The sequence below is a fragment of the Schistocerca americana genome, chromosome 6 (assembly GCF_021461395.2).
Source record: "Schistocerca americana isolate TAMUIC-IGC-003095 chromosome 6, iqSchAmer2.1, whole genome shotgun sequence".
Lineage (NCBI taxonomy): Eukaryota > Metazoa > Arthropoda > Insecta > Orthoptera > Acrididae > Schistocerca > Schistocerca americana.
In genome coordinates this window covers 7905584-8049762 of record NC_060124.1, presented here as the reverse complement: position 1 = coordinate 8049762, position 144179 = coordinate 7905584, and the positions used below count along the sequence as shown (strand labels likewise).

The 144179-nt window shown below is 43.1% G+C and overlaps 1 protein-coding gene and 2 non-coding genes across 3 annotated transcripts; 2 read left to right on the top strand and 1 right to left on the bottom strand.

Moving 5' to 3' along the window:
- Nucleotides 1–33445: 33445 nt before the first annotated feature.
- Nucleotides 33446–142317, top strand: LOC124619657 (phospholipase A1-like). The gene is made up of 6 exons (XM_047146189.1): nt 33446–33503; nt 66070–66339; nt 89342–89587; nt 104224–104415; nt 118527–118695; nt 141684–142317. Exons 1-6 carry the CDS (start codon nt 33446–33448, stop codon nt 141739–141741), a joined length of 993 nt encoding a protein of 330 aa, XP_047002145.1. The 3' UTR covers nt 141742–142317.
- Nucleotides 52582–52653, top strand: Trnaa-ugc. The gene has a single exon. It is a non-coding gene; the product is annotated as a tRNA-Ala (tRNA).
- Trnas-cga lies at nt 101202–101275 on the bottom strand. Its single transcript has one exon. It is a non-coding gene; the product is annotated as a tRNA-Ser (tRNA).
- Nucleotides 142318–144179: the final 1862 nt, after the last annotated feature.

The following is a 144179-nucleotide window of genomic DNA, read 5'->3' as shown; positions in this document are numbered from 1 at the left end:
TTTGTAAGCTACTTCTTTCGTCGATGAGTCACATTTTCTTAGAATTCTTCCTATGAATCTCAACCTGGCGCCTGCTTTTCCCACTATTTGTTTTATGTGATCATTCCACTTCAGATCGCTCCGGATAGTAACTCCTAAGTATTTTACGGTCGTTACCGCTTCCAATGATTTACCACCTATGGCATAATCGTACTGGAATGGATTTCTGCCCCTATGTATGCGCATTATATTACATTTATCTACGTTTAGGGAAAGCAGCCAGCTGTCGCACCATGCATTAATCCTCTGCAGGTCCTCCTGGAGTACGTACGAGTCTTCTGATGTTGCTACTTTCTTGTAGACAACCGTGTCATCTGCAAATAGCCTCACGGAGCTACCGATGTTGTCAACTAAGTCATTTATGTATATTGTAAACAATAAAGGTCCTATCACGCTTCCCTGCGGTACTCCCGAAATTACCTCTACATCTGCAGATTTTGAACCGTTAAGAATGACATGTTGTGTTCTTTCTTCTAGGAAATCCTGAATCCAATCACAAACCTGGTCCGATGTTCCGTAAGCTCGTATTTTTTTCACTAAACGTAAGTGCGGAACCGTATCAAATGCCTTCCTGAAGTCCAGGAATACGGCATCAATCTCCTCGCCAGTGTCTACGGCACTGTGAATTTCTTGGGCAAATAGGGCGAGCTGAGTTTCACATGATCTCTGTTTGCGGAATCCATGTTGGTTATGATGAAGGAGATTTGTATTATCTAAGAACGTCATAATACGAGAACACAAAACATGTTCCATTATTCTACAACAGATTGACGTAAGCGAAATAGGCCTATAATTATTCGCATCTGATTTATGACCCTTCTTGAAAATGGGAACGACCTGCGCTTTCTTCCAGTCGCTAGGTACTTTACGTTCTTCCAGCGATCTACGATAAATTGCTGATAGAAAGGGGGCAAGTTCTTTAGCATAATCACTGTAGAATCTTAAGGGTATCTCGTCTGGTCCGGATGCTTTTCCGCTACTAAGTGATAGCAGTTGTTTTTCAATTCCGATATCGTTTATTTCAATATTTTCCATTTTGGCGTCCGTGCGACGGCTGAAGTCGGGGACCGTGTTACGATTTTCCGCAGTGAAACAGTTTCGGAACACTGAATTCAGTATTTGTGCCTTTCTTCGGTCGTCCTCTGTTTCGGTTCCATCGTGGTCAACGAGTGACTGAATAGGGGATTTAGATCCGCTTACCGATTTTACATATGACCAAAACTTTTTAGGGTTCTTGTTTAGATTGTTTGCCAATGTTTTATGTTCGAATTCGTTGAATGCTTCTCTCATTGCTCTCTTTACGCTCTTTTTCGCTTCGTTCAGCTTTTCCTTATCAGCTATGATTCGACTACTCTTAAACCTATGATGAAGCTTTCTTTGTTTCCGTAGTACCTTTCGTACATGATTGTTATACCACGGTGGATCTTTCCCCTCGCTTTGGACCTTAGTCGGTACGAACTTATCTAAGGCGTACTGGACGATGTTTCTGAATTTTTTCCATTTTTGTTCCACATCCTCTTCCTCAGAAATGAATGTTTGATGGTGGTCACTCATTGATAAGAAATGAAATACTTCAGCTGATCGATGAAAGAAGGAAGTACAAAAATGTTCAGGGGAATTCAGGAATACACAAATACATGTCAATAAGGAACGAAATAAATATTAAGTGCAGAGAAGCTAAGACAAAATGACCGAATGAAAAATGCGACGAAATCGGAAAAGAAACGATAATCGGCAGGACATATTCAGCATGTAGAGAAGTCAAAACAACCTTCGGTGAAATTAAAAGCAAGGGCGGTAACATTCAGAGTTCAATGGGAATTTCACTGTCTGATGTAGGAGAGAGAACGGATAGTTGGAAAGAGCGCACCGAAGACCTCTACGAGGGGAAAGACTTGTTTGACGACGTGACGGAAGAAGAAACGTCGACAGCGAAGACAGAGGGGATCCAGTATTGGAATCAGAATTTAAAAGAGCTTTGGAGGACTTGAGATCAAATAAGGAGAAGAGATAGATAACGTTCCATCGGAATTTCTAAAATCATTCGGGAAGTGGCAACAAAGCAACTATTCACGTTGGTTTGTAGAGTGTTTCAGTCTGGCAATATACCGTCTGACTTTCGGAAAAATATCATCCAAACAATTCCGAAGACTGCAAGAGCTGACAAGTGTGAGAATTATCGCACAATCAGCTTAACAGCTCATATATCCAAGTTGCTGACAAGAATAATATACAGAAAAATGGAAAAGAAATTTAATGATCTGTTTGATGGCGATCAGTTTCGCTTTAGGAAAGGTAAAGACACCAGAAAGGCTGTTCTGACGTTTCAATTGATAATGGAAGTAAGACTGAAGAGAAATCTATATAGGTTCGTAGGATTTGTCGGCCTTGAGGAAGCAAGATGTTTGAAATTCTGAGAATAATAGGGCCAAGGTGTAGGCAAAGCTGGATAATATACAATATGTTCAAGAAACAAGAGGAAGACATAGAGTGAAGTGCTGGGATTAAAATAGGTGTAAGACAGGATTGTAGTCTTTCATTCATACTGTTCAATCTGTATATCGAAGAAACAGTGAGGGATATGAAAGAAATCTGAGGGTTGTAAGTACAACTAAATAGTTAGGGATTACGTTTACAAATAACCTAAATTGGAATGATCACATAGATAATATTGTGGGTAGAGCAAACCAAAGACTGCGATTTATTGGCAGAACACTTAGAAGGTGCAACAGGTCTACCAAAGAGACAGCTTACACTGCGCCTGTCCGCCCTATTCTGGAGTATTGCTGTGCGGTGTGGGATCCGCATCAGGTGGGACTGACGGATGACATCGAAAAAGTACAAAGGAGGGCAGCTCGTTTTGTATTATTGCGAAATAGGGGAGATAGTGTCACAGACATGATAACGTGGAGTGCCAATCATTAAAACAAAGGCGTTTTTCGTTGCGACGGGATGTTCTCATGAAATTTCAATCACAAGTTTTCTCCTCCGATTCCGAAAACATACCGTTGGCACCCACCTGCATAGGAAGAAATGATCATCACGATAAAAAAAGAGAAATCAGTGCTCGCACAGAAAAATTTAAGTGCTCGTTTTTCCCGCCCGCCGTTCGAGAGTGGAACGGTACAGAGATCGTTTGAAGGTGGTTCATTGAACCCTCTGCCAGGCACTGTATTGTGAATAGCAGAGTAATCACGTAGATGTATATGTAGAAACGGTCGAAAGACCAGATACACGTCGTCCACTGAGATGACCGGCCGAACGACCAACCATCGGTCGTTGCCAATCTAGTCGGGCAAGGGAAACGTCGGAGTATAAAACCGCCAACTGACAGCTAGATGGCATGAGGCCGGACACACACACACAAGGAAAAGTTGCAGTACTCGAATATAACGATCTAGTCAAATTAAACCCGTGCACTCTCGCGACCACATCCTTCCATCGGGCAGTGCATATATCGCCGGCTCCCTCGGCGACTACTGGTGCTGCCGAACCTCAGTGGTGCTCCGTGCCCCCTGAACCTGGACACACGACGACCCGTGAATACTAGAGGGCGCTCCAGAGATAGTACACAGTACTCGCTATCGATAAACCTCACTGCTGCCACTCACGGACAGACAAAGCGAGCAACGTATTGGCGCCAGTGAAGGGACTAAAAAGCGAAAGGTCACAATCCTAAAACACGACGCCAACCTGTCAATGGCACAAACACGAGCCGGTACTGTTACAAGGTGGCATCCACCATATACCATACGGGAGCTTGCGATGTGTGCAGATGTGGAAAGACTCTCTCTCTCTCTCTCTCTCTCTCTCTCTCTCTCTCACTCACACACACACACACACACACACACGACTGTACTATTCTTCTCTTCAGGCACACTGTCATTGTTCAAATAGCTGTCCTATTTAACATTAAATGTGTGATTAGATGGCAACTGCAGTTATTATTCTCCTCTGAAATATTAATATTTTTTCAGAAAAGTTGTAACGAGTTTCGAGATTCTGATACTGTTGCTTACTTCAATTCAATTACTGTGTCATTTAACTTTTACCTTCCCTACACTTTTAGTAGACTACGTCCACGAGAGCAGGAAAAAAATCGTAGGGGGAATATGCAGCCTGCTAAGCTTTATACGCTTTATACGCTCTAAGAATATGTCTATGACACACTGATTCTTATTAAGAACATCAAGCAGCAATTTCCTAAATTCTGCGATTGGTTTTGCACATTTACCATTCTGGATGCCAGGAGGCAAATTATGGCGAGAAGCTGAGATGTTTTAGGAAAACCGCAAAAAACTTGTGTCAGTACGGCCGAATAGAGGTTGGAATCCCGTTTCTGCATGGTACGATCCCAGTTTGTTTACCTCTGTGCCACTCGCTGGATAGCAATACGAGTGTAGTGGCGCTAGTAAACCACCAACGTGTAAAGAAATGAAAATTACATTGGGCAGAAACAAATCTTAATTCTCTTTACTCTTTCCTTTCACGTCAAATAATATTTCTGCTGGCGACGGGTTGAGGTTGAGGTCACACACCCCGCTGCTCGTGAACACTGCTCGGCGCAGGAAACTGGGCGGCTGGTACCACCGAAAAGGCTGCATCGCCCTTGACCTTCCCGCGGCCCGCGGGGCTGCGCTACCAGCAGGGCAGGTTCCGGGCTTGCACCGGGTCAGCCTACCAGTACCAAGGCCACAGCAGCCTGCCTAAAAGGGGGACTTACCGCACCTACCTCGGCTTTCACGAATTCCTCTCACACTGAGTAGCAAGACAAACATCTGGCCTCGCCTTAGGACTCACTCCGACGAGGAGGATCTATTTGCTGAGGAAGGAACGCTACTGCGATCGCCGAAGACACTCCTGTTAGCGGCTGGCGCTAGAACATTTCTCTCAACGCACAAGGAGACAACAACTGCAGTGGCTCATAAGTATATGTCGAAACACGATTGTAAATACAGAATGAACTTCTGCTGTTCGTGTTATACGAGGACAGCGTCAGATGTTATCCGCATGGCAGTAGCAACACACAAATGTTTTTAAATGGAGTCCCTTCCCGAAATATATTCCCGAAAGCCTGCAAAATATCTATCTACAACGCCCACGATATCTTTGCTTGACTCAAAACGTTCTCCAACCACAAAATTTCTGTAAATGTGACATTAGATGGAAGTAAGATCGTTCCGCATCTGGCGAACAAGGAGGATGTTTCAACAACTCGTATTTCAGACGCTGTATTTTTTTCTATTTCCAGTGAACCTGTTTGGTCAGCAGCACCATAGACTAGATAAAACAGACATTTCTCTTTTCCTGTCCTGGCCCATTGGTCTAGAATAAACTCAGCCGAACAGGCCTCGGCATGGCCAACGGACCGACCGGCCGCCGTGTCATCCTCACCCGAAAGGCGTCAATGGGTGCGGATTTGGAGGGGCATGTGGTCAGCACACCGCTGTCCCTGCCGTATGTCAGTTAACGAGACCGGAGCCGCTACTTCTCAATCAAGTAGCTCCTCAGTTTGCCTCGCAAGGGCTGAGTGCATCCCGCTTGCCAACAACGCTCGGTAGACCGGATGGTCACCCATCCAAGTGCTAGCCCAGCCCGACAGCACTTCGGTGATCTGACGGGAACCGGTGCTACCACTGTGGCAAGGCCGTTGGAATTGGTTTAGAGTGCTAAAGTAATATGAATAAGAAAAACCATTTTTACGCCGGCCGGGGTGGCCGAGCGGTTCTAGGCGCTTCAGCCTGGTTGAGTGTGATGTCCTTAGGTTAGTTAGGTTCAAGTAGTTCTACGTTCTAGGGGACTGATGACCTCAGAAATTAAGTCCCATAGTGCTCAGAGCCGTTTGAACCATTTTTGGAACCATTTTTACGCCAATAATAAATGGCATAACCTACCGGCAAATTTGCTCGTGTCCGTGTTGAAAACCATTCAAAAGCCAAAATCGCGTAAGTTTTTTATTTAAAACGACCGGTTTAAATAGTCATTGCCGCCAGCTTCAGATCTTTAATACCTTTTTCTTGTAAAACGTCTTCATTTCACGCTGAGTCTGAACATGTTTTACATCAAAAAGATAATAAAGACCTGAAAATGACAGCAGTGACTGTTCAAACAGGTCTTCTTAAAGTAAAAAAATATGCGATCTTGGCTTTTGAATGGTTTTTAACGGTTAAAACACATCGCCCTGAAAATCAGAAAATTCAATTGTGTTTGTGTCTGTGATTTGGGGGGCGGGGACGCACAAAATCAGTTGGATTCTCTTTAAGACGGCAGAAATAATACTCACAAAATCGTTTTTGGCATTTGCTTTTGTTGATCATCCCAAAAATGGGGCACCCAAAAAGTATCGCCCGGTTTCTTCTGATTCGTCTATGGCGGCAGGTATTACATAAAAATTTGATCGTCGAATACTGTATTGAGTACTTTGACTATGTTTTCGTCTGTTGTAGCACTTCTGCTCATTCTTCACGAGGATAACTGAATGTAGGTCTACATTCAGCAGCCAAATTTTTAACTGTAGTAAATGATGTCGTACACTCATAAAGATGAACCACCTTCGGACGGCACTAGAATATTTCAGTTTAACCACTCTTTTGGCATACACAACATGATCACTTTAATATGGTGAACAAACATGACGTAAAGTTTAGTCAAGTTATTGTGTTGCATGTAGCACCACGAGAAAAAGAAAAAGTCGTTGATATCAACGCCTTTGTGTGTCATGCCAAGAATTTTTCACTTCGTTTTCATAAATTTTGTAAGTAAAGCTACTTTGTATGGTTCTGTGCGCGTTAGCGGGAATCGTTGTACTAGAGACCTCATGGCGCTGAATTACACAGATTACAGAAGCAAACCGACAACCAACTGTTTGGGGGCCTATAGTTTACAGTGAAATCCTATCTACGGTGCTAAATGCCATTATACTTATATAGGCAGTATTATCAAAGACGAATGCCGCATTAAATGCAATAAAATAACCTGAGCTTAATCTGAGGAACGAATTTAAAAGTTAGTATCATTAACTTAATGCTTGAAACTGATCAAACGAAACACTCCTCCATTAGCCATGTGTTGGGTATTAATTTCCAAAATTCTGCACAATAAATTTAGGATGAATGAATGACAATTATACTGTTGATCTATGTTAAAAATATCTGGCTTAGCACTAAGTGAAATGTAAATAACGTTCTTGTGCACGCTGCTTAACACAGAGGCAAACCTGATTGAAGTCTACAGTGTATGCCAGCTGGTACCTAAACTGTACTTTTTGTAATGTGGACTTGCTCTAGAACTTACCTCAGTAATTATCGAACTGTAGGAAATCACATAGTAAATGATAGCACAAGTAATTATTATTGCCAGAGTTAATCCGTTTGTAACTGTAATCTGTTTTCGTCTCTTCACAAATTAATTATTATTTGGCACATTTTCTATAGATGGGCTACATTAGAAACTGTAATTACTAGAGGAAATTCTGCCAAGCTTCTTATGCACGACTCTAGTTCTGAGATGTGAATTTGCCGCTGCACTTCGTGTATGATTTATTGCATCACTTGTGAATGCCTGTTCTGAAGTTTTTTTTTTCCCATCAGTCTACTGACTGGTTTGATGCGGCCCGCCACAAATTCCTTTCCTGTGCTAACCTCTTCATCTCAGAGTAGCACTTGCAACCTACGTCCTCAATTATTTGCTTGACGTATTCCAATCTCTGTCTTCCTCTACAGTTTTTGCCCTCTACAGCTCCCTCTAGTACCATGCAAGTCATTCCCTCATGTCTTAGCAGATATCCTATCATCCTGTCCCTTCTCCTTATCAGTGTTTTCCACATAGTCCTTTCCTCTCTGATTCTTCGTAGAACCTCCTCATTCCTTACCTTACCAGTCCACCTAATTTTCAACATTCGTCTATAGCACCACATCTCAAATGCTTCGATTCTCTTCTGTTCCGGTTTTCCCACAGTCCATGTTTCACTACCATACAATGCTGTACTCCAGTCGTACATCCTCAGAAATTTCTTCCTCAAATTAAGGCCGGTATTTGATATTAGTAGACTTCTCTTGGCCAGAAATGCCTTTTTTGCCATAGCGAGTCTGCTTTTGATGTCCTCCTTGCTCCGTCCGTCATTGGTTATTTTACTGCCTAGGTAGCAGAATTCCTTAACTTCATTGACTTCGTGACCATCAATCCTGATGCTAAGTTTCTCGCTGTTCTCATTTCTACTACTTCTCATTACCTTCGTCTTTCTCCGATTTACTCTCAAACCATACTGTGTACTCATTAGACTGTTCATTCCGTTCAGCAGATCATTTAATTCTTCTTCACTTTCACTCAGGATAGCAATGTCATCAGCGAATCGTATCATTGATATCCTTTCACCTTGTATTTTAATTCCACTCCTGAGCCTTTCTTATATTTCCATCATTGCTTCCTCGATGTACAGATTGAAGAGTAGGGGCGAAAGGCTACAGCCTTGTCTTACACCCTTCGTTCCTGATCGTCCACTCTTATTATTCCCTCTTGGTTGTTGTACATATTGTGTATGACCCGTCTCTCCCTATAGCTTACCCCTACTTTTTTCAGAATCTCGAACAGCTTGCACCATTTTATATTGTCGAACGCTTTTTCCAGGTCGACAAATCCTATGAAAGTGTCTTGATTTTTCTTTAGCCTTGCTTCCATTATTAGCCGTAACGTCAGAATTGACTCTCTCGTCCCTTTACTTTTCCTAGAGCCAAACTGATCGTCACCTAGCGCATTCTCAATTTTCTTTTCCCTTCTTCTGTATATTATTCTTGTAAGCAGCTTCGATGCATGAGCTGTTAAGTTGATTGTGCAATAATTCTCGCACTTGTCAGCTCTTGCCGTCTTCGGAATTGTGTGGATGATGCTTTTCCGAAAGTCAGATGGTATGTCGCCAGACTCATATATTCTACACACCAACGTGAATAGTCGTTTCGTTGCCACTTCCCCCAATGATTTTAGAAATTCTGATGGAATGTTATCTATCCCTTCTGCCTTATTTGACCGTAAATCCTCCAAAGCACTTTTAAATTCCGATTCTAATACTGGATCCCCTATCTCTTCTAAATCGATTCCTGTTTCTTCTTCTATCACATCAGACAAATCTTCACCCTCATAGAGGCTTTCAATGTATTCTTTCCACCTATCTGCTCTCTCCTCTGCATTCAACAGTGGAATTCCCGTTGCACTCTTAATGTTACCACCGTTGCTTTTAATGTCACCAAAGGTTGTTTTGACTTTCCTGTATGCTGAGTCTGTCCTTCCGACAATCATATCTTTTTCGATGTCTTCACATTTTTCCTGCAGCCATTTCGTCTTAGCTTCCCTGCACTTCCTATTTATTTCATTCCTCAGCGACTTGTATTTCTGTATTCCTGATTTTCCCAGAACATGTTTGTACTTCCTCCTTTCATCAATCAACTGAAGTATTTCTTCTGTTACCCATGGTTTCTTCGCAGCTACCTTCTTTGTACCTATGTTTTCCTTCCCAACTTCTGTGATGGCCCTTTTTAGAGATGCCCATTCCTCTTCAACTGTACTGCCTACTGCGCTATTCCTTATTGCTGTATCTATAGCGTTAGAGAACTTCAAACGTATCTCGTCATTCCTTAGTACTTCTGTATCCCACTTCTTTGCGTATTGATTCTTCCTCACTAATGTCTTGAACTTCAGCCTACTCTTCATCACTACTATATTGTGATCTGAGTCTATATCTGCTCCTGGGTACGCCTTACAATCCAGTATCTGATTTCGGAATCTCTGTCTGACCATGATGTAATCTAATTGAAATCTTCCCGTATCTCCCGGCCTTTTCCAAGTATACCTCCTCCTCTTGTGATTCTTGAGCAGGGTATTCGCTATTACTAGCTGAAACTTGTTACAGAACTCAATTAGTCTTTCTCCTCTTTCATTCCTCGTCCCAAGCCCATATTCTCCCGTAACCTTTTCTTCTACTCCTTCGCCTACAACTGCATTGCAGTCGCCCATGACTATTAGATTTTCGTCCCCCTTTACATACTGCATTACCCTTTCAATATCCTCATACACTTTCTCTATCTGTTCATCTTCAGCTTGCGACGTCGGCATGTATACCTGAACTATCGTTGTCGGTGTTGGTCTGCTGTCGATTCTGATTAGAACAACCCGGTCACTGAACTGTTCACAGTAACACACCCTCTGCCCTACCTTCCTATTCATAACGAATCCTACACCTGTTATACCATTTTCTGCTGCTGTTGATATTACCCGATACTCATCTGACCAGAAATCCTTGTCTTCCTTCCACTTCACTTCACTGACCCTTACTATATCTAGATTGAGCCTTTGCATTTCCCTTTTCAGATTTTCTAGTTTCCCTACCACGTTCAAGCTTCTGACATTCCACGCCCCGACTCGTATAACGATATCCTTTCGTATATTATTCAATCTTTTTCTCATGGTAACCTCCCCCTTGGCAGTCCCCTCCCCGAGATCCGAATAGGGGACTATTCCGGAATCTTTTGCCAATGGAGAGAACATCTGAAGTATAAGAACTGTCTATTGATGTTCATGACCCTGCAGCTGTCAATAGTGAGTAAGGGATTGAGGAGAATGAAGGAGATCGAAGTGGTTTCCTGATGGCAGTTTGATTTTTATTGGGCAGAATTGTCAAGTCACGAGGAGAAGACGGCAAGTACGATAAACTGATTTTCCAAGAACTTCTCTCAGTGGAATAGGAGTCATAATAATTAAACACGTGTCTCGGCTTATCCATAGATATTCGAGCATTTCTGAGAATACGACGGTCAAAGTTTTCGACGTAATTTAGATGGCTTTTAGCGGGCGCTCGGCTTAGTGGAACTGGTGGCACAGTGGCTAGCGTCGCAGTCTGTCATTTTGGCACTCCTTGTTCGAAACCCGATTATCGTATTTATTTATTATATTTTATTTTAAATTTAGCTACCCATGTCAATATAGAAGGTCACTGCACGAATGTCTGTTATCAAGTTAGAGGATGCAAGAGCATTATATTATGTGCAAAATTATAACCGGATTTTGCAGCGAGTGTCATACATTTATTACAAGAATAGAGGGCGGATCGCGTAAAACTTGCACCGCAAATACTGCGGCAATGGAAACCGCTGTTGATGTATGAGCAGGCAGGGGTTCATATTGTTAATAAAAACATAATAATAAAATGAATTTTTTGTGCAATCATACACGTTTTTAAATGGAAGAGTGCCCATTGATGTTAACAAAAGTAGGGTGTAATAGAATGTCAGTTGTGTATTCTAGTGCGAGTCGTTTACGAGTTATCGTATTTTGAACGGTTTCCACAGCGACACTTGTTTGTGCCGTTCTACCTACATAGTTGCTAGGTTTGATGTTGTTATGTTTGCTTACAGCGTGCCTGTGTGTTACTTGAGTGCGCTGCGATTTACTAGTCGCTTAGTGTGTGACAGTTCAAGCAGTAGGTCGCGAGTGGACGATGGCGTTTATCTATGCAGAAAAAGCCTAAATGCTAATATTGTGTTGAGAGTGTAGGAAGAACGGAGTTCTTATTGTAAGGTGTACTCGGCAAGATTCGCAATAGGTATCAATCACCGCGGCAATTACTTATCAACCTTTTCAACCAATTACGGGAAAGTGGTAGTATAACACCAAGACAACGTAACAGAAGGAAACAAGTGACGGCGGAACTGCTGTTGCAGTTGATCCGCACTTTAGCCCCAGCGGAACCGCACGAGGAAGTGGCATAATTGAGGCAAGTGTCCTACGCATTCTCCAACGATATAGACTCCATCCCCATCACATCTCTCTCAGTCAAGAGGTGCATGAAAACGATTATGAGCATCGTGCTGTCTTCTGTACATGGGGATGAAGGCAGGATACTCCAGATTGACCATTATCTTGTTTAGTGATGAAGGCACCGCCGAAACATGCACTGTTTGTCTGTTGACAATGCCCGCTGGCTTCGTCACGTGGAACGACAGCGTCCATGAAGTGTAAGCGCGTGGTGTGAGATAGTGAACCATCAACTCATAGGCCTGTTTTTCGTAGACGGAGCACTGACCATCTACCGCAGATGCTGGAAGACATTTCTCTGAAGACTAGGAGGAACCTGTGGTACCAACATGATGGCTGTCCAGGCCATAGTGCACGGAGTGCTACAACATAGCTTCACGAATTGTCTCCACTTGAAACAGACGAACGTTGCGCATGAAGGATCTGATTCCAAAATAAACAACAAAATTTAACTGCAAGTGTGGCCAAAGCTAAAGAGCTCGAACACCGCTAATTTAGTCACAAACGTTCGCAGAAACGTAACTTGAGTGAGATCATTTAAAGTATTTGTGAATGAAGGTGTTCACATGTCACATTGATAACCAAGTTGGGGAGTTAGAGTAGCCACCGCGGGACAAAACGTTATCACGTACCCGGTAATCGCACACTCGCCATAACGACGAGTTTGCTAAGAATCAGGAAGCAACGGATGCTCTGCACCAGATGCCCCTGCACCCGGTTTTTGAAACTGACAGGCAGGAGCACAGCCCGTCGCCGCAGTGAACACAGGTTCCTTGCAAATTCAGATGCCGAGAAGAAGATTTTTCAACGAGCAATCTTCACGACCCCCAGCCGACACTCAGCTCCGTCGAAGCGGCAGTGAGCAAAATCGCAGCTTTTAGCAGCGGGTCAAGGCCACTGCCGGTCACTACGTCACGGCGCTGCCAAACACTCCGCTCTCACTTCGAGGGCGCCTCCTTTGCCGCGACAGCGGCTTAAATCTGGCCCACAGACCTGCCCACTGCGGGCGACAAACTGCCCACAGGGCACATTTAACTTGGAACTGAAGTAATAGTTTTACATGGCGGCTAAAACTGTAACCATACCGTATATCATCGGTAGCAGCGAATTTTCGTTTGCATCACGTCTACAGCCATAATTCTTTACGGAGGGGAATGTGTCCTTTACACATCTTACTAAATTAACTTCCCCGCCGCGTTTGTCTGCGTGTGGACGTTGATCTCAGGAACTACTGTAGGGATTTTAAAACGACTTTCACGAACAGACAGACTGATTCACAAGGAAAGTTTGTGTATATAATCTATTACCGATACGCAAGACAAGTCGTCTGGTAGTAGAAGCAGCGGCGGACTGCTAGTTCTAACATTACATCCGAACCTCAGCCTTGAGAAAAAAAATTTCAACGTTTTACAACTATCAGTTACGAATTTTAGTAAATAGCTGCCCCCAGATTTACAACACGATATTCCAGTATCGCTACATTTTGTAAAAATAATGTTAACCAACATAGTTGGAGTGTCAACGATCTTACTTGTGATGATTACTTATCGTGACTGTTTCGTCAGAAGAAAATATTTTGTAAAAAGTCACCGACTTCGGGTAATACCGCTAAAAACCGCAGATTTAGCGCTGTTTTTCGCGTTATCGTTTACGTGAAATTTTCCTGACCGTAATTATATGACATTCGACACACACACACACACACACACACACACACACGCACACACACACGCGCGCGCGCGCGCGCATTTCGTATATGACGTGGTTGGTTGCCTGGTTGATTTGGGGGAGAGGATCAAGCAGCGAGGTCATTGGTCTCATCGGTTTACGGAAGGATGGGATGGAAGTCGGCCGTGCCCTTTCAAAGGAAGTACCACGACATTTGCCTGAGCCGATTTACGAAAATCACAGAAATCCTACATCACGGTGGGCCGACGTGGGATTGAACCGTCGTCCTCCCGAACGCAAGTCCAGTGTGCTAGCCACTGCGCCGCCTCGCTCCTACGTACGAAGTGGCTTGACTACCGATAGCAGCGGCACCGCAGAGATGACCGACGCAACTTCCCGTCATCCGTGCGCTGCAGCGTTTTCTGGCTGCTGGGCTAACGGTCCACTGGCGCGTGCGGCGGTCGAAATTGGAGCAAGTGTAGCGGGCCACATATGGTGGCTGGTCCGGCAGCTACTGGGCGCCCACTAGTCCCCTGCAGTCTCTCTTTCGCTGCTGCGCGCGGCGCGGTGATCCCGTTGTCTGCCGTGCGGAAAACGGCCGCTGGAGCGAAGCGGCGACGCGGTACTCTGTTTTCTCCGGGCGATTCTGCGGAACCTCTCACTTCATCTGGCCAACATGTCAGGACCCGATAGATGAACACTGCAGCCAGTTGAACCTTTACGTCAGCAGCTCCCAAACTACCTGACACTAACCCTGAGTACAATCAGATATTAGCCAGTAACCCGCCTCCTGCCACCATTAACATTAGTGCCTAATTAAACTGTAGACTGAAAATGAATTTTCTTTGTACACTTTTGTTTTTAAAATCATGAAAGATAAACGATATTTGCTTTTTGTAGGTGTTTTATTAAACCACAAACTAATGACTCGATGAGACAATTGGTATTGTTTGTTTCCAACTAAGTTTTTTTTATAGAATTATGATGTAATTGTCAGTGCTTCGCGAGTACTACCTGCAGCCCTTTCTCAGAGAAGAAAGCTACCTGTCCAGATTCAATGCAATACTTCTTCCCCCCCCCCCCCCCCCCGCCCCCCCAAAAAAACGCTTACACCACTCCACTCATTACTTTACAAACATTCTGTGTCCCCATTTAAAACCAACCACGTTAAAATGTGTGCACTACAATTACTGTTTATAAATCACTTGGGCCGCCCGGGTGGCCGAGCGGTTCTAGGCGCTACAGCCTGGAACCCCGCGACCACTACGGTCGCAGGTTCGAATCCTGACTCGGGCATTGATGTGTGTGATGTCCTTAGCTTAGTTAGGTTTAAGTAGTTCTAAGTTCTAGGGGACTGATGACCTCAAGTTAAGTCCCATAGTGGTCAGAACCATTTGAACCATTTTTTATAAATCACCTGATTGCTGGATTCCTTACTTCTGAAGTGGCAGGAATTGGAAAACTAGAAGCTGCCATTGCTTTGTATCTGACAACAGCCACTAACAATAATAATAATAATAATAATAATAATACTGTGTAGGCCCTACAGCAGTGCAGTAGCTATTACATAGTTACTGTTGTTAGTGCTATCAGTTTGTCTATTTACTGTTGCGAAGTGCATAATAAAACAATATTTGGTCTATTGGGGGAACTACCAACATCTCCGGGAAGCTATTCTCATGAAGTACCCATGCATATGTAATATACATGATCTCTGCTAAGAGACGTCAGCTGCATTTTCTCTGGTGTTTCAGTGTATATTTGCAATGCGGTTTTGCATTGGGTAGCTTGAATCCTCCCAAACATTTCCTGCACATCGCCTCTTTCATGTAACGCGCACTGTGAACAAAAAGTGTTGGCTTTTTTCCCATTACAAACAAAATAATTTTTAAATCTGAATTTTACGAGTCTATTCGATGGAGTTAGTCAATTCCAGTGTTAGTTTTATCGATATGTGTTAACAGCGACAGTAAAACAAAGAATAACAGCAGTCCAGCGCCGGCCGGGGTGGGCGAGCGGTTGTAGGCGCTTCAGTCCGAAACTGCGCGACTGCTACGGTCGCAGGTTCGAATCCTGCCTCGGGCGTGGATGTGTGTGATGTCCTTAGGTTAGTTAGGTTTAAGTAGTTCTAAGTTCTAGGGGACTGATCACCTCAGATGTTAGGTCCCATAGTGCTCAGAGCCGTTTGAATCATTTTAGTAGTCCAGCAGCGACTCAGAAACGCTGCATGCTTGGCGGTAGCAAGGGCAGTGGTGCCGCTGCTGCGAGTGGTGGTTATTCTCCATCTTTCACTGTCCCCGCTTGTACATATCGATTAAACACGCATCGCACTTGAGAAATCTATCTAATGGCCACGTACAATTCCTCTTCAAAAATAACTTTGTTTGTAAAGGTAAATAAACTGACGGTTTCCGTCGACGGGACGCTGTATTTTATTTGGGCTGACTCCAGGTATACAATGCAAAAATTGCAGATATCTGCTAAAACGCCAGAGAAAATGCTGCCGAAGACTCTGTGAAGAAGTTGCTTATATATTCGTCTTCATAACTTGTAATCCCCACCACATTGTTTCACGTGTTAATGTTACACCTTCAAAAATAAATAAATAAATATTGATAACTCATGTAATCCTGTTGCAGTCTCACAAAATAGTGATAATAGTAAGAACCGTTTAAAAATAATTTCATTTTGCGATTGAAACTCTATTGTATCCTTTTATGTTTACCTCCTTCTTCTTCTTTTGCTAGTGCCTTTGCCCCGCATTATGCACAGGGTCGGCATGGTTAAGGTCGGATGTGGCATGGTTAATTGTAAGGGGTGGCCGGATGCCCTTCCGACTAGCGGAGCCGCGCGAACCGTGACAAGGCGCCGAGACCGCGCGGCTCCACCAGCCAGCACTAAGGGTTTCAAAGCGTCATTCAACCGCTGAGAAACGTTGATAAATATTTTGTTTAATCAATTAACTTTGAAGAGTCGTGAAGGAATGAATATACGTATAGTATGCGCTCACGTAAGAGCATGCCTTGAGTACCGTTTATAAATATACCCTTCCTGTTGCGTCCGGATGCTCATTAGTGGACACTAATGTGGGGTGTGTCCAGCCTTCTCCTTTTGACGGCTTGATCGCTGCTATGAACACTTTCAATACAGTATCTGATTGCCTGTCGAGATATGGCAAACCTTTCTTCCTCGAGAGCCAAAGCCAAAAGGTAGAATGCTGGACGCCAAGATCTGGAGCAAAGTCGAGGTTCTAACTCATCCCAAAGGTGTTTCATGGCTTTCAGGTTGGGCCTCTGGGCAGGCCAGTCAATTTCAAGAATGCAAATATCCTCACAGATGCTTCTTTATGACAGGATGCAAGGTAAGGTTGATACAGTCGATCGACTCCGAACTGTTTATCTACTGTACGCAGTACACAATACCGTAAAATGCGTCCTATCCTTCCGCTTTTAGTGTTTTCCTCAGAGCTATAATGGAAGCCTATCATAAACACTATAAAACACCCTCCTATCGTAACACCATCTCCTCTCTACTCCACATGATGGCAAGTAACGATCGCCAGGCAGTTATCATACCCAAAATCTTCAGTTGGATTACCAAAGGGTATAGCATGATCCATCGCTCCAAATCACTAGTTTTCACTCATCTGTGGTCCAGTGACGTCGGCCTTTACACCATCTCAAGTTGCGTAAAACTGAAATGAGAACAGTCTTGATCGTGTACTAGAAAATGGCAGCAAGTTTCGGTCAAATAGCGACCATCTTCATACCGTATGCACCAGGATGGCAGGTGGCAGCGGTGAACGGCGCAGACATCCTGCCTGCACGAACGTCAACTCCATCCATGATACCTGCTCCGTTCACCAATGAGAGAATTTCACTTTCAGAGTGTTGGAGCATAGCTATCAGTCGTCTTTTCCTTTCAGGCTTTATTGGAGCAAATCTAGATTTCGGCTAGTGCCTAGTCATTGTCAATGGACTATTTCATGGTTTCAGTACATATCCTAGTACTTTAGTCCCCTGTTGTTAGGGCTTCTGTCACAATTACTTCTCAGGGCGCAATTACCCCAGGCTGGCAGCCACTGCTTTGCGCAGTCATGAGTCATGACTAAAGTGGCCTCACATCCCGCTTTGGGCGGGACAGTCCCGCTTTCAGGCTGTCTGTCCCGTTGTCCCCAGCCAGAGCAAGAAGTTCCGCTTTCGCAAACAGACCAAATAATTGATTAGACGTATCCCCCACCTGCCTATACTCATTACATTCGAAACGAGTGGGTGACTGCGGCAGCGTGGATGGCGTGGAGAAGAGAGAGCGAGTAACATACGACAGCGAGACGCACGCTGACTCTTAACTCAGCCAACAATCACATCGGGCGGGCGGCATTGTTTAGTTTTAGTTTGCGTTGAAATGTTCAGTTGCACGTGCAAAATTGAACGACTCATTCAACATTTTCGTGTTTGTGTGTTTGTAACATTAGAAAAAAAGACTAATCGCTAGTGTACCTTTAATATTACTTTGCAAAATAAGTAGCCATTTATTTAACGAGTCCTGGTGCTTATGGTCTGAAACGTGTTCCTGTTTTTTCATAAATATTCTGTTGCGATCAAGACTGTTCTAATATCAGTTTAAAACTTTTCCATTAAGATCGCTGTTTTATTCTCCATAAAATGCTTTCAAAAAGTACTACGTCAAGCGTCGCTTAGCTCTGACTATAGAACTTTGTATAATTAGCTATAAATAAAACAATAGCTGTATTTTAATCTCTGATTTGTTCCAGAGGGCCGGCCGAAGTGGCCGTGCGGTTAAAGGCGCTGCAGTCTGGAACCGCAAGACCGCTACGGTCGCAGGTTCGAATCCTGCCTCGGGCATGGATGTTTGTGATGTCCTTAGGTTAGTTAGGTTTAACTAGTTCTAAGTTCTAGGGGACTAATGACCTCAGCAGTTGAGTCCCATAGTGCTCAGAGCCATTTTGTTCCAGAGGCAACTGGTTTCGATATTCTGTTACGCCATCATCAGCCCCTCTATAGTAACATAGTGGCTGAGCTTGTGTTACCAGACAAGTATCATGCAAAAGCGAACCAGTATTCGCACCTGGCCGCGCAAAGCCACTTCGAATGTAAACAGTGTATCCGATGGCGAAAGCCCTACTACTTTAATAGTAAACGAAAGCTGCTACTTGGTGGTAGTAGTGGTATAGGATATTCATACTTGTTTACATAAGAATGACAATACGAGTGGAGATTTCTAATAGAAAGTATTGAAGAATTCGTCGTAAGTGTGGGTGGCCGCACAGGTGTGAACTACATTATTTCAAAAATGGTTTTGTCGTATTTAAATTTCCAAGCGACTCCGAACGGAGAAAAAGATGGGATAAATGGTTCAAATGGCTCTGAGCAATATGGGACTTTACATCTCAGGTCATCAGTCCCCGAGAACTTAGAACTACTTAAACCTAACTAACCTAAGAACATCACACACATCCATGCCCGAGGCAGGATTCGAACCTGCGACCGTAGCGGTAGCGCGGTTCCAGACTGAAGCGCCTAGAACCGCTCGGCCACCAGCGGCCGCAAAAGATGGGATATAAGTTGGGTGGAGAGAGGATCTGGCGCTCAGTTGTTTATTGTAAATATACTTTAATAAAAGTAGTTGTAAACATGAAACCAATTGTGTACATTTGCGTTTCTTCCCGCAGTCGAAGAATATGTATACTGAAGCAGTTCGTCACAGAATGTTTCGATTCCTGTGATATTTTCACAGTTGGTAAAGTGCAGAGGAATATGATGTATTTGTACCTCTTTATCGTAAACATATATGCACAAACTGAATAATACTTTTCCCCATTTGTTATGAACGTACGGTAGAACGAATCGTCGTCGTGAGGGAACCTGCACAAGCACATAACCTTCAAAAAATAAAACACATAACCTTCAAAAAATAAAATTTTATATCTCAATTTATGAAGTATATGAAATGAACACTGGTTAAATTATAGATGAAACTAATAATAAAAATTCTTTTCACTGCAATATGAAACTAAACTTTTCCCTCTCTATACAATAAAAATTCCCCATTTTTTAAAGTGCGTACCTGTATTTGAAAAATAGACATCACTTTTACAGGTGTCTATATACAGACAAAAACTGATAAATAGGTACATGTTGGTACTGCATACGCCCACATTTGAAGACATTGGTATCGAATTCTTTATTCATTACATTTAATATTTGCGAACTACGACGCAAGTTCGAGCTTACATTTCAACAGCTGTGTAACGTTACATTTAAATTTTTCAGTTATGTGAAAAGAGGATACTAAATATCTGTATACACAATAATTACTGTTCAGTACGCTTCATACATGCAATGTCAAATATTTTATAAACGATGTTGTAAAAAGTTGCGTGAGTAGATTAATAACCCTCAAGGTAAACATTGCTGAATCGTCAGAGTTGGGGAAAACGTGGCGGAAGTTTCAGCCTGTTACATACGAGTTCTAGTGGCGGGGGTGACGTCAGGTGTTGGGCAGGCAGCAGGTGCGTGTGTGATAGACACCTGCCTGCCCCGTCAATAGGTTAGGTGCGTGGGGGGTTGGCATTAGGGTTTTCACACCCAATACCCAGTGAAGAGGCCCAGATATAGGTCAAAGTCACCTGGGAGATGTCTTCCTCTTGGTAGATTGGTGTTAATGTCTAAATACGGTACGGAAAATGCAACTGTCAATTAATAGAAGAAAATGTATACAAGTAGCTTCCGTCGATATTCAAGAGTGAAAAATGACTTCATGACATAGGGCCTACGTCAAAACTGGAAAGCACCCGAGGTAGCAAATATGTTATACATGTCAGAGATATGCTTGCTTACATACTCCAAAGATATTTATCAACAGGGAAAGACAAAGCATAATCTATTTTGTACTTGGTCTGCTGTTCTGAAAAAGTGTCTGAGCTCTACACTAACACCGCGACTCATATTTGTTGTTATATCATCGCCTTCTGCTTGTCGAATGGAACTGTGGCGAAACAAGGCAAATGTAAGTAATAGCAGAAATCTAAAGGGAGTGCCCGCTGCTGATTTCCAACTACCCTACGAGACGTGGAAGACTGTAAACAGACTGGAGTGTCGCGGTGCAAACAAAACTTGAAGCGGTCGGGGTACATTACTAGAGACACAACCGGCGAATTCGGAGAACATGAAGGTTCTGAACACCTCTTGGTGTGCCCGAAGCTACCCGAAGCCTGCTCTTTGGATCACCTGGATTCAGCAATAGTTCCAGCTATCAGGACCGCCGAATTCTGGGCCTCAAAAGCGATTTGAGACGTGCAAATTCTGTGTATTTATTGTGGATATGTTTTGAATTTGTAAATAACTGAACTGTACTGTCTTGGGTACGTAAATAATAATAATGTTAATACTAACATCACAAATGTGACAACACAGTTCTGCACCTGAAGATGATGGTGTGAACCACCGAAACGCGTAGTGGAAAAATAAACAAGTGACAGACGGAGTAAACTGTTTTTATTTATGGGGACATGAGACTTTTTTTTTTTGCTGGTAACGCAGTGGAATATTCCGTGTTACAAGCTCTACTTTTTCCGACTCTATAGTACTTCGTTCTTTGCACAATTTTTATTGAAAATACGTGGTAAGCTTGAGTGTAGCGGACAAACTTCACCCGCTAAAAGAATTTGACCGCCATTGCCCACAAACCATAAGCAACCACCCAAATTCTCAGCGCGTGCGAAGCATAGTAACCACTATATACGTGCCTAATTTACAGCACTATTGAAGCAGAATTTACGCAAGGGGAACATCGGACGGTGGGAACAATTGACGCAGAATGTACATTACAATGGCGAAACTACCTTTCCTCATAGGAGCGTGTGAATGGCGACGCCACTTTACCTCGGCGTAATAGTTCCCAAGCTCGTCAACACTTCCACCGGTAGCGTCGCGTAAGAGCAATAATGACCACTGCTGTTACGCCACATCGTATAATGCAGCAAGAGACAACCTCAAAACAATCCACTAAGGCTAATGTGTCAAGACTGGAAAGGTAAAAGTACTTAGAATAACAGCGTAAGAGAACCAGTCAGGAGTTGGATGAGTCGAAAGTTAAAATATCCGCAGGTCGGGTTTAAATTAACAATTTCTTAGGTCTGAAATTGTCAGAACTGCACGGTGTAGGACGCTCCCCAATTCTTATGTGTGAGTTCATGAACGGGCGGATCAGTTCCTCTCTGAGCCGTCGATTCTGTTGTTACTCCTTCTCTACTGACAGCGCAACACTCCTCGCCTCCTTTTATGTTGATGGATCCGCTTGTCTTGAACTCTAGTGGCCAATTCCGTATTACATAGGGCTTCCGGATACTTTTGATGTACAATGTACACTTTCGTGCCACAGCTTCCATTACATGCCGTTAGGATTGTGGAAAATCCATGAATTAAGGGGAATTAGACAATGAGATTCTCTATCAACTAAACTATTTTTAGTAGTCATATAGAACTTTTCAGATATTTAATACTGGGGCACTGAAGAAGTCGTAAATGGAAAACAGCACAACTGTGTGCGTGTTACTGATAATATGGTGTTGTTAGCTTTTGTGTGGTGTCACCGCCAGACACCACACTTGCTAGGTGGTAGCCTTTAAATCGGCCGCGGTCCGTTAGTATACGTCGGACCCGCGTGTCGCCACTATCAGTGATTGCAGACCGAGCGCCGCCACACGGCAGATCTAGTCTAGAGAGACTCCCTAGCACTCGCTCCCAGTTGTACAGCCGACTTTGCTAGCGATGGTTCACTGTCTACATACACGGTCATTTGCAGAGACGACAGTTTAGCATAGCCTTCAGCTACGTCATCTGCTACGACCTAGCAAGGCGCCATATTCAGTTACTATAATTAGTATCTTCAAGAATGTATTCTGAACAGATAATATTGTGAATCATGTACCGTCAAGAGCGACGTTCATCATTAATGGATTAAAGTTAACTATCAAACTAATTACGTCCGCTTTCTGTATTCTCATTCCTTGTCATGTTCCAGACCTCACGTCAGTATAGTTCTTCCCTCCTCACGCCAGCCTGCGTGAGCTAAAACTCGTGCATTTCGGCCTCCACTCGTAACACGGTGTTGGCTCTTCTGCTAACAAAATTTTGTACATGCAGTGCGTCCCAGGAGGAATGATCAGTGTTCAGGAATACGACAGGAACGATCATTCGAATGAAAACAATCAAGTAAACATAGGCTCTGAAATCTTAAGAGCTATGAGCACTTCTTAATCTTCATCACTGTGAAACTGATATCTTCTACTGTAACGTCTTTGATTTCTTTTTTTTTTTTTTTTTTTTGGATAAGTAGTATGGACAAGAACAAACTGTCTAGTAAACATGGGTCCTAAAATGTTTACCTTAAGAGCTATGAGCTCTTGTTTAGTAGAAGAGATGTGTTTGACAGTAGCGAAGAGAAACAAGTGCTCACAGCCCTTAAAGTGTGCCCTTCCAAGCCCATGTTTATCTGACATTTTTTCTTTGTTTTTGTCCATACTGCCATCTCTCAAAGTACAGAAAGCAAAGAGCTTGCAGTAGAAAAGATTTGTTTCGCAGTATCGAGGATGAATAAATGCTCTTAAGGTATGCACATTAGAGTTTATTCACTATTTTTATTTCGAATGATCTTCCTGTCGTATCCTTGAATATTGACCATTTCTCCTGGGACATTCTGTATAGTGCAGAGAAACGATAACAAATCGAAGAAGAGTTGAAAAGTATCGCTAAAAATGAATAACACTGATGCTAACGTAATGCTTAATTAACATATCAAAAATAGTACAAATTAATTGTTAATTCACAGGTTCACCTATTGGACTGTTGTATGTAGGACACTTGAAGACAACGACCGGAGGGGACAGGATAAGAAATGAGGAGATGAATAAAAGTGTCATGAAGCGATTTTGGTAAGCTACTTAGAGTTTCCGAAACTAAACTCTCAATCAGTGTTCGTCACCAGTTTTCACTTATGACGGAAAAACCTGAGTTCTAAATCGAAAAACATTCAGAAACTGACGTTTTTTCAGCGAGCAATGGAGAGGACTTGTTGGGTTTTGCTAAGAGAAATGAAAACAAACGTACTGGATTACGTAATTATGACAGGAATGAAGATTAAATGGAGGTGGGCGAGTAGATAGCAATGGTCTAGATCACACGCCGGCAAACAGCGTCCCACAGGCCGCATAGAGTCCAAATTGGGTATTCGTGCGCCCTGCGGTTCTCAGCCGTATTTTATAATAATATGCAATAAGCAATTGTCAGTCGAATACAAAACGTCGGCTAACATTAAGAGCTTCTTAAGAGTGTAGTTCCCTTCTCAGTAACACACAAAAAATGCAGAGAGAATAATACACATGTTCTTGGATGGGGTCCGCCTTTAGCAAAACACAGTTTTGTTTTTTATCCCAAACATGTTCCACTGCAGTTGCAGCATCATCGGTGGGCTTTTATTTTTTGGCTTTTTACCGCATGGTGTGGTTTTTCTGATGTATTACGTTTTTACAGTGATTATTTTCTTTCACAATTTGTCATCTGCAACCATATACACCTTAATGTAGACAAATTATTTAATTTGAAAACTGCTATATCTAAAATTAATTAATTCTGTGTGCAAGAATATGTGTGTGTGTGTGTGTGTGTGTGTGTGTGTGTGTGTGTGCGTATGTGAGTGAGTTGAGTGAAAAGGGAGAGAGAGAGAGAGAGAGAGAGAGAGAGTAGGTTTGACAATTTTTCATTATTATTATTATTATTATTTTGTATGTTGTGTGCTTGTCTGTGACAAGAGAGAGAGAGAGAGAGAGAGAGAGAGAGAGAGAGTAAGTTTGAGGATTTTTCCTTTTTTTTTTCTTTTGTGTGTGTGTGTGGGGGGGGGGGGGGGCTCTATAGGTTGGTGTTATGTAAATAATTCTTTGAGGGCAGAGAACAGAGTTCCATTGCAGAGAGCTGTGTATTCACTTATTACTTGTTTTCCTTCAACTATGGGTTTTTGTATTTTATAGTTTTCTTCAATTATTAGTTTTTGTGGGGAACTGTTGCTGCATTTGAGAATTTTGAAGTCAGTATTGATGTCTGTTGGGTTATGTTTCTTGTCCATAAGATGTTCAGCAAATATGGAATGACGACTGTTACTTTTTAATGCTGTTCTGTGTTCAGTGTATCTGGTATTAAAGTTTCTGCTTGTATTTCCTATATAAACTGATTTGCAGTCCTTACATATTAGTTAGTAAATACCAAATGTATTGTGTTTGTCTGTGTTGGTTGTCCTTAGTTTTCTCTGTGTTGAGTTGTCTGTCCTGTAGGCTACTTTTAGCCCTCTCGAACAGCGTGCGGAATAAAAGAACACTTAAATCTTTCCGTGCGAGCATTGATTTCCTTTATTTTCTTGCAATGATAATTTCTCCTTGTGTAGGTGAGTGCCAAGAAGATATTTTCGCAAGCAGAGGAGAAAGTTTGTGATTAAAATTTGGTGAAAAAATCTCACACAACGAAAAACGCCTTTGTTTTAAATGATTGCCAGCACAATTCGCTTATCATATACGTAGCACTCTCTTTCCTAGTTCGCGATAATACAAAATTAGCTGGCCTTCTTTGAACTTTAACGGTGTCCTCCGTCAATCCTGTCTGATGCTGATCCCATGCAATGCAGCAATACTCCGGAAGAGGACAAGCGTAGTGTAGGCAATCTCTTTAGCAGACCTGTTGCATTTTCTAGGTATTCCGCCAATAAATCGCAGTCTTTGGTTCGCTTTCCTAAGAACACCATCTATGTGATCGTTCCAATTTGAGAAATTAGTAATTGTAATGCGCAAGTATTTAGTTAAATTGATACACTTTTGGATTTGTGTGTATTGTTGCGTAGTCGAAATTCAGCGGATTCGATTTAGTTCTCATGTGGATGACTTCACACATGTGAAATTTAAATTTTTTTCCGGAGAATTAAATATTCGAACAGCTTTCGGGATTGCAGCTGGTCGACGGCGACTCACCTAAAGATGACTGGCAGGAGTCCGATTGAAATATCGTAGAGTGAAGTTTACGACGACCGGCTGCGATTCCGAAATGCCTTGGAACAAGACTACACACACTTCATTATTTACAAGGGAACCTCGCCGTCGCACAACCGCGTATATTACTACTGAAAGGCAAGACTCTGCAGGCAGTAGGTCTGGGGCTTCGTGGCACAGCCATTGCTGTGTAGGTAACAGCAGAATTTTAGTGGCCCCAACAAGTTTTCTTACAGGTTAAATAAATCATTCTTGCTATCGCCACTAGAGTCCACTGTGACCAGCTCCTCGGCTCACTCGCAGGCAAGCACAGGGCGTCCCCGTGCGAATGCGGCTCGCCGATTCCGCGACGCTCGCGGAACGCCCGGCGGTTGTGTCACTCCTGGCGCTGCGACAAGAAACAGCGCGCAGCGCCCACCTTGTTGGCCGGTTTTCTTGTGACCGAGTGAAACGCAGACCGTGTAATTGGCGAAGGCCGGCGGTTGGACAAACAGTGGCTGCGCCAGTTTCTCCTGCCGACCGGATGCGAGACCAAGTGCATCACGAAAAGCGGTAGTTTATTTTTGTAAGCGTATGACTTTTTGAAAAACAAAGTAAGCACCAGATCATTGACAATACAAGTGAAATACACTACGAGGAATATTTTGTCTGAGATCTATTGGACCAATCGTTTAACATTATCAAGGCTGTTTTCAACGAACGCTGTGAAACAAAAATAACGCATCTGTTTTTTCGGCATGCAAGTTTTGCACCCTGGTTGTTTCTTGCCGATTCGAAATGTCCTTGATTCAACATGCCGTGACCGAGAGAGATTGTGTGAACATCAAGGCACCAACTCGTTTCCGAGATAAGTACAATTCATACCTGTATACATGTCTAACCATCCTCATTTAAATTTTCGTGGTTTCTTCAGCGCGATTACAGCGAATGCTGGGATGGTTTCTTTAAAATTGTATACCAGATTACCATCCTCATTCTTGTGCACTGTTCCTAATGATTCTTACCTTCCTTTCTTTAGAATAAAGGCCCGTCATCTGTTCTTTCTCGGGCCTGTTAACATTAATGAGTGAGTCATGGGCAGAGTTGACTCATTAATTTCACGCCCGTTGACTACATGGTGCCGTGCGTCGGCTTTCGCAGGTGGCTTGTGCATTTCCTACCACTGTGCACGAGGCGGCTGTCACGTCGCAAACCTCTTCCGTCTCCCTCGTGCCAGCCAGTCGCACACAGCCGTCGTCACACCTGCACTTTTGGAACGTGCAGACATTCTCATTCGAGGTGACCGAAGGACCACAATGAAACACTTCGCTACTCAACTGGTCATCTCTGTCGGTGGCGCTGACACATTCGCCCACCAGTGGGGGTTCTCAAAGGTGTGTGCCGGCTGGTTCCTCGTCACCTAACAGAAGACCATAAAGTGCAACGAAGGTCCACCTGAGTGGAATTGCTTGCGCGTTACGAGGCTGGTCGAGACAATGTTTTGTTGAATATCGTCGCAGGCGATGAAACATAAGTTCATCACTTGGAACTGGAGACAAGAAAAAGTTCAAAGCCGCACTCTCACAGAAAACTGAAAAAAAAAATGACTTCAGTGTGTTCGTTGCCACAAAAAATACAAACGAACTTGTCTTTCTCGATGACGTCACACAAGTCTGTTTGGAGAGGAGCTCCAAAATTCATTGGCCTGTTTTTCTTCATCCACCCTACAGCCCAGATGTCTTACTTTCCGACTTGGATGTGTTTGGGCCAATGAAGGAGACACTCCGCAAGAACCAGTACGTGGAGGATGGGGACGTTATTGATGCAGTACGCCGTTGGCATACATGCCCTCCCAGTAACGTGACGTCGTATTCAACGGAGATTGTTTTGAAAAACCGTGTTTTGTAGCCGAAACTGTGGGGAAAATATGTTGCACTGGAATCCTGAATAAAACCAATCCAATTTCAGAAAAAAATGTATTCCATTACTTCTTGGACGCCCCTAATACATCTACACTCCGCAGGACGCCTTATGGTGTGCGGCGGAGGGTACTCTGTATACCACTGTCGCTTCTCCCTTTACCTGTTTCAGTCTAGAATGCAGCTCTCTAATTTTTCCTTCGGCGTGTTTTCCCGACATATACGGAGGAGGAAGCAATATATTGGTTGACTCTTCCACGTAAGTAAAGACCTGGAATTTAACAGTAAACCGCACTGTGATGCACGATGCCTCTCTTGTAGTGTCTGCCTTCGGACATGTCCGAAAGAACAGACCCCATATCCATATAAGTATATAGTTCTGGCAATACCGGCCATGACCTACTTCTTCTGTGCCCATGCACACATATCCCCCGAACTCTTATGGGACTTGGTAAGAATGTCTTCCACGAGTAACGAGTGTGTTGGGGTGCGACACTACGAATGTAGTGTGTGGACATACGAGGTGAGAACGTGGGTCTCGCGGGAGGCGTGCGCGAGATAGTCCCAGCAGTCGCACTATCGTCAGTGCCGTTGGTGGCTCAGATGGATAGAGCGTCTGCCATGTAAGGAGGAGATCCCGGGTTCGAGTCCTGGTCGGAGCACTCATTGTCACCTGTCCCCGTTGATATATATCAACGCTCGTCAGCAGTTGAAGGTATTTATTAAAATTAATTCTAATATACGTAACGCCTTCGCGCATACTAAATGAGCTTGTAACGAAGCGCACCGCTGTTTTTTGGTACTTTATTTATCAGTTCTGTCTGGTTCTGTCTGGTACGGGTCCCACTGTATTGATCAATATTTAAGTATTGCTCAAACAAGGGTTTTGTAGGCCATCTTGTTTGAGGGTGTAGTACACTTCTGAGGATACTTCCTGTTAACCTGAATCTGGCACCTGCCTTTCTTACGATTAGTGTTACCAGTATGTGGTCATTTCACTTATAAATCGCTCTGTACCCATATTCCGAGGTATTTGATGGATGTGACTGCTTCAGTTCATTGTCCTACAATCGTTTAGGTGCACCGTAAAGAATCCTTTAGCCTATTTATGTGAATTACGTTACAATTGTTTATGTTGAAGTGCCACTGCATATCCAAGCACCAAGCATCAACAATCTCCGGGTCTTCCTGCATTTCGCTACAATTTTGCTAGCGTTGCTACCTCTCTGTAACAAGAGCTTTATCTGCGAAAAGCATCGTAGATTTTTCAGTCGCAGTCCAAAAGGTCATTTATATATACTGTGAAAAGTAATGGTACTACATCGTCTCTTTAGGATACGCCCCAAATTACGTCTGAAGGTGTTTCTCTGTTTAGAATGACGCGCTCTGCCACGTTTTGTAGGCACTCTTCTGTCCCTCTACAAAGGCTACTCAGTTGTTCCCTACGCTCATATTTTGTTCATTGCGCGTCAGTGGGGAACTATATCGAATGCCTTCTGGAAGTCAAGGAACTGTATATCGATCAGTATACAAGGACCAATTGTTTTCTGGGTTTCGTGAACGAAGAGAGCAATTGAAAGGGCGTTCTTCGCGAAATCCGTTTTGATTCCTCCATAGGAGATCATCCGCCTGCGAAAATGTAATAAGCGAATGTAAACGTATTCCACAATTATATGACATATTGCCGTCATCGGTATAGGACTATAGCTGGAAGGGGTCGTAGGACAGGATGTACATAGAGGCCAATATCGTTGACATCAGTCTGTTGTAGAATTACGGAAAATGTTTCATGCTCATGTATTATGACGTTATGGATAACGAAAGTCAACAGAGATCTTGCGATACTCAGCTCGCTTTGTTCCTACAAGCGATCCATAGCGCTATTGACTACGGCGATCAGGTTGATGCTGAGTTCTTTGACTTCAGGAAGCCGTTTGACATTGTCCCGCACTGCCGTTTAGTGAAAAAACTACGAGCTTACCGAGTATTTGACTAGATTTACGATTGGATTTAAGACTTCCTTGCAAACAGACTGAGCACATGGATGCAACGACAATTTCGGGGATACCGCAAAGAAGTGTAACAGTACCGTTACTGTTTACAGTGTACTCGCATGCAAATGGTCTACTAGAATGCGTCAGAAACTCTTTAAGGCTGTTCGCAGATGACGTGGTTATTCGTAAGAAGGTAGCAACGCAAAAAGACAGTAATGATTTACAGAATACCCTACAGAGGTTCGATGAATGGTGCAGGGACTAGAAGCTCACCCCGAACCTAAATAAATATAACATACTTGGCATGCATAGGAAAAGATATCCACTACTGTAGAACTACAATATTGATTCATATTGCTGGAAACAGTAACCATCGTAAAATATCTATGAGTATCTGTCTGAGCGGCGCTAAGTAAGTAATAGTAAGAAAATTCCATGCCAGACTAAGAATCTTAAGACATTGTAATTCACCCTTTAAAGATATGTCTAACAAGGCGCAAGGCGCTTGCACGATCGATTCTTGAGTGTTGTGTATCAGTCTGGAACCCTTACCAGTTAGGGCTGATAGAAGAGAGAGAGAGAGAGAGAGAGAGAGAGAGAGAGAGAGAGAGAGAGAGAGAGGAGAGAGAGATCCAACGAAGAGCGGCGCATTTCGTCACGGGACCGTTAATAATAATAAAATAATAATAATAATAATACATGTTCAATTACCCGAAAGTTCCTAAATGCAATATAACATATACCGTACAGTTAAAAGGAAGTCACGCTTAATCAAGGTCCGCGTCACTTTCCATTTTTAACCAGACTATCGTCTGAGACAGGAAAAAGATAATAATAATGACGTGTGACGAGGGCCACCCGTCGGGTAGACCGCTCGCCTGGTGCAAGTCTTTCGATTTGGCGCCACCTAGCCGACACAAGAGCTTTACAGAGAAGGTCAACAAATTCCATTGACAGCCGTTGCAAGAGAGGCGCTGTGCATGACGAAGAGGTTTACTACTGAAATTTCGAGAGAGTACTTTTCAGGAAGAGTCGGACAACATATTCCTTCCTTCCACATAGGCCGTGCGGTTCTAGGCGCTACAGTCTGGAGCCGAGCGACCGCTACGGTCGCAGGTTCGAATCCTGCCTCGGGCATGGATGTGTGTGATGTCCTTAGGTTAGTTAGGTTTAATTAGTTCTAAGTTCTAGGCGACTGATGACCTCAGAAGTTAAGTCACATAGTGCTCAGAGCCATTTTGAGGCTTCCACATACGTCTCGCGAAATGACATCAACGTGACAAATCGAGAAATTAGGACTGATACAGAAGCTTACCAACAGTCATTCTTCCAACGCGCTATTCGCGAATGTAACAGGGAACGGGGGATCAGTCAGCGGTACCTAACGTACTCTCCGCCACACACCGTCCGTTGGCTTTCGAGTACTGATTTAGATGTAGTACGCACTGGCAAACCACCTCCAATACGTCTGTGCCTAGTACAGCACTGTTGTTTTCAACCAAGCTTTGGGCTTATCGCAGCCTTTGGGTTTATGACAGCTTTAACTAATCTACCCATCTTGTTACGGCTTAATGCTGTTACATCGAATCTGGAATCTTTCATCTACATTGAAACCTGCGGGCAATGGTTCACCTCTCAATTTTAAAGACTTGTTACTGCAATATCTTCAACATTTTGCGGCCCTGTCAGCAACTGTATGAATATTAATTTTAATTTCAATAATCAACAGCCTCAGTTCCATCGTTTACCTAGAATTTACCTAGGTTTCACTCGGGATAACCCAACCTTATTCAGAGTAACAGTGGCTACCGTTTGTCCACTATCGACAACTGAGGCTGTTGATTATTAAAATTAAAATTAATACTTGTTACTGCCATGCATACGTTAAAGCAAATGAAAAAGAGACGAGCAGAAAAAAACTGGCCATGTGCGAGTAGGAATCCCGCACTGAAGTACAAACTTAATTATATAGCCTAATAAACAATTCATCCATTCCAGATTCGAGGATCTCGACGATTTTTGCCTGTTATCAAAATTGATACAGGCAAGAAATCGGTTCCGGGGATTCCTAGACATTTCAAGTTTGAAGTCGAATAACAAAAGACAAAAGAAATATCTTTTCGTGTGGTATAATTGTAAGTTAACAATTTTCAGATTTTTTCCTTTATTTGTGCAGTGAATCTTTTGTTCTTGACAAATTTCATGATTCTACGTCTACGGGAAGTAGCCTATAGAGTTTAACGAATGTCAAAATTTACGACATAAATGGCCGTTGTCTTTTGATTGCATTGGCTTAGAAGCTAACTTTTATTATGTCGCCAAGGGATCAAAGACGTTAGTATGTGACGTAAATTTCAACTTGATACGCGTACCCGCACCCGTCCCTGAGAAAAAAGGCCCTTATACAGACGGACAGACGGTAGGCATTCAATCAGGTAACAAATTAACAGTATCGAATTGTTCCCTTTGGTTCTAGTAGTGTGAATTCTTGCTTCTTGGCAAATTCCATGATACTTGGTCAACGAGAAGTACCCTGTATATTTTGATGAATGAGTTTGCGAGTGGCGCAGATGGTCGTATCTTTTGACTGCGCTGACATGGGTGCTTCACTTTCTTTACGTCGCCGAGGGACCAGAACTATGATCGTGCGAAGCAAATCGACGGCCACGAATGTGTAGCGCTTCGCAGCGAGACTTCTGCAGCGTACTAGAAACAACACTGGCAACGAGTCATTGGCTCTGGACGAAGAGGTGCACGCATGCATACAATTATGGTTCCGTAGGCAACCGCAAACATTCTTCCGTGAAGGCGTTGACCGTCGTGTCTCACAGTAGAATAGACGTGTTAGCGATTATGGCGATTACTTTTGAGGTAATTACTTGCTTATTTCCATGTGTCTCTTTTTCATTTGACTCTCCCTTATTATATAGATTCACAGGGTAGCATAGGCCAAGTGATAGTATTATCATTTCTTTCTACTAAAAGTAGCGGAGAAAGAATCGTTAAATGTAGCGTTGACGACGACCGCAGAATTATTTTCAACTCTCGGCCTTTCTGTGACTCAACCTGTTTTACTCGCTACTGCTGTTTAAATATATGGACCGCGACGTAGAATTATTGAGTTCGGTGGTGAGTTCATAATTTACTTTCACTTCAACCCCGTTACTTTATAAACTGTGGCCATGGTTATTGGAATGGAACACGCAATGCAGTATCTCTCTCACAATGCAAGTGACGAAGAAATAACGGCTAACCCAGTTCATGATTCATGTTCATGATTCCAGTTGCAGGTTGCCTATCTAATGCCTTCCAGAGGAAACAAAACATCTGATGTTCAGTATTTCATATGGTTATTGATCGAATTTAAATATTTAAAATTCTGTCGTTATCTACTAATCGAAAGGTATAATCTGGTGTTAAAGGTTTAACACAGTAACACAAGTATCACAGCAGAAACTGTGTATATCTTTTGAGCCACTGTAAATCACGACGACCAAATTCTCTAGATTATATTAACCCATTATTTGAGAATGAAAGCACTTAATGACTTGTAACAAACTTTACTCTAATTTCAGCCCTTTACAAAACATTTTCTCGCTGACACCCCACCCCTCCCTCTTCCCCCTTTCCCAGCAAAATGATGAAAGAAAACACGTTTCTAACTTACATTTATGCTGTTCGTACTGCGGCATCAGATATGGCGTTTTAATTTATTAATTACTTATTACTGACTCTATTCGCAATACGTTTTACATTCAGCGGTCACATATTCCATAAATGTACCTAAAAAAGCATATCGTTGTACGACACACACTTCAGAAGATGTGCCGTCTTGATCATGAGAGCACTTAGCGACTTCCAACAAATTTGAAACATAATTTCAAATATTTTCTGACCTTTTTCTCGCTTACAATCTTAACGTCAAACATTTAACACATTAACTCATTTGTAAAGTACTGAGACGTTTGAACAGTTTTGCACATGGGAGAACGATGCTATACAGAATCGGGGGTTTGACTGCTGGTCTGTACTGCCCATATTTCTGCCAAGGTCAGTCGCATCAGTGTCCAGCGAAACGACTGCAGCTTAGAGACTACTTATCATTAGTTGTGGTATATTTTGTGCCAACAGAGAGCACTTTCACATTGTCCTTTATTTTTGTTAATGGATTTTTAATTACAGTGTCTCAGAAACTCAGACTGAAGTAGTTGAGCATATTAGTCCTGTAGAAAATTTCCCATGTTAACTGCACAACAGTCTATAACCCAAGTTTCAGCCGCGCGGTTTGGGGCGTCTTGTCACGGTTCGCGCGGCTGCCCCCGTCGGAGGTTCGAGTCCTCCCTCGGGCGTGGGTGTGTGTGTTGTCTTTAGCGTAAGTTAGTTTAATTAGTGTGTAATCCTAGGGACCGATAACCTCAGCTGTTTGCTCCCACAGAACCTTACCACAAATTTCCAAAATTTCCGAAATTCCACGAACATATTGTTAAACTCCGGTATATAAAGAGCGGTCCTTTGTGATGAACACCAAATTCGCATCCAGCACTGGCGCAAAAATACAGTGTGATATTCGGTATTTGAGATGTGAAAGTGTTGCAACATGTTTTTTTTTGATTGATTTGAGTGCAGTTAGCAGAGCTGGGCTAAGAGCTGGTTGGGATGTTTAAGATCCCACCGAAATGGAGGTCATTACGGAGTTCGTCGTTGCAATTTACACGTTTATCGCGCCTTCGACGTCAGGGGCTGTAGGAATGTTGTATATCTCATCACATGTGGCGTCTTCGCAATTAGTCAATGAGGTGGGATTTCACAAAGCGTTTAGCATCTGGTCATTTTGAAGAAAATAGGCAAAGTACAAGAAACAACAACTCCGCCACTGCAGATGCTGAGTGGAATACTGATAACAGTTTTTCCATTATCTCCTTCTAAACTTTTTTAAGTGTTCGAAATGACAGGGGGAGGGCTCACAGAAGGATGCTGGAAATTGATTGTCTCTGTTTCACATTCCATTCTGGCCAACATGTACTGCATCTATGTCGTCGATATTCCGCGTAACAGAAGATACTTTTTTCCTATCATACGCTAATGTACTTGTGATTCGTCTACAAACTCAGTGTGAAGACAAAGGCTGTATATTTAATGTCTGTCTGCAAATAAATTTTTGTATAAGGAGTTAAATAATTCAGAAAGCCGTTTATTAGATGTTTGTGAACCCGTTTTCGCGAGATGCTACACGCCTTTCTCCATGGTGTCTGTCAACACAGTCAGTGCCCATTCGCACTGCGTTTCTCAGAGACCTACGACGGACTCTTAGCCACGAATTTTCTTTATTAGATCAGTGCATGTCGCTGTGTAGGAGGCACTGAGTAAAAGAACAAAACAAAAAGTTCACGCAAGGGTATTTAGAACAGTGCTACAAAAGATGGTAGACACAGAAGGCTGTTCTCAGGTTCAAATTTCTGTCTTATTCTCGCTTGTGCGTGTCACCCGAACGGTTTCAGCAGATTTTACATTTCAAAGCCATGCTTAACTACGATCATGGTCTTGAGACCACAAGGTGCAGTTTTGCGCAGTAAGCCCTGTGTGTGTGTGTGTGTGTGTGTGTGTATTACCTTAGTTTCATGTGTTCCATTTATTAGTTTTCCTTGTTTATTTATTTAAGTTGAACTCATTTAACAATACTATGTGTGATTTCGCGCCCACTACGGATTATGTGATTTCTGGCTTTGTGAATCCTTATATGTTCCTTTGTACTGGCAGTATATGAGTTTACACGTTTAATTTTTCGTTTATATTGTGTGCTCACCCAAAGCACAATATCTGAGTTTTATTACGGGCCGGCCGGTGTGGCCGAGCGGTTCTAGGCGCTACAGTCTGGAACCGCGCGACCGCTACGGTCGCAGGTTCGAATCCTGCCTCGGGCATGGATGTGCGTGATGTCCTTACGTTAGTTAGGTTTAAGTAGTTCTAAGTTCTAGGGGACTGATGACCTCAGAAGTTAAGTCTCATAGTGCTCAGAGTCATTTGAACCATTTTTTATTATGGATAAATCGTATCGTATGACCAAGAGACAACGATTGCAAGTAGGAAAATGAATTGGTATTTCTTACAGTGAGGAAGCAGTAAATAAAAGTTTAATCATATGCCAAAACTGCTTTAACCGTTCTGCAAAACATCCGTCTAGGGAAAGTTGGTGCTAGAAGCTAGAGGCGGTGGAGGGGGAGGGCTATATTCTGACACTACCATCGCTGCCACGTCCTTCGGAGTGCCGATTCATCGTACCGCTAATTTTGCCAATGTCATATGCCAATGCACTAACGAAAATCAACTAAAGAATGTGCGTGGTTCCGTGACCCCAGTCGTTTTCCAAAAACTGAATTAGCTTCTTTACTCGAACAAGTGTTTTACTTATTAGCCTGGCAAAATGAATAGCATCGTTTTGCACTCTCCGATGTCCGTGCTTCGAGGCTCTCAAGCGCCTCAGTGGCTGTAGAGCTGGCCAGCGGGCCGAGACCTGTTCCCCCGGATACACTGGTCTCCACTTCGCTTCCCACAGAGGTACAAGCACTCAGAGTTCGCTTGCGACACGAATGAGCGACTAGCGACGGCGTAACATTCCTGCCACAATGTATGTGTTCGTAACTCGATGTACCGTAATCCACTCTGTTTTCCGTGGTAGTTTTGCTAAGCAAAATATCCAAGTTTTACATAGTAACGTGTTCATCGTTGTTAGGTCTCTCTTTATCGGACTGGAGTACATACGTTGCTCATCATTAGTATACATGAACATTAGCCCTCTTGATTCAGTTCACTGGTGAAATGGAAATGAGCGTTTAACGCCACCGGCCGCCTTGGTGCAGGTTTTATTGCACTCGACGCCACACTGGGCGACCTGCGAAGTATGCTTAACAGCGACTTTTTAAAGTTTCACTTCGCCTTACGTCCAGACTTTCACCAGCCTCCAGATGGCTTCATCAGAACAGTTGCTTTTTTTTTTGTTTTTTCAAATTTAATCTGCAGTCAAACAAAGTGGTAACGCGACCATTTGGCGTATGGCACTTTGTGGATCTGTATTGTTTCTAGCTCATGCATGTTAGTGATCTCTTTAAAACCATTATCTGAAGGATTAAGTGCAGATGCAAGATTCCATATTCAATGTCACAGCATTAAATCATGACAAGATGGATAGGTAATGGTAACGCTGTCATAATCCGGAATCTTTGAACTGTCTTGTCTTGCGCAGTCAGTTATAGAGGGAACTAAAGTTACAAGTAAACTCCGAACCACGGTTCAACTTGGCCTTTTCGCCGTGTATTAGTCATTGCCACAGACAAGAAGCGGTACGTGACGAATAAAAACCCCTGAATCTGTCGAGAGCTGAATGCTGTGACACCCTCTTAGTCACAATACAAACGAAAGCCAGAAATGCGCTACGGACAATTAAAGTCCATCAACGTCGTTGGACGCTATATTTCATCATTTAATTAAGGCTTCGCGTTTTTCATTAATTATTTCACGGTTTTATCGTGAGCGATCGCCAGTAATATATTGAATAGCAAGTTTGTACGATGCTCACACAAGCGGCCACAAGTTTCTGCATCGATGAAGATTTAGCATCACATTGTGGGAAGGTACACTGGATAGTGAGGAAGAGGGTGGTTCCTAATTCTACTCAGACTCTTCTTTCTGTTTGTCGATCTAGTCTCATTGTTAGCTGTTTTCTTAAGCGCTGTTGTAGAGAACTTTCTCGCTGTCGCAAGATATGCATAATGTTGTCTGAGGACCATACTGTCGAATGATAACAAACATAGTATGTTAGGAATATTTGTCCAGACAATCGTAAAAAGTTTTGGTCCTCTTAAATCAGTAAACAGATCAAATTCCATAGTGGCAATGCAACAGTGGATGGAGAGAAGGTCGAAGCACTAAACTCCTTTTTCCAAAATGGTTTCACTTGTGCATAAATAGACAGTAAGACCCATTATGATATGATCATACGACTATGGGAAAATCACTGTAAGCTGTCACACCCATTAAGTATCTGTCAGTATGCGGACAGAGCGAATTTGAACGACCGCATAAAAGCAATCGCAGATGAGGTAGATGCCAGCCTGAGATTCATTGGAAGAAGCCTCAGAAAGAGCAGTGCATCCAGGAAGGAAGTAGTTTGAAAATCATTTTACTAATACTTGAATATTACTCTTCATTAGGGGATCCGTACAGGAGAAGATTGATAGACGAAATAGAGAATACATATATAAAAAGAAAAAGGATGAGCTCGTTACGGCAAGCTGAAAAAAAGAGAGTGACGGTGATATTAATACGTGCGTATTATAAACCACTTCCCTCAAAATATCTCTCCTTCATATCTCCTCTGTGTTACCACAGATGATGTGTCACTGATCTCATTTGTGCTAAGATTTTAGTACACGCGAGATGCCTAATTGCTTCCACCGCCATGTTCACCAACCTGCAGTCTTCTATAGTTGTCCCCTGCGCAGAAAACAGCACGTAGGTTGTAAGTCCGTTATCCTGAGGCTGTAAGAAACTCTTAGCGAGGATCTGTTACTTTATAAAGAATTAAATTTACAATCACTTTGTTTATATGGTTCGTCACTTGTTTTTTATGAGCAGGAAACGAGAAAGTGCAGAATTACACTCCAGTTTTGAGTCACAAATTATTTCTATTCATCAACAAATTAATGAACTGTGTATTTGTGGAATTACACTGTTCTCAACTACATGTCCATATAACCGTACACTGCTAGTAAAGTCTTAACCTGATACGGACAGCGGCAGACAACGTCTGTTTCCTCCGAAACTGCCGAACCACCTCTTTTAACAAACCGTCGATTGAAACTTCCTGGTAGATTAAAACTGTGTGCCGGACCGAGACTCGAACTCGGGACCTTTGCCTTTCGCGGAAGGCAAAGGTCCCGAGTTCGAGTCTCGGTCCGGCACACAGTTTTAATCTACCATGAAGTTTGATATCAGCGCACACTCCGCTGCAGAGTGAAAATTTCATTCTGGTAACATCCCCTAGGCTGTGGCTAAGCCATGTCTCCGCAATATCGTTTCTTTCAGGAGTGCTAGTTCTGCTAGGCTCGCAGGAGAGCTTCTGTAAAGTTTGTAATGTAGGAGACAAGGTACTGGCAGAAGTAAAGCTGTGAGGACGTGGCGTGAGTCGTGATTGGGTAGCTGAGATGGTAGAGCACTTGCCCGCGAAAGGCAAAGGTCCCGAGTTCGAGTTTCGGTCCGGCATACAGTTTTAATCTGCCAGGAAGTTTCACATCAGCGCACACTCCACTGCAGTGTGAAAATCTCATTCTTGAAACCGTAGATTACTAACAACAAGTCTGGCCCCCGACACTGCCGAACCAGCTCTGATCTTACAGCCGAACCACTTCGCCCGCCATCCAAGTTAGTCGCGATCCGAAGATCACCGAAGTGCTTCGTCTGTCTTTTCGTCTAGTAGCTGTTTATTTTTCTGGAATGATAACACGCTGTTGAGAGGTGCTTTGAATATGAAATTCAAGTAAATACACTGTGTAGTTCGTCTAATATCTATAACAGAAGATTACGATTTTGGCGCGCAACTTTCGAACACAGCAACCAATCGCGGAAAGGACCACAATTTAGGCGGTCTTTCTGACGATACCTGTACCGAACAAACCATCCGTCATCGGTACCTCACACCACATTACGTCATCTTGCAAGTGCTTCCCTCTGAATTGCTCTAAGAAGAGCTCCTTGTAGCCGAATGTGATGGCCGTAAAGCCAGAAATATTACAACGCGCCGCCACAGGTTCATTTAGCAGGCGCGAGGGCGTCACTGAGATGCCCATCCACCTGCAGTGACAGAGGCTACAAGGCTGGCGTTTTGTACATCGGTGTTGTTTACTGTTAAAATTCCCTGGGCGTACATCCCTAGAGCAGTTAACCAATATGTCGCTTCCTCCTACATCTATCTCGTGAAAAAACCGTTAAAGCATAATGAGAGAGATTCGAGCTCACACACAGGCTTATCAACGATTGTTTTCTATTGAAATGTGTGTGTCAGTGCCGGCCGAAGTGGCCGTGCGATTAAAGGCGCTGAAGTCTGGAACCGCAAGACCGCTACGGTCGCAGGTTCGAATCCTGCCTCGGGCATGGATGTTTGTGATGTCCTTAGGTTAGTTAGGTTTAACTAGTTCTAAGTTCTAGGGGACTAATGACCTCAGCAGTTGAGTCCCATAGTGCTCAGAGCCATTTTTTGTGTGTCAGTGGTGCACAAAAGATTGTGGAGTAAAGATACAGCAGTTTGAGTAAGAAGGTAAATTACGGTTGATACTGTGTTATTGAAGCGAGAAATGATTTCTTCTTAAAATGTTTTCCAGGCAAGCCTTCGCGATTCTGGAAAGCATCTTTCTGGTCGTCTCTCTTGGTTACAAACCTAGTGAGCAATAGCATTTGAGGAATGTTGCAGCTTTTTCTCATTGGTAGCTTTTTCATTTCATACTAACGTATGAGCGGTTGTGGAAAGATGTTTGTGTTTTGGTTGGCAGGAGAGCCAAGACCGTGTTACTAGAGGACGCCGAAAGGCACGCGTTTTAGCTCACGCAGGCTGGCGTGAGGTCTGGAACAGGACAAGGAAATTAGAATTTAGAAAAACGGACGTAGCTGGTGGAATACTTAACTTTAATCCGTTAATGGTGAACGTCGCTCTTGACGGTACATTATTCATAATATCAATAGTAACTGATAATGGCGCCTTGATAAGTCGTGGCAAATGACGTAGCTGGAGGCTATGCTAAACTATCGTCTCGGCAAATGAGAGCGTATTTAGTCAGTGAACCATCGCTAGCAAATTCGGTTGTACAACTGGGGCGAGTGCTAGGAAGTCTCTCTAGACCTGTCGTGTGGCGGCGCTCGGTCTGCAATCACTGATAGTGGCGACACGCGGGTCCGACGTATACTAACGGACCGCGGCCGATGTAAAGGCTACCACCTAGCAAGTGTGGTGTCTGGCGGTGACACCACAGTTTGACAATATAGCACTGACAGTAGTGTTCGTATACTAACGGGAGCTGGTGCTAAGCGAACACCATAACCCCTAAAATGAAAAAAACACAGGCATTTCCAGTTGCAAACGACATCTTGAGTACGTTACAGCTATAATAGCAACATAAAACAGTCCCAGGAGCAGCAATGCATCGAAATAAGGACACCAAGCGTGATGTAAGAGCAACGAAAAGTGTCTCGTGTTGTTTTTGTAGCTCAGAGTTACAGAGACGGGAGCAGACTATTCGTATCTGTGGTTTAGACCAGAGTTTGCCAACAGTTCTGTTAATTTTCTCAAAATTTCACGAATAACTTCAGACACGTAACAGATAAATTTAGAAGAGCCCTGTGACGAATATCTCGTACTCCCTCACTGGACCAATGTCAGTGCGGCGACTGTGCAGATATTTTTGTCCAGATTTGCACATTAGTTCCGCGAATAACCCGTGCCGGCTGCCACCAGTGTCAGAAATCTCGTCTTGATGAAGCGTTAAAGCTTTGCCCAGTACTCAGGCTCGGCTTGGCTTTAGTGAACCCAACATGCGGGTACCCATATGGTCGCTACAACGTTGACCTCGTTACAAAAAATGGTTCATATGGCTCTGAGCACTATGGAACTTAACATCTCTGGTCATCAGTCCCCTAGAACTTAGAACTACTTAAACCTAACTAACCTAAGGACATCACACACATCCATGCCCGAGGCAGGATTCGAACCTGCGACCGTGGCAGTCGCGCTGACCTCGTTGCATCAATAGCTGAGTCAAAGAATTCTGCGCTATAGGTGACAGATCTCCAGCGCGCAGCACAAAATGAGATTATAGCCAATAATTCAAAATTTTTCAGGCAGGCTGTTGTTTCGGTTTCTAGGGTTCTGTACTTCAGTCGGTAGAAAAACCCCTATAGGGTCACTTCGTTGTCCCTCTGTCTGTCTAACTATTGAAAACCCTTTTTCTCAGGAAAGGGGACACAAATCAAATTGAAATTTGTCACATACTAAGGCCTACGGTTCTTTGGTGATGTGATAAATGTAAGCCTCTGAGGCAATGCAGTAAAAAGATGTGATCATTTATGTCACATATTTTGATATTCGTAAACTCACTCATCAAAATCTGAAGGACTCTTCTCGTTGGCCTACAATGATGAATAACAAGAAGCAATCTTTCACAGTACAACCAGAGAAAAAAATCCGAAAACTGTAAATTTGTAATTGCATCACACGAAAAAAACTCTTGTCATCTGACTGTCTGTCCGAACGTCTGTTAAGCGCCATTTTTCTCAGGAACGGTTCGATATATTACGTTGAAATTGATATCACCTACTAAGGTCTATGGCCCAAATATTCAAATGGGTGTGAACTCCAAGGGACCAAACTGCTGAGGTCATCGGTCCCTAGACTTACGCACTACTTAAACTGACTTATGCTAAGAACAACACACACACCCATGCCCGAGGGAGGACTCGAACCTCCGGCGCGAGGGGCAGCGCAATCCGCGACATAGCGCCTCAAACCACGCGGCTGGTCTCTGGTTCCTCAGCGGTGTAGAAGTAACCTACGTCTGTTACGGCCAAACGTAACATATTTTGACACTCGCAAAACCAGTCATCACCTATAGTGTAGTTCCAGTTGGCCTGAAATTTGGCAAGAAGCTGGGTTTCACGGTGCAAGTGAAGCATGAAATGTGAAATTGTTAATTTCTAATTATATTACACGAAAAAATTTATTTTATCATTTGTTATCCGACTTCAAACAAAAACTGAAACGTTTTCGAAAGTCTTGGAATTTCCAGCGCCGATATCCTGCCAGTATCAGTGTCTTTAATACGCAAAAATCGTCGAGATCCTCGATTTCCGAGATGGATGAGATGTCTGTATGCATGATTAAGTTTGCATGGAACTGCCAGAGCGCGTGTCCTACTTGCAGGTGGCCAGTCGTTGTTTCTCTATCTCTGCGGATTGCATGAATATATACCATACGCTAATCTAGGTTGTTGTTTCGTTCCCACTTGTTTCCCAAGACGTTATTTTCATTCAGCGGCTTAGTAGTTGTATAGCTTCCCTTAATTAAGTATTCTTCGTCTGGTATTCAAGCATTAATCAAATGGTTCAAATGGCTCTGAGCACTATGGGACTTAACATCTAAGGTTATCAGTGCCCTAGAACTTAGAACTACTTAAACCTAACTAACCTAAGGACAACACACACATCCATGCCCGAGGCAGGATTCGAACCTGCGACCGTAGTAGTTGCGCGGTTCCGGACTGCTGCGCCTGAATCGCTAGACCAGCGCGGCCGGCGCCAGTTCCTATCAGTACCTGGGAAACACATGACAAATGATATTACTATAATAAGAATTTTTGTGATTTTCATGAGACTTCGTCTGGAAACTATCGATCGCTGAGGCGCCGTTGTTAGCACATTCGGGTGGACGACGGTTCAAATCTACGTCCGACCATCCAGTTTAGTAGGATTTCCATGATTTTCGTAACTTACTTATGGCAAACTCCATTCCTTTGAAGCGGCAAAGGCTATTTCTTTTCCCGTTCTTCCACAACCCGAGCTTGGGCTCTGGCTCTAATGACCTCGTTGTCGACGGGCTGTTAAACCGTTCGCCGGCCGGAGTGGCCGACCGGTTCTAGGCGCTACAGTCTGGAACTGCGCGACCACTACGGTCGCAGGTTCGAATCCTGCCTCGGGCATGGATATGTGTGAACTCCTTAGGTTAGTTAGGTTTAAGGAGTTCTAAGTTCTAGGGGACTGATGACCTCAGAAGTTAAGTCCCAGAACTCAGAGCCATTTGAACCATTTGTTAAACCGTTCCTTTCGTCTTGGAAACTGATGGAAAAAGTACAGTCCTGCTGCGGCATATCACAGGTAATACACCCACCTTTGAGAATGCTCAACATGTTCACGATGTACTGTTGTGTTCAAAAATGTTCAAATGTGTGTGAAATCTTATGGGACTTAACTGCTAAGGTTATCAGTCCCTAAGCTTACACACTACTTAACCTAAATTATCCTAAGGACAAACACACACACACACCCATGCCCGAGGGAGGACTCGAACCTCCGCCGGGACCAGCCGCACAGTCCATGGCTGCAGCGCCTGAGACAGCTCGGCTAATCCCGCGCGGCTGTACTGTTGTGGTTAAGCGATCCATTCGTATGTCGAAATGGAGAAGGACGACCACCTTCAGTGTAACCGTTCCTGGTAAAGGATTGTGGATTTCCAACCAAACAATTCACTTACTAATACGTGATAGCGTGTAGCGCCTTTTGGCATTGGAGGTGGCGAGAACTCCCCAAGAGAGTGGAGCAGGACCTCATGAGACTATATCTCTGCCGACAGCATTCCAAATGTGCTAACTAAGATGGTGGCAGTAAGTACACTGTCGTCTTAATGATGTATACAGGGTGTTGTAGGTTAGGCTGTGCTGAGAAATAACTCTTAGCGAAAAAATTCGATACGATGCGTCGTTTCCGATTTAATTAGTACTGAAAACAGTCAGTCAGGCCGTTGCGAGCGCAAATTCAATGGGCCGCCAGATACAGCTAGTGTCAGATTTCCCCACAGCACAAGACTGATCAGTCGTTGTCTCGATTATAGTCCTTGCTACCGTCAGATGTCCAAATTTTGTATCGATCTCTTATTCAGTTTTAGGAAACCAAACGAAGAACACGTTTCGCAACGACGTCTCCGGTGGCGTGCGTGAATTTCCGTGCCCACCGACCGGACTGGTTAATTTCAGTGGTTATTAAATCGGCGCAACGTATCGAATTTTTTTCCTTAACAGTTATTTCTCAGCACAACCAACCCCACAACACTACTACAAGATTTTCACACTCTCTCTGACCGCCCTGTATAGACTCCACGTGTTTTGCTGGTATTGCGACCATTCACTCCATAAGGTCAGTCATCCCGTTTCAGAGTAGTGGATATAATATCTTTTTACGAAACTGATGTTCAGTGTTTTCACGGCAACTTTTAGCGAACATCACTCAAAGTCCAGTACGAACGACCAGTGACAGTCGCATGATTCAGAATATAGCCGACTCTAAAGCCGTCGCCGCAAGAAACGTGCTTCCAACGTCAGCGATGAGTGCGTCGAGTTTCTGACGTCAAAGCGTAGAAAGAGGACGCTGCGTGATCTTTCCGAACGTGCAGAGCAATATCAAGCATTTCAGACATTCTGAACGCACATTTGAACGTATACCAATGAGACAGAACGCTACCTACATTGTTCATTCTGCCTATCTACTCGTTACACCCATGTTTTCCATTTTAACATGTCCTGAAAACTTCAACCGTAGATATGTTGTTTAATTGTAACAAACTGTACCATGAGCAATGAGTTTTCTATGTATTCTCAATGTGCCTTGAAATGACATATTTTCATAATACACAAATTACAATAATCCTTTAACAACCAATATGTTTCCCGACCTTTTATTACAACAAATCGTAGAATTAACAACAGGTTTTCGAAAGATCCTCAGTTTACTGGTTCTCAGAAACGGTTTATATTTGTGAATACACAACTTCAACTGAAAGCCAATACGGCGTCTCGCAGCCCCGTTCTGAAGAGACATGGCCTAATATGATGCAGGCGGCGTTGTTCCATCTCATTGATCTACGTTTAAACGCACGTTCAGCATATCTGACGTTCTAGATATTTTAAGTAGTTCTAAGTTATAGGGGATTGGTGACCTCAGCAGGTAAGTCCCTTAGTGGTCAGAGCCATTTGAACCATTTTTTGAGTACCAGCAAACTGAGCATCTTTCGAAAACCTGTTGTTAATTCTACGATTTGTTGTAATAAAAGGTCGGGAAAGGTCATATTGGTGGTTAAAGAATTATTGTAATTTGTGTATTTTGAAACTATGTCATTTCAAGGCACATTGAGAATACATAAAAAAACTCATTGTACATGGTACAGTTTGTTACAATTAAACAACATATCTACGGTTGAAGTTTTCAGGACATGTTAAAATGGAAAATATGGGCGTAATGAGTAGATAGGCAGAATTTTAAGGTAATGGGTTATTTGTTGCTGGTTCGAGTCTCACTGGATCCACACATTTTTACTATCCTTCGTATTTTTTAGTAGATTCTGATACTTTCTTATTAATATATTCTATAATATTCGCTGTTATGTAAATAAAAGTGCACCCTTTCCGAGGAGAGAGTTTGTTCGATTCGATTGGCTTTATCTATAAGACAGCTTGCACTATTTGCAGTAAGATATTTCGCACTTTCTTGTTACAGGTTTTGTGTTTCACATGTTGTAAGGATTCTGTTACTCAATCGGAACAGAGATAAAGAACTATTGCAAATTTGTGTCGCACTATTTATAATGCAACTTTTATAAGTAGATGTCCTTATTGATTGGACATGGTGCTCTCCTCTTTGGCTCTTGACATATTCATGGACATATGAATGTTTTTATTTATGTAATCTACAAGAACAACATGACTAACACATGGACAAGGGAGGAAATGCGCATGTTAACAGAGCTAACGTACGAATTTTATGCCTGTCCATTTCGTAAACAGTGTGATCTCCGAGCCGGATACAGCCGATAACTGCCGCTGGAGCGCACTGCAGTCGCGTGTACCATGTTGAAGGCACACGTACGCTACGCACGAGTGGCATCGTTTCCGAGCATTCAGCAGCACGCTGAACTAGGCACGCTAAAGGCTGGAATGCAGGGTCCGTGTGCCGGCGGCTTAAGGAGGCGCAGTGGCGGTCGTTCCCAATCACGGCCGGAAAAACAGGAAGTTCCATCTGCGTTAAGTTGAAAGCTCTTGAAGAGGCTTAAGTAAACGAGGCAGCTTTGTGTTTAACGGGACTCTAAAAACAAGAGTATTGACAAAGAAAACAGGGCGAAAGGACTGAGGATATCGCCTGAAACATTGGCTAGAAATGAAACTTGCAGCACATCAGTGACTTCTTTCTCTTGCACAATTATATAACGTATTCAGAGTTCAAACATGATGACTTCCGATGAACAAAACGTGATCACCGACTTGTGTTCTGAAAACTTTCACCGTCTGTACTTGGTGTCTTAAAAGCTATTCGAGGGGTACCCAAAAAAAATGGAGTTATTTTTTAAAAGCTATATATTTTCAAATTGTGTACAAAATTACCTTATCCCCTTCAAAATACTGTCCATTACAACTAATACATTTCTCCCACTGGTGTTTCCACTGTTCGAAACATTTATTGCAGTCATCTTGTAACCTTCCTGTATATAAAAATTTCCGGTACTGTCGCCGGATAACACTGTCTATATATCTGCTCCTAAATGGCACAGCTTAGTGCAATGCTGACCTGCCTACTACTACTGAACAACATTTGACTGAGATTTGCATCATTAGAAAAAAAACTGACTTTGCTTGTTGACACAGCTGTGTAGCTCGTCCTCTGATTGATTATTAAACAACCCATGACTATGATCTGGGAAAATTTGCAAAATATTTAAATTCAAGTATGTTCTGAAAAACGTTATTATTGAAAACATTTCTGCAAACCATTACATAAAAAACTGAATATTACAAGTCTGACTTAATTAGTGCTGACAAATCACAGAAGGATTGAAACAAATTCATATTAACATATCAGACAAAAAATTTACCTCACACTACATGGCAATAAACTGCGTTGCACCAGCGGCGACTGCTATTACTCTTATGTGACTAGCAACTGTACTGTAGCGGTGAGCTACTACGGCTACTCCATAACATTGAACTACCAATGAGTTGCACTACACACACCTAGTGGCAGAAACGCGTATTACACAAGTTTCGCCCACGGCAGTGTTATTCCGGTTTTTTTTTCTTTTGCTCCCTCGTAAACCCCTCGTAAATCATAATAACGAAAGAAAATAATATAAAGATAAAGCATATGGTTTATAAAACAACAATCAGCCACAAGAATGGCTGTAAAAAGTTAATTTAAATCAGTCCAGTATCGGTTCTAGATTGATTGCAAATCCTTTTTCAAATGGTTTTTCCATATTTCCTTGCTTTCTTGCCGGGGTTTCCTTTTGTACTCGTTACTTGTTTTGAGTACTTACGAGAGACATTTTTCTTTTTGACCTTCACAGAAATATTCATGAGATGATTTTAAAAGTTAATAAAACACGAAATGTGGCAAAAACGTATATGGTGAGCATACAGTGCAGGAGGGGTCATTATAGACCCAACAGAAGAATATGGGATTGAGCTTGATAGGAACAGCAATTTGGTCGCATCCGTTTCAGAAATCGTCACGACATTCATTTTAAATGGCTTAGGGAAACAGCAGAGAGTCTACATGTGAATGGCTGGATTTCAACTCTTATTCTGTCGAAAGCAGTTGCCAGTTTCTTACCTACGCCATGTCTCTCGGTCAAGGCCGTGAAGCAGATATTAACGTTCTCTCGTAAAAGCGATTGAAGCGTCTAGGATGCAGTATGTCTATTTAAAGGTGTAAACAAGCAAAATGCATTTTCTATGCGGATGATGTTTTCTGTCTGCAAGAGAGGTCCTTACTGCAGTTCAGAATTTATCTTGATGTCCTAAAATAGCTGATACCTTCTTACTTGAGTCCTTCTTCCATTCACCATTCCATCCAGTAGAACCTTAATTATGCAATATCTTCTCATCTCGCCAGACAGGCTATTTCTAATCCTTCTAGTAGTTTCCTGTATTTGTCTTTTCTCATTCATTTTGTGTAAGACAACCTTATTCTTTATTTGATCTGCCCATTTTAATTTTTCATAATTCTCCAAAATTACATCTCCAAAGCCACTAAGCATTTCTCTGGTCTGCATGGCAGAGTACCTGTTCCGACACTGTACATGACAGCAATCAGTAAGAAATATTTCTCTAATTTTTGCTTAATTATTAATTTTCTGGACCACAGAAAGTACTCCTCCTGGAAAACATTTGCTTTGTAACAGGTTTTTTGCTTTTATTTCTGGATTTCATGTCATGTTACTGTTTATTTTACGTTCTAGACAGCCGAAGTTTTCAACTTGGTCCACTAGCTCATCACAAATTCTGACTTTTATCCTCCTTGATTGTGTTGTAAATTCTAGTCTTTTTCGTATTTATTTTCAGTTCATATTCCTCACAGCTGGTGTTCAGTACTTCTAAAGTAATCTTAACTGCCTTTTAGTTTTGACTTAGTAATACTACACTATCCATCCAAAACGTTCGGAGACTGACTTTATTCCTGGCGTGTAAGCGACGCTAGTGCTGTAACTACATTGGCAGCTTGGACTAACAGCTGTAAACAACAGATGGGCATTGGAGCAGCCAGTTGTGAGCAGGCAGTGTTCAGTAGTGGGCGTGCGACTGTAATGTGTCAACGTTGTAGTCTCACAAATTGCAATCGAACAACGAACTGTACGTCTCTAAATTAAGCATTCAAGAGAATCTCCAGGATGTTTTGAGGAAGAGAAAAGTGTTTAGAAAGTTTATCCAGCACACCTTGTCTCCTGTACATAAGACAATGACGCATGAATGCCTGCGTAATCTGATTGAAATAAAAAACGCGGACAATTCCTTTCTGGAAAAATTCATCATAGGTGACAAGACTTCGTGTTATCAGTGCGAACCTATCACAGAGCGACAGTGCGAAACTGGTCTGTGATGGGTCGCCAAGACCAAAGAGGGTGCCAGTGTGTCCCAAAGAAGAACTTTTCTACCAGTTTCACATGGTTTGATGAGCATTCTGTGCAATTTACTATTCTCATGTGAGGAGAGAGTACATAGAACACCTTTAGCATTAAAACCACCATCTGAACTTTTCTTATTTTTTTGTTAATACAATCTCTAAACTTTTTGGACTGGCGAGGTATGTCCTCAGCAAATCTTGCACATTTGATTATTCTTCTCCTACTGCCGCATCACTCCTAAGTCATTTGAATAGACATTAAATTCCTGTTATGAGAAAAAAAGGGGGAAATATCGTAAAAGTTAAGGTAGAGTTAAAATGCATAAATTGTTCAATTTGTACTGTTCCCTGTTATTATGCAGGGTTACAAAGTGCAGAAGAACTAAGCAGCAAAATTATTCATTGCAATTATGCTCACATTTTTTTGTGTCGAGTATATGGGTTGCAATAACTGTTTCCCTAAACTCACTGTAATAAAACGCAACTGCAATACTTTCTGCTATTTCACAACACAGCCAGTATTTCATTCCACTTGGTACTTCCGTCTTGAAGTTGGTGATTGCCGGTGGCTATAGGAGGAAGGGGAGGGTCTGAAAAACGTTATGCTGTGGTCGGACGCCGCGGAGCTTCTGCATCCAGCTATGGATATTGATTTCCTGAAGGCCTCTTCCAGAAGTGTATGCCGAAAATATTTGAATTCATACCGATCTGATGTGACGATGTAGAATGCCTTTTGGTAAACACGCACTTGCAAATTTTAGTTTCGGACGACACCACAACGAAACAACTTACAAAGGTCTGAAAATTAAGAGACTCAAGGTTATTTTTTCTTAAAATGAAAACATTTTACAATTAAGAAGGATTTATTCATCAAATTAAAATACATTAGTACTTTGTGTGCATGCCTCTGTTCCTAATGAGCAATTCAACACGTCTTGGCATTGTTTCTATCAGTCTTGAGCATGAATTTTTGACATCTTCATCATGGTGCAGTATTTGTTTGAGATTCTCCATGAGTTGCAACTTCGTTGTTATGTTGATCTTCCTCAACTTCTGCTTAACAATTGCCCTCAGGTTCTCTACAGGGTTCATGTCTAGACTATTTCCGGGCCATAGCAACGTCTCTACATTATTTTCAGGTAAGAACTGCGCAATTGATTTAGCTTTATGACACGGTGCACGAACACAAAGTCACCGTCAGGAAACCATTCCTTCCCCTGAGGTAAAGCCTCTTCTCCAGAACTTTCCTACGCCTATTCTGATTCATATTGCCTTCCACATTATAAAGTCGGCCAGTACCCTATGCTACACCAAAACAGACGTGGTATGTTTTTTACAGTTTGCCGCGCGGGGCAGCCGCGCAGTCTGGTGTCTTGTCACGGTTGCCCCTCCCCCCCCCCCCTTCTCCCCCGTCGGAGGTTCGAGTCCTCCCTCGGGCATGGGAGTGTGTGTTGTCCTTAGTGTAAGTTAGTTTAAGTTAGATTAAGTAGTGTGTAAGCTTAGGGGCCGATGACCTCAGCCGTTTGGTCCCATAAGACCTTACCACAGATTTCTAAATTTTACAGTTTGCGTTATATAAAGCAAAGAAAACTCTTCGCCAATCGTTCTTCGGACATACTGGCTACTTTCTTCACATATGGAGAATACTGACTCGTCAGAAAAGCAACCCTGAAAGGAATAAAACATTTTAATCTAAAAAGTCTAAGATTTCAGATGTTATGTGCTCATATGAACCGTACTGTACATAAGAAAATTTCTCCATGTCTTTGTGGTATATTTTCTTGAAAACAATTATTCATTTTTCAAAAGAAATTTTCACATACATATTCTCAACTGCATTAAATAAAGTTTATTTACCTTGCTCCAGTCTTCCTCAAACTTATTTCTATCTTCATAGCTCATTTAAGCCTCATTGCACTCATTGCAGGAGTAAGTTTTGCTTTTTTGCGTGGCCAGCGAGCTGGAAGCCTTGCACTACTAAGCTTTTTGTGGACTGTGGAAGTACAAACATCGACTCCATAGTTCTCCAAAGCCTTCTTGAAATCTTGACTTGTAGCTCTTCTGTTGTCTTTCGCCATCTGGACAAGTTTGCGTTGAGTTCTACGGGAAAGTTTGCTCTTGCGTCCACACTTTCCTCGTGGTGCTCGTCTGAAATTAAGGCCATCGTTCTCTGCGTGGCAAATGCGGCTTACAGATTTTTGTGAAATCTGTAACCTGTTTGCTATTTCTCTCTGTGAGTACTGTTTTTCTTCGAGTAGCAGTTTTATAGTCGCAACTTTTCGTGGCGAAATATCACTTTTCTGACCCATAACCAACAAATATCTGACAAACAGAAGAATTATTCATAACAAGTAGAAACACTCATTAATTATTATTTAAGGATACATTACACACACAACCAACCTTAAAAACGTCCCAGCTGAATTGATCTATCTCCAAAACAGCTACAAACGTGCCAACTTTGCCTCTTTAACAACTGATTGCTTAGGGAGTATTGCCAACATTACTAGGAGCACAGTACTGCCGATAGCAAAATGTAAATATTGGCATATGGATGTAAGTGAGTGAAAATACCAATATTACATGACTGAATAATTCTAGATTGAGAGAAAATAGAAAATATCAATATTTTCGTTTTGAGTCTAATAATTTTCACACCTCTGTACAGTGTTAAAATTTCCCATCATCCTAATTGCAGTACCACAAATCCGTTGATCTACTAACCATTAGTTACGGAACTTACGAGCTGCGTCATTAATGAAAGACTGAACAGACTTTCAGATACCTCCCTTTCTTTCCGAGACAGCTAAGCTAACAGTTTAAACAAGAAACTACATAGCTACGTGTAATCTTAAGGCAGAGGTGCAATACAGATTGACTAGTGGAACATGAGAACCACTGGTAACGGCTCTAGCTTTTTGCATAGTATCATGGATACCGGAGATGTTGTATTAAATTGGAATATGGGAGCCGAAAACACGTAATGCTGTGAATGTGTTAGATATAAATGTAAACTTTCTTGTGATTCCCCTGCGGCTGCATTTTATCTTGCTCAAGTTATGCAAGCTCAATGTTGTTATTAACGTGATAAAGCTCTTACATCTCTCATTGACTTCAGCAGTTCTTGTATATTAAAACTATATTCTGAACATTTTATTTTTTATGTTTGTTTACACGGAATGGTAGAAAAAAAGGACAAAACAGCACGACGCATCAGTTTCCGCGTGCCGCCCAACGACTACTGCGGGGACTGGCCTACATCGTGTCACGCAGCCACTCGAGATTCTTCGTTGGGCTACCCATTTACAACCACGTGGGTTGCTGACGTCAAGGCAGCGCCTCAAGGCTATTCACGGAACGGAACCCGATAACGTTAGTTCTGACACACAATGACATTTCTATTTGCAACCTACAGGCCGTAGCACGTACTGGGGATGTAGCTCAGTGGTAGAGCGTTCGCTTTGCATGTGAAAGGCCCCGGGTTCGATCCCCGGCATCTCCACAACTATTTTTAAAACCTTCTATACAACGCGCTGAGTTTGATATGAGTTGAATCATTACACAATCAGGTTAAGGAGATGCACCAGAACAAGTCAAAAGTAAAAAATCATTCATAAAGCGGAGGTGATCCCAGTCGCTATCACGTGTCATTTGTCCAGAACGGTATTGATTGTTGCCGCTCTTCAGTAGGTTATCCAGTTTAAGACCTTCTCTCCATTATGTATTAGTTCAAACCCGTGCCTCTCTGTTGCTTTTAATGACTGTATTGAACAGCAAATTAATATCTGTCCTCTCCTTAAAAAAGTGTTTTTCACCTTCGCCATCCTGTGCTCATCCATGAGAATACTGTTCCGATTTTTGTTTGCTTTTTTAATTTCCTTCTGATTATTTGACTTTTTTGGTTATTTCTCATTTTAAATTCTCTATTGTTTTCTTTGCAGTCACTATTTTTTTCATAAATCAACTCTGAAATACGTTCAGTTTATAGTTATGAGCCAGCACTTGCAAGCCATAAACACATCGTCCAACTATTTTAGTTTGGTTGCTTCAGTTTATATTTCTAGAGATTCATTTCATGATAGAGGTGATCGATTAAGCCTCGTATCCGGAAGTGCTTTTCCAGTATGCACTGGGGTACAGTTAGGATATGTCTGCTACTTTCTTCTAAGTCGTTTAGTTGGTGCACGTTTGATTATGGATTCATCGTCTAATTAGTTACCAGGTGGACTCATTTTTATATTTAATAAATGCAGTGCACCATGACATCAGCACATTTACCACGGCACCTTGTGAACGATCTCTTATCTTGATCTCTCGACGAGCGCTCCCCACAGTGCAACACGCCTTTCAAGCCAAGCCAACCAATGAATCTCATGTAATCCGTATCACTGCACATCCACCAGGTGGCCAGCTGTTCGTTATCCGGCCAAGAGCCGCACGGCTGTTGCGGGTCCGAAAGGAACAAGGAAGGAAAATTAGAGTTTAACGTCCCGCCTCAACGAGATAGACGTGGAAGTTCTCCCGCAACCAACTTAATAAAGAATCTAAGGATATATAAGAAACTTTCGAATCATTTTCTTACTGGTACATCATGAAACAAAAATGAACTTTTTTTTTTACGGAACAAAAATTTCCGGTATTTGTGACTTAGTGTGCCACATTTTCTTATTTTTGGTGGTACAAATTACTATCTCTTTCTTTTATTCTTTTACTGGACGAAATTTTGACATGTTGTAATTGCGTGTGCAACATTTTGAGGGTAAGTAATTTGGTAAATTGACGTAAATAAATAAAAACGGAACAAATTGCCATCCTCCTATTGCTGTTATTCTGAGAAATATTATTTTTAGAAAATAACACTGCCCACGTGGTACAATAGCAGGCAGTCATACTTCCCGCCTCAGCCTTGAATACGTTGATTTGACAATTTCATGTGAATCCTGAATACTCTTATCCAGTGTTTGGTAGAAGCACGGTAATACAGATAAATATACGCTGTTTTGTTGAAAAGCATCTACACTCTGTTCCCCTCTTTGCTACTGTCAGCCAAATTGCAGAAGATTCAGACTATCTGCAGCTCCTGCCCATATTTATTGGTATACGTACAGTTTAGTATTTGCTAGCACTGCATCGTCAACAAGGAAAGCAGAAAGCGGTGTAGCCATAAAATCTTCCATCTAATCAAAAAGCAGAACAGATCGAATACCACCAAAGATTAGGAGAGTTAATAACAAGACATGTAGTCTCATTTGACGCCTCTGGGGGAACTAAATTCTCTTCCTCTTCTCAGAAAGTTGTATTGATCAGTACTACCCAACACGGTGTTAACCGGGGATTACTTTTATAACACTCAGTGAATAATAGAACAGCTTACTCAATGACTGGAATCTCGCTGTAGGCACCACATTTTTCGGTGCTCGTCTGTGCAGTTGCAACTTCTCGGAACAATTCCAGCGGCTGACGGAACATGATGAGACTTCAGTCGTCGTTCGTATAACACCTTTGTGTCTAATTATATTTCGTACTCATATTTTACGCTTTTCCATTTACGAATGTGATAACTATTTTCTGTATTTCGAGAAGTAAATGCCACGGCATAATACCAGACCGTTAAGAACGCATTGTGTTTCTGGTGGTTCTCGAACTAGTGACCAGTCAGATTGCACACTCTACCATCAGCCGCTACAAGAAGCATAACACAGATTAGAGGCCAAAAAGACTCACGGCATGCCATGGAAAATATCTATATATGTTTGTTACAGATTATATTCGAACTTTCCAGTTTTCACCATCGCCGGATAATTTTTGCAGCTTATTTCTGCTTCTGGTTTAGCACTTCTCGAGTCTGATACTTACTCACGAAGTTTACTTGTGTGTTACTTGTTGTTTTTGAATACCGTTTGCACGGCGAACAGTGCTGTGGAGAGACTAGCGTCAACTGAACGAAATTCTTAGCTTTTCAAGAACATAGTTGCTCTCGCGTCATATAGTCTTCTTTTACTCTCCACGGCAAAAACCTTGGCAGTCTGAATATTTCACTGTCAAATTTAATTCTCAGCAACTGCTTCACTTCTGTTTCAGAAACAAAATTAATGAAACGACTACAGACATTTGCCAGAGAACGAACTGAGGTATTTTCCAGATATAAATTTAAAACTGTCATAGTGGGGCAGACAAAGGAAGGAAGAAGAAGTTACAGAATTTAACCTGCAGACGAGGAGGCCGCTACGGACAGAGGGTGGGGTAGGAAGTCGATCGCATACTTTTCAAAGGAACCATGCCAGCATCAGCTTTAAGTGATTTAGAGAAATTACAGAAAACCAGAATGTGAGTGTGGGACTGAAATGCAGTCTAGTGAACGTTAAGTGGAAGGGGTGGGAGTGGGGGGGGGGGGGGGTAAGGTAGCGAAAATAGTAATATTAATATACGCATGTTTGGCGGAGAAGGGCGATCCTCTGAATACAATGAACACAGTACAATTTTAATAGAAACCTAACAGAACATTAGCTATTCGCTTTCTGTTATTCATGGAATTTCTCTCCCTTTCTCTCCCTCCCCCCCCCCCCCCCCCCTCCCGCACACAAACACACAAAATGAAAGAAATAAATACAACTATGAAAAGAGATGGTGAAGTGATTGTATTCGCTGCTGAATGTAATGAGACTGGCCTACGTGTTTCTTCTCTGTTCCGAGTGGTTGCAGTCATGTTTGCGTGTTTGACAAAGCACTCAGATGTTCCATACTAATTAGAAATTGTGTCACAAAATTAAAATATTTACGGGTCTCCTAATCTGATCTGATCGATTAGGCAAGATTCCTGATGAATAGGAAAGATTTCCCTACAATGCTGGGGTGGTTCCTTTGAAAGGATAAGCAACCCGTATGTGCAGCAGTGGTTATAAGTATAAAGGCAGGCTTCTCACGAAAATAATAATACAATGTCTGTAGCATACTATATCGAATTTATTATGAAGGCAGTACATACATATAGGACATAAACAATCATGACGGATTTAGATATATTCTTTCCTAACAGGAGTAACAAAATAAGGCGTTTGCATTCCCTGGTTGGAAACTGTCCTGTTGTGTTACTGCATTCTTAGTACTTTGCCCAATCACCGTTCTTCCTAATTACCTCAAAAATTCTCTTCGGCACTGATTTTGTTAGGATTTGCAGTTCTTGCAGTGAAACTATCCAAATCATAACACTCTCTGCTCATTCTTACCAGCTGCTCTGTTCTCGGATCACGCCAATAATCGAAATCCATCCGTCTCATATAAATTAAATTTCTTCTTATCACAGAAGATCACTTTATCCTGTTCTGAAGCCCATTACATATGACTTTCAGCAAACTCCAATCGAACCTCTTTGTGTTTGGGTGTTAGAACAGGTTTCTGCAGCCGTTTCTTGAATGCAGGATGTTTATCATTTGACAAAATGTGTCGTACACGTCTTCAAAATGGTTCAAATGGCTCTGAGCACTATGGGACTTAACTTCTGAGGTCATCAGTCCCCTAGAACTTAGAACTACTTAAACCTAACTAACCTAAGGACATCACACACATCCATGCCCGAGGCAGGATTCGAACCTGCGACCGTAGCGGTCGCGCGGTTCCAGACTGAAGCGCCTAGAACCGCTCGGCTACACTGGCCGGCCCGTACACCTCTGGCAGTTACTTACAACTGTAAATGAGCACAACTTGAGAAGAATAACGCTTTGTGGCCTTTGATTTGCTCAGAAGGAACAGTTTCGATGCCTTAAATAATTTTCTACTTACCCCATATTTTACGTTCCGTCCGTATCGTGCATCCAATCTAACGAAATTATCAATCACTGTACATGAACGGTTCAAGTTCATGTCAGTTTGACGATTAGAGAGTCCCGTTACATTGTACGCACCATTTTTTTTTATTTTTTCATCTCATGGTAAGTGTTTTGTGCATGGCAATGTCATAATCGTGTTTTACGTACACAACACGCACTAGTGATGTCTGTTTCCTATCTACAGTAAAGGTACATACACACTCGCTAACACCATATAAAGCTGACTACCTTTGTTCTGAGTTCCACCCTCTACCACATGAATCAATGACGTTATATACTGCTCTGCTGACATCAAATGCGATGTCATTTGACTGCATTTCTCAGTATACTGGAGCTCAAACTATTACATATACACTGTGGACAAGTATTCCGTCCGACAGTGTCTATTTCCCTGCAAATATCAGTGACTTTATTGACCCTGACACCAACTTATTTGTAAAGTATGGAGAAACGGCATATCTAGTTAAAAACGGCGTAAAAATGCTTTTCGTGGCACATGAATATACACAGCTTAGAGGAGCCTCGAACCTGCAACACACTGCTTGCCAGTCGAATGTGCTACCACTACGCCACAGCCCAACTTTAGGTTCGCAGCCCTTCTTCACCGCATTTATTCACTTTTGTCGCCAGTACTGAACGACACTATTTTGTACAGTGGTTTTTGCTGTTCGGATGTTGTATTTGAGCAAACGTGATTAGTGTTGGCTGCGCACACTAATCCCCTTACTGCTAACGTCTTTAAAAATCACTGCTCAGTGTTCGGTAAGTCTTCAAGCACAACCGAATGTCTATGATCTAGAGCTATTGCATCACGGCAGTGGCCTATGCAGGCAGCGAAGAAATCGTTGCTGCTGTTCCGCATACGTACCGCGCCCGCAGCGCTTTTCGAAGCCTGTCGCCCTGCTTCGTAGCATTCTAACGTTGCGGAGGAAATGAAACATCGGTCTTACGTGACCAAATAAATTATGGCACGTTAGAAACGGATATTAATTCAGCTTAAACGGATGTAAAACACTGCGTATTATCGTTTTGATCAGTACGAACTTTCATTAAAATTAATCTAAAATACTAAAATGTTGCATCCTATCACAATATTTAGTAATTCTATGCTTTTGTTTATGTCGTACTTAAGTAACAGCGCTATACGATCGAAGTGCCTGCTATTGTAAAGAAAGACTAAAACGTAACGGCCTGTCGACGAGGACGTCATTAGAGCCGGAGTGCAAGTTCAAACTGAAAGAGGGTGGAGAAGAATCTGCTGAAACGAAGTACCCAGGTATTTGCCTTACTGTTTATTCGAAACCAAGAAGAAAGTTACAAATAAACAGATGGCTGGCCTGAAATTGAAATGGCTCCTCGCTTAGTACTTGCAGAATATGAGTAGTGTGAATTACTTAAAGTCGTGACGTCCTTAATATTTCGATATGGGATATTTAAACGTGATTTTCAGTAATATGCATAGTACTGTTCTATATATACAGACACACGACTTCAGTCGCATTCGTGTGACCACCACGTGTGTTCGACGTCAGCGTGTAGTAACCACTCACAGACGGTAGGCGGCAGCACTAGCAGTGGAGGACACGTAAAACATGTCAGAATACCGAAGAACAACGCAGTCGTAGTCGTCATTCGGAAACAGAGCGATTTATCTGAATTCCGAAAGGACACGATCATTGGCTTTTGCGACAACAGTGGAAGCATTTCCGAAATGGCTACGTTTGTAACCTCTCCTCATTTCGGCATGATGCGTGGCATAATGGTGCTATCCAAAACGACAGGGATGAATGAACGCCCCCCCCCCCCCCCTCCAAATTCTATAAGTCCCTCCAGATCCTCAAGCGCCATGCATTCTGCATCGCTTCCTTGTATGCCTCCTGTCCCCCATGCGGATCCTCTATGACCTGATTCCTTTCCCCCATTTGCTCCTTTTCCTCGAACATATCCGTGTCCTCTGCAGCTCCCGCCGACTTGATCCCCCTCATCCCCTGGTTGCTCCTCTCAACCCCTGCCCTCTGCTGTTGTGCGCCCCCTACCCTCCACCTCTACACACTTCATCTCCTTAAGGTGGCTTCCATCAACTCCCCTCCTGGATGATGCCCTCTCTCCCCCCATTTATCCCTCCTATCAACTCTGATTCTCACCTCCCCCTCCCTCCCACTGTCCTTTTCCTCGGCTCCCTCTTCCCCCTCTCATCCTGTTTTTTTTTCCCACCTAGCCTCTCTGTGACTCCCTTCCCTCCCCCGAGTCCTTTTGTTTTCCCCTCCACTGCCTTCCCCACTCCTTCTCGCGTCCACCCTGCCACTATTTTTCTATGTCCTCTCCCTCCATCGGCTTCCCCTCTTTTTTTCTTTTCCTCTCCTCCCCACCCTTCCATTTTTCCCCCTCATCGGTCCGGATCCTCCCCCGCCCCCATCTGCCGCCCTGTCGCCTTTATAGTGCCGTTCTCAGTAAATGTTCAGTGTTGTGCGTCCCCTGTCAGTGTTACGAACAGCCACTTTTTTTTATCTCATGTGAACAGAAACCAGACTATCGCCGTGTTTTTTAAATTTGCCTGTTGCTTACTGTGTGCCTTCATCCACATAGTCAACGCCCTGTTTTTATATTTAAACTTCCACAACTTCAGCCATTTTACAGTTTTTTACAATGTCGCCGTTTTATCACCTGTTTTTATTGTTTGTTTATATTGTCATTATGTTTTTTAACTTTTCTGTAGGCTGTAGAGCGGCATATTACGCTGCTGCCAGACCCCCCCCCCCCCTACTCCGGGGGGAAGGGGGTCAGCAAATGCAATAAAGAAAAAAATAAGGGGGTGAACGATGGGCAAACTTTTGAACAAGTGCGTGGCCAGATGAACCAAGGAGCTACCAACAGTGTCTCCTAAACGACTGTTCAGCAACGTTGCCGTGCACGGGCCTCGAGTGGTGACAGGTGGCCTTTACAGAAGAACCACCTTTTATTCTCCATCGGACAGACGGCCGCTGGTGTGTACGGCGTGAAACGCCTGAAAGCAAATACCCTGCAGCAATCGTCGGGGAATGTTTTCGTATAGCTCCACAATTTCCAGATTCACCCTGTACATGCAACTAAATATTTCAAAATCGAAAGAGGTACTTTGTCTCACAGCGGGGATATCTTGTGTTCTTGTTATGACTCAAACTTTTCATAAGAAGGAAAAAAAAAAACCAACCTGAAAATGTGTCAGTTTGTGGCCTGCTATGGTCTATGTCTAAAAGGGAGTAGACCTGGAACGGCTCTGTGTGAGGAGACTTACGAGCACCATATGCGAAAAGTTTCATTATTATTATTATTAATGCTTACTATTCTCTTATCTCCAACTACTTACTGTATGCCAAAAAAAAAATTCTTCTTTAAAACTGTAGTTGCTTCTACGTCAGTCCATTTTTGGGTATTGTGTAAGTGTGAATAGCTTCAGGAGCAAGTTGTCTGATCGCTACTACGTGTTTGCTTACAAGTGGGATCTCTTCTCCTGACCGTGGGACTGTGACATCCGGCGCTGTTGTCTAGTCAACATTTGACCAAGTTCCACACATGTTATATAGTTGACCTCTTCGAAGGAGTTTTCCAATGCAACAAAAAAATATGTTATCGGCGTCATAATTCGACAGCTATAAACGTTAAAAATTACATGCGTACATTATAAAATTCGACGCTTTGTCCGCAATAGCGTAGCAAAAACCACCCCTCGATTTATTTACTTGTTTCAGATTCATTTGGGGTGCCTGTCTTAGTTGACATATCCTTCGTAACCCATCCTCACGCAGGGAATTAAAGCATTCGTGACCGAGGAGCTGATCGAGTTTTGTGATGTCACAACGTGGAATCGCACTTTCCGCAGCATTCTGTAGCGTGAAAGACCGAATAAGGCACGTCAGGATTTTTTGGTACGATTTCTTTTAATAAATTGACGGGAAATGAGATACTAGTGTTTAAAGACGTTTCGTATTTGGTTTTCGTAATATAACTTGCGTGTTACGAAAATATGCCGTTTCAGGGCAACGTTGCATTGCAGATTTATTAAAAACGCATCGTTCTTGTTATGATTTGTTGTAATTAAATGTCAGTTAATGACATATTGGCAATAAGGGGCTTCAGACTACCGTAACATCAAAGACATAGTAGTAAATACACTAGGTCACTGTAGTACAGTGGATAAGGGGTGGAGAGTTGCTTCACATCCTATCTCCAAATATTTTTTATTCACCTTCGCGACGTCTAAAAGGTTCTAGGGCTATCTTATTTATTTGACAGAATTCTGTTCTGTAGTATTCGATATATGCCAAAAAGCAAATACAGCGTAGGTGCGTTACACACTAATAAATTCCACTAAGTCGTGATCGCGGTTGCGACATAACTGCAGAAGTACTAAATCTCTTACTCCCCTATATGGTACAGAGTTCTGCTTAGACTGAATCAAATGTACCATCAACACAATGCGGTATTTGGTGACGCAGCATTCCTAACGATTTCAGGCGGCTGCAGAGACCAAAGACCTTGGAAATGCAGAGATAGTTACCTAACTGACACCCTGCAGCTGGCGCATTATTGTTTAAGTGTGTGATACAGTGATTTATTGACCATAGTGAAATAAGCGTGTACTGTAGGCAAACATTTATAATCTATGATTTCTTCTTGTATCAAATGTACCATCAAGGCAATGCGGTATTTGGTGAGGCAGCATTCCTAATGATTCAGGCGGGTGCAAAGATGATTGCCTGTCAGTCTGCAGCTGGCGCACTATTACTAAAGCGTGATGCAGTGCTTTATTGATCGTTGTGTAAATAAGCGTGTACTACAAGTGAATATGTATCGCCTATGATGCATTGTTGTTCAATTTTCATCTACATAACCGAGGGACGCTGAAATAAGTAGTAATTTAACTACAGGGTTATTACAAATGATTGAAGCGATTTCACAGCTCTACAATTACTTTATTATTTGAGATATTTTCACAGTGCTTTGCACACACATACAAAAACTCAAAAAGTTTTTTTAGGCATTCACAAATGTTCGACATGTGCCCCTTTAGTGATTCGGCAGACATCAAGCCGATAATCAAGTTCCTCCCACACTCGGCGCAGCATGTCCACATCAATGAGTTCGAAAGCATCGTTGATGCGAGCTCGCAGTTCTGGCACGTTTCTTGGTAGAGGAGGTTTAAACACTGAATCTTTCACATAACCCCACAGAAAGAAATCGCATGGAGTTAAGTCGGGAGAGCGTGGAGGCCATGACATGAATTGCTGATCATGATCTCCACCACGACCGATCCATCGGTTTTCCAATCTCCTGTTAAAGAAATGCCGAACATCATGATGGAAGTGTGGTGGAGCACCATCCTGTTGAAAGATGAAGTCGGCGCTGTCGGTCTCCAGTTGTGGCATGAGCCAATTTTCCAGCATGTCCAGATACACGTGTCCTGTAACGTTTTTTTCGCAGAAGAAAAAGGGGCCGTAAACTTTAAACCGTGAGATTGCGCAAAACACGTTAACTTTTGGTGAATTGCGAATTTGCTGCACGAATGCGTGAGGATTCTCTACCACCCAGATTCGCACATTGTGTCTGTTCACTTCACCATTAAGAAAAAATGTTGCTTCATCACTGAAAACAAGTTTCGCACTGAACGCATCCTCTTCCATGAGCTGTTGCAACCGCGCCGAAAATTCAAAGCGTTTGACGTTGTCATCGGGTGTCAGAGCTTGCAGCAATTGTAAACGGTAAGGCTTCTGCTTTAGCCTTTTCCGTAAGATTTTCCAAACCGTCGGCTGTGGTACGTTTAGCTCCCTGCTTGCTTTATTCGTCGACTTCCGCGGGCTACGCGTGAAACTTGCCCGCACGCGTTCAACTGTTTCTTCGCTCACTGCAGGCCGACCCGTTGATTTCCCCTTACAGAGGCATGCAGAAGCCTTAAACTGCGCATACCATCGCCGAATGGAGTTAGCAGTTGGTGGATCTTTGTTGAACTTCGTCCTGAAGTGTCGTTGCACTGTTATGACTGACTGATGTGAGTGCATTTCAAGCACGACATACGCTTTCTCTGCTCCTGTCGCCATTTTGTCTCACTGCGCTCTCGAGCGCTCTGGCGGCAGAAACCTGAAGTGCGGCTTCAGCCGAACAAAACTTTATGAGTTTTTCTACGTATCTGTAGTGTGTCGTGACCATATGTCAATGAATGGAGCTACAGTGAATTTATGAAATCGCTTCAATCATTTGTAATAGCCCTGTATATTGTTCGTAGTTTCAACTACGAGAGCAAGAAAAGTAGCGCGTTGACTGTGACTTCACGTGGCACGCTTGTGAATGTCGACAGAAGAACTTTACCTTTGATTATTTTCTTTTAGAGAAACGTGTTTTTTACTTTATGCACTTTACTCTTTGATTTTTGTCTTATTACGATAGAGAAATTAGGTCACTGTCTAGTCTGCGATGTCATTCGAATGTGCCTACCTCGAGTGTTGATCAAAGATGGCGAGTGGCAGTCCCCTTCGAGACCACAGAGTCCCATGTTTTACTTATAATAGCAGGACACGGCACCCATCTTGAATTTAATGGCGAAGCAAAGCCACCAATTATTTAGATATTTTACCCACGGATTAAAGTTTCAGCTTGTTGACGCTTTTCTGGAGTAAAAGCGTTCCTGCAAGTAAAACGGTTTGCGCAAGAATACTGTTACGGGGGGTGGAATATAGAATGTGGAATAGGCCACAGAGTTTATAAATGGTGAAGCTTCATTAGCCAAAATCGTCTAATTTGGAGCAAGGCTATGAATTATATTTATGTTAAAAATGACCGCACAAAATACAGCATGCTCTTACAGAGAGACCTGCTTTTTAAGAATGCTACTTTTACCTCGGTAGGATTGCTCTCGCCGTCACACTGAATATTGCGTTGTATAACAAGCCTCCATAACGTATGAAATCTTGAGATGAAATTCACACTGTAATTACTTTCCATTTTAAATCTTTCAACCAGCACACAATTTTGTATGTAGATATTAATTTTCTTTCCATTGGCTTCCTTGCATCAACCAACACTTTTCTAAATACTGCTGGCTATTCCTCAGAACAATTTAACGCAGCTTTCACAATCAGTTGTCACTCCTAACTCGTCCGCAACTGGAACAACAGAAGGCTGCTGCTAATCGAAACTTCATTTATTTTACTCATTTAGTTGCAGATTCTCCTTGGGCAATGCCTGTAGTTAACAATTCATATTTCCAGACAAACGTTTGCGAAGTTCATTTTACAAAAAAACTGTTTAACGTACAATAGTTTCATTTTACTATGTCAGAGTGAGATTTACAGTCGTTTCTTTTACACTGCATTGCCTCATAGACTTTACATATAATTACGTACATGTACAGATTACAAGTACGACTGCAGCTTCCCTTATAACTGATCCTAGAGTTGAAAGTAACATAATGTTCATTCCAACACATTGGTAGCGGATTTCCGGCACAGACTGACCTCTTCCACACAGAAGCACGAAATAAAACGATTAAACACGTTCTTAGCGAACTAAACATTTCAGATGCTGATTGTTGCAACCCGCCCTGATGAATTCGAGGAAACACTTAAGTATCAGAATCACAATACGAAATATGGTAGGATGCTCCGAATCGTCTTCAACAGAATGGGTATAGGTTAGGAACTGGATTCCTCGTGGAGAGGCGATGGGTTGTGTCACGTTCCCGATCCTAACCTCACCTGCAAGTCATACATGAAAAATAAATCAGTAGTACAGCAGAATACAACAATATGACGGCAAACATCTGGTGTCTGTTAAAAAGGAAGATCTTGAACTCGCTATGGATGCGTTCAGAAGGCTGGAACTGACAAAAATAACCAGGCAGTGAAAGATTTTGCGATGTCTCTGTTCGGGACTGCTCTTCTGTCCACGTAATTTACCCTGGAAGGAACACACATCGAGGATTTACTGAATGCTTAATTTGGATCTGGGAAATGGTGATGAGGGACCGGCTGCAGAAGAAGAAAATGTGCATGCTGAACAGCCACCAGTTGAAGGTGGCAGTGGAGGTGCTACTGCTAAAGACTACATATCATTCCTCATTCTTTAAAAATGGCTCTGAGCACTATGGGACTTAACAGCTGTGGTCATCAGTCCCCTAGAACTTAGAACTACTTAAACCTAACTAACCTAAGGACATCACACACATCCATGCCCGAGGCAGGATTCGAACCTGCGACCGTAGCAGTCGCTCGGTTCCAGACTGTAGCACCTGGAACTGTACGGCCACTCCGGCCGGCGTTTCCAGTCATCGACGGGCGTCGCTGTTTACGCGACCTCAGACTCCACGTGGTACTGAGTACAGAAGTGTGTGCCTTATAAGGAGCTGCTCGACCGTTGTAGCCCTTTGTGCGAGCTGGACAGCTCGTAGCACTCTATAACTCACGAGTGATTTCATGTAATGCTCGAGAAACCCTCTCAGCCGCCCGCATCTCGTGGTCGTGCGGTAGCGTTCTCGCTTCCCACGCCCGGGTTCCCGGGTTCGATTCCCGGCGGGGTCAGGGATTTTCTCTGCCTCGTGATGGCTGGGTGTTGTGTGCTCTCCTTAGGTTAGTTAGGTTTAAGTAGTTCTAAGTTCTAGGGGACTAATGACCACAGCAGTTGAGTCCCATAGTGCTCAGAGCCATTTGAACCATTTTGAAACCCTCTCAGCCAATACTTGAGGTCAGTCCGGCCTTGATTTAGCTGCGGTTGTTTCTAGTTTAGCTGCGGTTGTTTCTTCGCGTGTCCTCTTCATAATCGCCTTACCAACAGTCGACTTGGTTAGCTTTGGAAGGACTGAAATACCTCTTATGGATTTGTTACTCTCCTGACGTCCTACGATTTGTTAACATTCGAAGTCACTGAGCTGTGCTGAGCGACCCACCCTGGTGTTACTGCCAGTCTATGACTACGCAACACTCGCTGTCTGATTTTATTCGGGCGGGTCCACCTCTCACGACATCTAGATATAAGTTGGACGGTACTTAGGGGAGTGCGGATACTTTTGACCAGATCGTGTGTTCCAGTTCTGTACGGACCTGTACGCCTCTGTGTGTTGGCAGGCCCCGGCGCGGCGGAGTCGCTGCTGTGGAACATGGTGGACGCGCGCTACTGGCGCTGCGTGCTGAAGCGCAGCAGCACCTGCCCGGACCCCGAGATACGGTTCTTCCTGTACACGCCGGAGGCCGGCTGGGCGGCGCGCCGGCAGGTGGACGTGCGCTCGGCGGGCTCGCTGCGCCGCGCCGGCTGGGACCCGCGCCGCCGGAACGTCATCATCGTGCACGGCTTCAACGGCACCGAGAGCAAGACGCCCATGACGCTGCTACGCCGCGGTGAGCGCTCCGGCCTCGCGCGCAGCGGCCGCGGTCGCAGTCCGGGGCAGGCGAAACAGCTGCACTGCCGAGGGATCTTACTAAAAGAGTCCAAGTTAGCGACAGGGAGTGTCTCTTGTATGAATCAATTAATAAAATTTTCTCGGACTTCCAGCCGCGTCAGGTGGTTAAAATCCCACGAGCTTTCGACCGTGCTCTCCTTAGTCATTGCCAAGTGGTAAGACTGACTGCTGTGTCGCAGTGGCCGCGTCGTTATATAGCAGCACTGCTGGCTGTGACGTCACTGGTGCTCTCTTACTCGCCGCATATGGTAATGTTGTCATTCCGCGTCCGTCGCGCCCGTTTTAACATCGCGATAGCCGGGTCCCAGGCTGTGCTGAGCTGCAAACCTCCGTCCTTTTTGATGGTGTTTTCAGAGGTCTTTATTTCAATAGCTTCTTTTATGACGCTATCCCAAAGTTCCTTCGTCCTCATAACGGCAGATGTTACGTCGAATAGAAGTCGGTGTCCATTTTCTAAGGCGAGTTCCACCACGGCTGATTTTTCTGGATAACGTAGGCGTAAGCACCTCTCGTGTTCCTTCCGGCGTTGCTCTACCGTGCGTACTCTTTTGCCGACGTAGTAACAGCCACACTGACATGGTATCTGGTACACTCCATGCGTTCCAAGCCCTAGACCGTCCTTCACAGGCCTCATGCGCTGACGAATTTTTGCTGGGGGCCTGAACACCGATGAAATGTTATATCTCTTTAGGAGCCGGCTTATCTTTCCCGACACTGGAGTGTACAAGATACCATGTGAGTGTGGCTGTTACTACGTCGGCCAAACAGTACGCACGGTGGAGCAACGCCGGACGGAACACGAGAGGTGCTTACGCCTATGCTATCCAGAAAAATCAGCCGTGGCAGAACACGCCTTAGGAAATGGACACCGAATCCTATTCGACGGAACATCTGTCGTTATGAAGATGAAGGGATTTTGGGGATAGCGTCATAAAAGAAGCTATTGAAATAAAAACCTCCGAAAACACCATCAAAAGGGACGGAGGTTTGCAGCTCAGCACAGCCTGGGACCCAGCTATCGTACCGAACGAGGTGGCGCAGTGGCTAGCACACTGGACTCGCATTCGGCAGGACGACGGTTCAATCCCGCGTCCGGCCATTCTGATTTAGGTTTTCCGTGATTTCCATAAATCGCTCCAGGCAAATGCCGGGATGGTTCCTTTGAAAGGGCACGGCCGACTTCCTTCCCCGTCCTTCCCTAATCCAATGAGACCGATGACCTCGCTGTCTGGACTCCTTCCCCAAAACAAACCAACCAGCTATCGTGATGTTAAAACGGGCGCGACGGACGCGGAATGACAACACCACCATATACGGCGAGTAAGAGAGCAACAGTGACGTCACAGCAGCAGTGCTGCTATATAACGACGCGGCCACGGCGACACAGCAGTCAGTCTTACCACTTGACAATGACCGGCAAGAGCACGGTCGAAAGCTCGTGGGATTTTAACCACCTGACGCGGCTGGAAGCCCGAGGAAATTGTATTAAGAGAGTATCTCTATTCATAAATGTCCCTCTTGATGTAATAATATATGAGGGGCGTCCAGTAAGTAATGCAACACATTTTTTTTTCTTAAACCAGGTTTGTTTTGTTCTGGATTCCAGTACACCATATTATTCTTGACTCTTTAAGCTACAAAACCCCATTTTTCAACATAATCATAGCGACGGCCCTACACCACCTTCCTGGAGGGCCGGTATGCCCGCATGATACGACTCTACTGCATAACGTGGAAGCCAAAGTCTTGCTGCATCAATAACCTCCCCACCATCCACGTACTGCTTTACCTGGAGTGCGTCCTTCATTGGGCCAAACATCTGGAAGTCCGGTGCGAGACCCGGGCTATAGGATGGATGAGTAAGAACAGTCCAGCTCCATTTGGGTACGCAGACTTTTGTGAGGCCTTGCTTTGTCATGCAGGAGGAGAAGTTCATTTGCACATTTCCCGAGGGTAGCACAAAACATTTCGGAGCTGATCGTTGCACCATGAGGGAAGACGTCAAGCAGTATAACCGCATCGGAGTCCCAGAAGGCCGTCGCCATGACATTACCAGCCGAGGGAGCGCCTTTAGACTTTTTTTCGGAGAAGAGACGGTGCGGCGGCACCTCCGTGGATTGCCGTTTTGTTTTCGGTTCGAAGTGATGAAATCACGTTTCATCGCCTGGAACGGTCTTCGACAAAACATTGTCACGATCAGTCTTGCAAGCAATTCCGCATCTTTGGTCCTCCGTTGCTCTTCATGGTCTTCTGTTAGGCGGCGAGGAACTGTGCGGCCACACACTCTTTAAGTACCCCAACTGGTGGACGAATGGTTCTGCACTACCAACAGAGACGTCCAGTTCATCCGCCGATCAACTCGAGTGAGAGTGTCCACAGGTTACGAAATTGCAGGAGTCACAGCTATATGCAGTCAGTCGGCACACGGTTTGTGCGACCTTGTTGCCATGATGACAGACGCCTTGCCTAACGACTCACCGAGCTTCTGTTCACAGCCAGGTTTCCATAGACATTCTGCAAGCGCCTAGGAATATCTGCGATGCTCTGGTTTTACGCCGAAAGAAACTCAATGATAACTCTCTGCTGGGAACGTACCTCCGGTAGATACGGCATTTTGAAGCTTATGTATAGCGTAGCGCCGCCACCTACCGAGACGTCATGAAACTGTAGGGGGAAAAGCGGAAATATTCCACGATGTCCCACAGTGAATTCCACATTTTTTCCAACTGAAATTGACACAGAAAAAAAAGTGTTACGCTTGTCGTAATTCACAATTTCGCCTAATGTGACAATAACACGATCAGTACACCGGAAATCCAAAAATACATAACAAATATAACAACGCTGACAGCCATAACATACCATTAAACGTATGCTGATGTAAAAGTCAGTGTCAAGTAATATTTAATCCCAGATACAAAATAAATGCTAGTGAAGGTCTAAGGGCGTCCTGCATTTATTCATACACAAGCCTTAGTCGGTGGAGGACGCTAGCGCTGAGGTACGTAAGTAATCAGCTTCGTATGTTCAACAGCTTAAAACAGAATATTAACGCTAATTAATTAAAATGGTTTCACGAGTGTGTCTAACAATGAAATACCATGTATTAATCCTAATTAATTAAAATACTTTCAAGTGCGTGTCTAACAATGAAAAACAATGTGTATAAATAAAACCCATACTTAAAATCAGAGTAAAATTGTATAATATCTACTAATAAAATGGTTCAAATGGCTCTGAGCACTATGGACTCAACTGCTGAGGTCATTAGTCCCCTAGAACTTAGAACTAGTTAAACCTAACTAACCTAAGGACATCACAAACATCCATGCCCGAGGCAGGATTCGAACCTGCGACCGTAGCGGTCTTGCGGTTCCAGACTGCAGCGCCTTTAACCGCACGGCCACCTCGGCCGGCATCTACTAATAGAAAACCTCTTAGCAGACAAAGTAAATGAAACATGACATTGTGTGAAAGGTGAATAAATTAAACAGCAAATAACTAAATGAAGGTCTCGATGGTTGACAGCGCGTTCGGTGTGTCCAGGCGACTCCACCGCATGGTCTCTCTGTGGAATGTTTTGCTTTCATGTGGTGGTGATTCGGGGGCGGGGACCAATTTTTCTTTCCGCCGGTGGCCAGCATATGTGGCTCATTGTTTCTGATCAGACGACTGGCCACTCTCTGTAATAAAAAGAAACTGAGTGACGTTCTCATCGATGAAATCTGGAAGATGTCGTGCGACATCCACCCAGAACGATTGACAAAAAGACGACAAAGAAACAGATAGAAAGAAAGAAGGAAAAAATGTCGAGCTGCTGAGCGGACACTCTGAATGCGCTACCAGCCATCAAGACTAATAATTAAAATAATTATGTTTCGTGTATTCTCTTTTCATACAGTGTTGTGTTACATTTACTTTGTCATGCTAAAATGGTTTTGATATAGGTATTATACCACGTTTTACATATTTCAGTGTGACTTTAAGAGTAGTTTTTGTTTCTACAGACTGTATTTTATTTTGTGCTTTATTGTTAGACATACACTTCAGCCATGTGAAACCATTTCAGTTAATGATTATGAAGATTCTATTTAAGTTATTGAATATATGACGCTCGTTACTTATGTGCCTCAGCACTAGCGCCTTCTAACAGCTACAGTTTGTGGACGCGTAAGTGAAGGGTGGCCTCAGGCCATAACTAGCCCTTATTATGTTCCTCCATGTACATATAACTTGATGCTGACAATTCTATCAGAATTGTTACGGCTGTCAGTCATGTTATATTTTTTATTTATTCCTAGATTTTCTGTATATCTGGCCTTCAGCCAACTGAACATACTATTGCAGCACTGTTGTTGTTGTGGTCTTCTGTCCTGAAGCTGGTTTGATGCAGCTCTCCATGTTACTCTATCAGCTCTCCATGCTACTCTATCCTGTGCAAGCTTTTTCATCTCCCAGTACCTACTGCAACCTACATCCTTCTGAATCTGCTTAGTGCATTCATCTCTTGGTCTCCCCCTACGATTTTTACCCTCCACGCTGCCCTCCAGTACTAAATTTGTGATCCCTTGATGCCTCAAAACGTGTCCTACCAACCGATCCCTTCTTCTAGTCAAGTTGTGCCACAAACTTCTCTTCTCCCCAATTCTATTCAATACCTCCTCATTAGTTATGTGATCTACCCATCTAATCTTCAACATTCTTCTTTAGCACCACATTTCGAAAGCTTGTATTTTCTTCTTGTCCAAACTATTTATCGTCCATGTTTCACTTCCATACATGGCTACACTCCCTACGAATACTTTCAGAAACGACTTCGTGACTTTTAAATCTATACTCGATGTTAACAAATTTCTCTTCTTCAGAAACGCTTTCCTTTCCATTGCCAGTCTACATTTTATATCTTCTCTACTTCGACCATCATCAGTTATTTTGCTCCCCAAATTAGCAAAACACATTTACTACTTTAAGTGTCTCATTTCCTAATCTAATTCCCTCAGCATCACCCGACTTAATTCGACTACATTCCATTATCCTCGTTTTGCTTTTGTTGATGTTCATCTTATATCCTCCTTTCAAGCCACTGTCCACTCCGTTCAACTGCTCTTCCAAGTCCTTTGCTGTCTCTGACAGAATTACAGTGTCATCGGCGAATCTCAAAGTTTTTACTTCTTCTCCATGGATTTTAATACCTACTCCGAATTTTTCTTTTGTTTCCTTTACTGCTTGCTCAATATATTGCTTTCTTTCTATTTTTTAACATATCCAACGATGGCAGTAAACTGAAACGCCATTGTGAATTATATACGATAGCGATATGCAATCAAGGCACATACTTCTGAATAACGTGCATATGTAATGATTTCTTCTGTGCAGATGCACACCAGACACTACTGATCAGGCTCGAACTCTTACGAGAATCGGCGAAATGATACGATTAATGCGGATATGGGCAAGGATCACAAGATTCATAGTTATGGATAAGTTGAGAATTTGGATCTGACAGGAGGCGTGCTAGGGTAGTCTGTGCTGTTCCGATGACCACCGTGTCCGGAAATTGCAGTGTTCAATGCATGTGCCTAGTAAACAGGACACCCAGGATCAACTTCCAGTCCAGCACAAATTTTCAACTCTCCCCATTGATTGAAATCAATGTCCACCTGCAGCCAGTGTCTGCAATTCCTTTGTGTCTCTAAATCTTCAGCTGATTAACAGTCTGTTATATTTTTCGAGGAGGGGTCTACAATCTGTATAAAGTTATTAACTTAACCGATGGTGTTTTTATTTGGCTATAATTAACATACCAATGTATACACTACTTACACATTGGAGCTCATTGCGCCACAGCGTCAGATAACGTAGAAATTTGCACATTACGTTCAATTTTCATGTAGAGCTTGTACAAAATACCTTGGCCCAGAAGCAGGAATGTATCCTTCTCAGAGCTGGATGGCGAGTTCATCCCTCTGTTCTAAAGGGGCAGCCGCATTGATTTGTTGTTGGCTGATTAGTTGTGTGCTTTGTCCACTAGAAGTGGTTATTTCAATAGCTCAGGCACCGATTTTCTTACAATCAGTACTCTAGTCAAGACACTACTGACTTGTCGAATTGTTGATCGTACTGCCATATCATGTTACTATGATCGTCTGCAGACTCGCTAGTTGTAGCTTCTCCACCTCTCCCCACTACTACCGTTCTACCCTCCCCTACCAACGTGTCTCCGCAGGTAGGGGCCAAGTTATTTTGTTCGTACTTTACGCATGCGTGCGAGTGTATAAATACCTGCAGTGCTGCATCTACCTACATCTACATACATACTGCGCAAGCCACCACATAGAGCCTGCGGAGGCCACCTAGTACCAATTGCCCTACTCGCAAACAGGCCGAGGGTAAAAGACTTACCTGCTGACTTCCTATGAGCCGTAATGTCTCTTATATTCGTGGTCCTTACACGAAATGTAGGTTGGTGGAAGTAGCTTCAAACGCCGGTTCTCTAAAATTTTCTCAGTTGTGTTCTGCAAAAAGGAAGTCTTCTGCCCTCCAGGGATTCCCATTTGAGTCCATGAAGCATCTCCGTAATATTTGCATGTTGACCGAACCAACCGGTTACAAATCTAGCAGCTCGCCTATGAATTGCTTCAACGTCTTCCTTTAATCTGACCTAGTATGGATTACAAACACTTGAGCAGTGCTCAAGAATGGGTTACACTAGTGTTCTATATGTGGTCTCCTTTATAGATGAACCACACTTTTCCGAAATCTTCCAGTAAATCGAAGTCGACAATTCGTCTTCCTTACTACCATCGTAATATACTTGTTCCATTTCATATCACTTTGCAACGTTACGCCTAAGATGTTTAATCGATTCTGCTGTGTCATCGGCACACCGCGAATACTGTATTGGAAGATTACATGGTTGTTTTTCTCATGCTCCACATTAACTTACATTTTTGTATATTTAGACCAAGTTCCCATACATCACAGAAAAAGATATTTTGTTTAAGTCATCTTGTATCCTCCTACAACAAAATGACGACACTTCCCCGTACACCATAGCGTCGTCAGCAAACATCCGCAACTTGCTACCCAGCCAGTGCGTCAGGTCATTTATGTGTACAGAAAATAGAGCCGTCCTTTAGTTAGTCATCGCAGCAGAGTGCCACTGCGTATTCGGCCACCAGCCGCCTTATTCAATTTCTTTAATCACAATTGTCGTGATCGTTACAATTACTGCTTTCAACTCTTATGAGTCATCTTTGGAACTAAAAACAGAGAAAAGACAATATCCAACATTGCTGTGAAACATAAAAAAATTTAAATGCAAAATAAAAATAAAACATACACAGCTATCTTGTAACGAAACTGTTCCGTCTGTAATGGTCAGTTCAGGGACATTAGCTGCCTTACCTGCTCGCGCGTCGTACTTACAAAATGGATCATGTAGGTCGGTAGAGGTCGCATAAGCATGATGGCATACACGTGTCGAAAGTTAAAAGGTTCTGTTTCAAAAGCACTGTAAAATAATTTTTGTTGAATTTTTTCTCAAGATATCGTCCGTCTTTTATGTAACGATTTTTCTGACCTTTTACCTGCACGAGAGGCTGACATCGTCGAAGGTTCACCCAACAATGCTGATGATAATAGTCAAGTCCACCGTCAGCATTGTAGAGTGAATCTTTGACGATGTCAGCCATTTGTGCTGGGTTTGGCAGAACGTCAGAAAAATTACTAAACAAACGTCGTCGAAGATGCCTGGACGAAAGACAACGGACAATACGGTGAGCCAGTGGCTACGAAAGCTTCAACAATTTTGTATGCTACAACCATATTTTTCATTCTTCCATTATATAATCAACCACAGTTTTGGGTATTGAAGCAATTAACATAAATTAGTATTGAGTCATCCGGACCACTCTTCCAAAAATAGCAAATGAAATTTTGTATTCTCTTCTGTAATTACGGATCATATAAATAAATACGTATAAAAAGAAAACAACTAAGCATAAGTAAAAACATGAATGACAACGCCACAATAGTTTTGCCAGCGAAAGACCATAAATAAAGAGTAGGAATGTACGATGAGTATACCGGTGTCTTCAAACAAATGAAAGTTTTTGTTAAATTCACTATTGAATATCTCCGGTCCCTCCAGAACCTTGAGAACTCTTTGTTTTGGTGCAGTGTGCAAAATTTGCGTTTTTCGAGCCACGGTCGTCATTAAGTGATTTTGTAAAATCACGTGTTCGTCAAACGCGAACTCGTGTGTTCCATGTATCGAGCTTCGAAAATGCGTCTAGTTTCTTCTGTACGGGGTGAGGCAGCTAACACAGTCCATCCAAAATATATACAACTGAATAAAAATATTGACTTGCAGTTTTCGCACCGTTATAGCGGAAAATATGTAGAATTCGATGTTAACAAGTAATTTTTATCGTTTATTGTCGCCGAACTACGACACCGACTTTGCTTTTTTCTAATGGTACTATATACTTTTTTCTGTGGCATTCGAAAGAATCTTCTAACAGGACTTCAATGACATATGGGCTTGATCAAACATATGACCGAGCGGTTCTAGGCGCTTCAGTCCGGGACCGCGCGACTGCTACGGTCGCAGGTTCGAATCCTGCCTCGAGTATGGATGTGTGTGATGTCCTTAGGTTAGTTAGGTTTAACTAGTTCTAAGTTCTAGGGGACTGATGACCTCAGATGTTTAGTCCCATAGTGCTCAGAGCCATTTGAAGCCATTTGATCAAACATATCAAATAACAGGGCCGCAAACCACTGCCTCGCAGTCAGGAGAGGAGTTTCCATAAACGTCTGCACCATTATACCAAAAATATGCAAACACGTAACTCAGGTATGATTCTTGTGTTTACCTGTGCGCGTGAAACCCATCAGTGTGTGTTCTGCTGCAGTAGCAATCGGCTAACTTGCTCGTAAAGCTTTTGAGACGTTCGCCAAGTATACGACAGTGAAGAAAGTGAAAATCGTTTATGGAGAATTTCGTCTACCTATTAGAGCTGAAGAGCTACCTATTATGCTGAAGAGTATCCACATCGTGCCAAACACTCCATTGCAATTCACCGTTTTCGCATTTCCCTGTCTCTACAGCTTCAAGGTAATGACTTACAGAATTTGTTACAATCGTCTGGTTGGTACCTACGAAAGGTGCAAAGTGATGCGACATGTCCTTGCAAAATTTTGCTTAAGGAAGAATAATCTTTGATATTCCAGTCTCGTCAACATTACATTAATTGTCATTTAGAGATCCACATTGACTCACACATGTGGATAAAAGCAATGCTCTTGGTCTATCAACGTTTGGTGCGTGTTTTTCAAAATCCATATCATTGGACTTTGTTATATTAATGGGCATCTAAATACACTGGACATATGACAAGCAGTGTGATACCAACATGGCGGATGTCCCTCTCAGAGCTCACATGTAATGACAGACCCTCTTAAGAGAACATTTCGAGAGCATTGGAACGGTTGTTCAGGAAACATAAAATGGCCTGCACACTCACCAAACTTAACACTTATACACTTTTAACTGCGGCGAAAATTAAAACAAGAGGTTTGTTAGGAAACACTGACGACTCCCGAAGGCATGAAATACTTTACAACACGGGCTTGTGCTGCCGTTAACTGCAGATTAGATTCAAAGTGCAGTATTGTTTCTCCAGAATCACTTTCTAACGTGTAGCAATGCTACAGTTCAACATTTGCGCACATGGTATGACAGCCGTGATAATAAACACACGAACCGTACCTGAGTTACGTGTTTGCTTTCATTTGGCATAACAGGACAGACGTGTATAGAACCTCTTCCCGTAATGGTTGGACAGTGGTTTGTGACGCTCTCATCTTGAACCTATTTGATCAAGTCCCATACATATTATGTCGCTGAAATTCTCTTAGAAGCGTCTTTCAACTGCCACAGAAAAAAGTATATCATTCCTTTAGAAAAAAGTAAAGGCGATGTCGTTATTCGGTGACTATATACGACAAAAATTACTTGCGGACGTCAGGAAATTCGCCATATTTTCTGCTATAGCTTGGCGATAACCGCATTTCCATATACTCGTATTTATTCAGTCTGGATAAACACTGACGGCAAAAAACAGCAACACCGAAAAATAATTATACGTTTGTCTACGTAACATATGAAGGGCTTATTTCAATAGTGGTACTAGTCCATTGCCTCCACTTTTCTGTCTGTAATGCTTCTGAAATTAATGAGCCAAACAAACAGAACGAAAGGTTCATCTCTAGCAAGAAGCCATATGCTTGATTATTTCTGGTATCTCGACTGCAGATTTTTCAGCGCTCATTTAACTTTAGGACTCTGTATCTCAATATGACCAAAAATGGACTTGTACCACTATTGAAAGAAGCCCTTCATTTGTAAGTGCTTAACATCACAAGATCAGCGGTTAATATAAACGCGATGTAAACCATTGCAAATGTGAAACGCTGGTACATTAATAGCCGGTGTAAGCGGCAGAATGTTCAAAGCAAGCATGCAAACTTGCGTGCGTTATGTTTTACAGGTACCGGGTGTCAGTTTGTGGTATAGAGTTCCATGACTTTCACACTTGGACGGTCGATGTAGGGACTGTTAATGCTCTTTGTGGATGACGCTGGAGTTGTCGTCCGTTGATTTCAAATATGTGCTCGATTGAAGACAGATGTGGTGATCGAGGAGACCAAGGAAATAAGCCGACACTTTGTAGAACTTGTTGGGTTACAACAGCCGTCTGTAGGCAAGCGTTATGCTTTTGGAAAGCTCCCCCTAGAATGCTGGTCATGAATGGCGGACAACAGGTCGAATAACAGATTGACGTACAAATCTACAGTCAGAGCGCGTGATAGTACTCCAGCTGTCATACGAGATCGCACTGTAGACCATAAGTGCAGGTGTTGTTTCAGTGCGTCTAGCACTGAGAGGCTGGTTGCAAGTACTCATATGATCTCCTTCTAACCAACACACGGCCATCATGGCACCAGAGCAGAACAGGCTTTTCACCAGAAAACACAACAGACCTACACTTCACCCTCCAGTGAGCTCTCGCTTGACTCAACTGATGTCGCAAGTGGCGGTGGTCACTGGACTTCACACTGCAGGTTGCCTGACTCGGAGCTGTCTCTGAAGTAACCGGTTTGTAACAGTTCGTTGTGTCAGTGTGGCGCCAACCGCCGCTCAGTTTGCTGCAGCAGATGCAGAATGATGTGCCACAGTCTTCAACGGTCTTCACTCTCGATGGTACCACCTCGCCGTCCGCAGACCGTACATACTCGTGACCACCGCTGCAAGCAATCACGCACAGTGACTACAGTCCTGTCAAGTCTTTCTGCAGCATCGCGGAAGGAACAACCAGCTTTTCATAGCCCTACTAACGTCCTCGTTCAAACTCGGTGAGTTTTTGATTATGGCATCTTTGTCGCCTTAAAGACATTCTTGACTAACATCAAGTCACAACATCCAATCTCAAAGGTAATTAACGCTCACTCCGTTACAGCGAATATTTAAAGTAAACCTGATTTGCATCCATTAAGTGGTGATACTAGCAGCACTCTTATGCGTGTAGCACGAAATTGTAATAGACATCATCCTTCATGTGTAGAAACACGCCTATCAACTTTCGTTTATGTCGCACAACTCCTTTTTGGTGAGCGATTTTTTTCTCCGTCAGTACATATGCGGTGGCCTGTTTTGGCTGCCCTTCCCTGATAGAAACTGTAGCTGTCGTTACCATCGATTCTACAGAAACCAGAACTGTAGAATTTGTTATGCTTATGACCTATTTTATGTAGTATCTGTTAAAGCCAAATACAGGAACCGTGAACTCAGTTGATCATAACCAATAGAATGAATTACACAATTCACAGACGACCTGCTGTTCACAACAGATGTTATCATTTTTCTGTTCAGAAAACGAGGCCGTGGTCCGATTACATCTTGTGATAATGTACGAGGGCGAGTCAAATGAAAACCTTAAATATTTTTTAAAATATTAATTATTGTGCAGAAGCGGTACAAGGCTGTGTCACTTTTCAACATAATCTCCCCCACGTTCAATGCAAGTCCTCCAGCGCTTACAAAGTGCATAAATTCCTTTAGAAAAAAATTTTTTTGGTAGTCCGCGCAACCACTCATGCACCGCTTGGCGTACCTCTTCATCAGAACGGAACTTCTTTCCTCCCATCGCGTTTTTGAGTGGTCCAAGCATATGGAAATCACTTGGGGTAAGGTCTGCTGAGTGTGGTGGATGAGGAAGACACTCAAAAAGCAGGTCTGTGATTGTTGCAACTGTTGTACGGGCAGCGTGGGGCCTTGCATTGTCATGTTTCAAAAGGACACCTGCTGACAACAATCCACGTCGCTTTGATTTGATTGCACGCCGCAGATGATTTTTTAGGAGATCTGTGTATGATGCACGGGTGACAGTGGTCCCTCTACGCATGTAATGCTCCAAAATTTTCGTCCCAAAAGAGAGTCAGCATAACCTTCCCTGCTGATGGTTCTGTTCGAAATTTCTTTGGTTTTGGTGATGAGGAATGGCGCCATTCCTTGCTCGCTCTCTTCGTTTCCGGTTGGTGGAAGTGAACCTAGGTTTCGTCCCCAGTAACGATTCTTGCAAGGAAGCCATCACCTCGTTCAAAGTGCCGAATAAGTTCTTCACAAGCATCAACACGTCGTTCTCTCATTTCAGGAGTCAGCTGCCGTGGCACCCATCTTGCAGACTTTGTGAAACTGGAGCACATCATGCACAATGTGGTGTGCTGACCCATGACTAATCTGTAAACATGTTGCAGTGTCATTCAGTGTCACTCGGCGGTTTTCCTTCACTATGGCTTCAACTGCTGCAATGTTCTGTGGAGTCACAACTCGTTGTGCCTGACCTGGACGAGGAGCATCTTCCACTGAAGTCACACCATTTGCAAACTTCCTACTCCATTCGTAGACTTCCTGCTGTGACAAACGTGCATCACCGTACTGAACCTTCATTCGTCGATGAATTTCAATAGCTTTCACACCTTCACTACACAAAAACCGAATAACAGAACGCTGTTCTTCCCTGGTGCAGTCGCAATTGGGGCGGCCATCTTTATACTGATACTGCGACCGTATGTGTGCATCTGCACTATGCTGCCACCTACAGGCCATTCTGCACGCTGTTTGTAGCACACTTACCAACTTACAGGACAACGGCGCGAAATTTCGATTTGTTATTACAAATTTGAGGTTTTCATTTGACTCACCCTCGTATTTATACACATAAGCACACCGCACAGAAAGTTGGTCGACCTCTTAAAAGAGTACATTCCTCGCTTTGGAGCGCTGTACATTCCGCGGAACTGGTGCTAGATGGTACGTGGACTGTCACAGCTGACGTAAGTCATTGCAGTGAAGTGGCGGTAGTATGGAATCAGCGCAGTAAATGGGGTAAACGTAGAGACGTGACAGAATAGCAGAAAGGAGCTATCGGGAGTGCATGTGTTTGAAGTTTCTCGATTTGCTCTATCAACGCGGACTCTCTAACAGGAGTGGTGTACCTCTCAGAGATAAGTAACGTGGCATACGAACAGTAGTCGGGAAAAGATCGTAGCCGACAAGCACCCGAGACGAATTTCGCCCCTTGTCAACAACAAGCAGCTTAAAACCCGACAGAAAGTACTGCTGTAAGTGAATGCACGTCGATCTCAGTCAGTTTCCCCCCAGGGAACAGTAAGCAATGGACATTGGGAACCGTGTACCTTATAAAGGGCCATAGCTCACAGCTGCACATAAAGCTGCGCCAAACAACACACATACTGGACAGTAACTGACTGGAGACGTTCAATGTGGAGGACACAGTTTTTTCATTTGTTAAAGACGGGGTTCCACAGCAGATGACCCTTACATGTTGCCATACTGACCTAAAGATAAACTAAATTGCGATTGCAGTGGGCACGGGATCATCGAGATCGGACAGTGGACGAGTGGAAGCGTGTCGCGTGGTCGGATGAACCATGTGCTACGCGAAACATTCATTCACACAGGCCGGCAGGTGCAATATTATGCCGTAAGGGACTTTCACTTTCGCATCTGTGTGACCTACGGTATTAATCGAATGCTTCATGACTGGAACTGCGCTCTGTCGAAACTACGGTTCGGTATTTTTGGTACAGTTCATAAATGACCTAGAAAACGGCAGGATTACGGATAGCACTGTTAGCATTGGTATGGAAAAAAACATTAATGAATGAGAGAGAGAGTCGACGACTTTTCTTTGTTTTTTGTTTGTTTATTTTCCACATAATTGGAACGCCACATCGTTCGGCGATAGTCCATTGCATATTTTATATCCTTACGAAACATGAATTACATTTCAGAAGTGATAAAAATTAATGGCCGAGGAAACGTTCGCGCTTTTATGTAACTAAAGCCATTACTCCTGATGAATGTACAGTTTACATACACAAACAGAAAAAAGTTAATGTAATTATTTTTGTTATTGTGTAATCAATAGAACGTTCTTCATCATGAAAAAAGGCAAGAATTTCCTATTATTATTCATAAGTGGAAAAGTTGTTTAGTGATGAAACATACATGCTTTACATAAGCTCGATGAAGCATTGAAGCAATGTTTAAGTTGTATTTTTTTTTTTTTAATTTTACCCCTCATTGAGGAAATTGCATTTTTTGCTGCTGTATAATAATTTTGCGACGTATCTATGTTTCATGTTACAAATCAACAGTTTTCGAACAAAACGTTGACAGTTTCAATCTTCCTATAAATACTGTTTATTTTTAAGGAACATCAATTTTACTATAAATATTATTTATTTTTAAGAGACAGACAGCGGAATAACTATGTAGAACAAAAATGTTCTGTCGGTTACATGGCCCTTTATATATCTTCACTCAGCTTCTAGACAGTTCACCACATCCTGTTTCTAGGGTATTCTAGTAAGAAACTGATCGCATACACAGAGAAAGCGATCGAAATGAGGTAACGCCCGTATCATGTGCAACATCCTTAACGGACGGACAACGCGTTGCGATCGGAACTGACCAAAACTTCTAGGAAAATTGACGTAAACAACGTTTTACTTACGGTAGTCTACCGTAGCCTACGGTAGTTTTACGACTCTCATCATGACAGATATTACCTGTGCGAACATTACTGCGGACAACCCTTCATGCTTCATGTCTTCTCTAATACAGATAGCATATTCCAGCAATATGACTGTGTGCGTCACGAGGAACGCATCTGGGGCGCTACCCGGCGCCAACTCCACTCTCACAGCCGACAGATTCTTTTTACGTGACCTCTGCGTTGACATCTAGTATTACTCATGTTAAACTGCAACAAACATTTGTTACTATACAGTAAGGATGGTTACACAATTATTATCACTTGACAGTTCAGTAAACCGATCCTTGTTGGGTCATTGTAAAGTTATAACGATACTAGAGGGTTTCAGATAGATTATGTAATGGTAAGACAGAGATTTATGAACCAGCTTTTAAATTGTAAGACATTTCCTAGGGCAGATGTGGACTCTGGCCACGATTTATTGGTTATGAAATGTAGATTAAAACTGAAGAAACTGCAAAAAGGCGGGAATTTAAGGAGATGGGACCTGGATAAACTGAAAGAACCAGAGGTTTTACAGAGTTTCAGGGGAAGCATAAGGGAACAATTGACAGGAATGGGGGAAAGAAATACAGTAGAAGAAGAATGGGTAGCTTTGAGGAATGAAATAGTGAAGGCAGCAGAGGATCAAGTAGGTAAAAAGACGAGGGCTAGTAGAAATCCTTGGGTAACTGAAGAGATACTGAATATAATTGATGAAAGGAGAAAATACAAAAATGCAGTAAGTGAAGCAGGGAAAAAGGAATACAAACGTCTCAAAAATGATATCGACAGGAAGTGCAAAATGGCTAAGCAGGGATCGCTAGAGGACAAATGTAAGGATGTAGAGGTTTATCTCACGAGGGGTAAGATAGATACTGCCTACAGGAAAATTAAAGAGACCTTTGGAGATAAGAGAACGACTTGTATGAATATCAAGAGCTCAGATGGAAACCCAGTTCTAAGCAAAGAAGGGAAAGCAGAAAGGTGGAAGGAGTATATAGAGGGTCTATACAAGGGCGATCTACTTGAGGACAATATTATGGAAATCGAAGAGCATGTAGATGAAGATCAAATGGGAGATACGATACTGCGTGAAGAGTTTGACAGAGCACTGAAAGACCTGAGTCGAAACAAGGCCCCGGGAGTAGACATCATTCGATTAGAACTACTGACGGCCTTGGATGAGCCAGTCCTGACAAAACTCTACCAGCTGGTGAGCAAGATGTATGAGACAGGCGAAATACCCTCAAACTTCAAGAAGAATATAATAATTCCAATTCCAAAGAAAGCAGGTGTTGACAGATGTGAAAATTACCGAACAATCAGTTTAATAAGCCACAGTTGCAAAATACTAACACGAATTCTTTACAGACGAATGGAAAAACTGGTAGAAGCCGACCTCGGGGAAGATCAGTTTGGATTCCGTAGAAATGTTGGAACACGTGAGGCAATACTGACCCTACGACTTATCTTAGAAAAAAGATTAAGGAAAGGCAAACCTACGTTTGTAGCATTTGTAGACTTAGAGAAAGCTTTTGACAGTGTTGACTGGAATGCTCTCTTTCAAATTCTGAAGGTGGCACGGGTAAAACACAGATAGCGAAAGGCTATTTACAATTTGTACAGAAATCAGATGGCAGTTATAAGAGTCGAGGGGCACGAAAGGGAAGCAGTGGTTGGGAAGGGAGTGATTGTAATTCTGTCAGAGACAGCAAAGGACTTGGAAGGGCAGTTGAACGGAATGGACAGTGTCTTGAAAGGAGGATATAAGATGAACACCAAGAAATTCAAAATGAGGATAATGGAATGAAGTCGAATTAAGTCGGGTGATGCTGAGGGAATTAGATTAGGAAATGAGACACTTAAAGGCCGGCCGCGGTGGTCTAGCGGTTCAGGCGCTCAGTCCCGAACCGCGCGACTGCTACGGTCGCAGGTTCGAATCCTGCCTCGGGCGTGGATGTGTGTGATGTCCTTAGGTTAGTTAGGTTTAAGTAGTTCTAAGTTCTAGGGGACTGATGACCAGAGATGTTAAGTCCCATAGTGCTCAGAGCCATTTGAACCATTTTTCGACACTTAAAGTAGTAAAGGAGTTTTGCCATTTGGGGGGCAAAATAAGTGATGATGGTCGAAGTAGAGAGGATATGAAATGTAGACTGGCAATGGCAAGGAAAGCGTTTCTGAAGAAGAGAATTTTGTTAACATCGAGTATAGATTTAAGTGTCAGGAAGTCGTTTCTGAAAGTATTTGTATGGAGTGTAGCCATGTATGGAAGTGAAACATAGACGATAAATAGTTTAGACAAGAAAAGAATAGAAGCTTTCGAAATGTGGTGCTACAGAAGAAAGCTGAAGATTAGATGGGTAGATCACATAACTAATGAGGAGATATTGAATAGAATTGGGGAGAAGAGGAGTTTGTGGCACAACTTGACTAGAAGAAGGGAACGGTTGGTAGGACATGTTCTGAGGCATCAAGCGATGACCAATTTAGTATTGGAGGGCAGCGTGGAGGGTAAAAATCGTAGACGGAGACCAGGAGATGAATACACAAAGCAGATTCAGAAGGATGTAGGCTGCAGTAGGTACTGGGAGATGAAGAAGCTTGCACAAGATAGAGTAGCATGGAGAGCTGCATCAAACCAGTCTCAGGACTGAAGACCACAACAAAGAACAACAACGATCGAGAAAGTGGGATCCATTAAGCATCCCAGTCACGAATGCACAGTGTCAACGAGGTAGACAATAGAAAACAGCAGAATACAAAGTGAGTACATGCTGGCTAGGCGGCCCGTTTTACGTTACGCATGATGCGAGAGGACAAATCAATGTGATCGTTCGTGGGTGGCCGTTGCCAACGGCAGGTGATGTCTTTGGCAGCGTATATCGCAGACTATCGACCTCGTCGTCTTAGGACATAGATACCACAACTGCTACAACATACCTCCGGAAAAATACCTTTCGAATGCACACCATGCAGAATCGTCGTGTGCTGCATTCTGATGCGGTAGGTGGCCATTATGTATTGGCTGTTCAGTGTATGTTACAAACTTATCTACAAAGTAGGCACGAACTGTGGGAAACAGACTGGAAGGTTGGAGATTTCAGATTCGAGAGAATGAGGCAAAAGATTTTTGTTTTATGCAGTGTGTGCAAAACTTGAATGAAAGTAACTTTTGCGTGATGTCTCACTGCCAAGTAACATAGCTCGATGAACTTGAACCGTACAAAGAAGCAAAAAAGTTCAAATGGCTCTAAGCACTATGGGACCTACCGTCTGAGGTCATCAGTCCCGTAGATCTTAGAACTACTTAAACCGAACTAACCTCAGGACATCACACACATCCATGCACGAGGCAGGATTCGAACCTGCGACCGTAGCAGCAGCGCGGTTCCGGGCTGAAGTGCCTAGAACCGCTCGGACACAGCAGCCGGCACAAAGAAGCAACCGGTACAGCATACTACAGAAGGTAATTGAAAGAAATGCATAATGAGGCGAACGGAAATGACACTTTTATTCAAAGACAATAATTACATTGAAGGACATTACAAATGGCGGAACACGGTTCGTAGTAGGGTGTGTGTTCACCACAGACGGCAATGCACGCCGATGCTAGGGTGATGGTTGGTAAGATGTTCTTGTGGTACGAACTTACATTCCTCCAGCAGGGCGGCTGACAACTGGTGTATCGCCGTTGGTGCAAGAGGACGTACTGCAATACAGCTATACAACATATCCTACACGATGTCGATGAGATTTAAGTCGAGGAAGTGGGTAGGCCAGCCTATTCGGCGAATATCCTCTCGTTCCAAGAGCCAGTCCACCTCCACTGCTCGGTGCGGCCGGGTCGCGCACTGTCAGCCATGAAGCTAGGGCCGAATGAATCTCTCGAAAGACGCACGTGGGGAACGAGTACTGTACCACAATAACGTTTGAAACGTCATATTAGAAAAATTATAAATGACTTTGCTGATAAACCTCTCACTTTATTTGATTTTCAAACAGCTGAGTAAAACTGAACGTACTCAGTCATTTCGCTCTTTACCTATTCTGATCAACACTAAACTGACACACAATATTTTTAGCGCAATGCAATCTGACTTTCAAAAATCCCCCCAAAAGAATGGCCCTGACTAACAATAACCTATACCTTTCATGAATCACTTACCTCACAAAAATCTTCGTTACTCGAACTACTACAATACAGCGAGCGCCACTACTGCCAGATAAATAAAAGATTCTAACTACTGAAGGCGCTAACTACTGATAGGCATAGTTAGAAAGTGAAAGATTTAAATGAAAGATTTTGATAGAGAACAAACAATGTATTTACCCTAATAATGTTCAAAAGTTATTATATCAGTTCATGATATCCGGTATTACAAATTTACGCTTTCTGATGGACACACGTCCAGATCGTCATCTCTCAAAATTCTGCCGTCTCTGTCCCCACATCCACCACTGCTAGCTGCTCACCTCCAACTGCACAACGCTACACGCTGTTCACATCCAACTGCCCAACACTACAATAGCGAATATTCCAACAATGCCAACCAGCCATAGACTGCACACAGCACAGTCAGTGATTTTCATACAGAGCGCTACGTGGCGTTACCAACATAAAAACCTAAACAGCCTACTTACACGTTTACCGGTGAGCTCTTCGTGTTAAAATAATTGGAGGTCTCTACGCCCCCACACTAAAACACCTGAACCTCCAAACCGATCATGTTTGACACTGCTGGACGTACCCCCATACAGCGAGACGTCGGGGCCGGCCGTTGTGGCCGAGCGGTTCTAGGCGCTTCAGACTGGAACTGCGCGACCGCTACGGTCGCAGGTTCGAATCCTGCGTCGGGCATTGATGTATGTGATGTTCTTAGGTTAGTTAGGTTTAAGTAGTTCTAAGTTCTAGGGGACTGATGACCTCAGATATTACGTCCCATAGTGCTCAGAGCCATTTGAATCATTTGAGACGTCGGGATACGAAAAGCACTCAGGAACATTGTCGAACATCATCGTTTCGATGGTCCTGTTGTCATGGTGTGGGGAGGTGTTATGATGAATGCACCGACTGAGCTCAAAATCTTTGAACATACCACACTCACCAGTCAGCGTATTGCAACGCTGTGCTCCTTCCCCATGCGTGTCATTTCCTGTGGGGGGGGGGGGGGGGGCATTCGGCCGTGACTTCATTTTTATGGTTTTATGGATGACAACGAGAGACAGGATCGAACAGCGCGGGTGGAGGGGCTCTTGAAACGAGAGGATATTCGCCGAATAGACTGGCCTGCCCGTTTCTCCGACTTAAATCCCACTGACCGTCTCTGTAATCCCCTGGGGAGATGTACTGCAGCAAGTGGACATGCACCAGCAGTCAACTACGCTGGTGGAGGAACGGAACACCCAACCGCCTGCCGCGGTGGCCGAGCTGTTCTAGGGGCTTCAGTCCAGAACCACGCGGCTGCTACGGGCGCAGGTTCTAATCCTGCCTCGGGCATGAATGTGTGTGATGTCCTTAGGTTAGTTAGGTTTAAGTAGTTCTAAGTCTAGGGGACTGATGACCTCACATGTTAAGTCCCATAGTGCTTAGACGTATTTGAACCATTTTGAACGCCCAACCGCCAAAACTCCTTACCAGCCTTGTGTCTAGAATGGGAGCATGTTCGAGACCACACATTGCCGTCCGTGGTGATTGCACACCGTATTAATACCAATCCCAATGACTTCAGTGTAGTTATCGTCTTTGAATAAAGGTGTCATTTCTGAAACTTCCTGGCAGATTAAAACTGTGTGCCGGACTGAGACTCGAACTCGGGACCTTTGCCTTTCGCGGGCAAGTGCTCTACCAACTGAGCTACCCATGCACGACTCACGCCCCGTCCTCACAGCCTTAATTGCGCCAGTACCTCGTCTCGTACCTTCCAAACTTCACAGAAGCTCTCCTGAGAACCTTGCAGAAACTAGCACTCTTGGAAGAAAGGATATTGCGGAGACATGGCTTAGCCAAAGCCTGGGGGATGTTTCTAGAGCACTTGCCCGCGAAAGGCAAAGGTCCCGAGTTCGAGTCTCAGTCCGGCTCACAGTTTTAATCTGCCACGAAGTTTCATACCAGCGCACACTCCGCTGCAGAGTGAAAATTTCATTCTAGTAACATCCCCCAGGCTATGGCTAAGTCATGTCTCCACAATATCCTTTGTTCCAGGTGTGCTAGTTCTGCACGGTTCTCAGGAGAGCTTCTGCGAAGTTTGGAAGGTACGAGACGAGGTACTGGCGCAATTAAGGCTGTGAGGACGGGGCGTGAGTCGTGAATGGGTATCTCAATTGGTAGAGCACTTTCCCGCGAAAGGCAAAGGTCCCGAGTTCGAGTCTCGGCCCGGCACACAGTTTTAATCTGCCAGGAAGTTTCATATCAGCGCACACGCCGTTGCAGAGTGAAAATTTCATTGTATGTGTCATTTATGTTCATATCATTGCATATTTTTTTAGTTACATTTTGTAAGTTCTTTGATGTAGAGTCCACGTTTCATCGAACAATATTACTTGACAGTGAAACACCATGAGAAAATTACTTTCGTCCTTCAGCTTGTGTGTACCAGTGTATTATAAGGCACCATCCGTCACATACCACAAGCTGGCTAACGGTGTACACTGAGGTGACAAAAGTCGTGGGATTGCGATCTGTAAATATGTATGGCGGTAGTATCGTGTACACAGTCTATAAAAGGGCAGTGCATTAGCGGAGCTGTTGCTTGTACTCAGCTGGTTCACGTGAAAAGGTTTCGGAGGTGATTATGGCCACACGACGGAAATTAAACGACTTTCAACGCGGAATGGTAGTTCGAGTTAGACCCATGGAACATTCCATTTCGGAAATTAGGGAATTTAATCTTCCGAGACTCACAATCTCAAGAGCGTGCCGTGGATGCAAAATTTCAGGCAATACCTTTCACCACGGACAACGCATTGGTCGACGGCCTTCATTTAACGACCTGGAGCAGCAGCATTTCCTTAGAATTGTCAGTGCTAAGAGACAAGCAACACTGCATGAAAGACCGTAGAAATCAATGTGGAACGTACGACGAACGCATCCGTTATGACAATGTGGCGAAATTTGGCGTTAATATACTATGGCAGCAGACGAGCGACGGCAGTCTCTTTGCTAACAGCGCCACATCGCCTGCAGCACCTCAACAATAACGGTTGCACCTTGAGAAACCGTGGCCTGATCAGATGAGTCGCAATTTCAGTTGCTAAGAGCTGATGGTAGGGTTCAGGGGTGCCACAGACCTCACGGGCCCAAGTTGTCAACAAGGGACTGTGGAAACTTGTGGTGGCTCCATAATGTTGTGTCTCGGATCACTGACTGGAAATAGCAATGCCCAGCTATTTGGACTTCATGCTTCCAAATAACGATGGAATTTTTATGAATGACAATGTGCCATATCACCAGGCCGCAACTGTTCGCGATTGGTTTGATCATTCCGGACGATTCGAGCAAATGATTTGGCCACCCAGATCGCCCGACACGAGTCCCATAGCACATTCATGGGACGTGATAGAGAGGTCAGTTCGTGCACAAAATCCTGCACTGACAACACTTCTGCAGTTGTTGTTGGCTGTAGAGGCAGCACGGCTCAATATTTCTGCATGGGACCCCTAACAACTCGTTGAGCCCACGCCAGATCGAGCTGTTGCCCTATAAGGAGGTCCGACACGATATTGGGAGGTATCCCATGACTCTTGTCACCTCAGCGTATGGATGAAGATTTAGATTTAACCGTTCACTGACCGCAGCGCCTCGCCCTTGTGCAGCCTACTTGAGCCGCGGCGACCACAACGTGTTCACGGTGGACTGGGAGCCGCTGACGTACTTCCCGTGCTACCTGTCGGCCATCAGCAACACGCGGCTGGTGGCGCAGTGCTCGGCGCAGCTGTACGCCCACCTCACCTACCACGGCGCCGCCGCCTCGAGCATCACCTGCGTCGGCCACTCCCTGGGCGCCCACATCTGCGGCATGATGAGCAACCACCTGTCCCGCAGGATGGACAAGATCATAGGTACGTGCCGTATAATCCCATCTTGCAACCTCTACCAACTCCCATTTCCGCATCTTCAGCACCGGACTCCTTTACCAATGGGCGGAAGATATGATAGATGTGTGGCTTTCCAGTTATTCACCTAAAGCATTTATTTGGCTTCAGAATCTGCATAGTCAACATCAGGCGCATTCATGTCTGTGTAACAGAGATTTATACCATCACAGTGTAGGTACACTTCAGATGTGGTCACACAATTACCGAGTGACAGCGAAGGGATGTAGTATCCCCATAAGCAGTCTATTAACCCTTTCAGAACTGATTTTTTTTTCTGGAGGATGGAAAACTCTTCTTTATGTGATAATGCTCTAAGGTGATTTTTTTTAATGATTGTACACGCAAGATTCATACAAAAGTACCGGGTGATCAAAAAGTCAGTTGTTTGTTGTTGTTGCTGTTGTGGTCTTCAGTCCTGAGACTGGTTTCATGCAGCTCTCCATGCTACTCTATCCTGTGCAAGCTTCTTCATCTTCCAGTACCTACTGCAACCTACATCCTTCTGAATCTGCTTAGTGTATTCATCTCTTGGTCTCCCTCTACGATTTTTTCCCTCCACGCTGCCCTCCAATACTAAATTGGTGATCCCTTGATGCCTCAGAACATGTCCTACCAACCGATCCCTTCTTCTGGTCAAGTTGTGCCACAAACTTCTCTTCTCCCCAATCCTATTCATTACTTCCTCATTAGTTACGTGATCTACCCATCTAATCTTCAGCATTCTTCTGTAGCACCACATTTCGAAAGCTTCTATTCTCTTCTTGTCCAAACTATTTATCGTCCATGTTTCACTTCCATACATGGCTACACTCCATACAAATACTTTCAGAAACGACTTCCTGACACTTAAATCTATACTCGATGTTAACAAATTTCTCTTCTTCAGAAACGCTTTCCTTGCCATTGCCAGTCTACATATTATATCCTCTCTACTTCGACCATCATCAGTTACTTTGCTCCCCAAATAGCAAAACTCCTTTACTACTTTAAGTGTCTCATTTCCTAATCTAATTCCCTCAGCATCACCCGACTTGATTCGACTACATTCCATTATCCTCGTTTTGCTTTTGTTGATGTTCATCTTATATTCTCCTTTCAAGACACTGTCCATTCCATTCAACTGCTCTTCCAAGTCCTTTGCTGTCTCTGACAGAATTACAATGTCATCGGCAAACCTCAAAGTTTTCATTTCTTCTCCATGGACTTTAATACCTACTCCGAATTTTTCTTTTGTTTTCTTTACTGCTTGCTCAATATACAGATTGAACAACATCGAGGAGAGGCTACAACCCTGTCTCATTCTCTTCCCAACCACTGCTTCCCTTTCATACCCCTCGACTCTTATAACTGCCATCTGGTTTCTGTACAAATTGTAAATAGCCTTTCGCTCCCTGTATTTTACCCCTGCCACCTTTAGAATTTGAAAGAGACTATTCCAGTCAACATTGTCAAAAGCTTTCTCTAAGTCTACAAATCCTAGAAACGTAGGTTTGCCTTTCCTTAATCTTTCTTCTAAGATAAGTCGTAAGGTCAGTATTGCCTCACGTGTTCCAGTATTTCTACGGAATCCAAACTGATCTTCCCCGAGGTCGGCTTCTACTAGTTATTCCATTCGTCTGTAAAGAATTCGTGTTAGTATTTTGCAGCTGTGGCTTATTAAACTGGTTGTTCGGTAATTTTCACATCTATCAACACCTGCTTTCTTTGGAATTGGAATTATTCAAAAAATGGTTCAAATGGCTCTGAGCACTATGGGACTCAACTGCTGAGGTCATTAGTCCCCTAGAACTTAGAACTAGTTAAACGTAACTAACCTAAGGACATCACAAACATCCATGCCCGAGGCAGGATTCGAACCTGCGACCGTAGCGGTCTTGCGGTTCCAGACTGCAGCGCCTTTAACCGCACGGCTACTTCGGCCGGCAATTGGAATTATTATATTCTTCTTGAAGTCTGAGGGTATTTCGCGTGTTTCATACATCTTGCTCACCAGATGGTAGAGTTTTGTCAGGACTGCCTCTCCCAAGGCCGTCAGTAGTTCCAATGGAATGTTGTCTACTCCGGGGGCCTTGTTTCGACTCAGGTCTTTCAGTGCTCTGTCAAACTCTTCAAGCAGTATCGTGTCTCCCATTTCACCTTCATCTACATCCTCTTCCATTTGCATAATATTGTCCTCAAGTACATCGCCCTTGTATAGACACTCTATATACTCCTTCCACCTTTCTGCTTTCCCTTCTTTGCTTAGAACTGGGTTTCCATCTGAGCTCCTGATGTTCATACAAGTGGTTCTCTTATCTCCAAAGGTCTCTTTAATTTTCCTGTAGGATCTATCTTACCCCTAGTGAGATAAGCCTCTACATCCTTACATTTGTCCTCTAGCCATCCCTGCTTAGCCATTTTGAACTTCCTGTCGATCTCATTTTTGAGACGTTTGTATTCCTTTTTGCCTGCTTCATTTACTGCATTTTTATATTTTCTCCTTTCATCAATTAAATTCAATATTTCTTCTGTTACCCAAGGATTTCTACTAGCCCTCGTCTTTTTACCTACTTGATCCTCTGCTGCCTGCACTACTTCATCCCTCAAAGCTACCCATTCTTCTTCCACTGTATTTCTTTCCCCCATTCCTGTCAATTGTTCCCTTATGCTCTCCCTGAAACTCTGTACAACCTCTGGTTCTTTCAGTTTATCCAGGTCCCATCTCCTTAAGTCCCCACCTTTTTGCAGTTTCTTCAGTTTTAATCTACAGGTCATAACCAATAGATTGTGGTCAGAGTCCACATCTGCCCCTGGAAATATCTTACAATTTAAAAGCTGGTTCCTAAATCTCTGTCTCACCATTATATAATCTATCTGGTACCTTTTAGTATCTCCAGGGTTCTTCCATGTATACAACCTTCTTTCATGATTCTTAAACCAAGTGTTAGCTATGATTAAATTGTGCTCTGTGCAAAATTCTACCAGGCGGCTTCCTCTTTCATTTCTTAGCCCCAATCCATATTCACCTACTACGTTTCCTTCTCTCCCTTTTCCTACTACCGAATTCCAGTCACCCATGACTATTAAATTTTCGTCACCCTTCCCTATATGAATAATTTCTTTTATTTCATCATACATTTCTTCAATTTCTTCGTCATCTGCAGAGCTAGTTGGCATATAAACTTGTACTACTGTAGTAGGTGTGGGCTTCGTATCAATCTTGGCCACAATAATGCGTTCACTATGCTGTTTGTAGTAGCTTACCCGCATTCCTATTTTCCTATTCATTATTAAACCTACTCCTGCATTACCCCTAGTTGATTTTGTGTTTATAACCCTGTAGTCACCTGACCAGAAGTCTTGTTCCTCCTGCCACCGAACTTCACTAATTCGCACTATATCTAACTTTAACCTATCCATTTCCCTTTTTAAATTTTCTAACCTACCTGCCCGATTAAGTGATCTGACATTCCACGCTCCGATCCGTAGAACGCCAGTTTTATTTCTCCTGATAACGACGTCCTCTTGAGTAGTCCCCGCCCGGAGATCCGAATGGGGGACTATTTTACCTCCGGAATATTTTACCCAAGAGGACGCCATCATCATTTAATCATACAGTAAAGCTGCATGCCCTCGGGAAAAATTACGGCCGTAGTTTCCCCTTGCTTTCAGCCGTTCGCAGTACCAGAACAGCAAGGCTGTTTTGGTTAATGTTACAAGGCCAGATCAGTCAATCATCCAGACTGTTGCCCCTGCAACTACTGAAAAGGATGCTGCCCCTCTTCAGGAACCACACGTTTGTCTGGCCTCTCAACAGATACCCCTCCGTTGTGGTTGCACCTACGGTACGGCTATCTGTATCGCTGAGGCACGCAAGCCTCCCCACCAACGGCAAGGTCCATGGTTCATGGGGGGGGGAGTCAGTATAAATTTGAAAACTGAATAAATCACGGAATAATTTAGATAGAGAGCTACAAATTGACACACATGCTTGGAATGACATGGGGTTTTATTAGAAGCAAAAAAATACAAACGTTCAAAAACTGTCCGACAGATGGCACTTCATCTGATCAGAATACCAATAATTAGCATAACAAAGTAAGACAAAGCAAAGATGATGTTCTTTACAGGAAATGCTCAATATATCCACCATCATTCCTCAACAATAGCTGCAATCGAGGAATAATGCTGTAAACAGCACTGTAAAGCATGTCCGGAGTTATGGTGAGGCATTGGCGTCGGATGTTGTCTTTCAGCATCCCTAGAAATGTCGGTCGATCACGATACACTTGCGACTTGAGGTAACCCCAAATCCAATAATCGCACGGACTGAGGTCTGGGGACCTGGGAGGCGAAGCATGACGAAAGTGACGGCTGAGCACACGATCATCACCAAACCACGTGGGCAAGAGATATTTGACGCGTCTAGCAATACTTTCTTTTTTTTTTTGGTTCTAGTAAAACCTAATCTCATTCCAAGCATGTGTGTCAATTTGTAACTCTCTACTACATTATTCCGTGGTTTATTAAGTTTTCAAATTTATACTGACTTTTTGATCACCCGGTATATACTTTTCTTGAAAACATACTTTGTACACTTGGTTTCATTTTATGGACTAAAATAACTAATTACGAAATAGTTTCTATTGCAATAAATAGTAAAATGTTCATTCAATAGTTACCATGCAAAATAGCAAAAACAATATTCAGTTGTACAGTGGAATATAGAGAACCAGTCACGTCCATGTATTCTGGTGATCACGAGCTGCTGCGCACTTCTACGTTGATTTTATGGTGGTTTCGTAGTGATACCGAACAGTTGGTAGCACTTGTGCTTCATGAAAATGTTGAACATTCAAAAACGTGTACCTCAGGTTTCCATCGGGAAAAAATATTTCTACTGCAGCTAAGACTCAGTAAAAGTTAATGTAGACAATTGTAACCAGAGGGTCTGAAAGGGTTAAACACATTGATATTACTGCAGCAAAGGGAATATGGGCGCAATGATTTATGACCATCATGTAAACCAACTGCACATGCCACCCCTCCCTCACCCCTCCCAGCACTCCGCTTGGGCTGTTATTCTGTTTATTTAGGATCAAATTTGTGACTCTGTGCTGTTATCCTAGGAAACGTTAGTTTTTGTTTAGAATTTATTTTATTGCCCAATTAATTATCTTTATCACTACCAAGATGGTCTTCTCTATATGTATGCCGACCTTATCTTAATGAAAATATTTTATAGCTCAATATGATCGGCAAAGTATGATGTCACTATCAAACTTGCCTGCCCGAGGTAAGTCTAACACTATGTTATTACACTAGACGTGATTAAACTGTGTGAAATTGAAAAAAAAAATCCAAGTGGCAGAACATGGTGTATTTATTTAGGAATTTTCATGTAGGTACGAAACAAGGATTCCTACTCTTCCAGCTACCTAGTTTCAAATACTTTTCGAGATCACCCAGCAACCCACTAGTCCCATGCAAAACGCACACATGAAGGTAATCGTAAATAAGAGATTTCTTAGGATTTTTCGTAGGGTAGCAAATGAGACAAATTGTCTCGTGCAAAAACTTTTATTAATTTTTGATTATACCTTTACACGCAGTAAACAACCCTCTCTTTATTTTTGTTTCGTGTTGCTTTAATAATATTTAGCTTAATTTTTAACTTATAATTTAAACCTACATCCGAACCATCTACTTCTTTTTCCAACCAGTAATTTTGTTAAATACAAAGAAGTTATGTTCTCGAATTCTAATATTCTAATTTTTTCTGTAAAAATATCTTCTATTGCTTTAACAGTTAGCTCTGTCCTTTCCTGCAATTCTTCTAGTGGAAAGCATTCGAGGATTTCAATTTTTCCGTTCGTTTCCTGCATTGCACTATCGCTAAAGGATACCGTATTTTTCTGGGTGTATGCCACCAAGTCTTTCCTTCAAATTCTTGCGGAATTTCTGCACAGAGTTGAAAGTTTCCAATTTTTTTAAAAAAATTGCCCATTAAATTTAGCTATTTTGTCAGTTTTAAATTCCGAAAATGGGCATTCGGTTGTTAGTAATCATTCTTTTTAAGCTGGTCCAAATGTGAATCGATCTTTACAAACAGATTGCTCATGTGTCGTTTAACACAGAGTAGTCCAACAAGTGATAAATTTCCACTGCCATCTGCAGTAGATGCTTATATCTTGTATTCCCCGTCATGGCCAGATTTCTCCATAGATTGTGTTTAAATTAATATGTAAGACTTCCTTGCTCACTTGCAATGGTCTCTTTCTTTTCCATTTGCAATTTATATTATTCCGTTATGGTAGTTCTTTTCGCCATGTACTTCAGGTTTCGTTTTTTGTCTTCGATCTGTTCCATTTACAGATTTATTTTGAGTACGCGTAACAAATTAATTGCAGTTACAGTAGTAATTTCATTAATACGGAATGGTTCGATTCTGTGCATTACATTTACTCCTTTTAAAGATCTATGGAATAACAGTAATTATGGAACTAATCCTAATTTGGCCATATCTATATGGGCAGTGTTGTGGAGAACAGTGTTCTGGATTGAAAAAAAATTAACACTTCCAGTAGCACTTTGGAAGACGCTATTGATTTTTTACAACCATCCTCCGCAGTGTTCAATGGTCCCTCACTATCAGTACATGAGGTATTCCTGGTTTTGGTTTAGCTGTGGTGGTTCCTTCACAAGGAGTCACACGTAAACATTACACTAAAATTACCACAGAAACAAACATAATTTATTTGCTTTTACTAAACGTCGCCAAGTCCATCTTGTTTACTAGACACAACCCTCCAACTACACTACTGGCCATTAAAATTGCTACACCACGAAGATGACGTGCTATCGACGCGAAATTTAACCGACAGGAAGAAGATGCTGTGATATGCAAATGATTAGCTTTTCAGAGCACTCACACAAGGTTGGCGCCGGTGGCGACACCTACAACATGCTGACATGAGGAAAGTTTCCAACCGATTTCTCATCCACAAACAGTAGTTGACCGGCGTTGCCTGGTGAAACGTTGTTGTGAGGCCTCGTGTAAGGAGGAGAAATGCGTACCATCACGTTTCCGACTTTATAACGGACGGATTGTAGCCTATCGCGATTGCGGTTTATCGTATCGCGACATTGCTGCCCGCGTTGGTCGAGATCCAATGACTGTTCGCAGAATATGAAATCGGTGGGTTCAGGAGGGTAATACGGACGCCGTGCTGGATCCCAACGGCCTCGAATCACTAGCAGTCGAGGTGACAGGCATCTTATCCGCATGGCTGTAACGGATCGTGCAGCCACGCCTTGATGCCTGAGTCAACAGATGGGGTCGTTTGCAAGACAACAACCATCTGCACGAACAGTTCGACATGGTTTGCAGCAGCATGGACTATCAGCTCGGAGACCATGGCTGCGGTTACCCTTGACGCTGCATCACAGACAGGAGCGCCTGCGATGGTGTACTCAACGCCGATCCTGGGTGCAGGAATGACAAAACATCATTTTTTCGGATGAATCCAGGTTCTGTTTACAGCATCATGATGGTCGCATCCGTGTTTTGCGACATCGCGGTGAACGCACATTGGAAGCCACACCAGCGTATCACCCGGCGTGATAGTATGGAGTGCCATTGGTTACACGTCTTGGTCAGCTCTTGTTCGCATTGACGGCACTTTGAACAGTGGACGTTACATTTCAGATGTGTTACGACCCGTGGCTCGACCCTTCATTCGGTCACTGCGAAACCCAACATTTCAGCAGGATAATGCACGACCGCATGTTGCAGGTCCTGTACGGGCCTTTCTGGATACAGAAAACGTTCGACTGCTGCCCTGGCAAGCATATTCTCCAGATCTCTTACCAACTGAAAATGTCTGGTCAATGGTAGCCGAGCAACTGGCTCGTCACAATACGCCAGTCACTACTGTTGATGAACTGTGTTATCGTGTTGAAGCTGCATGGGCAGGTGTACCTGTACGCGCCATCCAAGCTCTGTTTGACTCAATGCCCAGGCGTATCAAGGTCGTTATTACGGCCAGAGGTGGTTGTTCTGGGTACTGATTTCTCAGGATCTATCCACCCAAATTGCGTGAAAATGTAAAAACATGTCAGTTCTAGTATAATATATTTGTCCAATGAATACCCGTTTATCATTTGCATTTTTTCTTGGTGTAGCAATGTTAATGGCCAGTAGTGTAGTTACTGGCTCCGTTATTTGATGTAAGCGCTGTGCCTATTGAGCACCTGCATGCCTATTTAGAGGCAACACCTGTCTGGAACAGCGGACAGTTCAACCCGAAGACTCAGTTTTCCACATTCCTTGAAATAACCTTGTCGATCCCCATGGATCATCGTATCCCGTCTTCCGAAACACACTAGAAAACACCACCTCGGCCCCAGAGAGCACACGACTTCACGGCGTACAAAGGCTGTCGGCCGACTCCACGATGTCTCGAACTCCTAAACTCGTACGAATTATTTGGCCTTTCAGCCATTGAGAATCAGGAGCAGAGTGCAGGTATTCACATTGACCTATTCTTAATCCCACTCAAAGGGCTTCTGTAAGGTGCTGCTTTCTGCCAGCAGCTTTAGAAGTTGGTCTGCAGTGGAACACACTGGCCATCACGGAGAAGTCACTCGACCTTTAGATGGTCTACATCTACATCTACATGGATACTCTGCAAATCACACTTAAGTGCCTGGCAGAGGGTTCATCGAACCAACTTCACAATAATTTTCGATTATTCCAAATTCGAAAAAACTAATGCCTATATCTTTCCGTTCGAGCTCTGATTTCCGTTATTTTATTGTGTTGATCGTTTCTCCCTATGCAGGTCGGTGTCAGCAAAATATTTTCACATTCGGAGGAGAAAATAGATGATTGAAATTTTGTGAGAAGATTCCGCCGGAACGAAAAACGCATTTGTTTTAATGGCGTCCACCCAGAATCCCGTATCATGTCAGTGACACTCTCTTCCCTGTTTCGCGATAATACAAACCGTGCAGCTCTTCTTTAAACTTTGGCGATGTAATTTGTTAATCATTTCTGGTAAGGATCCTCGAACTATCAGTTTAATAAGTCACAGCTGCAAAATACTAACGCGAATTCTTTACAGACGAATGGAAAAACTGGTGGAAGCGGACCCCTGGGAAGATCAGTTTGGACTCCGTAGAAATGTTGGAACACGTGAGGCAATACTAACCTTACGACTTATCTTAGAAGAAAGATTAAGAAAAGGCAAACCTACGTTTCTAGCATTTGTAGACTTAGAGAAAGCTTTTGACAACGTTAACTGGAATACTCTCTTTCAAATTATGAAGGTGGCAGGGGTAAAATACAGGGAGCGAAAGGCTATTTACAATTTGTACTGAAACCAGATGGCAGTTATAAGAGTCGAGGGACAAGAAAGGGAAGCAGTGGTTGGGAAAGGAGTGAGACAGGGTTGTAGCCTCTCCCAGATGTTATTCAATCTGTATATTGAGCAAGCAGTAAAGGAAACAAAAGAAAAATTCGGAGTAGGTATTACAATTCATGGAGAAGAAGTAAAAACCTTGAGGTTCGCCGATGACATTGTAATTCTGTCAGAGACAGCAAAGGACTTGGAAGAGCAGTTGAACGGAATGGACAGTGTCTTGAAAGGAGGATATAAGATGAACGTCAACAAAAGCAAAACAAGGATAATGGAATGTAGTCAAATTAAATCGGGTGATGCTGAGGGGATTAGATTAGGAAATGAGACACTTAAAGTAGTAAAGGAGTTTTGCTATTTAGGGAGTAAAATAACTGATGATGGTCGAAGTAGAGAGGATATAAAATGTAGACTGGCAATGGCAAGGAAAGCGTTTCTGAAGAAGAGAAATTTGTTAACATCGAGTATAGATTTAAGTGTCAGGAAGTCGTTTCTGAAAGTATTTGTATGGAGTGTAGCCATGTATGGAAGTGAAACATGGCGATAACCAGTTTGGACAAGAAGAGAATAGAAGCTTTCGAAATGTGGTGCCACAGAAGAATGCTGTAGATAAGGTGGGTAGATCACGTAACTAATGAGGGGGTATTGAATAGGATTGGGGAGAAGAGAAGTTTGTGGCACAACTTGACTAGAAGAAGGGATCGGTTGGTAGGACATGTTTTGAGGCATCAAGGGATCACAAATTTAGCATTGGAGGGCAGCGTGGAGGGTAAAAGTCGTAGAGGGAGACCAAGAGATGAATACACTAAGCAGATTCAGAAGGATGTAGGTTGCAGTAGGTACTGGGAGATGAAGAAGCTTGCACAGGATAGAGTAGCATGGAGAGCTGCATCAAACCAGTCTCAGGACTGAAGACCACAACAACAACAACAAGGATCCCACATCACGCAGCAGTACTCCAAAAGAAGACAGACAAGCGTAGTGTAGGCAGTCTCTTTAGTAGATATGTTCCATATCTCATATTCTCAGACCACTACCAGTTTAGGATAGACCGCTCCATCAACTCCAGGCTGAAAAAAGCCTTCTTTCCCCAGAAACTGACCCTGTTCTAGACAATAACTATAGGAGGAGCAAATGGGCGCAGTCGGAAAATGATATGTTACAATATGAGCCACATGTTCTACACCTTCAGTGTCCACGAATTCCCATCACACTGCCGCTGGCCAACCTCCGGAAGACTGTACCAACTGACCCCAAAGGAACTTTTATGACTGGCCGGAGTGGCCGAGTGGTTCTAGGCGCTACAGTCTGGAACAGCGCCATCGCTCCGGTCGGACATTCGAATCCTACCTCGGGCATGGATGTATGTGATGTCCTTAGGTTAGTTAGGTTTAAGTAGTTCTAAGTTCTAGGGGACTGATGACCTCAGAAGTTAAGTCCCGTAGTGCTCAGAGGCACTTGCACCATTTGAACTTATATGTTTAGTCGCCTCGAGTTAGCTGTGTCGGTACTCATATCAGTTTCGAAAGTAAAGAATCAATACTTTGAGCTATCAGTACTGATTTTTGACAAAAAGAATGGAATAGACCAGTACAATACCAGCCCATTTCTTTAAAGAATCGAACTCTCATGAACAAAACATCGTATTTCCTGAACTATTTGTCTCTGATATAATTTTTTAGGTAGATTCAGTGGTACATGTTGATACTGTTTTATCCTGCCCACTCGTGAAACATGGGATGTCTTCTCGGATAGCTAGACAACAATTCAAGCAAATCGGATTAATGAGTTTTATTACAGAAAATTAAATGAGAATACTTAACTTTGAGAAATTACAATCATGTGTATCTTCAGTATATACGATTCGTAATAAAAGAGAAGTAATACAGTTCGTAAGTCGCTGCTATACTAGTGCCTGTTCTTGATGCCGCTGTGGAGGTCGTAGCACTGAGCCGCGGCCGGTCGGGAGCGGCGGTTATGTCCTGTTCGTTTCGAGGACGCTAATGTTCCCGACCGGCGTGCCGGCGCTTGCCTTTACGCCGGAACAGATACTGTCTGCAAATTGTATCGCGAGTAGAGTTACTACTAGATAAGTCATACGGTAAAACGTCATGCCTGATCTTGGAATTTACTACATAAAAACCTTTAACATATGAAACTTCCTGGCAGATTAAAACTGAGTGCCGGACCGAGACTCGAACTCGGGACCTTTGCCTTTCGCGGGCAAGTGCTCTACCACTGAGCTATCCAAGCACGACTCACGCCCCGTCCTCACAGCTTTACTTCCCCCAGTACCTCGTCTCCTACCTTCCAAACTTTACAGAAGCTCTCCTGCGAACCTTGCAGAACTAGCACTCCTGAAAGAAAGAAAAGAGTGAAAATATTCTGGAAACATCCCCCAGGCTGTGGCTAAGCCATGTCTCCACAATATCCTTTCTTTCAGGAGTGCTGGTTCTGCAAGGTTCGCAGGAGAGCTTCTGTTAAGTTTGGAAGGTAGGAGACGAGGTACTGGCAGAAGTAAAGCTGTGAGGACGGGGCGTGAGTCGTGCTTGGGTAGCTCAGTGGTAGAGCACTTGCCCGCGAAAGGCAAAGGTCCCGAGTTCGAGTCTCGGTCCGGCACTCAGTTTGAATCTGCCAGGAAGTTTCATATCAGCGCACTCTCCGCTGCAGAGTGAAAATATCACACCTTTAACATATGATTATACGATGGCGTACTGAAAAGTAATGCCTCCGAATTTTTTATGTGAAAACTCTCAAAGCTTGTTAAATGAAACAAAAGTTACTACCGTTCTGTTCTTCATGTCTACTTTATTTCTCACCTTGGCGACGAACACATTTCTCTCAACAACAGACCAGTTTGTTGATAGCGTCGCTGAAGAACGTTTGACTTCGTTGACAGAAACACAACCTAACCTCTGCTTTATCACCATCAAACTGAAGCGCTCGAAAGTGCTCTTTAAGTTTTGGAAACACATGAAAATTGGATTGGGCTTTATGAAGAATGATCGACGACAGTCGTGTGACTAGGACCTCGCGTCGGCTAGACCGTTCGCCGGGTGCAAGTCTTTCGATTTGACGCCACTTCGGCGACTTTCGCGACGATGGGGATGAAAGGATGATGATTAGGACAACACAACACCCAGTCCCTGAGCGGAGAAAATCTCCGACCCTGCCGGGAATCGAACCTGGGCCCTTAGGATTGACAGTCTGTCGCTCTGACCACTCAGCTGCCGGGGGCGGACACCGGCGACGGTGAACCCCAGGCGTCGGCTTGTTGCAAGTGTGGCAGCGCTCGTGTGTTGACTGGCATTGTCTTGCTGAAGGAGAGGGTGTTCCGTGTGTGGACGAACTCTTCGAATTTGAAACTCGATTACAGCACGCAGTTTCTCACACACCGACCCAGTTACGTTACACACCGCCGTGTTACACGATACAATTCGGAGCCTTTTAGCGGCAAAAGTTTTCAGATATGAAGACGTGAAGAATAAAGATGTTGAATGTTAACAATGTTATATTTAAAAAGCCTTAAGAGTTTTCACACAAGAAGTTCGGGACAATACTTTTCAGCATTCCCTCTTAGCTGTTAATGAATAGATTATGACAGCATTTAAATTTTTTAAATTTGGTCAGTAAACGTTAGAAATATTGAAAATCAAGTTTCTTGCTTCCGTAAGCCCTTAGATCTGTAATCTGCAACTGTAATCGTGTCCCGTGTTAAAGGTTTGGTAAAGTAAATAGATACTTCAATCTCTCCGTCCCTGTTTTTTTAAAATCATTCTATAATAAAGATACTCGATTTTCTCAAGTTTAACATGAAAAAAAGTATTAAATCAAGCAATTTTTTATTTTATTACAGACTGAAATTTTTAAAAATTTGGAATTTGAAAAATGAAGCTGTAGAAGAGATTGTCACAAAAGCAACTGAATAGTATCCAAAAGTAAATAAATTAAATTTTATTTAAAATTGTGTTTCTTCCTCCGCAGAGTCACCGAAAAACAATATTTAATCCTGTCGTTTCCTACAGAATCCGTTAGGCAACTTTGACAGCGTGCTGCCTGCCGTTGAAAATAAACGCTCGGAATCTTCAGGTATTCAGTGAATAGCTTATATGACTGGAGGAATAAAACTTTTGTTTCTTCCAGTTCCTCTAAAGCACTGGCGCATAGTGATAACACAGGTGTTGCCAAATAAAAGCTCATTCCACAGTTCTGATCATAAAGATGCAATGAATAGTTATTAACATCATTAGATACGGTACCTGCTATATAGTACTGATGTGAGTTAAAGTATTAGCTGAAAAATATCGAGCAAAAAAGCGTCAGTATAGAGATGAAATACTCGATACCAAGCAGGGGTGACACTTTTTCCGTGTTCCTACCTCCTAGGGAAAACAGACAAGTCAGCCATGGCAGAACATGCTCTTCAGTCGGGTGATCACGTAGTGAAATTTTCGGAAACTGAAGTTTTATGTTCTGTGACGAACTATTATTCACGGCTATATAGAGAAGCCATCGAAATATAGGAACATGGGGATAATTTTAACAGAAAAGAAGAAGCTATGAAAGTGAGCGATATATGGACAGTGGCGCTACAGAATCGATGAGAAGTTTTTATCTTTGACGTACTATGATCGATAGTTATATTTTATCCTTGACAAGCTGTATCTCTGCTATCACTTGAAATCCAGACGACGCCCACTTTCCACGGTATTTAGGCTGCTATTCGACGTTCGACTCGTCAGTCGGCAAGACTCAGCATAACCAGGAGCACCTCCGAAGATGTCCAACGTAGCTTTGGACGAAACGTCAGGGATAGAAGAGTTCCATGGACCACGGCCATACAACCCGGAAGAATTCTCAGCAGCTGAAACATCCGGTCGTGAAAGCTTTCATTGAACACCAGAATACTGATCACATCTAAACTCTCTGCACACAGACAGGCCCCCGGAGGGCTATTTTGTCGTCGATGACCGTGGCCGCTGAATCACTAATACTACAACCCCTCAATAGGTACGTACTCTGGTGCCACTGAGCACAGTACTTGAGGCTGTTGCACCTTTTTCCGACAGGGTACACACGCTACGGAATGGGAGACGAGTCGAGACATTGTAGCCTAGTTTAGTACTGTAGTCAGTCCTCGTAGTGTTTGCGTGTGCTGTTGTGCCTCTGTGTGAGAGCGGGGTGCGGCCGGCGTGTGCGCAGGGCTGGACCCGGCGCGGCCGCTGCTGGACCGGTTCGGGGACGCGGCGTTCCGGCTGACGCGGGACGACGCCCGCGTCGTGCAGGTGGTCCACACGAACGCGGGGGCGCTGGGCGAGGCGGCGCAGACCGGGCACCTCGACTTCTGCGTCAACGGCGGCGCCGAGCAGCCCGGCTGCAAGGGGCACCGCCTCCGTGAGTACGCAGCCCTGCGTCCCGAGGCAAGCGTTCCTGTGAACGCCCCAATATACACATACAGGAAAAAACGTGAAGCACTCAGGAAAGGAGGACGAAACGAAATGGAAATTCACAGGCAGAGAGGGTATCTGACGTTATTTGACTTATTACAACATCGAGTCAGACGAACACTTTGCCGTCCGCACGTCTCGTACAAATTTATTCCTTTGGCGCCGGCAGTGCTAAGTCGGATTACTTGGCTTGTCGCCAGCCGCTTGTCACCTTTCCATTGATGACAAGCTTCAAACACATTGACTTTTGCGCACTTTAATTTTCCGAAAATCTTCTATTTTGCCATATCGTTCCACAAACTCGAATTTTCTTTTCGAGTAACTTCTCTGCAAGTTGTACGAGGGGACACCCAAAGGAACCGGATTGTTGTCATAAAAAAATTATTGATGAACCTTTTTACAAAATTACTTCAGTCACCTTCAAAATACTCTCTATTACATACCATGCACTTGTCAAGTCTCTTTTCCCACTGTTGGAAGCATGTTTGGAACTCTTCAAGTTTGATATTGTCCAGTGCCCTTTGCGAAGCTGTTTTTACCGCCTCCACATCGTTACAACGCTCCCCTTTTAGGGTTTTTTTCATTCGTGGAAATAGGAAAAAGTCACACGGGGCTAGGTCCGGCGAATATGGAGCGTGGGGAACGACAGACCACCTCTGAGATGCCAAATAGTGGGTCACTCGTAAGGCCGTGTGTGCTGGAGCGTTGTCCCGAAGCAGAAACCAGTCACCCGATCGCCAAAGTTCCCGGCGTGCCCTCCTCACATCCTCTCGCAGACGCCTTAAAACATCCAAGTAAAAGTGCTGGTTAACAGTCTGGCCAGGGGGTACGAATTTCCGATGCACAATTCCACGAACATCAAAAAAGACAATGATCATCGTCTTCACATTTGACCTCACTTGCCTCGCTGTTTTTGGTCTGGGAGAGTTGGGAGTCCTCCACTGGCTTGACGCTTGCTTGGTTTCTGGGTCATACCCGTAACACCAACTCTCATCCCCTGTAATGACTTTGTTCAAGAAGTTTGGATGACGTGCAGTCTCTGTTTTCAAGTCCTGACACACATTCATGCGGATGGTTTTTTGCTCCTGTATGAGAAGGCGCGGAACAAATTTAGCAGCCACACGCCTCATGTGCAAATCCTCACTCAACATTCCACTGGCATGAGCTCCAACCGATTCCTGTCTCTGCTGAAATTTTGTCGATCGTTTGGCGACGACCCTCGTTGATCTTTTGGCGGATCTTTTCAATGTTCTCCTCATTTCGCGATGTTGAAGGGCGTCCAGAACGAGCTTGGTCTTCAACACACATCTCACCACGTTCAAAGCGCCCAAACCACTCCAAAACCTGTGGGGCTCATAGCGTCCTCCTGGAAAGCTTCCTGAAGCATTTGGTGTGTCTCCGTTGCAGGTTTTTACGCAGGAAACAAAATTTCACACACGCTCTTTGTTCTTTTAAAGTTGTCATAACGTCTTCGCAGAGGTAACCCGCCAACAGTCAGAGAAACACAACACCACACTTGCACGTTCAGCTCTACACTGACGCCGTCTGCACAGCTGTTTCATGAAGGTCTCTACTAACACTATCTAGCGTGAGAACCCTGCACTACGTCTACGAGTGACAGCGCCCTCGGAGTCCGTTTTCCTTTCGGTCCCCCCTCGTACACTGTTACAATAGTTATCCATGCAGAGGTGATGCCACTTTCCATCAGAAGGCGTCAATAGTTCCGTCACTGCTTCTGCTAAAAGGTGTCCAGCGCCGGAATATATCTTGAATGGGGAAATGTATCCCGTACTCCAATCACACAGCATCCGAATGAGTATGCCGTATTTCGCAATTTTCGACGGATTCTGAACTTTAAAATTTAACCGTCCACGCCACGGTATCATTCCTTCATCAATTGAGATGTTTTGACTTGCATTAAACGTTTCTTTAAACGATTTGGAAAAAATAATCAATTTCGAATTGCACTTTGGCAAGCCGATCTCCATTATCGAGTTTCCGGCCGGAGTGGCCGTGCGGTTCTAGGCGCTACAGTCTGGAGCCGAGCGACCGCTACGGTCACAGGTTCGAATCCTGCCTGGGGCATGGATGTGTGTGATGTCCTTAGGTTAGTTAGGTTTACTTAGTTCTAAGTTCTAGGCGACTGATGACCTCAGAAGTTAAGTCGCATAGTGCTCAGAGCCATTTGAAGCCATTATCGAGTTTATTGTTGCTGTCGGAAAAATGTAAAAATGATAATATTTGTCTACATCGGGTGCGGGACATCGTTTTACGAAATATCGCAGTGTCTATCAACGGGTTCGTTGAGCAGTAATCATTGATCCTTAATTTTCTTACAGTTCCCATAAGGATAGCAAGCCCAAACCATTTTCTGAGTTCGGGTCCCGTAACGTCGACAAATTTGGCATTTTTTAAATCCAGTTTCTTTCTATTGTAATGTTGACTGTAGTATTTTTTGGTTTCGTTGCTAATATATTCAAATAGATTGTTCCCAATATATAATTGTACGATATCCACGACGCTCTGTGTATATTTGGGACGTATGTTTGGAACCTGGGGATCCTTCAAATTTATTATTGGTCCTCTGTATATCAAAGTCTGACCATGTGCACTGTCTTCTTCTTCTGATTCAGCCGAATCAGTTGGCAATCGTAGCGTTCGCCGAATTCTTCCTACGATTCTGCTTCACTTTCATTTTTTTTGATATCCATTGTCTTCTTCCCAATCGGCCAAGTCGTACGGAACGTCACACAAGACGTCCGCGCATTCATCATAAATAATCCTATTGTCTCTTTCGTCCGCCGTTATGAAAGGGCACAAGTACTTATAAAAACAAAGCACTTGTTGACGCGTGTAACTTATTGTTACCTAAACAAAACACCAACACAATGCAGAAGATAGTAACGTGCTGTCGCCGGCCAGTGAGCGATACTCTGCAGAAGACGCTACAGCGGTGTCGCCGGACGGCCTAGTGTTAACAGTGCGCGCAAAATGCCGCGGTGGGTGGTCGCTCAGAGCGCTGTAGGGGAAGTGCCATTCTAAACTGAAGCCTACGCTCCCATTTATTGTAGATATTGAGTGAGGCCCCTCCGTGCCCATACTTGCACAGTGACCACTCAGAAAGGTCTGCTGTCACCTCTAGTGTCTAAAAAGAATTCCGCCGAAAATGCAGCGATTTATTTTCGCCTGACCATTTGTAACTTCCAGAGAACCGTCATGAGTGGCGAATTTTGGGCAAAACCTAGAATTTTTCTGGTTTTCACGTCAAAATTTGCTACTTTTGCCGAAACAGAGTGGAGTTTAGACAGTCTCACCTCACTAACATGTTGTGAAGACACAATTGCGACAGAATTCTGAAACAGTAGTTTATTAAATGAAGAACTGAGGAAAAGTAAAGTCAGTAGCTCATGAAAAAGCATATCCTCAGTACAAAAGAAAGTAAGGTCTTCACATATCGTGGTCCAAAGTCCATAGGATTTCTCGTTTCACCAGCTATCGATGGCCCTTAAAAATTACATTCTTTCACCAAAAAAGTCTGTAGTTATTGGAATAACACGGTAGATAATGAAGTTTTACATATTAACGATATGGTAAAATACTCTCCTCTTTGCGTGCTATGATTTGCCAAAATCTCATTTCGATATCTGAAACCGTTTATGAAATATGACGAGTATTGTGGATATTTCACTCTGACTTTATCGCCGGCGCGGTGCGATCGCAAAAGAGTGCGCTACATCAGATCAGTTTTCTTTATGTTGGTGACAGTTTAAGGAAATATTCAATATGTTAGCTAAATTTCATACGCAACAACATATTAAGCAACATGCACCAAACGCAAAATCGTAGCGAGCTCTACTTTTCATTGCAAACTTTTCCGAATTTCGCGTGTCTGCCCTCAGTCGCCTAAGGACTGTCGCATCCCGTTGTTTGAAACAGTGGTGCCACATCACCACTGATGAACACTGTGAATACGGCGAACTACAAGGTCCATCCCACTTGCTAATATGCCGAAAGTTGGGTCAACCGTGCACCTTAGACGACTTGGTTAGAGCAAATAACAAAACTATTCAGACTGCTAATTTGTGTACTGATTTTGGGATTTGAATATCTGGAGACAGTGGGACCACCATCTCATTCCCACGTGATATAGTATTCCACAATGCGGTTTCACTCTGCATCGGAGTGTCCGCCGCTTTTAAACGTTCTACCAGATTACAACTGTGTTCCGGACCGGGATTCGAACCTGGGATCTTCGCCTTTAACGGGTAAGTACTACACTGACTGAGCTACCCAAGCACGATTCACGTCCAGCCCATAGTACTTTACTTCCGACAGTACGTCGCCTCCTATCTCCCAGACTTCACAGAAGCTCTCCTCTATACCTTGCGGGACTGGCACTTCTGGAAGAACGGATACTGAGGGGACATGGCTTAGTTACAGCCTAGGCGATTGTTCTCAGAATGGATTTTCATTCTGCAGCAAAGAGTAGACTGATTTGAAAATTCCGGGCAGATTAAAGCTATGTATCAGATCAGGAACCGAATCTGGGACCTTTGCCTTTCAGAAACAAGAGCGCAATTACAATGAACTACAATAACACTACCCTAATAGAATGGGTAGACAGAAACCTCAAACAAAAAAAACACAGCACGTGTAATAATAATAGTAAATAATAATAATATATAACTAATAAATTAGCTATTTTTGTTTTTGGAATGTGTAATCAATAATTGATTAGTCAGGAGGAACGCTAATAAATGAAAAGTAAAATGAATTTAAATATCTCATTCACATACACAAATCACTTTCTTAATCTTTTTTACCTTTTTTATTGTTTGAAGTGAAGATTGGTAGACTCTTAACGTGCTGGAAAAACGTTTAGTTTGCGATCTTAAAATCTCAGGGGAATGGAAAATTGTCTTCTCGCCTCGCGAGAAAGTTCAGATCAGCTCTAAATTAATTTCGTGGGTATTGCGTTGACAGCGTAAGAATAAATGTAGTAAAGCAAAATATATAACATTTTATAAATTGGGGACTGATAACCGTTACTATGAAATGAAAGCGAAAATCCCAAATTAAGCAATTATTATTTCACAAAGTAAGTTTTTTATACATATATCTGACATCTCGAACACTAATCTCAAATTTTTGAACAAAATAAAGAAATGTGCCGTATTTCGGCGAAACACGTAGAAATTACAGTAATCTCAGGTGGATTATGGAGCGAAAGAAAAATATTCATAGTAAAGTCATTTCGGTAATCGCAATTGCCGATAATAATGGCACAACTAAACGAATTCCTAACAGGAACACAATTTCAGTTCATTTGAAACAAAATGGAAGAATATAGGAGTCTGATAGCGTAAGATGCTGTCGGAAAGGCGCGCGACTAAAGAGAGAGCAAGAAAAGACGAGCGCGCATTCTTATGTAGGACAAAATACAGATGATAATGCTACGCCGTTCTCATTATCCTGGGCGTACATATTCGCAGACTTGCGGCGCAGGTAATTGGCACAAAGATTAAATTATATCTTTAACTTTTGATATTTCGATAGGAAAGGAAAATAGTACATTATTACGTCGCGGGCAGGACACAATATTACACACGTTACTGTTCGTAATACGGTACAGGAAAACCGTTGACGTTCAAAGGATACTGAGGACAAAGCGAGCTGTGTGAACAGGGGCCCTGTCGCCTTTTAACACAGAATCAATATTGGGGAACAAGCATTGTACTATGGGATGGATCTGAGCAGGCAAAGTGGTTACATGATCCTTGACGGTAATGCGATCTCGCAGAGTCTCCATGCCACGACACGGATGCCCAAATCTTCACTGAATCCCCACTATGTTCCACTTCTGGGATGTAAACTCGGCCAGAGGTTGGAAACAGTGTGCAACAAGACTCATCCGACCGAATGACTTTCTTCCATTGCTTCATAGTTCGCGTTTTGGACACGTTCTCCTGTTACAGGCATTTGCATCACTGATAAGTGGCTATGGAATGCTACAATTCCCTACTTGTGGAGTTCTCTTTGTGTTGTTTCGGTGCTGACAAGGTTCGCGAGTGCGAGATTCAGTTCTGCAGCGACGTTTGCAGCTGCCGTCCTCTTCGTTGACCGTCCACCGTGATCATTAACACACATCTTCGTCCGCATCGTGATTTAGCGGATGTTGTTTCCCTTGTTGCTTTATAGGTCTTCGATTCGGTGCCTCCTGAAACGCAAAACGCTTCGGCTCCCTTGGTTATGGAAGCACCCACCACACGAGCGCCAACAATTTGCACACGTTCGATTCACTCAGCTGCTACATAACGCACTCACAGCTACACAGATCACTGTCCTGACCGCGACTGACTCTCGCAACATGTTGAGGACATGGCACAGGTGTCGTTCGTGGTCAGACACAAGAGTGCAACCTGCAGGCGAGGCGCGACCAACATCTGTAGCCATGTAAAAGCATGCATTTCCCGTGGTGTTGGCACATTTTCGTACAACCCCTGCACAACCATTAGTACCACACCAATACGACTCTTAACCACGTCATGCTGGCAAACCGTGGTACAGGTTTTGAGTGGTTGTGTATTTTCGCTGGGCATCATGCAAGCGTGGGCTCTGAACCAACTGTAATTTTATTACCAGTATGGACTATACAATAGCAAATGCACATGCATAAGACAAAGCATACCACGTGTTCACGTTCTGTTTTCCAAATGATTTAACACCTCACACACACAATAACATAAAATTCAGGAAAATAGAAAATAAGCTCTCGCCCAACAGTAATAATAAAGCCTCAGGCCGACACCAATCAGAAAATCGTAATCTAATATACATATATCATCCAGTAGAAATACTTTGTCCCATTGAAATTAACTTAAGAAATGCGCACTCAACATGACCTGCAACAGCACACCACTCAACAAAGTAGCACAAGGACACCCCACTACGAACAGCATCTTAAGCGAACATGGATAGAAAATATGGACAACACAAACAATGTACAGTGACATAGTAACCAAGTGTACATCAAGCAGTAAACCTCCCATTATTTAAAGAATCAAACGCCCATGTATAATACAGCTTCAAACGTCTGGTTACTTTACAAGTAAGTTAATGTGTTACATATTTGTCCTTAAGCATCCGCTATCATGTAAAAGCATGCGTTTTTCGCGGCGTTTCCAAATATTTTTCGAACCCCTGTACTACCACTAGTACCACACCACGCAGCTCTTAACCACGTTCTGCTGCCAAATCGTGATGCACGCTTCCAGTGGCTGTGCAGTTCCCCTGAGGGTTGTGCGAGCTTGGGCCCTTAACTAATTATGTATAAGCTTTGTTGGAAGTCACTGTGTGTCCTCATTATCAAACAATGGATGACTATAGTCCAGATGAATTGCACATCATTACAAGCAAAAGATAGTTTTTGTCGCTTCTCGATGTTTATGACGTCATACCTTGAAACTTCCTGGTTGATTAAAATTGTGTGCCGGACCGAGACTCGAACTCGGTCCCGAGTTCGAGTCTCGGTCCGGCACACACTTTTAATCTGCCAGGAAGTTTCGAAACCACCGCACACTTCGCTGCAAAGTGAAAATTTTATTCTGGAAACGTCATATCTTCTCAACCACATGTCGTAGAATAATGCTATTTTGCATGTACATTCAGTGATACATGCAGACTGTTCGCAAAACGAGTTGCGAATAGAGTTAGTTGTAAAGAAGTAATAAAATGTTACCCCTGATGCTGAAGTTTTTCTACATGATCATCGAAAATGTACTGAGCGATAATCATTTTCCTTTTATCGTTTTCTGAGCGATGTCGGTGAGAAGAAGTTTTATACAGATGTGAAATTATGTGTAAAGCTTTTTAGAACTAGGGACCCTTCAAGCTGGTGGAGGCAGTGTGCTGATGTGGGGCGTGTGCACCTGGAGTGGTTTGGATCCCTGATACGTCTAGATACGACTCTGGCAGGTGACACATACATAAGAATCCTGTGTGATCACCTGCATCCATTCATGCCTATTGTACATTCCGACGGACTTGGGCAATTCCAGCAGGACAGTGCGCCACCCCAAACGTCCAGAACTGCTACAGAGAGGTTCCAGGAACACTCTTCTGAGTTTAAATACTTCCGCTGGCCACCAAACTCCCCAGACATGAACATTATTGAGCATATCTGGGACGCCTTGCAACGTGCTGTTCAGAAGAGATCTCTAGCCCCTCGTACTCTTACGGCTTTACGGACAGCCCTGCAGGATTCATGGTGTAGGTTCCCTCCAGCACTGCTTCAGACATTAGTCGAGTCCATGCCACGGTTTGTTGGGGCACTTGTGCGTGCTCGCGAGGAACCTACACGATATTAGGCAGGTGTACCACTTTCTTTGACTCTTCAGTGTAGTATTGTTGCAGATTGTCACCCGTGTCAGCTTTCGGATCAAAGGTATTCCGACACCTATTAGTGGACACTGATGTGGGTGTGTCCACCCTAGCCCTTATGACGGCTTGAACCTTCCTGTGGACGCTTTCAATCAGGGGTCTGAACGTCTGTGGAGGACAAGGGTCGAAACCAGAACACAGTGATGTTGGACGCTTGGGTCTCGAGCTAAAGAGGAGGACACAGCAAGTGCCAAAACCCTATTTCCCAGAAATTTTGCTGAGTGGAAGAGGAACCAAAATAAGCGAACACCTGACCTAGCTTATCCGTAGACATTCGACCATTCCTGAGAAAACGACCACCAAAGTTTTTGACGTACTTTGGATGTCTTTTAGCATGTACTGAGCTCAACGGAACTGATGACATCGCGGCGTTTCACTTTTGCGTCCCGTGTTCGAAACCCGATTATTTTTTCATTTTATTTTATTTTTTCATCTGTTAACTCATTACCTAGAACATTACTGCACGAATGTTTCATATCAAGTTAGGATATACGAGTGCGTTATATTAAATGTAAAATTACAAATGGGTTTCACAATAACTCTCATACATTTATTATATGATATATGTGTGTTTGGTATTTTCAGGGGTTACATTCTTTTTAATTCTCATATTCTTATATTTCAATTCTATGTTCTGATATTTTATTCTAATGTTTATTCTTCGGGAAGATTTAATGCTTTTCCTTGGAAGATACCGATTGTAGAAACATCCGAAACACAGAAATTCCGAACACCACGTGACTATGAATGGAGATACACTACAGGAATTTCATCGAAAACAATTTCAAATCATTTTTCCATCCATTTATTCTTTTTATTTCTTTTAATTCATTCGCCAGACTTACAGTTAGTAGACGGATAAGACAACTTTATTTCAATATACAGTGGAAAACATTCGTGTAGTAATCTTACACAGACATAGGTAGACAAATGAAAAATAAAAATAATAATCGGGTTTCAACGGAGAAATTACACAGCCAACCGGTTGCAAATGATTTTTTAATATATTGACGTAGGTTTCGACACTTCTACGTTGAGTCTGATGTTCATTGCAAGGTATACGCACCAAAGACTGGAACTCTTTTAATTTTTGACTTGAGCATGTCTGCTCGATGCTTTGACTATTGTTTTCTCGCAATGTAACTTAACGTTTGTTAAAATTTCATTCTGATGAAGACATCCTTAGAGATGTCGAAACCTAGATCACTGTATAAAAAAATCATTTACAACCGTTTGGCTATGCAATTTCTCCGGTGAAAGTTATACACGGTTGCTGAAAGACAGCCATGTTCAAAACTGTAAAAAAGAAAAAAAAAACTATAATCAGATTTCGAACACGGGGCGCAAAAGTGTGAAGGTGCAACGCTTTTCATTGCTTCACTGCTTAAGTCGAACTATTTATTCGATAAAAGACACATATCTCGATAACTTTGACCATCATTTTCTCAGAAAGATTCAAGTGTTCTCGGATAAGCCGACACTCGTGTTCGCTTATTTTGATTCCTCTTCCACCAAGCGAATTTTCTTGGAAATCAGATTACGGAATTTGCCATGTTCTCCTCGCAGGTCGACGTTCTACCTCATTCATGGTGTTCAGGTTGGGACTCTGGGCAGGCTAGTCCATTTCAGGAATGTTGTTGTTCAGAAACCATTCCTTCACAGATGATTTTTTAATATATTGACCTAGATTTCGACACTTCTACATTGAGTCTGATGTTCATTGCAAGGTATACGTACCAAAGATAGAGTGCATTGTGATACTAATAAGTCATCGTCTCCGAACTGTTCCTTCACTGTACACAGTACAGAATACTGTAAAAAGTGTTCATGTCCTTCCTACTTTGACGTTTTCTTAAGCGCAATAAAGGGACCGCACCCTAATAACGAAAATACCACCTTACATATCGTAACACCACTTCTGGTATTCACCGTGCAATACACTAGAGAAGAAGACACAAGTATGCGATAATTTATTCTCTTCTACTTGGTCCTGTAATGGCAGCTCATTAAAATACCACAGTGTGGTCGCACATAGCCCAATCGTGCGTGGAAGAACCGGATAACGTAGATTTTTTTCTTTCATTGCCCTCCCGTGTGTATGTTATGCATAGAAAATTGATTTTCTTCTTAACCTCTTCTTGCGTAATACACAGATGGAAAAATGTGAAACCACTAACATTTTGTTGATTGCCACAGGGTATAGCGCGATTCGTCACTTCAAACACTAGTTCCAAGTCATCCAGTGTCCGGTAGCGTCCCTCTTTTCACCACCTCAAGCAATGACTACAGAAATGTGTGGCTTAAGAGGAGCTGCTGGACCACTGTACCCCATTATTTGTAACTCCCTACGCATAGTCAGTGTGCTACCTGGATTGCTGATAGCACTTTTGAACTCATTGGTGATTTTTTTCCATATTTTCAAGTGATTTTTTACAACTACCCTTTGTAATGCGTGATAGCCCTGTCCGTCACTACATGATATCTGCCTGGTCTCTGTTTAGCCATGGTTGTTCCTCCGCTTTTCCACTCCTTAATCACATCACCAATAGCCGACGTGAGGTGTTTTAGAAGGGTTGAAATGTCCCTGATGGATTTTTTACTCGGGTGACATCCAACGACTAGCCTACGTTCGAAGTCACTGAGCTCTACTGACTGACCGTTTCTGCTGTCACTCCTCCTCTACTGACAACACAACACTTCCCGCATGCTTTTATACTGGCGGGTCCGCCTCTCGTGACATCTAGTGGCCAATTCTACATTATATATGAGTGTCCGGGTACTCTTGACCATATAGTATACGACGGTGGTTTGAAAAGTTCCCAGAACAGAATAGAAAAAAGTACTTACATCAGTGAAACTTTTTTTTATTTTTCGATGTAGTCTCCTTACAGATTAAAGCACTTGGTGCAACAATGCTCCAGTGCCTTGATCCCATCTCGTAAATGAGTTTCCTCCAGACATGCAAAATAGTTGTCACCTCCGGCTATCAATTCTTCGCTTGAAGTAAATCTTCGCCCACCAAGAAAAATTTTCAGTTTTGGGAAGAGGTGGAAGCCTGACGGAACCATATCAGGTGAATAAGGCGAGCGTTGCCTCAGTTCATACCTTAGTTCGTGTAATTCTGCCATGGCGACGGTACATGTGTGCGGGCGCGCATTGTCTTGATGGAAGATGACTTTCTCCCTTGCTAAACCTGGCCTTTTTTCGCGTATATTTTGTTGGAATTTGCCCTGGAGGTTAGGATAGTATTCTCCAGTATTGTTTGCCCAGTGGGGAGATAATTCACATACAGGATCCCCTTCACATCCCAGAACATTGATGCCATGACCTTTCCCGCCGAAGGAATTGTTTTTGCTTTCTTTGGGGTAGGAGAATCAGCATGTTTCCTCTGCTTTGACTGTTATTAGTCTCTGAGGTATAATAGTGCACCCGAGTTCCATCTGTGGTCACAAACTGGCGCAAAAAATCTTGTTCGTTTCTGCTAAAACAGACGAAACATTGTTCCAATATGTCCATTCCCACGCGTTTTTGATCCAGCTTCAAGAGTCGCGGCATACATCTTGCAGATAATTTTTTCATTTCTAATTCTTCAGTCAAAATGTGTTATACTCTTTCAGGTGACAACTCGCAAGCGTGAACAATTTCACGCACTTTCAGTCGGTGATGCTCCGTTACCATTTTCTGCACTTTTGCAATGATTTCTGAAGTTGTGACACATCTTGGCCGGCCACTGCGCGGATCATCATCTAAGCTCTCCCACCAAATTTAAATTCATTCGTCCACTTGGCAACAGTTGAATATGAAGGAGCAGAGTCCCCCCTGTGTGTTTTTTGCTTTCATACCTTTCTTTACGAAGTACTTAATCACTGCTCGAATCTCGATTGTTCCATCTTCGCTAACCACTACGCGGGAAACACAATAGAGCCACGTTACCGCCACAGCTCTCTTCCAAGAGCATTGACGTGGCACGTGTTTACAGGCAACATTCCAATGAATATCACGTGAACAATTCGTTGCGCTAGCGCTGTCCTCTCGTGGAGATTCCGAGAACTTTTCAACCACCCTCGTAGAATAGCGCGAGAGAGTCTTGAAGCAACTCTCTCTCTCTCTCTCTCTCTCTCTCTCTTCTCAGCGGTCACAGGCCCTGTAGACCAGGCGCTGCATCAGCGATCTGCTTCCACCGCCTTCTGTCTCTCGCAGCCTCTCTCCACCCTGCGGAAATCCCTAATGCTGTGGTGTCCTTCTCTATGTCATCTTTCCACCTTGTACGTGGTCGGCCCAATGGTCTTGTTGCCTGGAGATTTCCTTCAAATGCTTTCTTGGTGATTCTGTTGTTTTCCATTCTGGCCACATGTCCAGCCCTTTGCAGTCTCCTACTTTTTAATTTCTCGATGATAGTGGGTTGCTTCATTAACTGATAAATTTCATTGTCCTTTCGAGTTATCCATACGCCATTCTCCAACACAGGTCCCCAGATTTTTCTTATTACTTTTCTTTCAAAAACATTCAATTTTTCTCTTTCATTCTTTGTAAGCGTCCAGCTTTGTGAACTATGGGGCAGATAATAGTGTTGTATATCTTCATCTTTGTGGTGACTGGCAAAGCTTTACTTTTGAGTGGGTTGATTAGTGAGTACAGACATCTTGACCCTGAGGCTATTCTTTCATTTATATCCATTGTTATGATATTTTTACTGTTGAAACGTGATGCAAGGTATTTAAATTGGAGAACTTTTCTGAATTTAGAATGTTGGTCAATTTCAAAGTAAGGATTTGGGTTTATGACTCGAGCTATTTCCATATATTCGGTTTTCTCTTGGTTAATAAAAAGCCCGATTTTGCTGGCATTGTGCCTGAGAGATCTGGACATGTCTTTCAGTTCTTCTTCAGTTTCACCCAGCAACACTATATCATCTGCATAAGCCAAGAGTGTGTTCGAATCAAAGACCATTGTATAGATGTAAATTACTCTCCCGAACCACTTTCTCTAATGCAGGGTTGAAGAGGACACATGAAAGAGTGTCTCCCTGTCGTAAGCCTGTTTTAATTGGAAAGGTGGGGGATATGGATCCTCTGAACTTCACTGCTGCCTGGGAGCCATCCATGCACAGTTGTGCCATCCTAATGATTTTACTGGGTGTACTAAATTCTCGTAAGGTGTTGTAGAGGCTACTTCTGTGGATGCTGTCGTGGGCTCGCTGGAAGTCAATGAAGAGACAGTGGATGTTTCTGTTAAATTCCCAGTATTTCTTAAAGATCTGTCGTATAGTAAACGAATTATCAATTGTGGAGCGGTTTGTTCGAAATCCAGCCTGGTAATCTCGAATAATGTTTTCCGCGTAAGGTTTAAGTTTTTCCAGAATGGTCATTGACAGGATTTTGTATATTATGTTCAGCAAACTGAGTCCTCTGTAATTTCCACATTCCATTCTGTTTCCTTTCTTGTGTGTGGGACAAATTATTGCAGTTTTCCAATCCTGAGGCAGCGTTTCAGTTTTCCAGATCATTGTGCTAAGGTTATAAATTTCTTTGTATAGTTTGCTTGAAGCAGCTACAGAAACAAATACAACATGTTTAGGGCACTCTGTGGCGCTGACGTGTGGGGTGCGTGTGTTGGCAGGGCGGGCGCGCTGCAGCCACTTCCAGAGCGCGTGCTACTTCGCGGAGGCGGTGGCCGCCAGGGAGCCGATCCTCGGCTACCCCTGCTCGGCCTCCTGCCCAAAGCGCGGTCGCGCCCTCGGCCTGCTGCCGGGACCACCCGTCTCCATGGGCGCCGACACTCCTGACGGGTATGTAAGCACACACAACAGGTATTTCTTATGCAGACATTTCGTATTATTACACTGGCGGTACTGACCTTACGACTTATCTTAGAAGAAAGATTAAGGAAAGGCAAACCTACGTTTCTAGCATTTGTAGACTTAGAGAAAGCTTTTGACAATGTTGACTGGAATACTCTCTTTCAAATTGTAAAGGTGGCAGGGGTAAAATACAGGGAGCGAGAGGCTATTTACAATTTGTACAGAAACCAGATGGCAGTTATAAGAGTCGAGGGACATGAAAGGGAAGCTGTGGTTGAGAAGGGAGTGAGACAGGATTGTAGCCTGTCCCCGATGTTATTCAATCTGTATATTGAGCAAGCGATAATGGAAACAAAAGAAAAGTTCGGAGTAGGAATTAAAATCCATGGAGAAGAAATAAAAACTTTGAGGTTCGCCGATCACATTGTAATTCTGTCAGAGACAGCAAAGGACTTGGAAGAGCAGTTGAACGGAATGGACAGTGTCTTGATGAACATCAACAAAAGCAAAACTAGGATAATGGAATGTAGTCTAATTAAGTCGGGTGATGCTGAGGGAATTAGATTAGGAAATGAGACACTTAAAGTAGTAAAGGAGTTTTGCTATTTGGGGAGCAAAATAACTGATGATGGTCGAAGTAGAGAGGATATAAAATGTAGACTGGCAATGGCAAGGAAAGCGTTTCTGAAGAAGAAAAATTTGTTAACATCGAGTGTAGGTTTAAGTGTCAGGAAGTCGTTTCTGAAAGTATTTGTATGGAGTGTAGCCATGTATGGAAGTGAAACATGGACGATAAATAGTTTGGACAAGAAGAGCATAGAAGCTTTCGAAATGTGGTGCTACAGGAGAATGCTGAAGATTAGATGGGTAGATCACATAACTAATGAGAATTTATTGAATAGAATTGGGGAGAGGAGGAGCTTGTGGCACAACTTGACAAGAAGAAGGGACCAGTTGGTAGGACATGTTCTGAGGCATCAAGGGATCACCAATTCAGTATTGGAGGGCAGCGTGGAGGGTAAAAATCGTAGAGGGAGACTAAGAGATGAATACACTAAGCAGATTCAGAAGGACGTAGGTTGCAGTAAGTACTGGGAGATGAAGAAGCTTGCACAGGATAGAGTAGCATGGAGAGCTGCATCAAATCAGTCTCAGGACTGAAGACCACAACAACAACACAACACTGGCGGGAATGGATGACTAAACACCGGTCAGAAATTTATCAAATTTGCTGCAGATGTTCGTCATGTTGCGAGCGCTAGATCATCAAACTCACATTCCATTTGGAACTAATGTGCATCGCCAACATCAGGTTCATCTGTGACTCCCACTGGCTCGAATACACTCTCGTATTGTTTGTGGAATGGAAGCAAAGCAGAATGTCATCTGGAGGAATTTTTTGCCACACCTGATACACATGAAGATTTCTTACTGGAGGCTGATATGAAATCATACATGTTCTCATTGCATCCCAGACAAGCTTTATGGGTGATAACCCAGGAAACCGGACAGACCATTGAAGGATCCCTACGTTATTCAAGACATTTGTGGTGTGCACTGCAGTGGTGCTGGAATATGCCATTTGCTACCCTGCGTGAATATCCTATACTTATTCTTACATTTATTGTACTAATCGCATTTCACTTAGTTTTTGGCTGCAGTTGAATGAGTGAAAGGGGTGGCGCTTACATCAGATACTTAGGTTGCTACTGAACTTTACCGTGTGGGTAAACCGACCTATGCACTGCTTCGTCAGCAGTAGGGACCCAAGCTTAACGACGGTGCTAGAATGAGAAAAGTTATTAAAATTTTAACACTGTTTATTTATTTGTGAAACAAGTAGGTGGTCCTTAGTCATTCTTGAACTGTCCCACATCACTCATTCTGTCTAGCGACAGCGAAAGATTCACCAAGTTATTTATGTTCTGAAAACCGAGCGAGGTGGCGCAGTGGTTAGACACTGGACTCGTATTCGGGAGGACGACGGTTCAATCCCGCGTCCGGCCGTCCTGATTTAGGTTTTCCGTGATTTCCCTAGATCGCTCCAGGCAAATTCCGGGATGGTCCCTTTGAAAGGGCACAGCTGACTTCCTTCCCTTTCCTTCCCTAATCCGATGAGACCGATGACCTCGCTGTCTGGTCTCCTTCCCCAAACAACCCAACCCAACCAACTGCTGCCCATAGTGTATTACTTCACGATCAAATTTTACTGCTTATAACTTTCGATGCTTCACTTATAAATTCACAAAAATATGCATATCCTGTATCCTCGTAATTTCAAGTGAGCTAACATTTCCTCAAAGATATTAATTCTTTGCACGTCTAGACCGCATCCTGACCGTCGCCTTCGGCCGCTCCCAACCCACTGAACTGCATATCTATGCTCTTTTCATCATAAGAATAATCGTGATGTAAACATTACGGCAGGTATTTTTCTGCGTTTGCTTGAACCTCATTGGATTTCGTTTCATGTGGGGAGGAAGCCAAGTTGTGACCAGCACACTCAAGTACGATCACAAGAATACGTTTTATGCTGTGTTACACGCACATAGAATGAGCGATAATGTGTGGGACAACAGCTTTACCGGCGCATTATACTGGGACAGCACTGGCCAGCCAGCGGTCCAACTAGCCTGCAATAATGTGCGCAGTTGCAGTTCAAACGTAAAAACAGGCAAGCAAAGAAACAATATGGTTTCGAATATTTAAAGAGAATGAAATAGTATTTGGCAAAACTCTATGGTTATCACGGAAGATTAGTTGAGAGATATCACACTTAATATTCAATACACATTTAATGGTCACTCGTACATATAACAAAGAATGGCCGTTACACAACTGCGCGCCGAAAGTTCACACAAGAACAACTAGTTCAAAGAAGGAAGGTGCCAAAGATAGGGCACTCTGCAGAGACACCACAGAATCCACCCCCCCCCCCCCCCCCCCCGCCCCCGATAGTGCAAAGCACGGCAGAGAGAAGGCTCACGAGATGAAGTTGTGATCTTGGTGTCAATGTGGCGGGTGTAGGCGGCGACCGGCGCGGGAAGTGGGGTCAGCAGTGTCTGTGGTGCTGCAGTGTGGTGGTTCCAACGGCTGCACATCAGAGGTGACGGCACGTGGAGACAAATCAATCGAATGCAAGACCACTGTGTCGGGAGGAAGATCGTCATTGAGTAACCATACCAGTTTAAGTCTATTAACTGAGACTGTCTGTAGCCGTCCATGGAGGTGGGTGGCGAATGTGTTGGTACCGCAACGTGGAACATGGTGAGGGCCCGAATAGGGCGGCCGAAAGGCTGCCCGCACAGCATCATCCCACAGCATAACAAAGTCGTACATAGCTATGTGCTTGTGGATGGACATAGGGGGGAGGGGGTGGAGGTGGGGCAGGGAGGTGCAGAGGTGTGCAATATGCATGAGGACACGCTCGATCAGGGTGGAGAGATTGTCGGATGCAGCGGAAGGTGAATTCTTGATGAACTTGGCGGGGAGAAGGAGAGGCTTGCTGTACAGAACCTTGGCGAGCAAGGCATTAAGATCTTCTTTATGAGCTGAGCGAATACCCTGCAGGACCCACAGGAGGGTTTCCAACCAGAGGCCTCCATGGCCTCGAGTGTGAGCTGTCACCGGTCGGCGAGGCCATTTGCCTGTGGGTGGCAAGCTGTGGTATGAAACTTGGCAACGTGCAGAGTTCACAGAGTCGTGCAAAGAGGGCAGACTCAAATTGGCGTCCCTGGTAGGTGGTGAGAAATAGGGGACAGCTGAAGTGAGCAACCCACGCCAGGACGAAGGAACAGGCGGCGGTCTCGGCCTTGATGTCAGTAAGAGGGTTGTACAATTGATGACTGATAAGATATATCTGTAGCCCTCGGACAGAGGAAGGGGACCAACAACATCGATATGGACGTGCTGGAAACTCCCCTTTGGGATGTCAAACTTGCCCAGAGGAGGTTGGGCATGACTGCCGACCTGGCTTTGCTGGCATGGAACACACGCCCTGCTCGAAGTGTGGCAGTCGTGCTTCACACCAGGCCAGACAAAGTGCTCCACAACTAGCCACATTGTGGCCCATGTCCCAGGGCGAGCTAAGCCATGCAAGGCGGTAAAGACCTTATGATAAAGGGCGGCAGGGATCTGTGGGCGAAGTGTGTCTGTAGAGATGTCACAAAGGACAGGGATTGCCAAACACCTGGGCAGAAGGTCTTTAGCAGGATTACGGATAGCGTCCATGAGTGTCTTGTGATCATTATAGATCGTGAAGGGTCGCCCCTCGAGGTCACTATGTAAATGTTGAATTGCCTCATACATTGCAAGCAGCTCACGGTCAAATGCCTATCACTTGCACTGGCTCTTAGTCAGTTTCTTGGAAAAGAAGTGGAGGGGCTGGGTGGAGCCAGTGGTGTGTAGACGTAAAACAGCGCCTACAGCTGAGTCACTGGCATCAGTCATGATCGAGACACGGACCTCAGGGTCAGGGTGGGCGAGTGTGGCGGCTTTGACTAGGGCAGTTTTAAGGTTACTAAGAGTGTCGAGCATAGGTTGGGTCCACTCTGATTTCTGTTTTCCAGTGGTGTTCTTGCCGGAGAGAGTGTCGGTTAGGGCCATTTGGATGGAGGCAGTTTGAGGAATATGGCGGCGATAAAAGTTTGTCATACGCAGAAAACAATGGAGCTGAGCAGAATCCTTGGGGAGAGGAAGTTTAAGTATGAATTCGACTCGAGAACTCGTCAGTCGGAGGCCATTGGCAGAGACGGAATGGCCGAGGAAGGTAACGGATGTGAAACATAGTTGAGAATTGGTCACTAAGCAAAACACAGAGGGAGCAAAATGGAATCAATGAACTGCTGCCATGTCTATGCAGCATTTTTCAATCCATAAGGCGTGTAACAGTATTCAAATAGGCCGAAAGGAGTGATGATGGTCGTCTTTGGAATATCTGGTGGAAGCATAGGAATCTGGTGATACACTTTGGAACAACCTAATATCGAGAAAAAGATAGAACCATGAAGCAACTGCATGAAATCTTGGATGTATGGTATGGGGTAGTTATCGATAATGGTGCGTGCATTAAGGTACTTGTAGTCCGCGCACATACAGAAGGAGCCATACTTTTTTGGGAACAAGGTGAATAGTTGCTATCGGAGGGGCAGAGGATGCCTGAAACCAACACATCCTGAACGATCTCCTTAGTGTACAGAAGTTTGGGACTATTAAGGTGGGCCGATGGTGGTGCGAATCGAATGGCAAGTGCCATTACTGATGGCTGGTAATTGCTTAGGGAAGTCAGCATGAGGGGCCAAGAAGGTATCCACAGGCAATGTCGGTTCACTGACCTTTATGAACTCGGGCAGTGTAGGCAGGGTGTCAGCTGCAGTCGGTGACGGAAGGCACGATGCAGGAGTGAAGTGGTGCGAAAAATCTGGAGAGGTGCATGCAGATGTGTCATGGAGATTCGACCACAATGATGGGGAAAAAACCATCAGGCGGTGGAATGCTTGATACTGGAGCAGTTTGGCGAGAAGATGCTGTAGAGGCGTGTGCTGGGCTGCCTCACTGCGGAGCTGCAGATGGGTGATGTATGGTAAACCATAGGCAATGTATGGTACACTGTGCATATGACAATTCAGCTGAGACAGAGTCGATGTGGGCGCATAAGTCATCATTCTGGGTGCGGAGTTTGTCGATCTGGGAGCGTATGTACGACAGATCAGTGTGGTTGTGCACTCGACCAGGGAAGCACACATGGAAAGCATAGCCAAGGAGGTGGATATCAAAGTGGTTCTGAACTCGGTTGTGCATGCAACTGTAGAGCCAGGCACATGGCGGAGCGCAATGGCCTGCATGTCTGGTGAAAGTTTGGAATGGTGCAGAAAACCCAACCTGATCATAGGTTCATCCACATCGTCAGTGTGAAAGGTCAAAGGGAAGGTGTGAACTGGTGAGAGGTGAAGCAACATTTTTATGGAGCCATGGACCACACTGGGAGAATGGTTGGTGGCGATCAAGACGAGGGTACAGGGGGATAGCGTGTCGACAGTGTGCTAGGCCGGGATGATGCTAATGTCACCCCAGTGTCAAATAGAAAGCGGATGCCAGTCGAGATATCTGTGGCATAGAGGTGTCTCATCACTGAAGCGGGTGGTGCAGCATCAGAAGATAGGTGCTGTGGAGGTACGTGCTGGGACGTGGCGGCTAAATGTACCCACCAGTCTCATTTGGGTAGGCGCAGGGAGTGTGGCAGATGTGGGCAGCACCCCATAAGTAGAGTGGAACCAGCACAGCAGGTAGGCCTTTTAGCAGCCCAGTGTGGTGCGGGTGGGGGTTGCAGCTTACTGCGGCAGGGCCGGTTGCTGATAGGGACACTGCTCGGGCGAAGTCAGCGGCTGTCGGGAGCCTGCTGGCAGTACATCCTGTGGGCAGCTAGATGGCAGTTGCTGACAGGCAGCTGAGGCGCCAAGGTGAGTGTGCCGGCCTCTGCTGACAGGGAGTGGAACCAGAGGCGCAGGTGTGCCAACTGAGGATGGTGGAGATATCGTTTGTGACAGGTGGTCTCAGTGATGGATGATGGCGTAAGCGTGATCCACCGTGTGTAACCAAACCTCGAGTGGGTCAGCAACATGAGACAGTGGACGAAGCTGCAGATCTGAAGGTATTTTGACCATCCACAATGTCCAAAGGGCGTTGTCAGGCAATGCTCGGTCATCAATTAATGCACGTAGGTGCCGCCAAAGTTGCGAAGGGGTGTGGTCATCGAGATGCTCCTCGTGAATAATGTGTTGTGTAGCCTCTGCCAGAGGGCAGGAAAGGTGCTTGATAAGCAATGATTTGGCTGTCGAATATTTGTGCGAGGTAGGTGGTGAGAGGAGCAAGTTGCTGATGAGGTGTGTATGTGTGTGGAGATGGCTCACCAGACAGACAAAACAGGCGCCATCGTCGGAAATGCCGTGGATGTTCATGAGGTGGTCCACTAAGGCGAACCAAGTTTTTGAGTTGTGTTTTTGCAATGCAGGTAGCTTAGGGAGCCTGCCTGGTAACACATGTTAAGGCAGCACTGGCAGATGGAGACCGGTGCGGGCAGAGCACAACGCCTCCGACGCCAGAAGTGCAGTAGCGGTGAATGGTGCATCGCCCGAGGTGTGGTTGGGGCGGTGGCTGCGTGCGGCACACAATACGGATTGGGCAGGCGTATAAGCCGGCAAGGTGTGTCTAATCGGCAAGTCTGATGAGGAATGTAGAGCGGGTGTAAAGGCCAGTGCCGTTGCAACAGTGGGCGGAGGGGCGGCCGTGGTGGAGCCATGGGGTGGCGGACCTGGTAACCGGCATGGGTGGAACGGCCAGCACCGTTACGAAAGTGAGCATAAGGCAGTCGTGGTGCAACCACAGTGTGGCGTGGAAACCGGCATGGTCGAGGCGACGAGCATCGCCGAAACGGCGTGTGGGGGGACGGGGGGGGGGGGGGGGCAGTGTTGCTGTGACACTATGAAAATGAGGATGTGCTGATGTGCTACCCCGTGCATAGAAATGTTCGCTTCACAGTCATGGTACTTTGCCGGTACGTCAAACCATCCCGAAGGTAATGACTTACACAAAGGATAAACGACAATGTCTTTAACTGGAAGGTCCTCTATGTTGTGGTTAGGTGATGTGCACTATCCATGTTGCGGCTGTTGTGCTGCCGTGCTAGGTGGCGGTCATGTTGAACCAGGTAAGGTTAGGTGGCTGCTGGCGCGGCTGGGCGTAAATAAATGTTCACTTTTAACCAAGTTCGAAGCAGGTACACTTGTCCACTCATGTTCGCAAGCGGCCGAGTTGATGGGACTCGTTGCACTTACACCTAAAGACGCTAGTAGATCAATTGTGGCGGAAACAATGCTGTCTGGCACTTGATGTGGGTGAATGACGAAAACAAGCACGAATAAAGCTGGATTAGGCGACGACAGTATCGGGGCCATCACTGTGGTTATCACGGAGGATTAGTTAAGAGATAATATTGTAAACACATTTATTGCTCACTCGCACACAGAACAAAGAATGGCTGTTACACATCTGCGCACTGAAAGTTCACACAAGAACAACTAGTCTAAAGAAGGAAGGTGCCAAAGATAGGGCACTCTGCGCCAGCTACGTCACAACTCCAGCACTACCGCACGCTTCTTAGGAGACCAGACTGGAAGCATAAAACGCTTTCTTTCCCACCTAACATACTGTTCTAATTACAAACAAGAATGATGAAAATTCCTAAATTATACGCAGGACAATTTTTCTGAGTGAGCTACGTGTGATGCAAAAGCATACTGCAGGAATTTCACCGTATTGTTGAATACTGAAGCCACTGAAGTATTAATTACAGTCAGTGATCTGGTAATCTCTTACCTCCTTCCGTATCCGAGTCGCTTGCAATATGTATTTTGCTTGCAATATGTAATTAAAAACAAGAAGCCGTACATTATTCATAAAAAAAAGATGATGAATTTTACAATTACGAGATGTAGGTAATTCAAAGTGAACGGGAAAAAAATGGACTGAGGCGAGTCTTGAGCCAGCAAACCATGAGCTACAGTGAGTCATTGAGCTATTACAGTACCGATTCCGCTGTACTCTAACGTGCACGTTTGTTACAACTGTATCCAATATAGCCCCTCGGGAAACTTTGAAATCGATTTTCTCTGTAAACATATGACAAACATTAAACAAAAACCTATATCTCAGCACGTGTTGCACACGTATGTTTCACTGTGGAACAGGAAGCAGCCTCACCATATTCATACTGCTTATTAACAGCGCGACAATCAGAGCACAATGCAGAGGCTGTGACTACACGCGATTTTTTAAATAAAAACTACATAAACGAAGCGTATTTAAGAAAAACATTGATGGCTGTTAATACATTTGAATATCTTAAAGTTTCATTTAACGTAACTTGGTAATAATATATCTAACACCTAAGTAGGACCTACTTCTGAGAACGTAACAACGCCAGTGTACGTGTGTTACGGCTTCTGACCAATTATCGCGTTTGTGTTTGTTTGCATCAGGTTTATTCTTATGGTGAACGGAGTGTAGCGTCTCCCAAGCGCCTACGGTTTAACAGGGGAAATCTCGAATTCTGGCGCGAAAGTGCTCTGTCTGGAAGTTTCTAGGAAGTAGGTAGGTGCATTGTTATCAATTATTAGAAAGGACATTTATAATGGTACCCATACACTTGGTCTCGAACAGTATAACTGCGTTTTCCCTTCGTGCCACACAAAGGCGAACATTGTCCTCCTTTCAACAAGGATCAAATCAATTCTCTTGTCATTTCCATTAGCTCCCCGTACTATGGACCAGGAGTTGGAAAAGACTCGATCTCGAGAATACCTGCTTCCTGTGATGCCTCTTCAGTTCTTCTACGGACGCTTTGGTGTCAATATGACCACTACAAACAGAAGCGAGACTTACTGCTCAACTGCACAGAGTGCCACTGAGTTGACTTTGCCTACAGCATGCATGCCTCTGTTCTCTGCTGTGTGGTGTAGCAGTAAACGACTCGTGGCAACTCGAGATGACAACACAGCTTGCAGTGATCTGTTCCTGAGGGTCTATAGTGACACTCTGGCCGGATTTCAGCTGTTGTCATCCGTCTGTTTGTCAAAGCAAGTGTGAGGCACTAGCATACTCCTTGGACGTCCGAAAGAGTTGTTACCGATAATCAACTCGCTCCCCATAGAATCTCGTGAATTTAACTACAGCTGTAGCGCAGCGGAGAACTTAATGAATTTACTTTGTTAAACAGGAGAGGCCCAAAGATAAGCCGAACGTGAGTCTGTAACTCACAAGGTGATAAAATAGGGATTTCGTCAAACTACTGAATGGAACAATGTTCACTATAAAACCCTGTTTATTACAATTTTCTTTGGACTTCAAGTTAAACACGAGTACATAAGGACGTGATATCAGCATATTCACTGAATATGGATACAAGTTAGGACGGAATTAAAATAACAGCATCTCGTCATGGATGCTGGGTAATGACATTGAGGTGAGTGCATTAAAAGTCACAAAACATCTGGGAGACCCATTAATTTCGCGGAAATCGCACAATGATGGTTAAATTTGGAAATTTGTGGTAAGGTCTTATGGGACGAAACTGCTGAGGTCATCGGTCCCTAAGCTTACACACTACTTAATCTACCTTACGCTAAGGCCGACACACACACCCATGCCCGAGGGAGGACTCGAACCTCCGACGGGGGGAGCCGCGTGGACCGTGACAAGACGCCCTAGGCCGGGCGGCAGTGATTGTGTTAAACGTTAATCAGAGCTGGACAGAAAGAGCTACAGAAAGAATTGGACATGCATATATTGAGTTCGAGGTTTGCAATAAATCTACTTGATTTAGAAATGTAAATACCCTAACATCAATGTGAAAGCTCCGCGTACATCCTGTCACATGGTTTGTGAATCATCCTGTCACGTGGTTTGTGAATTCTGTAGAGGCGCAACACGCTTAGCGGTACCGTTGCCTGCAAGTGGCAGTTATGGTGTCCGAATATTCCACGTCATCTGGCTTGTGCCAAACGTATCACTCTCAGAGTCGAAGTCTCTCTCTCTCAGCTGAAGAAGGTCTATTGAGCGCTGCCAGTCCGAAAACAGTGTTTATTTGTGCATGATTTTGTGCACCAATGACTGTGATTGTTTCCAAGTGTCGACTGATCAGGTCCGTTGTAATAATGCAACAGTCACCCTTCCATACTCCAGTTAAACATGATTAGCCTATCATAAGAGTTTTTAGTGCTGCACTTCAGAAACAAGAAGCTCCTGACTCCCGCCGGTTGTCCTATTCTGTGTTTTAGCCAACCAGACCTTCTCCACGTAAGTAGAGTGCGCGCAAATTGCCGTGGCTGCTAGATGCGCAGTCGTGTGGGGAAGCGTGGGCAGAGCGCCAGTGGTGGGGGGTCGCGCAGAGCGCTGTAGGCGAAATGCCGTTCTAAACTGAAACCAACATTCACAGTTTTGGTAAATACGAAGCAGGGCCCCTCCATGTCCGCACTTGCATGGTGACCATTCAAAAAGATCTGTCACCTCTTCTTTGGTTAGTATCTAAATAGAGTTACGCCGAGAATGCAGCGATTTATTTCCGCCTGTTTTTTTTATTTTTTTTAATTTTTTAACCATTTGTAACTATCAGGGAAGAGTCACGAGAAGGGAATATTGAATAAACGCTACACATTTCTCTTGTTGCCATGTTGAAATTTGCTTCTCTCGCCACAACTCAACGGGGTTTACACAGTCTCACCTCACTAACATGCTGTGCGGACTCAATTGCTAGAAAATTCTGCATCAGTGGTTTATTACGTTTATTATGTGGGGAATTGACAAAATATAAGGTCAGCATCTTAAAACCCACAGCATTTCTCGTTTCACTGGCTATCAATGACCCTCAAAAATAAGTTAGTGGAATAACACAGGAGATAATGAAGTTTTGCATAATAACCATACGGTAAAATACTCTCCTCTTTGTGGGCTATCATTTTCCAAAATCTCATTTCGACATCTCAAACTGTTTACGAAATATGAGGAATGTTGTGGATGTTTCACTCTGGCTCTGTCGCTTGCGCAGTGCGATCGCAAATGAGCGCGCTACGTCAGATCAGTTTTCTCGAGGTTGGCGACAGATGGAGACGACCAACCAAGTATAAAGCAAAATTAAATATGTTAACTACATTAATATTGTGTAATATGCTTCAAAAGCAAAATCATAGCGACCGCTATTTTTCATTGCAAACTTTTTCCAATTCCGCTCAGTGTCTAACTTCCACGTAAATATCACAATAACTAAGACCATTAACGAAACGATGGGCACATCATAATGAACCTTACAAAGCTACAAGTAAAGCAAAAATGGAATTTCTTACCGAATAGTTCTGATAAAATCGTTTGAGAAAGATTGTAAGGCTTGCGCGTCGATTCTGTCATCGCTGACCCGCCGAAAGGTGGCAAACACTTGTCAGTCTCCCCTTCTGAACAAACGAATGAATTCGCCCGATCTTAGGACGAAAACTGGTCACCCACCATATCCTGGGCGACCAATGCAGCGAACTCTCTTCTCCCACTCTAGGTTTTATTGGTATTGTCTAACTGCAGTCATTCTTACTATTTCTTAACAGAATCAACAACAAGGCAATGAGGCCCCGGATGGCCTACTGTCTCACATTACTTCAGAGATTTTTATCTTCTTATTTCTTTGGACCTAGAGTTTCCCAGAATACTGGTTTCCTGCAAAGGGCAGAGCGCCGCGATGCTGCAATCCCTTAATGTCTGTTCGCGGCGCATCTCTTCGGCGCCATCGGACTACCCACGCTAAAGCACAATACAATGGACTTCGTCGTTTAGGACGCAACAAAGATGGTGCATCTTTGCTTGCTCTGAATTTTCCATGGAGGTATAAGGAGGGAATTTTCTACCTGCGCCCCTCATTCCCTTGTCGCCATTCCTGCTTTGGAAAAGATTCTTACAGACGGGATGCAGGATGTCTCCCTGCTCAGCCGGCTTCTGCTCAACTTGTACTCAGTAAGATTCCCAATTATATTTAGACAGATTTCCAGAAGAATTTAATATGGAATTATAGCGACTAGATGTGGCAATCACTGACATTAACTTTAATCATGTATTCTTATTCTAACTTGGGTTTAATCCATATTGGATGGGATTACTAATTTATTGGAACCTAATTATGGCACGTGACAGTTTCGACAGAAACGGTCGCATAACACCAGTCGAACAGTCCTTCTGTCTTCACATGATGTAGTCCTGTTGAAAAGTCCCATGCCTACCGTTCGTGCCACACTGTTGTGATGAGTACACCTCGTTACCACTTATTCTGCTGTCTTTGCACTACACAAGAAAAATGTGCGATCTGTCGTTATGATGTTCCCATGACACTCACGCCAATTATTCGACCTCTCTCAAAGGCCGAAACATGGCGATAAGTGCACGGACATGGAAACATTAGACAGACCAATCAGCAATCATGTACTCACATCATTCTTCTGCTGTAGGAATATCTCCAATAAGGATGAAATTTTAATCAATGTATCCTACTGATACCGAAATACTAGTGTGTTAATTTGGTAGCATTTAGTCAGTGTGTTCACGCTGCAACACTTTCTACATCTACATCTACATTTATACTCCGCAAGCCACCCAACGGTGTGTGGCGGAGGGCATTTTACGTGCCACTGTCATTACCTCCCTTTTCTGTTCCAGTCGCGTATGGTTCGCGGGAAGAACGACTGTCTGAAAGCCTTCGTGCGCGCTCGAATCTCTCTAATTTTACATTCGTGATCTCCTCGGGAGGTATAAGTAGGGGGAAGCAGTATATTCGATACCTCATCCAGAAACGCACCCTCTCGAAACCTGGCGAGCAAGCTACACCGCGATGCAGAGTTTCAGTTTCCATCAGTGTATTATTACCATATCTTATATTGCAATTACTTACAGTGCAAAGCCACATCACCTCATCTCAGCATAGAGTACGAATATCTTTGGCGTGAGCATTTATATGCACAAAACAGAATTTTTGTCGCCTACGTACATTGGGTCCATCGTCAAATGACTGTGGTTACGGCGTAAGGTTTGCCTGTAAGTGCACTGCGGAATATGAATGTCATTACATCACTGGTACAAACAGATCCCATTCACAAGTTCAGTGGATTTTGTACGTGAAATACGCAGGCGTCTTAATAACTTGCATTTGATATATAGAATGAACTTGGCTTAAAACTATGAAGTGATAAATGCAACGTCATTTCACGTGTTTGAGACATATGTCACAATTTACTTCTAGCTTATTAATTTGGTGTACGAAAAGAAGAGTAGCTACTGCTAATTTTTTGGTTTTGTACTCCGCCTGTATTGTAGAGTATCTGTTTTAAGAAATTGTACGTTAAGAAATGGCTTACGAGTAAGCCAAAATGAAAGGGTCCCGGCATCAAAATTTGGAGCTAAACATGCAGAAAATTAGCGAGTGAGGACTCCAATCCCAAAGAAAGGAGGTGTTGACAGATGTGAAAATTACCGAACTATCAGTTTAATAAGCCACAGCTGCAAAATACTGACGTGAATTCTTTACAGACGAATGGAAAAACTGATAGAAGTCGACCTCGGAGAAGATCAGTTTGGATTCCGTAGAAATGTTGGAACACGTGAGGCAATACTGACCCTACAACTTATCTTAGAAGAAAGATTAAGGAAAGGCAAATCTACGTTTCTAGCATTTGTAGACTAAGAGAAAGCTTTTGACAATGTTGATTGGAATACTCTCTTTCACATTCTGAAGGTGGCAGGGGTAACATACATGGAGCGAAAGGCTATTTACAATTTGTACAGAAACCAGATGGCAGTTATAAGAGTCGAGGGACATGAAAGGGAAGCTGTGGTTGAGAAGGGAGTGAGACAGGATTGTAGCCTGTCCCCGATGTTATTCAATCTGTATATTGAGCAAGCGATAATGGAAACAAAAGAAAAGTTCGGAGTAGGAATTAAAATCCATGGAGAAGAAATAAAAACTTTGAGGTTCGCCGATCACATTGTAATTCTGTCAGAGACAGCAAAGGACTTGGAAGAGCAGTTGAACGGAATGGACAGTGTCTTGATGAACATCAACAAAAGCAAAACTAGGATAATGGAATGTAGTCTAATTAAGTCGGGTGATGCTGAGGGAATTAGATTAGGAAATGAGACACTTAAAGTAGTAAAGGAGTTTTGCTATTTGGGGAGCAAAATAACTGATGATGGTCGAAGTAGAGAGGATATAAAATGTAGACTGGCAATGGCAAGGAAAGCGTTTCTGAAGAAGAAAAATTTGTTAACATCGAGTGTAGGTTTAAGTGTCAGGAAGTCGTTTCTGAAAGTATTTGTATGGAGTGTAGCCATGTATGGAAGTGAAACGTGGACGATAAATAGTTTAGACAAGAAGAAAATAGAAGCTTTCGAAATGTGGTGCTACAGAAGAATGCTGAAGATTAGATGGGTAGATCACATAACTAATGAGGAGGTATTGAATAGAATTGTGGAGAAGAGGAGCTTGTGGCACAACTTGACTAGAAGAAGGGATCGGTTGGTAGGACATGTTCTGAGACATCGAGGGATCACCAATTTAGTATTGGAGGGCAGCGTGGAGGGTGAAAATCGTAGAGGGAGACCAAGAGATGACTACATTAAGCAGATTCAGAAGGATGTAGGCTGCAGTAAGTACTGGGAGATGAAGAAGCTTGCACAGGATAGAGTAGCATGGAGAGCTGCGTCAAACCAGTCTCAGGACTGAAGACCACAACAACAACAACGAGGACTCTATAGAAAATTTTAGGTAATTGTTATGATTTTAATGTCTGTTGCACATGTATAATCTTCGAGCATCCTTAAGAAAACGAAAGTATTAATCACACATCCGTTCACCACGTTACAATTTTCGATTATTATGTCTTCAAAATAAGCCCAATGGTTTGGAGATCTGTCTAATCCGGAGGTAATGGCTCAGAATGCCATTTATAAATCTTGTCTGCAAATGTGAATTGCCCAAGATGTGTATACATTCGTCACATTGACTGGCAGCGTAGCCCCACGCTACGAATTTATCTAGCACATGTCTCATTTTTATTGGTCATAAAGACACATAAAATAGCCCTACTAACTCTATTTCACATCATCTAAATATTTTTCAAAACATAAAGCGCCTGTTACTAGAATGATAAGTATGGTTAGATCTTTGTGGTACATACTTATCCATGAAACAATTTTTTTGACGTATTTCGAGTAACATCCAGAGCAGCAACTATTGTTAACTACTGCTATTGCTAATCATGAAATGTGCAAGGACAGATCAAAACAGCGTAATATTAAAGGTTCTGGTCTTAGCTCAAAATTTAAACAATCAGCGTTTAAACAGGAGTCACATGACAACTCCGGTTTGAGAGTGACGTGCACTTTACGCTACGTAGATATTTCTAAATTAAACCTCTTATACCGGGTGTCGTTCCTAAGAGTCGTCAAGCGCATTTTCTCTGATCTTTTGGCAGGTATTTGCAATTTCATTTTTGAAATGTGTAGCTAGAGTCAGCCCAGACAAAAACTGTTCATCACGTCTTTAACGCGACGCCCACGTTCATAGAAAGCATCGCCTTGTTTCAGTAAAAAAAAAAAAAAATAGTGTCCCTGTTAGTACATAACAGTAAAACAAATATCGCTGGACTAATCTGGGGCCACTATATCGAATAGCCACATAAAAATTCCGCTTTAAAAGTCATTTTGTTTGTAATGGGCAACAAACGGATGCTTTCTGTCGACACATGGCGGCACGTTGAAGACGTAGTGAGGAGCATGTTTTTGGGCTGACTTCAGATACACTTTGCGAAAACGAAATTGCAAATATCTGCGGAAACACAGGAGAAATGCGCCTGGCGACTCTTTGGAGAGACACCCTGTACTTGGTGCCTATATACGTAGTTCATGCCTAAAGGGTGGTTCAACATACATTAAAAGTAACCAAAATTTTTACATGTATGTATGCATTAAAAAGTCTAGGAACATGGACAAATTCCGGAAATGAGCACTACAATGTAGAAAATTGGTATTAGAAATAGGTCAGCCATGATCTTAAAAGGACTGAACCAGTACTAAAAAGAAATTCCTTACAGACATTTTTAACAGTTTTCTACGAGTGTAGCCGGTGCGAATTTCACCTTGCTAAGTTTGCTATACAGATGGTGCTAATTTCACCTTACTAACAAGTATTTGTTGTATTTTCACCAGTGACTATGAAAATTACAACACCAGAGAAGTATAGCAAATATCAGAACTTTACTTAATACAATGTATATGGTACAAGAGGAAGAATGCACAATTAAATTTGTTGGTGAGATGGGGGTGTATAGGGAGCGATATTTAAAGCACAGAGCTGCCACATTTGGAAACACCTATCTCTAACCTGGATGGAAATCGAATAGATCTGAGTTTGGTTGACAGATAAGGGTACATCATTCCATGCAATTTCAACTCTATTTCAGAGTTCATAAATCGAAATGTTTTGGAAGTAGTGGCCATCGAATGCCACAGCAACCAATGAACAGAAGTTTTCGATGGGTGAAAGTTCTAAGGAAAGTGATGGTCAGTGCAACAGCTGAACACCCTCTGTATCGAAGTAGGTCAGCACAAAACGAATAGTGCACAACTGCTAGCCTTAAACCCTATACATATAATGCCTGCTGTTCATATTATCGGCTATACGAACCGGAGGCACTGTTGTGTACCCAGTGACTCCCCATACCATCACTCCATGTGCGGGACCCTATGGCAATGATGAAAGTGCTCTGATAACGTTCATTCACGCTGGAGCCTTCTGTGAAGACATCCATAGTGATACTGTATGCAGATCTGGGACTTGTATGAAAATACGATGTGGTGCCACTCCTGTAAGCAACATTGCCTTGGTCGCGCCGCTGTCGGTACGCCCTCTCTAACGCCGTCTCAAGAGAAGTGCAGCAAGTGACTGCCTGTGATGCTTCAGAGGCCATCATAGTTTTGGTGGGATACTTGTCTTGTTTGCAAACAAACCCATTTGCTCACACGAGATACGTGACATGGCTATACGATCCCGCCCGGTTAAGTCAACAGTCTGTCTTAAAGGTACTAGTCGCTTGGGGACGTTGAGATCCAGCATGGCGTTGAATATGGCCTTCCTGAATTATTTATATTCACATGACAGTCGACGGATCCCGACAAATGCAAGCAGCAATACTTTAGAGCAAGAAAACGCAATCTCGATAGGCTGCGATCCTGACCCTGACCCTGTTCGTGGACATTGCTCCTTCTTACATCAGGTATAGCACGACCTTCTCACAAGCGGACAACATTCAAACACCATTTCTAAACGAGAGAACTGCTACGAAATCTTTCCTTGTGAAGGGTGTAGATGCGTTAGTTCTACTTCCTTTGTGCGGTTACAGTGAAATGCTAATCGTTTGTACGAGAGTTATTCGGAAAGTAGGGTCCAATTGGTCACGAAATGGAAGCCACTGTGAAAATCAAAAATATTTTATTTGCAACAGTTAGCTACACCTTCCAGCTACTTCTTTACATAGTCTCCACTCCGACTTAGCAACTGGTCATAGCGTTGTACGAACTTTCCAATCCCCTCGTCATACAAGACAGCTGCCTGTGCTGTCCACCAATTCTCTACTCTGGTCTACAGCCTACTGTTGTCTTCATAGCCAGCGGTTCATGTGAGCACAGGTGAAACTAAGGGCTACCCGATTATAGGCTGTATTGTGGGTGAAGAAACACTTCCTATTGAGAACACTCAGGAACATCTTCATTGCCTCAGTAGAGTCCAGCTGAGAGCTGTCATGAAGAGAGAAATGCATGACAGTTATGTTATGTAGGCTCCATGACATCAGGCGAAATTTCTCACCAGACCCTCATATGTAGCAGAATACATTATTTTCTAGACATCTTCAACTGCTCACTGTGCGCTCAGAAATGTAAAGAGCATACTAGAGACATTGTGCAACAGATATGTGCGAAGTTTCATCAGGTTCTCATTGTGGTTTCCATTTAACACTTGATTGGACCTTACTTTCCAAATAGCCCTTGCATATCCAAGCATATACTGACATGGCCTTCATGCCAGTTTGGCATTTGTTGTATGTCACTTATATACTGCTGACAAAAATGCAACACCCTCAATGATGAGGTGATTTTATTGACAAGTGAGGTGCAGGTTCTTCAATATAGTACTCTGCCCAAGCAGACCTCAGAATGTCCAAAGGTTCTGACCAATTCTGTGTCGTCCTCAGCCAATAGGTGTTACTGGATGCAGATATGAAAGGGCATGTGGCCAGCACATTGCTCTCATGACTGTTGTCACTTTTCATGACGGAGCTGCTACTTCAAATACAAGTATCTTCTCAATTGGCCTCAAAAGGGGTGAATGCAATCTACTTTCCGACAGGGCTTGGCAGACCTAGATGGTTACCCATCCAAGTGCTAACAAAGCCCAGTAACACTTAAACTTCGGTGGTCTGACAAGAACCAGTGTTAACACTGCAGCAAGGCCGTTGTCTACATCACAGTTGAAAATTCAGACCAAATGAAACTAATATACCACAGTTAACGGTGCCAAACCAGTCACATGAGTACACATTGTACCTCTCTCTGGGGACAACACAGGCTTGTACTCTCACATAAAAAAGATCATAAAGATGCAGAAATATGTCCTGTGGTAGACTGTTCCAAGTGTCTTGCATCTTTTGTTGCAATTCGAGAATGGTTCTTGTAGTCTCTGGACAACGAGTAAATTCCCGCTTCACCATGTCCCATACATATTCAATTGGTGGCAGACCTGGTGATCCTATAAGCCAGGGCATTTGCCGTACGGTGCAAAGAGCACATTGCGTTGCAGCAGCCATATGTGGAGTGCGTTGTCGTCCTGAAAGAGCACATCACCATCCAGTCGAAAAATGGCAGTAACATGGGGATAACAACCTGTGCAATGTAGCAGGCGCTGGTTATTGTATTCTGCTGAAACACCAAATGTGACCACGAGTTCTAAATGACTGCCCCCCACACGCCATGAAGCCTGGAGAGGGACTGTGTGTTGTCACGGTTGTGGGTGAATGTATTCTTGAAGATGGAGCTCACCTGGTCTATGCCATACACATGTACATCCATCACTCACAGACAGACAGAAACTACTCTTACCACAGAAGACAACAGGGCGCCATTCCATTATTCAGTCAATTCTTTCACACAATAGGGAAGCCATGCTAGGCAGTACCTTGCTGCTGCTGCTGCTGCTGCTGCAAGCAGACAGTTCCCAATGGTCCCTGATGACGCAGCATCTGCAATGCGTGCCTGGATTTCATACCTGGCTGATGTTCAGATGGCCACTGTTGCTTGCAGGATGAGTAGCTCTTTATGTGTGTATATACAACATAAGACATCCAGAATGTGGTCTACAGGTGTGGATATTTTCCATAGACCACTGTTGAAAGCAGCAGTGCACCACCAGACCATTATATCCTTCATGTGCAGCAATCTGTTGATACCTCCATCCAGCTTACCACAGGTCCACAATGCATCCCCATTCAAGTGGCTAAAGTTGTTCAGCTGGAATGTATATTCATCTAGAGGGCATGGTCGTAACCTATAATGAATGTTGGAAACACTGCTCACCTCTAAACCCAGCACAGTTACTGCCTGCTGAGTCAAACAAAAGATATGCAGACAGGCCTCTAGCGCCATCTGATCTCCAATGACTGAAAAACAGATCTCTAACATTATAAACCCTCAGTGTGCATATAATACAGGGTGATTCAAAAAGAATACCACAACTTTAGGAATTTAAAACTCTGCAACGACAAATGGCAGAGCTAAGCACTATCTGTCGGCGAATTAAGGGAGCTATAAAGTTTCATTTAGTTGTACATTTGTTCGCTTGAGGCGCTGTTGACTAGGTGTCAGCGTCAGTTGATGCTAAGATGGCGACCGCTCAACAGAAAGCTTTTTGTGTTATTGAGTACGGCAGAAGTGAATCGACGACAGTTGTTCAGCGTGCATTTCGAACGAAGTATGGTGTTAAACCTCCTGATAGGTGGTGTATTAAACGTTGGTATAAACAGTTTACAGAGAATGGGTGTTTGTGCAAAGGGAAAAGTTCTGGACGGCCGAGAACGAGTGACAGAGCACTTCACCACTGGCCTCCAAGAAGCCCTGATCTTACCCCCTGCGATTTTTTCTTATGGGGGTATGTTAAGGATATGGTGTTTCGGCCACCTCTCCCAGCCACCATTGATGATTTAAAACGAGAAATAACAGCAGCTATCCAAAACTGTTACGTCTGATATGCTACAGAGAGTGTGGAACGAGTTGGAGTATCGGGTTGATATTGCTCATGTGTCTGGAGGGGACCATATTAAACATCTCTGAACTTGTTTTTGAGTGAAAAAAAAACCTTTTTAAATACTCTTTGTATTGATGTATAACAGAAGGTTATATTATGTTTCTTTCATTAAATACACATTTTTAAAGTTGTGGTATTCTTTTTGAATCACCCTGTATACCATGGTGCCACTGTTTCATTTTTTTCCGGCAGAGTGTAACATTGCAATTTTAATGACTATCTGTCCATTACAATATGCAAGTAAATATTTTTCAAATTAATCAAAATAAAAGCCTCTCTTTTGTTTGCAATAGTATTTTTTTAACTTAAAATGTTCTCTCCATTTCACATGATACAACAGAGAAGAACTTCAATGCAGAATGTCTTTCTGAGAATAGTCCTTTAAACATAGCTCTGATTTTTCTGCTAACATTGATCTGACATCATGAATATAATGTACCCCACATTTTGTTTTACTGCCTTAATTTGAGTTTCAAGGTACCATGTTGCTCCTTCTTGTTATTGGAATCGTATATTTCTGGAGCAGGCATCAGAGGAAATCCTGTTTGCTCCAGTCATTTAATTGCTGAAGTGTGAACTGTTATATACAAATTTGTTCTGAATTCTTGGTTCCTCAGAGGCTGTAATGGCAATCTGGGCACTGTACGATTCCTCCAGGTTCAAGTCAGGCTAAATGCTTGTGAAAATTATAACATTAGACATACAGATATTTATAGCTTCATTAGCAGAGCTCTGTGATGTGCCTCCTTCCTTGTTAAGTTCAACAGTATAGAAGAGTTGTTTCACAAAGTAAAATATAAAGTGCAAAAAAACTGGCACACTTTCCTCATTGTCTGGACCTTACATGTCACCAGGCTGTAGTGTGCATCTCATAGGAAGGTGTGTCTCTGCACAGGCAGAAAGAGAGAGGGGGGAGGGGAGGGGGAAGGAGGGAGTGAGACAGGAGGGTATCAGTTGTTGTATACACTCTCAACAGCATTTGGCTATTTTTTTTTTAAATTCACAAACATAAGAACTGAAATTTTACAGTATATGAACTTTAAGTATTTATAAATAATATTTTCACATTAAAAGCTAATATGACATAGCTATACACACTTGCAAAAATTAGTTCTCTTCACATTTCACATCATATAAAATACTGTAGACAAAAACTTATGTTGGCTTAGCAACAAAAATTTCAGAAGTAGATCAGAATTATTTGAAAAATGAAGAGATTTGGTACAAGGAAACCTTGGTCTTGACATATCCATTGCAGAGATAATCTTTAAGTTACCAGAGTAACTGTATTCTTCTGAGAGTGGGAGCACAACCTTTCAAATTACTCGTATGGAATATAATACTATTACACTGACATTTAACATTAGTTCTGTAATGCCAAATCAACCATGAAACTAGCTTGAGGCTCACCATTATGTTATGAAAGTAAGTAATAAATATAAATCTAAGTCAGTGTCTTTTTGACTGAAAATTAAGAACAGTACAGTGTTTCTACATTGCCATCTGGACAATATCTTAATGTAGGTGATTTGTGTTGGTCTGTCTTCAAACTTTATGTGCTGCAGTCACAGATGTAAATCTATGGATGCCTGCAGAACCTACTTGACAAATTTAATGAAGTGTTTGCATTGTTTGAGATGTTTATGGGGCGACGAGAATGAAGAAAAAGAAATCTTCTTCTTGGAATACATCCTCCTCCACCAGGAAAGTGCCAACTTAGCTGCCAATGGACAAATTACATCAATGTCTCCCACCAAGTGATCCAAAACATGTTAGCAGACCAGGCAAAAATTGTCCACTAATTTGCAGCTGACAAGAATGAGAGAACAGGAACAACATATATCACATGTTAGAGTAATGTTATGTTACAAAATGGAGCCCTAAACTCATGAATGAAATGCATAGCAGTTAAACATGCAGAAAATTTACTTGTCTGTAACTCTTGCAAATCTGGGAATTAAAAATTCTAGTATATGTAAATTGATATATGGATGTTTCCAATATGATTATAAAAACTACAGTTTCTCAATTCTCTTTTCAGAGTGACGGGCACCTACTGTGTGAGTATCACACATGGAAGGGACTGCAAATTTGACTGAGTGTGATGCAGTCCTTAGCATTGTTTTACAATGAAATGTGAAGGCAGCAGCATCGACTGTTTGTTGGAGGAGACCACATCTGCTTATGCCAGATGCCCAGTAAATGGGTGTAGTTATTCAGTTTAGTATGCTGACTCAGTGAAATGCAGATTTTCGATGTTGCTCATAACAGCTGTTCAGTGGTGGCATCAGCTTGAAAATCTCTTTTGTCACCTAAGTACTGGACCAAGATCAAAAGAACTTTCCAGTTAACTGTGTATTAAAATGTGCATGGAAACATTTTCTGGTTAACATTAGCAATAATCATCAAAAATTGTGAAAAAAGTTGTCACTGCTTACCAGAGTTATAGCCTAGTGTAGTGGACACCCTCCATTGATGAGAATATCTTCAACTTTAATGAAGAAGAGAGGGAATAGACAGTGTCTTTCATTCATATTTAAAATGTTTATGTTTAGCCAAGTCCTTCACTTGAGTCATCCTGTGAAAAGGATCACAGTATTACCTTGCCACTACATACCTTTTGTATCATAATATTTTCACCACATATATTTAAATGGTAATGGAAGCCCTTTAAGTAACAACCAATTATATCTAATCAATCAAAATACAATTTTAACTTAACTAATTATTGTAAATTCTGACAGTGCCACATTTGGTTAAAAATAAAGTGTTTTCACTAAAGTCAAAATTAAAAGGTGTACACTCAAAGTGTCAGTTGATTTTATTGTATTAATGAAAGTGAATTACTCAAACTTGCCTCTTGTCTAAGATCACAAATATGTATTCCAACAAATAAAAATGAAACATTGTTGAAATTATAAAATTTGATAAATTATGTTGCATTAAAATGAAACAAAAAAATTAATTTAAAGTAGATTTATTTTCAACAAACAGATCTCATTTGTATACTTTTCATAGCTGCACAGTTTGGTAATGTTATAGAATCCATTACTGTGATTTGAGAAAGAAAAACTATAAAATAAGTAATTATGTATTTATCATGTTAAGGTAAAATAAGTATAGATATGACTAAGGAGAATCATTTGTTGAAGTGTCATGGATGACATTTTAGGTTGGATTCAGTTTATGTTCTTCACTACTTCCGACACATTTGCAGCTTTGAAAGATGCTAACTTGTTTCACGTGCAGGAACTCATCAACATATTGCACAACTTGGCTGGAGTGCTAACAAGAACTGGAGTTTGGTGTCTTATTGTTAGATGTGGTTGCTGTAATGAAATTCCTGTTTTTTTCTACCTCTTAAGTTATATGCCTGAAGGTGTTTCATTACATGACAATTAAGGGAATTGGCCTCATTGCCAAGAGATTATATCATAATTTACTACATTCGCATTGTTTCCTGCACTGTGTGTATTGCAGTACTATTATAAAAAAAGAATGAGTTTTATAAGTGAAATATGAGATCTAGGTGTGCTTGGTATGTATGAATATTAAATTATTCATGTTGATATGCTGAAATAAAATGTACTCCACCAGATTAATGTCTTTCTAAATGTCCAAAGATACTTTAGTTTCAATGTTGTGATTCTGATCTTCTGTGAAGTGTAAGATTATGTGTGCTACAAAAATGTTATGCTCTGTTGATGTTTTCTTATATCTAAATATTCTATATAAAAATTATAGACAGATACTAAAAGTAAATGTAATTAAACTAAATAAATGTAAGAAAACTTGAACATTTTTCTCTCTTGTATATTTCTTATGCTATTCTGGCAAACCCTGCAATGCCTCACATAGGGCCTTATCTATGTAGTGGATGAAAGAGTTTATAAACTTAAAAGATTGTACCTTAGGAATGGAGCTAAACACATCTCCTTAAGATCTGATCTCATCTATTCCTTTTATATTTCAGTGAGATACCATAGATTAACTGTCTATTGCTGATGACATAATTTTTTTTATCATGGGTTCAACATGAATTGCTTTCCACATCTTCTCCCCCCTTGGCATACAGGATGTCTGATTATGGTCTAAGGATTGAAACTGGTTGCACAGATTCAGGATATAAACTATCACGTTTTTAAGTACTTAGAAAATGTGGGCATCATATTCACACAATACGTTAGGAATAACACAAAAAATTATAATTCTGAAACAAGAAAATGAACAAATAAGAAAACCATATTGGATATCAACAAAAACCAAAAGCTAACGAATTAAGGACGATTGCAGTTTAGCGTCATCAGAAAAAGGGATGTACTCAGTGGGTAGCAAGGCAGGGGAGCTGCCTACTACCTCAAGAAGAAAGTACTTACAAATTGAACTTGCATCCTACTGTGTCAAATAGACAGACATATCAGTTCATTATGTCTGAAAAAAAGTCAGACCATAAAATGAGTACTGAATACTAAGAAATGTACGAAGAGCTACTTGTGAAAACTCACAAATATTTCGTCATTTAACACAAAATTAACAC

Coding starts and splice junctions, on each gene's coding strand:
- LOC124619657 (XM_047146189.1), top strand. CDS start 33,446: ATGCTATACAGAATCGGGGGTTTGACTGCTGGTCTGTACTGCCCATAT. Junction 66,340..89,341: donor CATGACGCTGCTACGCCGCG/GTGAGCGCTCCG, acceptor GCCCTTGTGCAG/CCTACTTGAGCCGCGGCGAC. Junction 89,588..104,223: donor CAGGATGGACAAGATCATAG/GTACGTGCCGTA, acceptor GCGTGTGCGCAG/GGCTGGACCCGGCGCGGCCG.